Raw genomic sequence first — 130718 nt, 5'->3', positions numbered from 1 at the left:
TGAGTTAATGAGCTAGAGGGGAATTAGAGCCCCGACCTGAGTGTCCCATAGGGAAATGGTGGTGCTGGAGGTGCTCAGGAAACCCTTTGGGAGTTTGTCCCCAAAGTCTGCTCTGTGCTCCCCAGAGAGGGGCTGACATCTCAGCAGGTGCAGCACCGCGCTGCTGGGGTGGCCGGGGGAAAAGGGGCTATTTTAGGAGAGGAGGCAAAAAACACTGTCTGTGTTTGGCCAAGGAGGTTGGGAGAGGACGCTGTGCCTGTCTATAAATACAGCAGGAATGTAAACATCAGGGTGGGGAGCAAATAGAGCGAAGGCGAAGGGCGATGTCAGCAGAAAAACCTACAGCTCCCAAGCAGGGACAGAGCCGGAGGAGCCGAGCTCCTGGTCCTGGGGCTGGGTTATGGGGTAGCTCAGAAATGGGAAAAAATGACTTTTTCCCTCCTAGTCAGACTGGATATCTCCTGCAGGCTGAGGGTCTCCAGACTAATGGATCACAGAGCCCTCTTGCTGTGTTTTGAGATGGATCCTAGTGTAAGACCTATCCCCAGGACCTACCCAGGGGAGGGTCTGGTTGATTATTAGGAAAAACTTATTCTTTGAAAGTGGTGATGCAGTGGCACAGCTACCAAGGAAACGGGGGGATCACTGTCCCTGAAAGGTTTCCAGAGCCATGGAGATGTGGCACTGAGGGATGAGGGCAGTGGGCATGGTGGGCTATGGTTGGGGATCTCTGAGGTCTTCTCCCATCTGAATGCTTCTATGATTCTCTGATTCTATCCCAAGGACCTACATGTAGGATTTTGGAAAAGGTCATGCAAGGGAAGGCTTTCCCAGGTGAAAAGAGAGCTTGTTCTGCAGCAGGAACAGAACTAGGAATGATTTTCCATTCTTTTCCCCCCAGGCTTTTCAGTTTTGCTAATCGGACGAAGCTTGCAGATCTGTTAATGCATTGGATTGGAACACGCCCAACCTCGTGATGGGGGTGCTGGGATAAAGCATTTCTGAGGTTGTGCTGTTCAGTCACAAAGGGGTTTGATAAAGATTATGTGGGGTCACTGTGACCTAATTACGGTTTAAGGGAAGCGTTTTTGTAAATGGGTTGGATTTCAGATACAGGAATAATGTACCTGGAAGGTGCTGCAAGACGCACAGCTGCATACAGTGCTAAATGAGCATGTAAATGAGATGGTTCTCATTAGAAAAGGGCAAATCTGATGCACAGATCCTGAGAGCCTTCCCCAGAATGAGCCTTTCTGTTCAGCTGCTTGTCCTATTAGGGCAGAGGAGGGATAATGAACTGCTGGTAGTGCTGTAGTGCTGCGCTCTGTGTACCACTGCTTTGATAGTAGCCATGAGGAACCATTATTCAACCTCTGTGCCCAGCACCAGTATATTTGGGCGTAATTGCAACGTTTAGTGCTGTAAAATCCACCAGGTGGTTCTGGGGGCTGAGTGCTGTTTGAGGTCATAGAATCATAGAATCATTCAGGTTGGAAAAGGTCTCCCCAAGCCCAACCCCAGCCCACCCCCACCATGCCCACTGACCTCAGTGCCACATCCCCACAGTTCTTGAATGCCTCCAGGGACGGTGACCCCACCACCTCCCTGGGTAGCTGTTCCACTGCATCACCACTCCTTTAGAAAAGAAATGTTTCTTAATATCCAACCTGACCCTCCTCTGGCACAACATGAGGCCATCACCTCTTGTCCTGTCACTGCTACCTGGGAGCAGAGGCCGACCTCCACCTCACCACATCCTCCCTTCAGGGAGCTGTAGGGTGCAGTGAGGTCTCCCCTGAGCCTCCTCTTCTCCAGACTGAACAACCCCAGCTCCCTCAGCTGCTCCCCATAGGTGTATGCTTCAGACCCCTCACAGCTCTGCTGCCTTTCTCTGGACGTGCTCCAGGGCCTCAATGTCTTCTCGTAGTGAAGGGCCCAGTGTGCAGTTGGTGGGGGCTTTGGCTGGATTCATGCATTGTGTGCAACCTGTGGGCAGGTGGCTGCCCCCCTGGGGCTTATCTATGGTCAAACCTAGGTTTGGATGAGAAATCCTCCCAGCACCTCCAATACCATCCCTAACACCCAGAGCTGACATGAGCTATGGTGCACAACGCACCATCTCTTTGTGCTTGGCCATGTCCATATATTTATATCCCAAGCATTTTCCTTTTGGATCCTAATCCTTTTTCCTTTTGAACCCCCAAATAGTTTTCCTTTTGGACTCCAAACTTTTTCCCTTTTGGATCCCAGCGCTGCCTCTTTCCTGCCCTGAATAATGTCTCCTATAAAACACCAGTCCCTGGGTCTGATGATATCACTCCAGAGGCAGAAGATGATCCTTCTTGAGCTCTCTTCTGGTCAGAACAGACCGTGTTCCAACTCAGCCTGTGCATGCCAGCAGCTCAAGCCCAGCCAAAGTGCAAAGGCTCTGTGGATGGAAGCAAAATCTCATTTATCTTTCCTGAATGCTGGTGGTTGGAAGGGATATTAAACCAACCAGAATGTCCATCACGTTTAGAGGCAGGTTGGAGCACTTCTCGCACACAAGGGATAGATTTCTGTGAAGAAGATGTTTTTTTGCTAGCAGTCCCCAAACTGAAGATGAAAAGCCTGCTGGATTCCTGGCTCCAGCATTCACCCTGTTTGATTTATGGGAAATACACCAGCAGACAGGAGCAGAGCCCTGGGAGGATATTTATATCCCAAACATTTTCCTTTTGGGCCCCAATTCTTTTTCCTTTTGAACCCCAAAACAGTTTTCCTTTTGGACTCCAAACCTTTTCCCTTTTGGATACCAGAACTGCCCTGTGAGCTCCCTACGCTGCTGCTCCTTATCTCCTTGCAGTTTTGATCTTTAGCCGAGGTTCCAGGACCATCCCATGCAGTGTGTTGGTGCAAGTTTAGGCACCAGGTTTAGACACCAGGTTTAGGTAGGTCCTCCTGCTGGTTACACCCCAATCAACATTCCATTAAGCTCTTGAATTGCAGCAGAACCTGCACTGCAAATCCCAGGAAAGTGCAGCAAGTTCCATCCGCCAAACTCCTCCAAAACCCTCAGCCTGGCAAAATCCCCCCTCCCATGCCATTCTCTGTTAAACACTTGCCTTCGGTACATGTTGTCCTCCTTTTTCCCCAGTATGGGCTGAAGTGGGAGATTTGGGAATGATTCACTCTGTTCTGCCCAGCAGCTCCAAGTAGCAGCCGGGGAGTCTGCAAAACAGGCATCCAGCCCGGAATATTTTGTACACTATCTCAACACAGCACTGTAATTAAAAGGCATGCTTGAAATAAATGACAGAGGGCTTGGTTTATTTTTTCCTTTTCAATTTCTTTCTTTTTTTTTTTTTTTTTTCCAAGGGAGATGGAGGGGGGCAAAGTTGCATTGTAATATCAAAAGGCACAACAAGCGTATTGGAACAAATAGCATCAAACAAAGTGTGGTCCATGCAATTGCTTGAAAATGCGAGATGCTCGGTTATCACCCAGGGAACTTGCTGTCTGATTAAAAATAATTATTGCTGGCATTAAAACTGTTTAGAATTACGCTAGACAATTCATCTCCTATTGCCCGCTGCCACCATATGCCTGGTTTGTTGAGTGGAAAAATGTCTCTTTCATTTGGATAAATAATGCTTTGTAAATATTTAGAGATGAATGTTCTGGATCAGTGAACGGCTATTTTTTTTTTTTTTTCTTTTGTGATAAATATGTGCAAATGAGCTTGATCTTAGCTTGGTTTGAGGCAGGTGTTGTTCAGGGCTGAATGAGTCCCATGGAACAGCTGTACCAGGGGGACTTAGTGAAGGAGCCCAAGGGTCACTTCTGATGCTGAGAAAGTGGGGTGAAGACACCACTTTTAACATTTTAAGTCCATCAGGAGCAATGCCCCCCAGCCAGCCATGGTTGCAGACACCTGGATAACTTGCAAATGCTGTGAATCTGTGTAGTTTTGATGCTGTACCAGAGACATGGTGAGGTGAGCACTAAGGAGATCCACTGAAGAAATGCAATGATGGGTGCCCCCTCCCTGAAGGTACCAAGGACATGGATGGGACCCTGGGCATCCCAATCTGATGGGGAAAACCAGCCCTTGGCAGGGAGTTGGAACTGGATGGAGTCTAAAGTCCCTTCCAACACAAACCATTCTATGATTCCATGATTCTATGACTGCTGGTTTGGGGTTTATGTAAGAACTCTCGGTGAGAAGCACCCTTGCAATAAGCATAGCTCATGTTGGAACTGGAGGGTCTGAGCGAGGGGAGGATGCGGAGCTCTTGGTGTGTCCCAGCTGGATGCCCCGTGGATTATTGCTCATGAAACCACTCACAACCATGGACATTTGGAAAAATTTCTTCTCTGAAATAGTGGTTGGGGACTGGAATGGGCTGCCTAGGGAGGTGGCTGAATCACTGTGTCTGGAGGTGTTAAAAAAATGTACAGATGTACTGAAGGATGTGGTTTAGTGGAAAAATGGTGGTAGGTGGACGGTTGGACTGGATGATCTTGGAGGTCTTTTCCAACCTTGGTGATTCTATGATTCTATGACAGAAAGGGAGATGATGCTCTGTACCATTCCCCTTTTGCACATCCAAAGTGCTATGAAGGAACCTCCCATTTGGCTGCCAAATAGCATAATACTGAGTTCATGTCAGCACCAGCGCAGCCGCCCTGGTGGGGCTGGAGTGATTCACAGAAAGGGAAGACTGTTGGAGGGCACACAAATGCTTAAAGAAATACAGTTCTTGCATTTACTGCTTTGTGTGTGCTTTCAATTACATCTGTCCCTCCAGATAGATAAGGGGAGCAGCCAGACGCCGATCTTCCCTACAGGAACTGGGGCACTGAATAAGGTATCATAGAATCATAGAATGGCCTGGGTTGAAAAGGAGCACAATGCTCATTTAGTTTCAATCCCCTGCTATGTGCAGGGTTGCCAACCAGCAGACCAGGCTGCCCAGAGCCACATCCAGCCTGGCCTTGAATGCATGAGGAGATAAATTCTTTTCCCTTGGAATACACATGGGAGAGGAGCTGCAACTCCCCAAGCACCAAGGTCCTGCTCCCTTTTCCTCCCCGAGGATTTAAACCCACAGGAGATGCGTGTCCCGCCTGTCTCGGTGTGCACAGCCTGTTGTATTTGCTTTGCATTCGATTAAAGCACGAAGGCAAACAAGGGGCATTAATGAATTCGTTCGTTTATGATGACAATCCTTTTTCGAGTCCTCCAATTGATTTGCCGAGCAAGCTGATAAAAAGAGCAACGCTTGCATTATTTACAACCCCCACTCTAAATGTTATGTCTGAACCAACAGAGCCTGTTTGCTTTTTAAAATTCAAATGAGGACAGCAATAATCTCATTTCCAGGAGCTGGCCGTCCTCTGTGCTAGGTGCTTTGCCCTCGTCTCTCCATCACGGCTCGGGGACCCAAGGACTCAGTGTCACCCTGCTGTACCAACATCCATGGAGCAGAGAGTTGAGTTGAGAAAAATAAATAAATAAAGAGCAAAAAAAAAAAAAAAAGTGCTGTGGGGTCTTTTAACAGCCAGCTGAGTCATCAGCTCGGCGTGGTTAATTATGCATAGATCCTAATTAAAGTCATTATTTACTTTGGAAAGCAGAGAGCTCTGGTCCTCACTGGGCTCAGGGCTTGGCTCGGCCCCTCCGGCTGCATGGAGGCAGGGGCACAAAGTGAGGTAATGGAGGCTGTTGGGAAGGACTTGGTGTCACCTCAGGGCTGTGTGACTCCTTCCATGGACACAAAGTAGTGGTGGTTGTGTGGAATAACTCAGGTTGGTGCAAGATAAGGAAAAAAAATCACGAAAAAAGGAGGATTCAAGAATCTCGTTCTCTTCATGGAGGACTGGGGACCCAACCTCCAAGCAGCAGCCACAGCCTCCACCAAGGAGGCCGTTGCTCAAGCGAGTCAGAGCCCTGATTTGAAACAGCTTGCTCAAATATTTCTGTGCTCCCTGCGGTCGGATTCCAGACTTTTACTATGTGATTACTTTAACCTGTTTAAAAAAAAAGCAAAAAAAAAAAAAAAGCAAAAAAAAAAAAAAAAAGCAGTGCTGCAGAGGGTGAGAAGAAAGGCCTGATTCATTGATGAGGGCAGGCCGTGGATGCAAACAAGGTGTTACAGTTTCCCCAGGAATGTTTTCGGGTCTTAAAATGTCCTGTAGTCAATAAAAGCAAGGAGGAATCAATGCTCATTGGGAATCACTTGGTGGGGCCCCAGATGGAGTATTTTCAGTACCATCCTTCCTGATGTGCTCCATGCTTTTGTTTGGTTGCAGGAACCAGAGGGACTTGGTGCTTTCAGGGCACAGTCTTCCTTTTTGGGTGCCAATGGCGAGGACATTAGGAACAATTTCTTCTTCGAAAGAGTGGTGATGCAGTGGCACACTCTGCTCGGGGAGGTGGTGGAGTCACTGTATCTGGAGGTGTTCAAGAACAGTGGAGATGTGGCACTGAGGGATGTAGGCAGTGGGCATGGTGGGGGTGGGCTGGGATGGTGACCTCAGTGCTCTTTTCCAGCCTTCATGGTTCTATGGTTCCATGCTTGGGACTCAGGCTGTGCTGCTCCCTCCCTGTGCCCCATGTGGGCTTTCTCCTTCTGCTTTTTCCTTCATCCAGGGATGCATTTGCAGAAAAACACATTCAAATCCCCAAACTGTGATGTGTGGGACTATGGGATCTCCTCCAAACCATAGATCAGATGGGCACTTACGTTCTTGTCTGCTTGCACTGGCAACATCCAGCCATGAGCATCGCCCCAGGAACAGAGACCTGGCACAGCACTGATGGCTTTTGCAGAAGTTGATTTTCAGGAGGAGTGCAGCAGCTGATGGCACTCTCTCCAAACCAAGATAAACAAGGGCGCCCCAAATAACTCCCTTCTTGCTGGTGAGGGGTATTTTTAACGAGCAACTTGATACAAAAGTAAGGCAGGTAGTTGGATGAAAACAGGAGTGCTTTGCTAGAGAGGAGTTTTGCTGCATCTTCATGCTGCATCTCAGTGCTCACTGCCATGCCATCCCCAAGAGATGCTGCCCATGATGCTTACATGACCATGGGGGATGTTTGTAAAGGGCTGCCGTGAAGTCGCTGAGGTCGTAAGGTCAGGCTTGAGTAAAAGCAGTTTCCATGAGCCTGCTCTCATGTGCCACCCAAACACCATTTGGGTCCAGAGATTTGGGTGCTGAGGCCACCCCAGCATGGGAAGTGGTGTGGTGGGTTTATGGCTGTGATAAGAGCCTTAATGGCTTTTTAAACTTAAGTACATGCGTGTCAGCTGGTGTTTCATTTAGCACAGAGCAAGATGTCAGCAGAGGTCAGGATGAAACATGGGATGTGTGGGGGAATTTTGGGAAGAGGTTTGAACGAGGCACCTTCAGGGCACACAAAGCACCAGGGGCTGCCAGAAGTGCTATATACTGTCATGGGGAGGAAGCAGAGAAATCCTCTCCCAGAAGTTTAGGCTTCAGGGGGGTTGGTATTTGAGCAAGTCCCCTCTTTTCCCATCCTTACTGGCTCTGCAAGAGCATCTCTGCTGTGAAAGCAAGGGATGTGCATCTTGCAAATATCTGCAAGGGGCTTATTGCAAAAACTCAAACCAAACCTTTAAAACTCAGGGCTCCTTACTCACTGTGCAGATATCATGCTGTCTTTAGCAGCTCTGCTTGCAGATCAAAGCCATGCAGAGTGTGTCAGAAGGGGAAATCTGGACTCTTTGCTTTGTTTTAATTTGCTTTTATCCTGGTACTTCCCCAACCCTTTACCCAGGAGCAGATCCTCATTGGGTGAGACTAGTCCTGAAAAAAAAAACAACAATTTTGGAGGAAAAGCACAGCCTGTACTCACATAGCAACCCCGTGCCAGGGGGAAAATCAGGGCTCTGGTCTCACAAAGTGAGTCAGCTGCTTCCCCCTGCCTGCCCCCCCGGGATGAGTAATTCAGCTGTGATAACCTTTAACGAGTTGCAGGCACTGTTACAGCTCTGCATCCAATCTCAGCTGTGTGCTTTATTAGCAAAGCCCAGGATGGAGATGAAGCATCCTTGTAGGTAGCATGGAGGTGAAACTGGGAGGGCGAAAATCCTCAAAAAGTGCATCCATCTGGATGTGATGGGTAAGGAGCTCACGTCCAAGCAAGATCCCCATGACTCAGCCTTAAGGGAGTAAACATGTTTTGGGTTTTAGTGCTCCTATCTGTCTGGCTGCAAGGTCACATGGGCAGAAGGGCCACGTGTCTGCCCAAGGAGGTGACTTTTGGAGGCTGGGATGAAAGGTGCCATTGTGTGTGCTTGGCATGGGATGGGTTGGGAATCCATCATGTGTCAGCTCCGTGCCCTTTGATATGGGGCTGAGGAATGGTTTGGTTCCCTGGGGCAACGCTCAGCCTGGTGTTGGCTGTCTTATAGATTGGGGCTGCTTTGGGCTTTGAAGTCACGGGGTTTTGCGTGATGGCAGTGCGAGGTCTCTGCTGTTGTCCTGTCTGTGCAAAGAGCTTGGAAAGAGGGTAGTGGTGATGGAGAGGCTGGAAACACAGATGCAGAGGGAGCATGGTGAGGTGATAGATGCACTGTTTTAAACCATTCCTGCTCTTGACTGGCTGTGCTGTGCCCCTCATGCTGTAGGTCCTGCTCCACAAGAGGTGCCATGTTTTGGTGGCTTCAGGCTCCTAAACATATTCTACTGCCCACTGATGGTCCTTATTGGGCAGTATAGGGTTGGTGTTGCTGAGACATCAAAATATAAGCAGTCTTTTGGGTGCTTGTGCAATGGGCTCTCCCCTGGCTCTGTTCCTACCCTACTTGCAGAATAGCCCTGTGAATCAAAGGATCATGGAATCATTTGAATTGGAAAAGACTTTCAAGATGACCAAATCCAGCCATCAACCTGACCCATCACTAAACAATATCCCTTGGTGCCATGTCCACACATCTCTTAAATACCTCCAGGAATGGGGACTCCACCACCTCCATGGACAGCCTGTTCTGGTGCTTGGCCACCCTCTCCGTGAAGAAATTCTTTCTTTGTCTTTTTCCTTATCTTTCTCCTGTTTGGCAGGATCTCTCCCTGTACTGCTCTGTGGTCTCTCTCTTCCCCTGTGGTTCTTATCTCACCCTTGGAAGAGATGCCTTGTATCTCCTACAGCTGTCATTCATTTGTCTCTCAATGCACTGGTTGCAGGAGTAAGCATTAAGCATATGGATGCAGCTCTACTCATTTATTGTCTGCTTTGGGAGCCTCGTGGATTCTGGGTGTTGCCAGCTGGTTTAGCAAGAAAAATATCACCTCTCTTGGATTTCGGCTGATAGCTCTATTTTTAAGCACTATCCCCATGGGGCAAATATCGGATGTACGCTTTAATTCTTTGCTGATATGTTTTTGTTGTGAAAAATATTGCTCAGCTGAGTCATGGGGAAAAGAAATATGTCTCATCACAGAGTTAGTTCCCACACTTGGGACTTATGTCACGGACAACGTCATTCCATCAGGACACATTGGCTGTGGGCACCTCTCCAGCAAGATGGGAAGTTGCATTTATCCTGTTGTGTGCATGCAGAATAGGTGTTTTTTTGGCAATAAATCCAGTGCCAGTGCCTCGCTGAAGCGTTTCGTTTCTGTGGTAGGAGGAATCTCATTAACACGAGATTCAGAGGAATCCAGCACTGCCAGCCAGAAGACAAATGCAGCAATGCTGTTGTCATTTATCAAATGGAGAATGACCTTTGCTATCCATTAGGATGAAATGAAAAGCTTTGGGCTTTAACTTTGTTAAAATGCATGTGGATGTCTTTTTACATCTCCGAGTTGGTGCATTGCTGAGTTTAATGAAATTGTGCATTTTGCTAGTGCTTAAACAGTATTGTTACATAATTCAATCTCCATGTGTTTTCAAAGCAGGAGGCAAAAGAATTGCACTAAAACCAGATGCAAAACTCTCCTGCTGCAGCCAGTGGCTTAGGAGGCAGAAGGGGCTTGGGTCCAAGCCTAGTGTTTGTAGGTTGTACGACTTGAGTTACTTTTGGTCAAAATTAGATACGTGTGCCTATAAAGATGTGTGAGTAGGCACATGTGTTCTCGGGAGAGCTCAGCTGAAGGAGGTGGGTACCTCCCTCTGGTCTGCTACAAGCCTCTCCATGGGAAGAAGGTGTAAGATCTATTTTTTCCCCATTTTTCACTCTGAAAGATGCTGATGCTCTTTCCTCTTTTCACCAGGATCCCCTTTGCTCACAGCATAGACTCCAACAGTCACCCACCAGATGTTCATGCGTAGGCATCTCACAGATCCTCCCCAGCTCCTTGGCCACCATCCCATCTGCAGCTGTCCCAGCTCTTCCTGCTCTTTTCTAGTCATAGGGAAACTTACCTCCATCCTGCTGGTAGGGTGGGCTGATCATGTGGGATCATCCATGCCCTGGGGGTCCTCATGCCAAAACTAAACTTTTTTTTCTGCCTGACTTTTCGGTATTTCTATTTTCCTGTTGATCCACAAGGTGAAGACATTTCTGCTGAGCAAAGCAGGCAGGCACTGAGATGGTGCCTGCAACCTCCCAGAGTCCGTGTGGCTACGTGCATGAGGTGAAGTTCATTTCATGTTACACCTTATGGGCTTTCCCACATGGTGGAACTGAAAAATTAGGATTGGGTCTACAGCTGGAAAACCTCCTGTGTTCACAGATTGCAATCCAACCTATGTTTGCTTCAGCACAACCCTGTGTGCTGCTTGGTTTAAGACTAAAAAAATATCTTTTTTTTCTTTTCCTGCTTGCTGTATCTGCTTATTTACAACCATAAATAAAATCTAGTTAGAGTATGTGTCTTAAGAGAGGCTTTCATCAAAATAACGACAAGTGGTGCTTTGTGTTCCAGTGGGTGTAGCTCAGCCTGCCAATAAGCCAATAATTCCTTTGCATATAGACAAGCCCAGAAACAAACACTGCCTATATATTGTGGCTTTACTGCAAAAAGCGAGAAAAAGCAATGACCAGAAGTGCTGGAATCTTGAGCATCAGCAGAGCCCCATCAGCTGTTGTGAAAACAGTGGGCAGTGAGTGGCTGATATCTCAGTGGAAATCAATTCATTAATGGACAGGTTTCCTTGTTTCTGGAGCTAATGCATGGATCTGCAGAGAGAGGATCTGAAGCGATTAGCTAGAAATATACCCTTGTTTGTGAAGGGCCTTAAGGAAGTGTCTTTATATCTAAAGTTACGGGAACTTCCATCTGCTGGTGTAATCAACATTGAAGGTGGATGCAATCTTGGATCTCCATAATATCAAATACCATTGATAGCGGCATGTCGGAGGTGGCTTTTATTTCTGAGTGCTTGGAATAAGGAGGTTTGGCTCAGCTGGTTACAAATCCACGTGCAAAACTCATGACAAGAGCGGACTGTGAGCACCCAAAGGAGCTGCAGGGCATAGTTCTGCATCTTGCTCAGTCCTTGCTGTCCCCAGGGAAGGGCTCTGCTCTTGGAAACTGAGCTTTGGAGGCTTGAATGGGGAACAAGTGACTAAATATTGACTCAGAAAAAACAAAGATCCCATTTAGATGTAAATGGGAAAAGGTGGGAGGGGGAGTGGTAGAGAGGGAGGAAGGAAACTGAAATACGTAAAATAAGAGTCTACAAGCAGAATTATCTCGTAGCAGAATCCATTTTCCAGACTTCCCTCAGTGAGTTATCGGCAATACTCCACATACTTGTGCAGCCAAATAGCTGCGAGGCACAAGTACTTTCTCCAGTAGCAAATAATTCCCTTTCCTGATAACATCTTCAGTAGGATTTGCCTGCAATGTGTGAGCACAGTGGCATGGGTTTCGCTCTGGCGGTGGGGGCACGCAGTGTGCTGTCTGATCTGAGCCATTCAGCAAAATGCAAGTTTTCCATCTTGCCTCCAAACTGACAGCAACTCCCACCTCTGGGGCTGAGCTGTGCCAGGACCACATCTGTCCTTGCTCATGGCCGAATGGGGGACCCACTGCTAACTGGGACTACCTGAAGGGCAGCTGTAGGCTTATTGAGAATTGAATGAATGCGTTTCACTAGAGATCTGAGTATGGATCTCAGTGGTGGGCTGATTCTGCATTACAGAAAGTGGAAGATTGGCTTGGGAAAACCTGCGAACTTAATGATATCGTTCCTTTTTAGCAAGGTACTTTTGTGTGGATTGTTAACAGATTGATGCCTGCAAAATAGGGTCTGCCAGACCACTGCGCACCAATGTTTGTGCTTTTACGTGGTGAGGCCAAGCAACCCAGCAGAGTTGCTGGGTTCACCTTGCTTTGCTTGAGCACTTTCCATCCAGCAAGCCGGAGCAGATCGTATCTGAAAGGTGATTACTGCAAGAATTGCACCAGCAAACCAAAGGAGTGTTTGGGGTGTTTCAAATTAGCCTAAAACCACGTCCTGTCCATAGGGTCAGGTTTTTATTTCTCTCCTGTTGGTGTCACAAATTGGCCAGGTGAGGCACTTTGGGAGGAGGGCAGCTGTGCCTTCTCGGTGTCAATGGCTTTCCTGTGCTCTGATGGGATAATAAATTGGATATTAGGAAAGAATTATTCATGGAAAGGGTGGTTAAGCACTGGGACAGGCTGCCCACATAGATGATCTTAGTGATCGTTACCAGTATTAATGATTCTATGGTTCTGTGGTAGTCTCTATCCCTGGAGATATTTAGGAGCCCTGTGGATGTGGCACTTAGGGGAATGCTTTAGAGGTGAACTTGTGGTAGGTTGGTGGCTGGACTTGATGATCCTAATGGTCTTTTCCAACCTAAGCAGCTCTGATTCTATAAAACATGAACAAAACCCAAGCGTGTTACAAAGTCCTGAGTCTGCATTAGAATTATAGAATCATTCAGCTTGGAAAAGATTTCCAAGATCTCAGAGTCCAACCATCAACCCATAACCATCATGTCCACTGCCCATGTCCCTCAGTGCCACATCTCCACGGTTCTGGAACACCTCCAGGGATGGTGACCCCCACCATGTCCCTGTGTCACTGCATCACTGCTCTTTCGGAGAATAAACTTTTCGTAATGTCCAGTCTGAACCCCACCCTGGCACATCTTGAGGCCATTACCTCTTGTCCTATCACTGTTACACGGGAGAGTCCCTATAAGACTTGTCCTCCAGACCCTTCATGGCTCCACTGCCCTTTTCTGGACCCACTCCAAGGTCTTGATGTCTTTCTTGTAGTGGTGTCTTTCTTGTACTGGTTGGCCTAAAACTGAACACAGGGATGGTCACCTCCTGATCCTGCTGGCTGCGCTATTTCTGATATAAGCCAGGATGCGATTGGCCTCCCATTTTCTTTTTTCTCTGTTTTGGGGGGAAATGAAGGTGACTGCAAGGGTCTGATACCTAGGTACACATTCACCCAAGGAATTCAGCAGCTGCGCAGGGATGGATACAGCCAGAAGTGAGAACAACAGGTGGGAGAGCTCAGCCAGGGGGCCCTGCTCCATCAGGGCTTCCAGCGTGTGCTATGTGTTCCCATCTTGGATTTTCTTGCTGGTGAAGAGACATAAACCAATGCTGTGCTTGCAGATTGGATTCCTGGGCCACGCACCCTTGCTGGGAAGCAGCACATTGGTGGTGAGTGCTCACAGCACCAGGGCACATCTGTAGAGGATTTGCTGCTTGTGAGCCTCTCTTGCTCCGCTATGGGGGAAAATATGATTTTCCTGTTTTTTTTCTTCCTTTTTCTTTTTCTTAGTGGAAGGCTTTATAGGCTTGGATTTGGAAGCTTTCCCAGTTTTTGCAAATAAAACTGCAAGCCTGTCTGTGGAGCGTTGGAAGAGGAATCTCAGGAACGTGGGAGCTCTCTGCGGAGCCGCTCTAGAGTTTCTCCTGGTGCTGCCTTTAAATGCTCCTCAGGCAATGGTTGTTCTGCACATCTCCGTGTGTTTTAGACAAAGGAACAGCGGGACCCAACAGCTGATTTTTCATCAAAATTGGCAAAACAAAAATCACAAGAAAAAACCAGCATTGGGCCCTGTAGTTGCAGAATAAAATGATGGAAACATCAAATTATATTCGTCATAGCAAGTGTGGGACAAAATGAACACCAACAGTGGTCTCATTGCAGTTTGCAAAATACTTCAGTGCGTCTTTGTGTCCTGTTTGCAATATCACCACATGTTGGATGTAGGGAAGCAGCTTCCTGGCCTTGAGCAAACAGAGATCCCCCCAGGATGAGATGGAAGGATATGGGGTCTCCTAGGCTGTGTGTGCTGAAACGTGCAAATCCAGCAGGAGATGTTCCTTTCTTGCTGTTTCCCATGTACGGGAAGGATATGGTGACTAATCACAAAGTTTTACTGAACAAAGCTAATGGGCACTGTGTTTCCTATTTTGCAGGGCTGCAGCCAGGTCAGGAATGCAGTGAGCCCTGGGAAGGAGAAGTTTTCTTGGGGCCAGAGCGGTGCAATGCCACTGCTGGGATAATCCATTTCCTCCAGGCTGCTGCCTTGAAGATGTCAAGGATTTGGGTAAAAATAGAAAAGAGAAAAATGACATCCTGGATGAGGGGGAAACGGGAAAGCACCAAGCAAAGCCCAGTGCCGGCCTTTCAGTACCTAAAGGGAAGCTAAAAGAAAGAAGGGGAAAGACTCTTTAGCAGAGTCTGCTGGGATAGGCCAAGGGGAAATGGTTTCAAATGAAAAGAGGGGAGATTTAGGCTGGAGACAAGGAAAAAGTCTTTTACAATAAGAGTGGTGAGGCACTGGCACAGGTCGCCCAGAGAGGTGCTGGTGCCCCATCCCCGCAGACACCCAAGGGGCTCTGAGTACCTGATGGAGCTGTAGACATCCCTGTTCATTGCAGGGGGGTTGGACCAAATGGTCTTTAAGGGTCCTTTCCAACTCAAACAATTCTATGGTTCTATGAAAGAAACCCTGCAAGAAGGAAAAAAATATCTCCCCAGCTTGTCGTCTTGGGGTTATTCCTGCCTGCCCTTGCCTCTCTGCTATGCACGTGGGGCCATTGCAAACTGGGGACCGGGGTCCTGAGGCATCTGGGTGAACCCAGGATGGAGATGTGGGGATGGAGAAGCTGCATGGTGGCTTTTCTCCTGGGTGGCTGCTGAAAGATCAGCTCAGGATAATTGAGTGAAGAAGACTCAGCCTGTCCTATAACAGCAAATTAAACGCAACTTTGTGGGTTTGGTGGTTTGCTGCCAAGTGCCAGCACAGCTCCATATTAATAGGTTATGACAGGATTATTCTCCCAGTTTTTGGCAGGAAGGAGCTCTTGGGCCTTAATCCTGCTTGTGGCTAACGGATAAAGCCCAGTTCCATACTTACCAACCGTACCAGTGGGCACCCATCCTGCACTTGGGAAAAATCACGTGTTCCAGCCTAGGGACCTCAATGGCCACGGAGAATATATATAAGCAAAAATATCCTAATCTCACCTGTGAAGTAGTTTCCTGGGAAATCCAGAATCGTGCCCTTTTGCTCACAGCAAAGATGGGCTTCAAGGTGCTGATCTGGGGAAAAACTGGGCTGCCAGTGCTTCCAGCTGAAGTTTTCAACTGGCAGAATTGCTGGAAAAAGAACTGATATTTTTATGTTTTTGTTTATTTGTTTTTTTTTCTTTTTTTTTTTCCCAGAAATGCATTTCCAAACTTTCTCCCAAATTGTCCTGGTTTTGATCGATTACATCCAAATTGGCTGTTTTCTGGGTTGGTAGCAGGACTGAGCTGGCTGTGGGGGCTTTGGGACAGGGTGTGGGCACAACAAAGGCACGTGTGTGCAAAAGCACTGCAACCTCCAGGAAAAAGGAGGACAGCCTTGAATTTTTATAAGGAGGCCGGCACAGCCACTGCTTTGTGCTGCCTACGAGCAGGCTGACAATGTCCCCTCTCACTGCTGCATGCTCACAAAGAGGAGGAGTAGGAGGGGAAAAAATGCCCAACGTTGTCCCCTCCGCCCTGCCTGTGCCAGCCGTGTCCTGGGGGTGCAGGGGAGATGATGGTGGAGGTGACAGCCAGAGCATACTGTGGGTGCATCAGAACCACAGAATCACGTCATAGAATGGTTTGAGTTAGAAAGGACCTCAGTGCCACCCCCTGTCGTGGGCTGGTTGCCCCCACCAGATTAGGCTGCCCAGGACCCCACCCAGCCTGGCCTTGGGCATCTCCAGGGGTAGGGTGTCTTGTTCCAATCTGTTCTCATGGCTGGGATCGCCCTGACCCAAGTGTAATGCCTCACGCTTGGCCTTGATGAACCTCAGTAAGTTCTTGTGGGCCCATTTTTAGAGCCTGTCCAGGTCCCTCTGGATAACATCCCTTCCTTCTGTTGCACCAACTGCACTGCTCAGCTTGGTGCAGTCTGCAAACTTATTGAGGGTGCACTCGATCCCACTGTCCATGTAACTTATAAAGCTGTCAAAGAGCACCGGTCCCAAGATGGACCCCTGTGGGACAACACCTGCGGCCAGCATCTATCTGTGCCAGCATGGATCCCACATGGCTTTGGGGATGCAGAAGCATTTATCTTTACTACGCAGGGCTCAAAGCATCGGTAAGCAAGCACAGGGAGGAAAGAAGCCGTGAGCTCCCAAGATTCTCAGGTCTGCTTTAAAGTTTTCATGTGGTGCTATGTGGGGGCATCTGCACTTGTTCTGTTTGTTCCTTATCTCACCCAAAACACTGCTGCAACCCGGAGGAGCTCCTGCCTGCACGCACATACACACACAGGCATTGCAGGGAGGATGCAGGCGAGCACGCACTGAAATATTTAAATGTAGCACCGCACTCAGCCAGCGACCTCTGCATAATGAGAACCTCTTGCTGTTTCTGATCCTGTGAATTGCCCGTGGCCACTGCCTTTGTTTTGCTGTCTCCAGCCTCCATATGCCCCATTTGTATCCTGAAGTTATTGATGGGCAAAAGTGAAGACGTACAGGGGCAGCAGGCAGCAGCTCAGCGAGGTTTTGGCTGTTGCAGATGGGGCAGCCTTGGGTCCAGCCCACTGCTGGTTCACACATTGGACCAACTCTGGAGCAAAGCGGCTCCCTGTGGCTTTGCTCCCATCTGTTCCCAGCACCACACCAACCACGCTGCGTAACTCCTGCAGGGCTGTCACATCCTGTTCTTCCTTGGGAAGATGTCAGTGTGTTCCTATCGACGGCTCCGTCATGTGCCGGGGAGCAGAGGGTTTCACAGCTTGCAGGGAAGAAAATGGTCTGTGTGTGTTTTCCTGAAGGCATTTTTCGGTGTTTTGCTGTACAACAGGACAAGAGGTAACGGTTTTAAGTTGCACAAGGTTGGATTAGAAAACATTTCTTCTCTGAAAAAGTGGTGATGCAGTGGCACAGCTGCCCAGGGAGTGGTGGGGTCACCGTCCCTTGGGGTGTTCAAGAGGTGTGGGAATGTGGCACTGAGGGACATGGGCAGTGGGCATGGTGGGGGTGGGCAGGGTTGGACTTGGGATCTTGGAGATCCTTTCCAACCTTAATGGTTGTATGTTTCTATGTTTCTATTATTCAGTCAGCTGCCTGGAGTAGTCAGACCTCATTCTCCCCACGGGAGGTGTCCCACCGGCTCCGTGGCCCTCACTATCCAGATTGATACAAGTGCTTTTCCTTTTATGAAAAAATGACTGGATGCCCCATCCCTGGAGGTGTTTGAGGCTAGGCTGGATGGGCAGCCTGGTCTAGTATTAACCTGTGGGTTGGAGCTTCGTGATCCTTGAGGTCCCTTCCAACCCAAGCCATTCTTTGATTCTACGATTCTATGACTGGACGCTTTATTTTGACTAAACCATCTGAAATGGGGTGTTCTTCATTCCAGAAGGCAGATGATGATTTTTATCATAGAATCACAGAATCATTAAGGTTGGAAAAGGCCTCTAGGATCACCTCGTCCAACCATCAACCTATCACCATCATGCCCACTAAGCTACCCAAGTGGTTGCCTGTTCTTCCTTCTGTAACATATTTTTGGTTTCTTTGGTTGAATGTATGCTGTATATAACTGCTAATTGAATCCATGTTGATTTTCTTTTCACTCAAAGCCTCTTTTCAGCTATTTTGTGTCCCTTAATGACAGAAAGAAAAAAAAAAAGAAGGAAGTTTTGTGGTCTTTTCAGAGCTTCTTCCATAGTTCTTGTACAACATCTTCCCCAGCTTAACGTGACTGGCAAATCTCTGCTACTCTGCATATAGCTGTGACTTTTCCTAGACCTAAAGGTGACGAATTCTCACTCGTTCCTGAAATAACTCAGCTGCTTTGTTAAAGGAAGGCATTGTCTGCTGAGGTACGAAGCATCTTCATCTCCTAATGATGCCAGTGAAAGCCAGCAGCAATCAGGGGGCTACCAGAATTGCATTTCTCAGTCATTACCTTATTGCTGCAAATACAGTTTTGGCCATCCATCTGCTAAAGTGCCCATAATAACGACAACTCAACCGGCGTCTCAGCCGATCCTGACAACAGCGATCCTTTCAGCTTACAGAGCTAACGACTTCATAATTGCCCACAGCGTGCAGGCGTGGGAGAGGAGAGCATCCATAACCACACAGGCTTCTCACGGCTGGGAGGAAGGCAGTGCTGGGGGGTTGCACTCGCACATCAACCCAACAGGATGTTGTAGGACATTGTTCCTTTTGCTGCATCTTCCTGACATCTGTGCCCGCCTGTTGTTTGGTTTCGGTGGAGTTTTGTTTGGTTTTTTGCTTCTTTTTTTTCCTCATGCTGGGATGTCAAGGTTTTGGGGTTTCCAGCCTTTTGCTGAGGTCAGCCATTACTAGGCTGAAGGCAGCCTGGAGGCCTGGCAATGTGCTCGCTTACTGAATTACAGCAGTGAAAAGAATATCAGATGCTAGGAGGTAGTTATAAGACCTTACTGATGTATATACTTTGCAGACCAAATGCTGCTTTTAACATACCCAGCTACGACCCAGCCCTCTTTCCCTTAACGAGGGGAGAAAACATTAACTGTGAGTTCTTACTGCCAGGGAAATCTGAACTCCTGAGTAGTTATTAACCATAGATCCTACTGTTCTCAGCCAAATGCTGTTTTCCTTTTCCTCTAAGACCATGTGCACACAGCAGCATGACAAAACTATGCAAGGAAAGAGGGGTGTGGGAGCTGCACCCTGCTACAGAGTGACACTCATGGGATTGTGCTGGAACTTTGCAGGATGCTGGATATCTGCAGCTGGATATCTGAAGTGGGAACAGCAGCTGGGGGACCACTCCTTTTTAATATGCAGTAATTTCTAAATCGCATTTCATTCTCTGTAGCAGAAATATGTGAAAATGGTCTTTAGTTTTAAGTGGCTCTGTGGGTGTCCTCGCATTGCTGGTGGGTGAAATCCCTAAGTGGCTGCAAACTGAGCAAGGTTTGGGTCTGAGGTTTGCTGCTATGAGACAACAGAGTTCCCATTGCATCTCAGCTTTATATCCTGCACCGATCTGGGATTCTCCTCGTGTCTGTTGGGTGAGGTCTTTTTGATTTATGGGCTGGTTGAACGTAGCTCCATAGATGTGGACATGGCTGCTCCTCCGGCCTCCCCAAGTGTGGAGCATCATTGCTGGGAGAGGTGGTGGTGCTCCATCCCTGCAGACACCCGAGGTCAGGCTGGATGGGGCTCTGAGCACCTGATGGAGCTGAAGGTGTCCCTGTTCACTGAAGGGGAGATGGGAGAGCTGGTGAGGCACAGAGCAGAGCAATGCCCTTGGCTTTACCCCATGGAGAAGGGTGATGACCATCCGTCCAGAGACAGAACAGATTTTCCTAGAAGAACACATGTCATTGGAAGAAGAGACACGTTTTAAATACAAGGTCTCCTTTGCACATTTTATTCACCTTTTAGACTTCTGTTGATCTCTGGGCTAACACTGCAAGAGAAGGACCTATAGTGACTGTAAAGTCTCAAGATGCCTTTCCTGAATGATAATAGCTCAATTAGAGCCAGTCATTAGGTAGATATGGCTAAGGTCATCTTCTCTATGTACTTAGTTGGACATTTTCTTGCTAGGTCTTCTGCTGACTCTTTGCAGTCAGCTTAAAATTTTTGGCTTCTCAGCAAAGTTTTCCATTACCAGCAAGCTGCCCAGCCAAGGTCCCCCAGAGCACCACGATGTCCCAGCAGTGACCTCTCCTCACCACGAAAAGAAGGGCTTCAAGCCTCCAAATTCTCTTGCAGCCAGCTGCTAAGCCATGACATACTTTGTTCCTTTTTCACACTACTTTTATTTCTTTCAGAGCTTTTATGTGGCAAAATTCAGATGAGATCCTGATATGTGATCACGTTCATTGGCTGCTTCAGTGGGTGTGAACATGCTATAAACTTTGACTTTTGTCTGCAAAAGCTGCTGTTGCCTTCTCCCTAGTGTATCAGGCTCATCAGATGCATCCCTATGAATCCATATTGACTTGTTCAATGTTGTCATATCTGAATCTTTTTAAAATCCTTTGCCTTTGGCAAACAGTTCTGTAACATCCTTTCAGCTTTTCTTGTTCGGATTCTGTATTCTTTGCTGTTATGCTTTATTCTCTTTTTCCTGCTTAGATACAGTTATTTGATAGCTGCTTTTTCAACTCTGCTGCTTCACTACCCTGCTTTGTAAAAATCTGGTAGGGTCTTTAGTGAGGACTGCTCTGCGTTAATCCCACGCCTGTAACTCATTCTTAAGCTGCTGCTATGAGATTTGAAATCATGTCATGCTTTTCACTCTTCCATTTTTTTCCTCATGTCATTTCCCTTTCTAAATTCTAGGTGTTTCTGTGAATCAAGGACCGTTACACAGCATGGTGTTGCACAGGAATGCAATGGAAACCTGTGCACCAGTATATCACCAGACCTGATGTGTGTCCTGTCAGCTTCGTGTGCAACACAAGCCACAGGTACGACAGCAAATTATGTCTTTCAGTACTTATTCTACATTTCAAGCTCAGTCCCTAAGCCCCGAATCATGAAAGCACTGAAGTTCTTTGAGCCCAGCACATCTGTAAGCACTTTGCTGAATTACAGCCTTATTAATCTTCCTGTATTTAAAATATTTTTTTTTTATTACGTTTTAAAAACAAATGGGTATGCACTATTTCTTCATGTTCGGGATTCTTCTTCGGACACTGATTTTAATGCCTTCCTGGCTTTGCTGGATATTCCTGCTGAAAGGTGCACCTTGGCCAGGAAGCTGCTGTGATAAAACTGGAGGATGCTCCCCAAAAAAGCTGCCATGTGGAGACATTGTGAAGGCGAGAGCACAAGATATTTTCAGCTTAAAAATAATAGGATCATAGAATCATTAAGGTTGGACAAGACCTCCAAGATCCCCAACCCCAGCTCACCCCCACCATGCCCACAGACCATGTCCCCCAGTGCCACATCTGTATGGTACTTGAACACCTCCAGCGACGATGACTCCACCACCTCCCTGTGCAAACGTGGCTGTAGATACATTTCTCCATTATTTCAATAGATCTGGGGAGAAATGCAGCTCTTTTCTTTCTGCTCCTGTTGCAAAGAGGAATGTTTGGGGCTGTAGGAAGCGTCAGTGCTGTGACTGTGGGGGATGCGGAGCCGTGGGGCAGCTCCTTGCTCCATCTCTTCCTCATTGCTCTCACCAGCAAATTAAAAGCAGGTTTTTGGTGTTGAGAGCAGTACTTCCTTGGAAGATGCAAGAAGAAAACCAGTGCTTCAGTAAGAAAGTGTCCAAAAAGTGCTAGAAAACAAGAAAGAAGAGAACACAGACTAAAACAGACCTTCAAGGTCCTTCCTCCATTCCCACGAGGCGGTTGTTGGGAAGCAGAAAATGCCATAAACCCAACCTGATCCAGGGCTTTGGGGCTTTGGGGAAACCTGAGCTAAGAACTGTGTCGGAGCGCCTTTTGGAAGACAATTTAAGTTTGTTTATGCCGTGCGAAAGCAAAGCGAAGGACTTGTGTTCGGGGGGAGAAGGGGGAGAACTTAAAGAGGATGCAGCCAGGAGGTTTGTTTTTCTCACTGTTTTCCAGGCTGTATTTGTTTTTCTTCGACAGTGACTTACAGCTCGGCTTTCTTTTCTATTTTGTTAGGGCAATAAAGAAGATAAATCCGTAATAATTCAGCTCTCTGTCTTTAATAAAACCTTGTCTTCTTCACACAGCCCCTGGGAAGATCTCCGTTCCGCAGCCCTGTGAGATTGGCTGGCTTTTTCCATTTCACCTCTCCACCAGGGATGGCAGAAAAATAACATCGCTTGAAAATTAATAGCTAAATGTGATTTCAGCCATGGGAAAGGAGAAGCCGGGCCCACTCCTGCTCTGTGCTCAAGGAAGATTTTGGGTGAAGACCACAATGACTTTTCCCTGCTCCTGGTGCAGACAGCTCGAGTCTGGCTGAGCGAATACCATTTTGGGGCCAATTCCTGTTGGGTTTGGAGGGAATGGAAGGAAGGCCGTGCTGGGGGCAGCTGAGGTATGAGCAGCGCTGGGTGTGAGCCCACAGAAAGTCTGGGTTTACTGCCACCTGAGCTCCAAACCAGCCCCCCCCACGCCGTGCTGACTATGGACACCCCTCCCCCCCCCTTAGAGACGCGGTCCCACCTCCCCACACAGTCCCGCCCCCGCTAACTCTCAGCGCGGCCCCTTTAAGAGCGGCCCCGTCCCCTTTACTCTATGTTTACATAACAGAGCCGGGCCGTACCACTCGCGGCCGGCGGAGGGGGGAGCGCGGCGAGGCGAAGGGGCGGTGCTGGCGGGGGGCCCCCCCTCCGCAGGCGGTGAACGAGAGCGGGGCACGAGGGCGCCGCTTGGCTCCTCCCACCCACCCCCCCACCGCCAGCACTTGGTACGCCCCTCGGAGTGTAGTGTCCGCGGTCGGGCGACCGCCGGCTCAGTGCGGGGCGCAGCGCGGAACCCGCTCGGGAGGTGCACCCGACGCTGGGTGATCTCGGCGGCGGTCGCCCCGATGTTTTCCCCCAGCCAGGAGGAACACTGCGCCCCGAACAAGGAGCCCGTCAAGTACGGGGAGCTGGTGGTGCTGGGGTGAGCGCTGCGGTCGGGCCGTCCTGATGGGGAGGGGAGGAGGAGGAGGAGAGCGGGGAGGGGGAAGGGGCTCAGAGGCTCCAATGGAAGTAACTCCATTAGGGCGAAGCGTCCGACTCAGTCTCATAAAGAGCCGTGCGAGCTGCTTCCCTCGTGAAAATGGAGGGTAAGCCGGGCTGCGCGGCCCCGCCGCTAACAATGGTGCGGTGTAACGCCGTGTCACCTCGGGTCTTCAATTGCATCGAGGCTGCTCGTGTGCCGCGGAGGCTTTTTGTGCGCGGCTGGAAGCGTTTTCCTCTCCGTTGCTTCGCTGTTTTCAGCTGCGGCTGAAAGTAACAGAAGTACGGGATGTTTTGGCTGTGATCTTAGCGTGTGGAAACGCATCGATCTCCGCTTATCGTTTCTGCCCGAGGTCCCGCTCCTCCCTGCCGCGCGTTGGAACGCCGATAAGATGAAATAAACTTCGTACGGCGCGGTGTGGGTTTTGGATTTGAGAGCCGGCTGCTGCCGAAAACGCGCGTCTCGTCCTTGCAGCGCCAAGCGGCGGGCTGAGCTGTGCGCTCCGTGCCTTTGTGGGCAGCGCTGATGCGGGGTGCCGCCGTTCCCCTCCGCCAAACGCGTTGTGATGGAGGAGTGACAGGCGGGGGGCGAGGCGGTGACTTCGCTAATTTTGGTGTGTGAGGAGCCGTTTAACGCCGTTAAAGCTGATTGCTACCTTTCCCGTGAGGTGTTTTAACCTGTAAGGAATCATAGAATGGCTTGGGTTGAAAACGAATACAGTGATCGTTGAGTTTCAACCCCATGCTATGAGCAGGGTCACCAACCAGGCTGCCCAGAGCCACGTCCAGCCTGTGTAACACAAACTTACTGTGTTTTCTTCTTTGGTGACTCAATGTTTGCAACTAGGAATTCTCAGAACAGAGCAAGCATCTGTTGGGCAGCGTTAAAAATACATGTATTAATACCTGCCTTGTATTAAAAGCACGCAATCTGGAGTTCAGTGTAATTAAGACGGCGTAAATCTGCTCTCTTTGAAGTGAAACGGAGATCTGTAAAATGCAGAAGCCTGGCACTGCAGCTCTTGTCATAGCTGCTTGATTTAAACGGTTAGAATGACCTCACAGCTAATTTTAAAAAGTTGTTTTGAGATACTACATAGCTCTAAAAAAGAAGGGAAAAAAAAATGACAAAGAAGGGGAAAAAAAATGACATAGAAGTCATTCATCAGTGTCATAACCCTTCTGGAGCTGTAAGACTTGTAAATTAGATGGGGAGAATAATGATGAACAAAGGTGTTGGCTTACCTGGTGAACTGCCGAGACCTCTCTTTTGGATATGATAAAATTTTCATCTTTTGTCAGGGAGGTGATTGTCCCTCTCTACTCTGCCCTCGTGAGGCCCCATCTGGAGTATTGTGTCCAGGTCTGGGGCCCCCAGTGCAAGAAAGACAGAGAAGCTGTTGGAGAGGGTCTGGAGGAGAGCCACAAAGATGATCAGGGGACTGGAGCACCTCTCCTGGAAGGGGAAGAAGGGGGAAGACAGGCTGAGGGAGCTGGGCTTGTTCAGCCTGGAGAAGAGAAGGCTGCGGGGTGACCTCAGTGCAGCCTTTCAGTACCTAAAGGGAGCCTGCAAACAGGAGGGGAATCAACTCTTTGAAAGGGGAGATAACAGCAGGACAAAGGGAAATGGTTTGAAGTTGAGGAAGGGGAGATTGAGGTTGGATGTGAGGGGGAAGTTGTTTGCTGTGAGAGTGGTGAGGTGCTGGAACAGCTGCCCAGAGAGGCTGTGGATGCCCCGTCCATCCCTGGAGGTGTTCAAGGCCAGGTTGGATGGGGCCCTGGGCAGCCTGGGCTGCTCTGAAATGTGAAGCTTGGTGGCCCTGCCTGTGGTGGACCTCATGATCTTTGAAGTCTCTTCCAACCCGAGCCATTCTATGATTCTATGATTCTTTTGTTCCTGCTCTGCCTTAGCAGTATTGCAGTGGGATTCTTCTGTTCCTGGTGTTAACATCAAGGGGAATGTGTTCCCTTGCCAGGAAGTGGTTCCCCCACCAGGATGTGTTGCTGTGTTCTGCAGGCAGTGTGGCTGGTCATCTGCAAGTGGTGTGGCAGTTCTTGTTTGGTGAAGGGTTTCTTGAGATTTACATAATCTGTGTTGTAGTGAGCAAAAGCAGTTTATATAAATCAAGCCAGACAGGTCAAGATGGCTGGTAAAGAAGAGATCATCTGGTTGTGTACATCTGCTCCTAACATCATCTGTTCACAGAGGGCTGTGGATTTTTTGATGGAGACAACCGTAGTTTTTTTTTTTTTTTTCTTAAAGCCTTTATTTGAAGTCCCTTCAGAGCAGTGTTCCATTAAATGCTTTGTGGAACATGGGACTGGAGGGAGTTGTGAAGGAGAAGCTGAATGCAGTAGCAAGCACCTCAGTAGAGCATTGGGGTATTTAATGAACTGGTTGGCTGGTCTGGTAGCTGCTCTCGTACAGAGCTGTATGAGGTCAGAGCTGTGCTGGAGAAAACCAAACCATCCCCTTGAGGGGACTACATCTCTGCGGACTTTTCCACTATTTAGTTGTGTCAGTGTGCTGTTTTCAGATGATAAGACCATAAAATCATAGAATGGCTTGGGTTGGAAGGGACCTTGAAAATCATCCAGTTCCAGCCCTCTGCTATAGGCAGGGTCACCTCCCTCTGGACCTGGTTGCTCACAGCCCCATCCAGTGTGGCCTTGAAAAGATGGTGTAAGCTGATACAGGAATACCAGGGAGGCATGTCTTGGAGGCAGAGACCTCTAGCAACAGAAGGATTTTGGCCCTGATGTTAGAAAAGCAATTCAGCATAGAATCCTTTGAGTTGGAAGGGTCTCCTGAAGGTCATCCAATCCAACTCCCCAGCAACAACACCTTGCTGCCAGGTTAATGAGGACCACTGGACACCCTTCTGAACAGACATGCTGTAGTTCTGCTTGAAGAAACTTTCTGAAAAAAATATAAAATTCTGATCCATGTTTACAGTGATAGGTTCTGCCTTAACTTTTGGGAAGCTGTCCTCATTGATGGATCACTCTATACTATTAGCAATTCAGATTTGAAGCACTTTTTTTTGTGTTAATCTGGGAGACCTTCATTTTTAGACCCTTGTTTCTCATGCAGGCTTTTTCTGACTCCTCCAAGTTCCTCTTAGTCACTACCTTCTTGATAAGCTAAATAAAGTTCTCTAAGTATTTTCTATGTTTAAGTGCATTTCCAGTTGTTTAATTATCTGTTTGGCTTTTTTAGAACTCTTTTGTTCATCTCCTTGAACTGCACAGCAAGGGGGGCTGGTGCAGTGTGCCAGTAATGCTGCTGAAGGCAGAAGCAGTGTAGCATCTGTGCTTGTTCTTGGCATCTGTTTGCTTCTGCTTATGGGCTGAAGGCAGGGAGGGTCATCCTGGCTATGGCATCCTGCTGGAGAATTACCTTGCGCTTATCTGGATTTGCTGTTTGATACAAACCTAAGGCTTGTAGTGATTCTGTAACTTTCCATCTGTATGGTGCAGATGCATTATTGGAGCTGCTAGGGTAATTCTGGTTCTGCTTTGAGACCTTATTTTAAAATGTGCATTAGGCTTCATTGATGGACTTGAGTTTTTTGTTTTCTTAATGAAAGCCTGTTTATGGTTGCGTAGAGCAAAGATTCTGCTTCATTTACAGTAAGAAAGAAGACATATCTGAGTTCATTCTCTGTGACTATCATATTCCTGGGAATACTTCTGACTTCCTCTGCAAGCAGATTTGTATTCATCTATAGGCTTTATTCACAGCATCACAATATTGACATCAAGCTGGAGTGCAGAAATCTCAAATACGGGAAGCAAAAAGCTGTGTAAAACAAAGCCATTCGGAGCATCAGCTATCTGTGTGTTGGATGCTTGTTATGGAGAATTAAAATTAGTTGTTTCTGGGAAGTGGTACTACTCCCTCTGGCACGTGCAAGGCTGTAGGTCACACATGTAGAAGCAAAAGAATGTAGAATCCTAGAATGGCCTGGGTTGCAAAGGAGCACAATGCTCACCCAGTTCCAACCCCCTGCTGTGTGCAGTTCGCCAACCAGCAGCCCAGGCTGCCCAGAGCCACATCCAGCCTGGCCTTGAATGCCTGCAGGGATGGGGCATCCACAGCCTCCTTGGGCAACCTGTTCCAGTGTGTCACCACTCTCTGACTGCTACTTTCCTACCGTGGCAGAATCAGGGATTCTTAGCTTCCCATTTTCAGTTAGAATTTGTAAATGAGCAGATAATGTGAAAGTCCGCTTACCTCTAATTAAAAACAAAAAGCCTATAAAACTAGAAATGACTTTCTAGGCTACTAAGGTTAGCTTTTTGCTACTGAAAGCAGTGTCTTGTTCAAGCTCCTTCATGCCCCCTTGTAACAGCAGGCTGTTTCTCAACTGTGATTGCAAGGTTGCTAGAGAACAGATTTTTCCTAAGAGGTTAGGAACTTCTGGCTCTTTTATACTCACTTATTATGGAGTTAGTGTTGCCCTTTAACTTGCTTAATCATTATTTCTCAGCAGTTATAGCACATGTCAACTAGAAGCTTTGGGAAGATGCAGCCTACTTTTTGTGTACTCCAGGCTAAGGAGAAGCTGGGTGAACGTGAGCCAACCTGCCTTGCTGAAGGTGGGGTTTGTTAGTTGAGAGTGCCAGCAGAAAAGTTTTAAAGCTGTTTTTACAAACATACCTGTAGGCAACAGGTGTTTAGGTGGGCTGAGCTAGCCCTTGCTTTGACAGTTTTTCTTCTTGATATTGCCTACACTTGTTTTGGTTCTCAGTTTCATAGCATCTGTGATTAGTATGGGTTTGTAGCCTTACAAGCAGCATTCTGCAGTCTTGCTTTGTGTCTAGTAGCAGTGTTTCTGACGTCACTTAGGGTTGTTTGGTTACTGTGCCGTGTCCTAATTGTGTTTCATTTGTCCCCTGGTCAGCCAGGCAGGTGGAACTGAGCATGATTTGGTTCAACCTCCTAGCTTCATGCAGAAACTTGCTTTCAGGTTTCCAGGTGTACTGGGTGTTGCCTGGGTAGCGAAATCTCACTTGTGTTCAGGGCGCTTTGTATTTTATCAGCAAGTGCACTTCGTGTTTGTTTTCTACTCTGCCCCAAGGTCAGCAGTGAAAAGCTTTACATCGTGCTTGTCCCAAACCTAAACCTTGAGGGACAGGAATGGGAATGCCAGCATAGGCAGCATCCTTTTTACTTCTGTTGCCTAAATATGTTATTGCTGTTTTGAAGAGGAACCTCTTCTAAATGTGCTTTTTCCCCTTTTGGCAACATGCTGTTCAGATTTTTGTCTCTCTTACCTTTAAGTAGAGGCTGGGATGCTCCACCAGCTCCATTTCCCTGTCGCCTCTATTACTCCCAGCCTATTTCTTCTGAAACTCCTTGTATTCTCTTAGCAAGAAAGACTCTGGCCACCTGATCTAGATGAGAGGTTATTTCCATGCCTACACAAATGTCTGTCACTTGTACCAGGGCTATATAGCTATATTTGCTATGTAACAGGTTTTTGCCTCAGTGAGGTGTGAAACTCTCTTCTTCAGTTGGTAGCTACTTGTCAGCTCTTGCTGAGTAGTGACAATTCTCATTTGATTAGCACGTGATATAAAGTATGGGCTTTGGACACCTACTGGTGTAGCTTTCTGTAGGTTATTACTGAGTCTGCATGCTCTACAGATACTTTGGAGGGACCAATTTGTAAGTAACACTTGGGATTAGATTCTTTTAATCCTATTTCTTAGTGGCCTGGAACAGGTCTTGGTCCTTGCACTAAGCAAGCAGCACAGTTGAGAGCAGAAGGGGCTCCCAGGGCTGCAGATGAGCTTGTTGGGAGTATGGCTGCAGGAGCACCCTGTCACTCCCCAGTCAATTGTGCCCCTTCCATAGCATCACTTCAGCATTCAGCCTTGTAATGTGACAGCAAGTGCTGTCTCACAGGGTCTTTGTGTCCTGTGGATGGCTGTACAAAGGACACTACAGTAGTAGTAGAAACATTCCAAGTCCTTGGAAGCTTCTTACTGAAGGGCTGTGTGGCAGCAGAATGTGGGGTTTTAATACGACTGTGTTCTGAGTGCTATGTGGACAAAGTGACTGGGGGCTTGCATTGCTGTGATTAATGTAACTTCTGCTTATAGAGGGGCCTTCTGAGCAGCGTGTGCAAATATCAGCAGTTCTGCACTTAAGTTTTGTTCAGTTCCTCCAGGGCCAGACTGTGAAGTCCTGTGAGATCAGCCTGCTGCTTAATAGCGGCAGTTATTGGATCAGGGTGAAGAGAGAACAGTTGATCTAAAAGCTTTCCTCTGTTTCACAACAGACAGGCTGTATAGGTGGAATAGATGGCTGTGAGAGTGGGTGCAGGCAACATCCGCAGTGCTGAGCAGTTTGATTCATTAAGTTCAGCTCAAAACTTTGTTTTTAATTAGTCCTGATATCAAAGTGCTCATTGCAGGGACTTGTTAGGCACACTTCTGTCAGCAGCAGTTTGTGCCTCTGATGGGCAGGGAAACTGGGTGAGCCACATCTTGTGCTTCTGGAAGTGATTTGCTTCAGCTGAGAAATCTTTTTTTCCCTTCCATTTAACAATATCATCTTTACTGTAGGACTTAAGTACACTGTATATCCTGACCTAATACTCATCTGTCACATTTTATTGCTTACATTAACTATAATATAGCTGTGTTACTGACTCTAGCAGTTAATTGTGTTAAGCAGAGACTAAAGCAGCCAGTCACACAGTGAGACAAAAACTTGCTTCACATGTCAGTTTATTGTGCTGCCTCCACAAATGAATGGGGACAGACGAGGAAGCAAAGACAGCTGATGGTGTGCTTAAGGAAGGAGAAGGTCAAGAAGTATTACACTTCTGTCTCTGAGTGCTGTAATGTTAAACTAACCCCTGTTGCAAAATGCTCTCTTATACTGAAGAAAATGAGGACAAAGGAGAAACTCTGGCATAATCTTTTTCTTATTGATTAAACAATGCTTTTTAGAAAGCAGCCTTTACACTCAGCTGTACTGATGTGGTTAGCAGGCTTTCAGGTTACTCTTCACCTTGAAATGTGTATGCTGTTTTCATTTTAGGATCCAGTAAATTGATAAATGGTCATGAAAGAACTTAACTAAGGCCATCCGGTTTGGAGAATAATACCTAAACAAATAGGTAAGCTTCAGACATATGGGGTGCATCCTCTTAGGGCATGTAAATGTCAGGGACAAAGTGGTACTGACTATGAAGACAATTAGTCACTGGATGAAAGTAAACAAAACAAACTGAAGCGTCTAAAAGCTTAAATCTCCTCTTGCTTATTGCAAATAAACTGGAGACCGAATGTGCAAACTCCCTAGCACGTGCCTTTAGGAAGAGTGAAAGAACTGTTTAGTCTAGACACAGAAGTTAATGGGCTGAAACTTTGATATAAGCACAGCTGTATTTCTTCACATGAAGCAGCATGATTTTACTTTGGTGTCTGATTTGGTAATGGTGTAGTGGTAGTCTTTGAAACAGGAGTAATGTGCATATGTGCTTCTTCATAGGAAAGGCTGAATTGTTGAAAGATATTAAAGCTGTAGCTTGTGCTTCCCTGTACATCCTGTGGCAGGATGCTGTCCATCTCCATGGATCACTATGTTTTTTTATGGAACACTGACTAATAAATCAAAATGTTGCTGTACTTCCAACTTCCTTCTAGTCTGCATTGGACCCCCGAGGGCAAGCAGCTGTGAAACTCGGCCTTTGGGTTCAAAAATGAGTTTGGCACTGAAGAGGAATCTTTTAGTCTGGATGTGTTTCATTACCTCATAGTAATTGTCCTTACCTCTGTGCTAACAAACACGTAAGTTGTTTGAATTACTTTTTCCGTCTTAATATTTGCTAGAACAGTTTCCCAGTGCATCACAGAGTTCTGAACTCATGGGTTTAGTGCATGACCTCTTGTTGCAGCCTGTGGCCTTCTGTTGTCTGTGTCCCTGCTGGTAGAGCAGTTATGTGGGCAGAGGCTTTGACCATAGAATCACAGAATGGCTAGAGTTAAAAGGGACCTTAAAGCCCATTAATCTGTGCTGTGGGCTTGTCTGACCCCCCTGGGATCAGGCTGCACAGGACCCCATCTATGGCCTTGGACGCCTCCAGGATGGGACACCTGTGGCTTTTTGGGCAGTCTGTGCCAGGGCCTCACTGCCCTGTGAGTAAAGATTTCCTCCTAATATCAAACCTAGATCTCCCCTCTCTTAGTTTAAGGCCATTCTCCCTGGTTGTATCACTGTCAGCCCATGTAAAAAGTCAATCTCCTTCCTGTTTGTAATCTCCCTTAAAGCACTGGAAGGCTACACTGAGTTCACCCCAGAGCCTTTTCTTCCCCACGCTGAACAAGTTTGGGTCTTTCAGCCTGTCTTTGTAGGAAAGTTGCTCCAGCTCTCTAAGCTAAGCATCTTTACTGCCTCTTCTACACCCACTTCGACAGCTCTGAATCTCTCTTGTGCTGAGGGCCCCAGGCCTGAGTGCAGTACTCTGGATGGGGGCTCGTGAGGGCAGAGCAGAGGGAGTCAATCCCTTCCTGCCCTGCTGACTGCCCTTCTGCTGATGCAGCCCAGAACACAGTTGGCCTTCTGGGCTGTCAAGTGCACACTGCTGGCTCATTCCCAGCTTCTCATCTTTCAGGACCCCCAAGTCCTTCTCTGCAGGGCTGCTCTCAAGGAGTTCTCCTAATCTGTGTGCATTTGGGACTTAAGTGCTGACTCAAGTGCAACACTTTATACTCACATGAAAGTATTCCCTAATCTGATTCTGATGGAAGGTTTCATTAAGTGGACTGTAAATACCTCGGAAGGTTTTTGTCAAAACATACCAGTGAATTAAGCAAATTGATCTTAGGGCAGATCTAGAGGGTGCAGACTTAGTTTGACATAAGCAGCTGAGTAACTCCTTCCATCAGAGCTGAATCTGAAAAGGAAGTTTGGCAATAGCCGAACAGATCGGTTTTGCATGGCTTTTTTTCCTCCCTTTTTTGTCTTCAGCTTATCTTCATGGGACCCAGGCAAAGTCTGAAAGTTGAGAGGCTCCTTCAGATGGCCCAGCTGCCCATGGGATATGCTGGCATTCCCAGCAGTTCCAGGAACGTGCTTCTGTGGTCAGCATCTGTGCAAGCTTCAATGCTTCGGTCTTACTGACTGTGGTGAGATTTCTCTTAAGATGTCTTGATCAGGCTGCTGGGGTGCAGAACACAAGCTGCTCACTTGTTTTTAGCGATGTACACTTGTTTTTTCAATGTTTCCAGAAGGTTTTCTTAAATAACCATGTCTGGAAGTGAACTCCTGCACCCATTTAAATACTAACACAGCTTTCCCCAAAGCACTTGTAAATGTGTTCCTTGTTTTCTCTCCAGGAGGTAAATAAGCCTTTTTTTTTTTTTCCCCCGGTGTTTTCACAATCTCTTTGCTGTCAGAGCAGAAGAGCTTTAATGTTTGACTTCTGTTTTGTGCCTTACTTTCAGCATTGGAGCACAAAATGCTGTTACATTGCTGGCTCAGCCTTGCTTTATCTCTTTGGTTGCACAATCACATTTCCAGCTGTAATGCTTGCAGTAAAACTAGATATATAGCACTCAAGTTGTGAGTTTCCAGTATGCAGGGGCTGGTGTAATATAGTAAATACCTTTCCATTTAAGGATTCAGGAAGACTACAAAATATAAAGTACAGTACCTTTTGTAAGCATAGCTGGAGTTTAAGTGATTAGCAGGGTCTTAGTCAAGCTCAAGGTTTATTATATGCAATGCGACTTCAGGAATTGGCCTCTGATCATGTATTGCTACTTTGCACCTTAGACCAGTCTTCTCCAAGAAGTTTATATTAAAGCTTTACCTACTGGAAATCTCTCAGCAGTGTGTAAAATAATACTTTGTTAAAGGGTAAGCAGATCTTTCTGTGGCAAAAGTGATTTGTTCTTTCTCCTCTGGGCATTCTGTAGCCAGTGCAGGCAGGCAGGAAGGAAGGAACTGGATTTTGGGTTGGCTGGATTCCAACTGCAGGCTCTATTCAGATCCCAGCCAGAAAAGAATATTGGCTGACTTGTAAGTTTTGGGCAGAGATGGCAGTTGAGAAGAAACAGCCGTCTCAGTTTTGTGAATTGATGAAGTTTGCTATGAATATGTTGCATGATAAAAAGTGAGATGCTCTGTGCTGTGTGGGGTTGGAGAAATGCATTAAAAATCAGTTTGTCGTGCATAAGTCAAGGGAGCAAAACAATTGAGTTAAATGAGGAAATCGGTGGCTGGCACACATGTATGATGCTTTTTAATATCCAGAAAATGATCATCTAGTTTCAACCCCCTGCTATGTGCACGGTTGCCAACCAGCAGCCCAGGCTGCCCAGAGCCACATCCAGCCTGGCCTTGAATGCCTGCAGGGATGGGGCATCCACAACCTCCTTGGGCAACCTGTTCCAGTGCCTCACCACCATCTGAGTGAAAAGTGCCTGGTAGTGTTTAGGTGCAATGGGACAGACTGTTCAACGGTCTGATGCCTCCTTTAGACTGTGATGGGCAGACATGGGGTATGGGCAGGATCAGGATGCTGACCCAGACAGATGGAGGCAGTGTGCAAGATGGCTGCTGCTCTCCTGCTGCTGAGGCAGTCTCATTGCTGGAGGACACACATCCTCAACCTGCTGGCACTGTTGGCTCTGTGTTGCAGTCGTTTTCCATCTGCCTCTGATGAATACTCAGTGATTTACTGAAAGAGGTAGTGGCAGGTGAGGCTGTAGTCTGTAACTGGAAATGAAGGATGTCATTGAACTGATTTTTATTCCACAGCCTCTCAATGCTGTTTGTGCTCTATTGAGGAGACTCTGTGACATAAATCAGCCCACCACTCCCCCTGCTTCGTTAGACATCAGGGAATCCACGTGATTGTGATTGCCTTGCAGCTGCAGAAGTTGTTCAATTGGAGCTGTCACCTTAGTAGACAAAGAAGGGATCCAACTGCAAGTCATGTTGCCCAAAGGAAATCATGCTTTGCTGGCTCTTTAGCTTATGAAATTCCGTGCTTTTGATTCTTCTCTTTGTCACTACCGTGGCTTCACCTCTACTGCTTGTAATAATTGTGCGATGTCAGCCTTGAGTGAATGGGAACAAACACAGATGTGCTGTCACTGCAGCTAACCAGACTGAGGAGGTCTGGGTGCAGAAGTGCTGTGATCCCTGCAGGAATGCCTTTGGATGGAAGTAGCTGATAGTGAACAGGTTACTAGAAAAACCTTAAATAGGTGTTGTGTGGTGACACACTGGAACAGGTTGCCCAAGGAGGTTGTAGATGCCCCATCCCTGGAGGCATTCAAGGCCAGGCTGGATGTGGCTCTGGGCAGCCTGGGCTGCTGGTTGGAGACCTGCACATAGCAGGGGGTTGGAAGTAGATGAGCATTGTGGTCTTTTTCAACCCAGGCCATTCTGTGATTCTCTCCATATAGAACTGAGTTACTGTGGTGATGCATACTTCTGCTATGTCAGCTTTTCTCTGCTTTTTCAGTGGAAAAAGACATCCTGGAAGAATCAGTGTCTGTTTTTCCTAGAAAACCAGCTTTTCAGAGGCAGTCTGAACACAGTCTGAAACTTTGTCTTGGGAATTCCAGATAACATCCCCTGTAGTTCTGCAGCCTCGTGATTCTTCTTGTGTATGAGCTCAGTTCAAAACCCAGATTGGTATTTTGTGTTACTTAATATAAGCCTTCAGTTTTCTCAGAGGGCAGAAGTCACACTTTCCAAGTGGCTGTAAATCAGTCCAAAAATCCAGAAGGAGAAACTTGTTTGGAATTTGCTCAGATGTGAATATTTCTCTAGTAGACTTCAGACTTGTTATGTTATAGTGGGCAGTTCCAAAAGATGCATTTGAAAATTTTAGAGACTTAAGATGTTAAAACAGGCTGAAGCAATGTATTTCTGTGCTTTGTTTTTTGTTTTTTGTTTTTTGTTTTTTTTAAACCATCTTCTCCTACCCCCTGAGGTGGTAGAGTGATGGCATCTCTTATGGGAGACTTCTGTGTAATGGAAACAAATGCCAAAGCTCTTCCCTCTGCTTTTGATAGAGCTGTAGAGGGAAGTAAAATAGTTAACAGGAACTCAACAGTTAGGATTTTACAAGTATAATGCCAGAGTATTGACAGGATAACAAAGGAATGTGCTCTTTGTTTTCTCTAACATGCATGCAGTCTATTTAGGTAGGCAAGGGAGAAAAGGGGTACATATACATATGTTCTGCAGATATCTAAACTTTTACAAGGATATGATTATATATAGACACTAATATATGTATTTGTACATCCTCATCTGCTAGCGGAGCAGTGTGATGAGGCATTTGTTAGCATCACATGCTCCTCTGTTCAGTTGAAAACAGCATCTTACGGCCCTGATGCCCTGTTGGAATGTCAAGTATAAAAACTGATGAGGGTGACAGGGAATCTCCTGAGCCAGTCAGCTGAATGTGTTACTTGATTTCTGTGTGTCTGAACTAGCTCTTGTCAGATGTGCTTTGCTGGGGAAGCTACTTCCAACTGCAGTTTCATCATCAGCTTTACTTGTACAACTGCCTTTCTGTTTGGCTTGCAAATGCTGCTTCTAAGTCCTGTAATACCGTTTGGAAATACAGCCTGTATTTTGGGAGATAGTGCTTGAAACAGATCCTGTTTTCTTGGTTTAGTTTGATGCATAGTGCTCCCTTGCCTTCAAAATCAAAGGAATGTAGATATTTAGAGACAAACATATGGTGTGGCTTGTTTTGCAGAGGCTAGTGAACAAGAATTGTACTGGTATGCTGACTGGCTGTGGGTATTGGCTAAGGAAAAGAGCTGGATTTTCAAAAGGGGGGGGGGGAGGGGCAGATTGAGACAACTATGTGTGGTTTTAAACTTGGTTTCTGTTCTGTAGACCATTGTGTCACTTGTGCTTAATGTCTGTTGGAATGTATAAATGCAGGTTTCCTGAAGCTTCAGCTTGTGTGGGATAAGCAGAAATAGGCAGGCTGGATTCACATTGTGTGTGAGCTATGGAAGAACTTTGATCCTCCAACAAATTTGACTGCTGGCGAGCCTGTTGTGTGGCTTTAGGGTTTCTGTGCTTGTTTCTGTGTATGAACAGTCTTGCTTGTGGCTGACTGTACACCAGTGAGAGTGGAGTGCCTTCCCATCTGGGTGCTGATGCTGCAGAGCTCTTGTTCAGGCAGTCACTGATGGGATTACAGAAAGCTGTGGAGTGGGAATCTTCTGGAGGCTGGAATCTCTGAGCTCCTAGAAGGGAAGAGCTTCAGGCATACATCACTAATGTGACTTCAGGTCACGTTTTGCCCAAGGAGGCTGTGGATGCCCCATCCCTGCAGGCATTCAAGGCCAGGCTGGATGTGGCTCTGGGCAGCCTGGGCTGCTGGTTGGTGACCTGCACATAGCAGGGGGTTGGAACTGGGTGAGCATTGTGGTCTTTTTCAACCCAGGCCATTCTATGATGTGAGTCATTCTCAGTAACTGTATGCAAATTCACTGTAACTCGTAAATATTTATGGAATTGTCTTCTGAGATCATGCTTGTATAGAAGTTGAGTGTTTATTTCTTGTAACATTTTGGGAAGTTCTCTTGAGGGAAGAACAAGAGATCAAGAATTTTGCAGTTAAGTGTAAAGCTGATATACTTTGCCATCAGAAATTGTATAGGTCCCAGACTAGTTCTCTGAATTACTGCACTGATAACTTCTGGTATCCTAAGACATGGGAAGGGAACAATCAGCTGTGCGACAATGCTTGCACACCTCCAGTAGGTTTCAGATAATTCTTCATAACCAGATTTAAAGAACTAACTTCTCCTGTAGGGTGTCTCTGTTTGTTTTTCTTAATAGGGTACATATACACACTTTTAGCAAAGAATGGGCTTTGCTCGCTTCCTTTCTGGCTGTTCTGGGTGTAACACTGCACTGCTTCCTGATGTTCCCTGGACGTAAGTGCTTCACTTTCTGTTGAGTACTTTGCCTCTGAGATCACCTATGTTCACAAAATGGATGTAAGTTTTCTTTCTCCGTGCTTAATGTTATTGGAAGGGACCTAAAAAGATTCTTGTCATGCTTGAGTGTTTGAAAATGCTGTGAGCAACAGACCCTGGAACTGCTTGTCTGTGCAATCACAAAGATATTCCAGCTGCTCGTATTTGGAGGAGAACTGAAATAATAAGGCAGCTACCACTTCAGCTTATAAAAATGTGAGCAGTCAAATAGTCCTTGATAGTGTGTTAAAGAAAGCACTTGGCAGCTGAGAAAATGATTTGTTTGAGTCGCGCGTTTGTTTTAATAGACCAGATGATCCTTTGAATCCAATGCATTTTTTTTCTATAATGCTTAATGTAGTGAAGCTTCAGACATCAGATGGTGGTGTTCCTGTTCATTCCTCAGCTGACAATTTGGACAGTTTGCTTTTTCACCTTCAAGAAGAGGTATGAAGCCCAGATAGGCTGGGAATGTGCTTGGTATGGCAGGGCAGATGTGTCACAGGATCTCTTGTCCCCTTGCACTGCATAAGGTTTAATTTGTTTTAGTTTTGAAACTCCCAGCTGTTTTTGATCTGCTATTTGAGAGGCCTATAAATTGTTTCCATATTGAAACGTGTGGATGCTAAAAGTCTACAGTGTTTTGGATGTGCAGTCTTCTGCTTTTGCTTTTCTCTGTTGCTCTTCTTCAAACCCAGCTATGCATCGTACTTTGCTTTGAATGAGACTTTGTGTTCATCTGCCTTGTTTCCAACACAGCAAAAGCTATTTGTGTTCATTTTAACAAAATGTTGTATTGAATAATTTCAGTGGTGTTTGGCTAGATGATAGTTAGTAACTGCTATTCATCTGGGTGCTTTCTGAGAGATTTGGGGTTGGAAAGAGGATTCTCTACACATTGTGCTTTCCCCACCTTTCAAGCTCTTGTAGCTAGTGAAGAAGCATGCTTTGAAATGAACTTAATTAGTTTGTACCCTGTGTTTTGCTGTGCTCCAGCATTGCTGGTTTGATGCTCTGGTGAATGGTTTCAGTTGACAGCTTTGAAGATGGGCTTAAAGCACTGAACAAAATTGCCTCCTTGTTAGATGAGTGCTGGGTGGTAGCAGGAAAATGCTGGAAATAGGGATTGTTAAGGAAGTCATTGTGTGAAAAACTGATTCTCTTACCCTCTGCTTTTCAAAAAGAAAACCTTTTGCATTCGAATGCTCTTGTAGCGTATTACTTATGTTATAATTGGGTAATAGTGTCTTAAATATTAGTGTTCTTCTGTGGTGTTTTTTGCCTTTAAAGGTAGCTGCTCTTTTCCCCCATTAATCAAGTGATTACGGATGACTTCTGAGAAATGTATGTTGTGGGTGTGACTTCCCTCGTACTGTCTCTGGCTGTGGTATTTAACTGGGATGTCTGTATAGGTTTTCAGCTAATAAGTTGTTCGAAACTGTCAGGCAGCTTTAATTGAAGCTCATCATGAGGCTCTGGTAGTCCACATCAGCATGCTGTGAGGTGTGTGAGCATTTAATCAAACTCCTGTGCTGTCTGTGGAGGTGTCTTACAGAAGCCCGTGCAGCAAATATCTTCAGTTGCTGCTTCTTGAAACTCAAAATTCCTTGTTGTCAATAAGTGCATTGAAGATTTTTTTTCTTTACTGCAACCTTGGTTTAACTATTATCAATTGAGTTTTCTGCAGAGACTTACATGTCTTGCAGAAGCTGTGACAAAGGTCTTCTGTCTTTGCTTTCACAAGAGTAAAAGTAACAGTATTTTCCAGTAAAACAATCTGGGACAAATAGCAAACCACGTGCAAGCAAGGCTTGGTCAGAGCGATAAGAAGTTTCAGTATTAAGATCTCCCTTCTGCAGAAGAAATGCCAGATGAGTCTCAAAACTAGGTTTCTGATGGGATTCAGTCTTCATATGTTACAAGAAGCATCACTCCTCACTTGGAGACGCGTTGCTTTTACCTCTTTGCTTCTGTATTTACTTGCTCTGTGAAATTGTTTCCCATAGCAGTGTGTGGGAGAGTAACAGAGAGGCTTGGGAATTTGGAAGGAAACTGGATGTGTAAGAACTGCTTTTAATTTCCTTTATTTGCACTATATGATTAACATGGTATTTGCAAGCCAATAGCATCTTTTCCTAGAGGTAGAAACGCTTATAGATCAGGTGTGCATCTTCCTGGATTGCCTGTATTATGTAAGCTCAACTTGCAGGAGGATGTCTAAATATTGTCCTAAATAAAACTAAACAGGTTTTTTAATTATGTTCTAGCTGCTGCAATTACAGAGTCGTCCTGCTGATGGTGGATGGGGATGTGTGCAGGAGTATTGGCTGAGCAGCCAGCCTGTGAATTAAAGTGAACCACAGCATGGCAGCTCAGTGCCTCAGCCATGGATGGGAACCAGGAGAACAACTGGTTCTTTTTCAGAATGGTGAAGGAGAAGTGAGTTCACCCTGGAGAACCCTGCTATTTCACATGTGACTTCGTGCAGTGTTTTCAGAGATAAGGTTCAAGTTAATCCATGTACCTCGGGAAGGAGGTTCTGGCCTATCTGCTGTGTAGCAGGTGGCTTTGAGAGACTCCTTCTATGGTGTGAATAGCCACGCTTCTTATCCTGATATGTAAAGAGAGGCTGGCTGTATTTGACCATACAAACACAATAAGGCTGGCGTATAGCTTTTAGTCAAGGTGTCTGCTAAGATCTTCATGGTACCAGGAGCAATTAGGAGTTACTTCTACAAATGAAGAGCATTTGTAGGTGTTTTACTTGTCAGACTATTTGAAAAGCCTGGTATAGATACAAACTACTGCCTCTAGTCACTATCAAGTCGTGCCAACTCAGCCTTTACTGACTGTCTACCCAAGAACTGGAGGAGCTACCAGCTTAGACTGCATTTCCCTGTTTGAAGGCTCTGGGACTGCACGAGTGGCAGTAAGTGAGGCAGCACTGCTAAGGCGTGATGCTGGGGAAGAGATGCTTGTGGTGAGCACACTGGATATTCTGAAAGCCCCACAGAAGGGAATGCATTGTGAGGTGTTTACAGGTGTAAAATGGCTTCCCAAATGCAAGTTATAGGAACCAATATTTATCTTAGGGAGGAAAAGCTGCTGATTTAGCCACAACTAACTATACCAAGATAACTTTCTCAGGGATAATCAAGCTCACAGATGCAAAAACGTTGCCTTAATTGGGGAAAGACATGAGATTATTTGGGACTTCCAAACTTGCTGGTTTGGATTTTCTTGCTCAACAGGAAGACTGTTTTATTAACCTGTACTGCTGGTGTGGCGATCAGGAAGCAGTTCTGCTGGTGAAGATACCTCTCCAGGCAGAGTCTCAGGACAACCCAAGAGCCATGGTTGTGGAGCAGTGGTTCTTGTTAAACTAAGGATGGAAGCTCTTTGCTTACCCATAAGTTACTTGTTGCTAAAGGTATAGTAACGAAAATTCTTACAGCAGTAACTGAAGTAATCTTTACTTACAACCCTTTTCTTCAGAAAGAAACAAAAATCAGATGGGAATCAAATCTAGCATGAGTAGAGGTTATTGACAGGAAGTGCAGGAAGCTTGCTTTGACTGGAGACTCCCTTGTTGAATGCATGGATGAGAATTTTAACACAAAGGACGTTAAAATCCTAAGATGCAACTGCTGAAGGTGTGCAGCATGCTGTCTGTAAGGTAGTGAGGAGTGGGCTTTCCAGACCGAAGCAGGAATATTGAGGATGCTTTGGAATGGGTCTTCAAGTTGAGGATGTACAGGGTGACTTTCTGAAGTTCTGTCAAGCTGTGTTCTGTCATTCTGTGACCAGCAAGTAACTGTATGCTTTGCCAAAGGTGCACGCTGCTGTGAGTGTCCCTGCCCATTGCAGGGAGTTGGGCTAGGTGACCTTTGGAGGCCTTTTCCAACTCAAATGATTCTATGAAGTAATACAGCATTTCTATGTTCAAAATGAATTTTTTGGTATGATAGAAGAGGGTACTGTTCGGAATATAAAATACTCTTCAGTGGAATTAGCTAAAAGGAGTTGTAAGTTCATATATCCTGCAGTCAATATTGAAGCTGTTTATGTTTATATAAACATGCATGTGGATTTTTTCCTGTTCAATCTGTGCTCAAGAAAGGAAAAAATTGAATGCTTCAGCAGAATAGGGCTTTCCAGCTACTCAGGGCTTTAGCCTATAGTTGTGAAAACCTGAAGTTGGTTATTGCCAAGGCAAATAATATATCTTTAGACTTATAATGTTGTAGATATCATAATGCAGGCTTGCAATGCTGCCAAAGGAATTTTTCTCCCCTCCTCTGTGCCATTTTTCCCTTGTTGCTGATATAAATGCTTCTGTGGCCTTGCAGTGAACCAGAGAGCAAGGAATTGATGTGGTTTAAACTAAATTTAAAGCATAAATCTGGTTTTATTTCCAGTGCATGTGAACCAGGGAGAGAAGTTGCACTGGGGCAGGGACAAAATAGCAAATGAAGGGTGGGACTGCTGCTTTTGGCAGCGGGGTTGGCCCACACTGGTTCAGTGATGGTAAAAAGCATGCTGTAAGCCCAGACTGACTTCTGGTATGTGCTGAGCATATACTACTGTGTGATACCAAATATGGCATCAGAATGTACTTAAAAGGAAAAAATTCACTCAAGTCTGACCTCATAATGAAAGCTGTCACTAATGCTTTTGTGGCTTTGTTGTTCAGCGCAGGAAAGTCGTACTTTCTTCTCATAAATTAGAGCCGTTCTAACATCTGTTGCCTGCTCAAAGCTGAGCCTATGAGATGGAATGATAGCCTGTGCATGGGATGGCCTCTGAACATACAGTGTCTGCAGTGGAGCTGTCAGTGAGAGTGAGGAAAATGAAGTCAGGCTGTTCCTTTTTTGCTAATGGAAGCATTACTGGTTGGTCTTGCTTTCCAAGAAGCGCAGCATCCACGCAAAGCAGAGCCATCCATGACATACCCCAACCCTGGGAAAAACTTACTGGAGTTTGCATGTCATTTTGTATACCAAAGTCCTCAACGGTTTGATGTAAATCTGTTGGAAACTGGCTTTGTTAGTTAGAGAAATGCCAGCACCACTCCCTTATTTGCAAGGAATAGTGCTGTCAACAGAGATAACTATCCTGAGAGGTTCATAATGCTGATTGTCCCAGTGCTGCTGCCTCTGAGAGGCACTTGGAAAATGTACTGGGCTGCATCTGTTGGCTGCGGGGAGAAAAGGCTCCAATCTGATGCTATTTTCCTCCCTGTGAAACGCATAGGAATGCCTTGTGATTGTCCTACTGCTTTTCACTAGTGTCAGATCAGAATAAAACTTAGAAGTCTATAATTAGTTTTTACTGTTTGTTATGCATACTCAAATCCTCCTGCCCTGTCATATAAAGGAAATTAAGAAATTGGCACAAAGAAAACCTTGGTGAAAACTTGTCAGTGCTAATCAGGATGGATGAATTAAGCTTTCATTTTGCTTGCATTTCCTTCCTATTTAGGTTCCAAAAGGCCTTTAACCTAGAGTGGCTTCTTTCTTTTCTTGTTTAAAAACTGTTTAAATTCTGAACAAGGGTGGGAAAAAAAAACCCTGTAGTGAAGTCAGGTGGCCTTTGCAGCTGATTGTTCTGCGACCATGAGAAAAGCCAAACAAGATAACCATGCCAAGTCTGGTTTTCACTTTCAGCAAAACTGCATAAAATCAGGACTGCTTAACAATGGTACCAGCACAGCAAATGTAATTGCAGAGTGTAGAGCCAGTAACGATGCTACTCATGTGATTTCTTCAGGAGTTGTTGGGTTTTTTTTTGGGTTTTCAAGCAGAAATCCATGCAGGAAGAATGTTGTCCTAAGGAAAGGTGTGGATATAATCATGGTAATAGTGTCACTGAAAGACAGTACTTATAATCCTAGAACGGCCTGGGTTGCAAAGGAGCACGATGCTCATCCAGTTCCAACCCCCTGCTATGTGCAGGTCGCCAACCAGCAGCCCAGGCTGCCCAGAGCCACATCCAGCCTGGCCTTGAATGCCTGCAGGGATGGGGCATCCACAGCCTCCTTGGGCAACCTGTTCAGTGCCTCACCACCCTCTGGCTGAAAAACTTCCTCCTCAGATCCAACCTAAACCTCCCCTGTCTCAGTATCCAAGAAGACTGGATCTGCAGAATCAAATCACTCACACTTTGAGGGCTTATATTCATTACCTGGGGTAATATGGATAGATTTTTCTAGGAATCGGTCTTTGGGGATTAGGATCAGCTGTGTTAACTGAGCTCTACTCTTCTTGCACAGAGTTAATAAGCTTCCAAAAACAAATGGGCTTGGTGTGAACCAAGTGGTTTGTTTCTGTTAGTGTTTTCTTGTTTGTTTTTACTGTGTTGGGGAATCTTTAATATTTCAGAGAGACACAGCGATCTTCCCTGTGAAAACAGGAGTGGGAGAGCAAGTTGAGCTGTAACCCAAAGCTCTGAGCTACTCATGGCTCTCTGGGACTCTTTATCAAAAGCAGTCCTCACGCCTGGTTTTACATTTGAGAGCACTTAAATTTGAGACCATAATCTCAAATCTGTTATCTGCTTAGGAATGTTCAGAAGTGCTGTAGTTCAGGTCCCCAGGTACTGCCCATGTGTAGCTGAAGCTGTTTTCCATTGAGCTGTCAAGTGTCTGGATGCAGTAAGTAGGGCTTCTGCAGGGCTGGGCTCCAGGGCTTTAGCAAGCAGACTGTGTGCCTTTGTCTGTCTCACTCTTCCCATCTTTTTAGGAGGAAAAAAAAAAAAAAAAAAATTCATATCTCCCCAAGCACGTTTTCTTGTAAGGCAAACTTGGTTGGTTATGTATGCAAAATGGTAATCTCACGAAAAATGATTGTGGGTTACTGTATTGCTTTTCCTAGTTGGTGACTGTAGGATTGCTCTTGCAGACTATTAATTAAGCTTCTGTAGGGCTACAAACAAACAATTTCAGATCTGCAGATGGTGTGGTGGATATAGAGTTGGACTGCTTCGAAGTGCATCTCTAAACAGATAAGGACTTCTAATTTTTTGGCCTCATTTGATTTCTAGGGAGTTGGTTCCCTTTTAAACCTTCTTTTCAGGTGGTTTTTCTGTTAGCTTTTAATCCCAAAGACTGCTGGAGAGAAATAGATGATCCAGTAAGTAGAATTTCACCAGTAAAACTACTGAAATCGATAAGTGGAATTGCAGCTGTAGTTCTTCAGGGAAACCTGAGGATCAGGTGTGAAAGAGGTACCTGCAGTCAAGCCGAGTCCTGGGAGCACAGACCAGCTGAAGGCTATCAGGAATGTGACAGGTGGAGGTGCTGTGATGAGAAGCATTTGCCCTTCCTAAATCTTTGGGGAGGGAGAAATGTGATTTTGTTGCCCATGGATTGCAAAGAAATTTCCAGTTCTTTCTTTTCCTGGGGAAGGAATTATCCTCTTGAGGCTCAGTGCTTCTCTTAACAACTTATCCATTGGGTTTCTGTCTTGTGAGAGATGAAAGAATGACTGAAGGTTACTGGGTTACGCCTGATAAAGGCAGTCATTAACTAGTCTTCAGATAGATTCACATGAATCAAAAACACACATTTCTTCTTAATAATAAATCAACTCCTAGAGGCTTCATTTAATACATTAAAAAAACATTCTATGTGACTGGAGTTAAAACTGCATTTTTTCCCCCAGCTTTTCCCAAGTTTCTCCTTTTCTCTCTTGTCTTCTCCCTTCTTGCATGATCTGTGGGAAGCAAATAGCAATGCAAAGACATTTTCCCAACTCGCCATGTCATGAAATTAAATAAAAGGTTCTAGAATTTGTTCTTCAGAATTCCTTTAATTCTAAAGGCCAAGAACTATTTCTGTTGCTGAACAGCTCATTGTATCATTTGTGGTTGAAGTTTTATTCATCTTTAATAAGGTCATCGACCATTGGCAGGAAAGGAGCGTTTGAATGCCTGTAGTAATTTAGGTAGCAAAGCTTAGTATGACTGTGACTTGTTTTTTAGCCACGTGTTTGAAATCATCAGGATACTGTGACCAAATTGCTGCTTTCCTTTTCTGTGCTTCAAACTGCTGATGCTTTAATGCCAAACTCTTTTTTTTGTTGTTCAATTCCAGGTATAATGGCTCCCTCCCTAATGGTGACAGGGGACGCAGGAAAAGCAGATTCGCCCTTTATAAGCGACCTAAAGCAAATGGAGTTAAGCCCAGCACTGTTCACGTGATTTCTACTCCTCAAGCATCCAAGGTACGTAATAGAGGCAAATTCTGTTTTCTGGTGTTCTTGGGTTGTATCCCAGCTACTGATTCACCTTGCTGGTTTGTTCTCTGGTAGTCAGATACTTGCTTTGGAAAGTCTGTAGTGGATTTTCTTTCTAGAGATATGGATCTCTAATCCAGTTACTTATTTAAAGTAGTCTTTAACCTCAGGTATGAGTTAATCTGACCCTTCTGTACTTATTCAGAAAGCTGACTGCCTTATCTGAGACATACGGCAGTCATGGAATGCATATCCAAGTACACTTATTTTTCACTGGAATGTAAGATCATGTATGAACAAGTATGTGTTTCCTCTTCACGAGGATAACTGGGATGGTGTAAAACCAAAGCAAACAAACAAACAAAAAAAACCTTGGAGATCCCTGGGAGTCTTTCATACGTAGTGCATGTTTTCATCTGAGGCCTAGTGTAGAAGGAGAAAGAACAGCATTTCAGTGAATATATTATCATAGCCATGTATATAAAACTGTCTGTGTTAAGGTTTTGCTGGTAGAACGTATCTGAAGCAGTGAAAAGTCATTTTACCTCCTCTCTAAATACGTGATATAAGAAGGAAAGAGTGTCAAGTTCTGGCCAAATGAGGTGAATACTGAGTGGTTACACTCAAAAATGTATACTTTTGTGAAGCATACCTACTTCTTGCCATTAATATCAGCTGATGAGGGCACCAGCTACTGTTCTCCGAAGTGCTTTTTAACTTAGAATATTGTTTAATACATCGGTGTTTTTTTTTTGTGCTATATAGAGTAGCATACATAAACATAAAGAATAGAATCCTAGAAATGGCCTGGGTTGCAAAGGAGCACAATGCTCATCCAGTTCCAACCCCCTGCTATGTGCAGGTCGCCAACCAGCAGCCCAGGCTGCCCAGAACCACATCCAGCCTGGCCTTGAATGCCTGCAGGGATGGGGCATCCACAGCCTCCTTGGGCAACCTGTTCCAGTGCCTCACCACCCTCTGTGTGGAAAAACTTCCTTCTAAAATATCAGAATATACATTGATCTGTAGTGTCTGCATGTACACTGGAAACATTGGTCTGTTTTTTAAAATTTAATAAATGCAAAAAAGAAGTGTTTTATGTAGTTAATGGAAATATACACGTTTGTAATAAGTAGTTTTAAGCATTTGGACTTCAGATAGTATTTTAAGGCCTGACAGACATGGCGAGGTATCTGGTTAATGTTTATCAGCACTGTTACGGTAATGCAGATATATGCTGTACAAATTAATGCCTTTATAAAGATAGCACAGGGTCTGAGATGTTAAGGTCTTTTCTTTGAGGATCTGGATTCAGGTGGCTGTGTCAGGTTGAATGTATTCTTCTGCTCTTTCTCTGAACCTTTATAAAAGAACTTTTGTGTATTTATACTGTTGTCTGGGGTGAGAGTGGTGGATGTGTGCCAGAACAGTGATGCAGTGGATTTCAGTGCACTTTTGGATGCCCTGAAAGGCCATTTACATTCTAAAACACTTTCTTAGGCTTCTCTAACACCATCAATATCAGAGCCTTAATCTGTTTTGCCAGGAATGGCTTCTCCATGCAGCTTCTGTAAATGATCCCAGAAATATTGGGAGGTAAGAACATAGAGAGCTTTGTTCTTGGAAAATAATATGCAACTTGACCTCAACGTTTTCCTTCTGCTCTGAATCTTTCAGTTTAATTCTTAGGGAAGGAAAAACAGTGGGAACTTGTACTGCACAGGATATTACAAGTTTCCTCCCTTGCAGCTTTTCAGATACAAGTTGTTTTATTTTGCTTGTTCATCACCATGTGAAATGAATCTTTGAGTAGAAGGAAGTTTCTTACTCTCAGGTGCTGATGTTTTTTGGTGGTGAGTGAGGCACTGACGTGTCTTCATCTGTTCTGTTGCTGCTGTGGCATGGATGCTTGAATAAGGTGCCATAGTGGCTTTGTGCAATTCCATTAATGCAGCAGCTCAAGAACCACGACTGTCACTTATTTGAAGTTAGTGTGAGCCTGAAAACTTCAGTAGGTCGTGAGAGGATGCTTGTCATGTTCTATTGTCCCAGCTATGTCAAGGTGTGAAGGACAGCTGGAGCAGCAATGGTTTCAGTAGCAAATCTAACTGAGATGATTGTGTGTGAATCAGTGCCTTTTGCTCCCTCCCCCACAAAGTGCTTTTTTTTTTTTGCCTCTCTGCCTTCTAAATTATCTTCTTTAGCACCTCCACAGTTGTTTGGCCTATTAATGGGTATATTCCAAAAGAAAGCATTTCATGAGGTTAAGAGTCACAGGTTTTTCAGATTACGCTTAAAATATGCATACATCTCTTCAACATTATGCACTTGACTTCAAGACCTGTTTTATTAACTCCGTGCCTAGACACCATGCAGGGAATTTTCTGTTCTGTCCACGTTTCACAGGCCATTCATTTGAGACAGACTTTCCCAGCAGGGTCAAAATTGATATTTAAAAAAAAAAGTGTGTCCTTAGCTCTCCAGTTCTACATTCAGGTTTTACTTATAAAGGTCATTACTTGGATTGATCTGGATCTCCTAACAAAGAAGTCTCTCACCAGCCATTGATCAAGTGATAACAGCTTTCCTCTGACTGCACTACTTGAACCTTAGGTACAGTCTCATAGCTCATCGTGACATAGCTAGGATTGCCAACTTTTTATTTTCGAGATGTTAGAGCTATTTACAGCTAACCTTTAATTGTGTTAGAAGTTTGTTTGGTTTAGTTGAACTGTTGCTTTCATGTGCAGTAGTGGATCTAGTATTGGATACCAGCAGACCCAGGCACAGGCTTTGCTTATGCAGCAGTTTTCTGATGAATGTGGAACTTAGGACCTAGGAATGATGTGATAAAGTGGGGTTCAGGAGGTTTCTTGGTGTGGGGTTGTGTGTTTGCTTTTTTGGTAGGGAGAGGGATGCTTATTTACTCAGAAAAAATAATTGTGTATATCTGGAAGGGGAAGGGATAGATATCTCTCACTGAAAAACATAAACAGTTTAATATCTCTGTAGAACAATGTTTGAGGCAGAATGTTTTTACAGATCTCAAGTGGGTGAATGTGCCCTGTGTAAATCAGGCTGTATGATCCCAATTTTTGCCAAGCAGAGATGTTCATCTTCCCATATACATCCCATCTGTTGGTTCAGTGGGCTGTTAGCTTTCCTTCTGTTCAAGCACAGGTGGATTGTTGCTGCTCTTTCCTCCTCATTGCAGCCAACAGTAAGGCCTTGTTGGATGCTGCCAGTTGGAGTTCTTTTGGGGAACCATGGGAGAAATCTTCCCCTGTCCTGTTGCTGGCAGTGGGCACTAACAGTGTGATGCTGAATGGGCAAATGATGCAATTGCCCATGACTGTAGGTATTTATGCATTTAGATTTCTTTGAGTTCCTAATGCTTTGGAACAGCTTTCATGGTTGTGTAGGTTAGGAAAAAAAAAAAAATAGATGTCTCAATGTGCATTTAAGTTACTTAAAGTATGCAATTTGGAAACCTGAATTGTATACAAGAGTTAAGGGGGTGGCATTAGCCCTCCAGAATTCCATGAAGAACTCTGAAAGCATGAATAAATTCTATTGTAGCAGTACATAGGATGCTGCTGAGTTAGCTTACTTGCAGTGTGAGATCTGCAAAAGCACTTCATTGTATGGGCAGTACAATATAACAAACAAATACTAGAAATGCTCCTTTCTAACAAGTGGATGTTGTGTTTTGATACCTAAGTGCTTCTTTCTTTTTGGGTATTAATGCTGAATTGGTAGAAGATTGCAAATGGCTTTGGAATTGCTATGCAACAAAAAATCTGACCGTAATAGCTTTTTGTGAAGGGGTATCTTGATTTAGTTATTTTTTTTGTCTGTCTGTCTTAGGATAAAAGATTTCCTTTGGCAGCCTGTGGTAGATGAAGACAACGTACTTCTCCCTCCCTCTGAAATCATTGTTTCAAGCTGACTGAGGAAGATTTTTTTCTGACTTGAAGTCCAATTACCTGCCGAGCTGGCTTCTGCCTTGTGCTATCACAACAGCAGCTTGTATAGTCACTGGCTGGGTTCCTGCAGCTCACATCAAGTTTCATGCTGCTACTGCAAAAGAATAAAAGGCAGCTATGCAAGTAGTTATTAGGTCAGGAGAGAGAGCTCCAATTTGTGCTTTGAGTGGCTAGAGAAAATGAAAGTATGGGATCCTTGTGATTGCTTATCTAATGGAGGTTCTTGTGGTCTGCTTTGATGTACTTGATGAATTTTGAGTAGAAAGGCTGAAAATCCTTTTGGAGCTTTTGGTGCTCCTCCTAGATGAGCGCTGTAGAGCTTGGCTGCTGGGAGGAGGGTGCTGTTTGTCAGTGGCTTTCCTGTTTCTTGTTGGGCTTATTTACTGTGTAACCAGCTTTTGGAGCACTAATTTGTTCTCAAGTAACTTAATTGCATACATGTCTTGAGAGTCCTGAGTTGTGCAGAGTCCCTGGCTCATCTGCTTGATTAATGGTTTCCTTGCTGTTAAATGTCCTTTTCTATTAAATGTAATCTTTATAACATGCTATGTCCCTACCCCTTTGCTCTCCCAGATAGGGAATGGTAGGATGGAAGAAAATGGCTATGCCAATTTCATTTGTATTGCTTAATAAATAACAACTGTCACTTGGTTTGATGTTCTTCCTAAGCTTTTGGGACATACTGTGCAGAATGCATGTCAAAGATTTTTGAAAATCACTTTGCAATGTTTTCTAACAAAAACAGATGTTCAGTAAAGGAAGGGGAATTAAACTGCTGAAGAACACAATTATTTTTTTATAACATTGTTTTTTTTTTGCTTTCATGCTTTTCCTTCAGAAGGTAGACAGAAGATCAGAAAATGCTTTCCTTGTGAACTGTTTAAACTACATCTGCTATAAATTGATATTTGGAGCAGATTCTACTTGAATTCAACTATCCTTTGGAGGCTGAGGAAGGTGTGCTGTGTGCAAGGATCACGTTAAGAAGCTACCAGTAGGGTTTGCACTGCAGGAGGCAGAGCCACTCGTTTTATTAAAGGACAACTTGTTTGAAACGAACTTCTTCCTGTTTAACTAGTTTCTGCATGTTCTGTCTGCTCATCTCGGATGTAGAACAGAAAGTTAGGGCCGTCTAGTGTAGTGGTGAATCTCTCTTGTTACATGCTTATTCAAGGCAATTAAGAGTCCTGAATAAAACGAATTTGGTTTTACAAGTGCTTGTCTTGAGAACTCGGCTGGTCTTGTCTTCCTAAAGGTTAAGGGGTAACTTGGTACTGATTTTGGATCAAATGAAATTGCATGGACTGGGTAATCACATAATCATTAAGGTTGGCAAAGACCTCTAAGATCATGAAGTCCAACTATCAACCCCATTACCATGCCCACTACATGCGTTCCTCAGAGCCACATCAGCACTATTCTTGAACACTTCCAGGGATGGTGACCCCACCGCCTCCCTGGGCAGCCTGTTCCAGTGACTGATAACACTTTCTAAGAAGAAATTTCTTCCTGAAATCCAACCTGAACCTCCCTTGATGCAGCTTGAGGCCAGTACCTCATGTCTTGTCTTGAGTTACCTGGGAGAAGAGGCTGACCCCATCATGCTGCAACCTCCTATAAGGAAGCTGTAGAGAGCAGTAACATCTCTCTTAACTCTTCTCCAGACCGAACAATCCCAGTTCTATCAGCCCTTCCCCATGTGACTTGTGTTCCAGAATCTTTACAGCTTTTTTCCTCTTCTTTGATTGCACTCCAGGCCTCAATGTCCCTCTTGTAGGTGAGGGGCCCAAAACTGAACACGGGGTCTTCTCTTTGAACTTGCTCTGGGTATAATGCATCATTGCAAGTTGGCCTTACCAAGTGAGAACCTTAAAAGCAATGAAAATGTGCTGTTGTGTTCTAGGTGAAAGGGCAATATGCAGCTAATAACAAATGTTTTCTTTAGTATCCCAAACTGTAATATCCTATAAGGGGAAATGGTCTGAAATAGGTGGAGCATTGTATTTTGGAAAAATAAGGTAGTATATACTTAGAGCTGTATGGATCAGCTGTCTTGGGGTAGAGGAGCTGGAACTGCCTCAAACAGTAGATGAGACTCTTATGTTTTAAGGGGTTGTTGAGTGGAGCAGTTGTTTTAAGAACGCAAGAAGCAATTCAAGCCTTATAGGCCAACAGAAGCTTTTCAAAGAAGCAAAGCACTGCTACTCCTGTTCTTAAAAATAGGAAAATACTTATTTTCCAGAGTTCTTTGAGATTTTTGTTGATGGTGAGAACAAAATTTAAACATTTATTTTAGAAGAATGCTTTATGATACATGTATAAAGAGTAATTAATTTCATCTGCTCACTAAGTAATAGGAGGTGAGTGACTTGTGAGGCTACCAAGATTCCTGTTTCTGCTGTTTGTAGGTCTCTGGAAGGTGTTCATGATTTATTGAAGATGCAGGACTACTTCACTTCGGGATTCTGCTTACACTCAATACCAAAGATCTCACGAAGATTTTAGGGAGAAAATGGATAACCTCCTTTACTTGGATAACCTCTTCTGAAGGGATGTACCTATAGCAAAGTGCTTATGGTGATGCTTTGTTCACTGCATGCTCCCAGCACTTCAGAGCTTTTCGCAAAGAAGGCATTATCATGTTTGGATTTCATAGGAGCAATTCAGAACTTTTTAGCACTAAGGATTTGCTTCCAGAAGATGGTTATCTTTTGGGGATTGTCCATTGAGCTGCCCTTCTATGAAAACAAGCTTTTCTAACCATTGACTCTGTCATACCTTGTACTTACATGACCTCCCTGCAAGACCATGTGTTGTGTACAGACTTGTCTTTTAAGTTTTGCACGTCTCCTGTCCATTGCGATTCTGCCAGTACTTCAGGAAGTTCAGGACTCTGCAGATGCCTCGTGTGAGATAATGCGTGTGGTAATATATACTTTGGCCTTCTAATTCAGTAACAGCAGATGCCTATCACTTTGACTTGAGGAAGCTAATTATAGGCCTAACACTGCCAGCTTGCTTGGTTGTACTAAGCAAGTACTGAGTTCTCCTTCAACTGCATACATCAGTGTGATCTCTCCTATGCTGAGTTTATTGTAGTCAGGGAATGATAAATGATCTCTCCCCTCCTTTTTGATACCACCAGGCAAGCAGGAATATTGCTTGCTGTCGCCATGAAAACCTTGATTTGGTTTATTGGAGTCGGATTTTCATTTTCCACTTAGAAATCTCACTCTGCTAGCCTCGTGTTTGACTGTTTGCTCAGGAGAATGGGGCCAGTGTTTGAATGGTGACTTTCCTTGGACTGGGCTTTCACTGAAGAGCTCCTTTCTTGGCTTTGGATGCTGCTTTTGGGAACAAGATCCAGCCATCAATCTAACCAAGTCCAAACACTAAACCGTGTCCATCAGCCTCTTAAGTCATGTTCACACATTTCTTAAATACCTCCAAGGATGAAGATTCCACCATTTCCCTGGGCAGCCTGACCACCCTCTGTGTGGAAAAAAAAAATTCTTCCTAGCGTCTAATACATACCTTCCCTGGCACAACTTGATGTTGTTTCCTCACATCTCATCAATGATCATGTGAGAAAAGACCAACACCCTCCTTTTTGCAATCTCTGTACAACTGTACAGAGTGAAGAGGTCTCCCTCAGCCTCCTATTCTCCACGTGGAACAACTCCAGTTCCCTCAGCCACTCTTCATAACTTGAACACTCTTTGTCATCTTCAGTGCTTTTTTTGTTCACATACTCAAGCAACTCCATGCCCTACTTGTAGTGAGGGACCCAAAACTGAACACAAAATTCAAGCTTCAGTCTCACCAGTGTCACATCCAAGAGGACAAGCCCTTCACCAGTCCTGCAGGCCAGGCTTCCATTGGCCTTCTTGGCAATAGGGGCACACTGCTGGCAGTCAGTGTTCAATTCTAGATGTTCTCTTCACATTTCAGTCTTGCTGCTGTACTTGGGGAAAGCCATCCTTCAATCTTTTGCTTAAGTGTTGAGCCTGGGAGCTTTTTTCCCCACAGCTGGTTCTCTGGTAGTTTTGCTTGGAGTCTCTCACTGGGTGGAGGGTTGGATGGACGTAAGCTGATCACACAGGTAAACAAGCAACCTCTCTTTGAAGGTATTTCCTTCACAGTATTTTGGGTATGCATCTGCTTGACATGCAGTCTCCTTCAGAATCTGGAATTCCAGGAGTGGTTATTAAGGCAAAGAAGTAATTAAGGAGATGATGTGGTTGAGAGAAGGTGAGGGAGAGGTGTGGTTTTTGAGCTTGATGTTTGGGAATGCTGGGTGAGCGTTACTAAAATAAGTTTTTCTGTCTGCCAGTGAAGTGTGTGAATGGTCAAAAAGTCTTCAGCAATAAATTCTCTAGATAGGATTTATCTCAGTTGCACTTTTGATAGCAATGTATTTCATATATCCTGGACCTTATAGTTGTTTAATTTTCTACCAGAGTGGGTTTCGAGGAAATACTAAAGAAGACAGGGACTACAAACCCGTAAAAACTTGCAGGATGCCCCAGTCACCTTTGGGTGGGACTTTGTGGTTCATAGTAAATACTATATTAAAAACTTCAGACAATCAACTGAGGAGCCCAGAAACGCTTTCCTCCTTGTTTCCATATGCTGACATTTAGTCTCGAGCACCATTTTCTCTCTATTTCAGCCCGCCAATGAACCTTCTGTTGCTGAGGGTCAGCAATGAGGCAGTGCCTTGGTGGTCCAGGTGGGAGGCAGGCAGGAACAAAGCTGACCTTGCTTCAGCATGGGCAGCTGCTCTTGTTTTGTTCCAAATGAAAAACCAGCTTTGGAAAGCTGCATTGCAAAACTTGTAATAGCTCTTAATGTTCTTCCTAACTTCTCCTTCCCCTCAGAGCTTTCTCAAATGCTCTTCTTTGGTATTTAATTACAAAAATGGCTCTGTTGCTGTTGTAGCATAATAAATAAAATACAAGTCAAAACAGTGTTTGCAATTTATTGCTGGAGACAGTCCTATTCCCTTACAATGTCACAGTTACAGCCTTAACTGCAACTGTGAAGGTCTAAGTATATTTTCCTTGTTAAATATCTGTCCTTTAAAGTTAAGTTTTAGTCTTTTTGTACTATACTAACACCTAGTTGCTGGAGTTTTAGAGTATTACTGTGATGTTGTTGGTGGGGGATGGAGCTCGATGATCCTTGAGGTCCCTTCCAACCCAAGCCATTCTATGATTGTACTGTATACAAAAACACAAATGTTCCCAAGGAGCTTTTAATTTTTTTTCCTGGAAATAAGACAGAAGGGTTTTCGAGGGAAGTTGTGCATCTGAATTCCTTTGGATGTGTGCATTTGCTTAAGGTCTCAAGTAGATGATGAAGAATCTGCCTGAGACACAGTAGCCCCATTCAGTCATTGAAAACCTTGCTCCAGAAGCGTTTTTCTGTTGAATAACTGTGTAATGCACTACTATTAGACGATGTGATGGATATTTCATATGTTTTGTAAGCTGCTTTTATGGCTTTTGCTGTGGAAATATTTTTAAGGATTTTTGGAGAAAAAAACTGAAAGCGTTAAAGTCATTTTCTAAAGAATATTGCATCTTGACAGAGAAGATTTGTAGCTTAAAATCAATGGATATGAAAATGGCTGTGTTAAAATTTGGATAGATGGTTCTTTAAACAGGAGTACACGCTCTTTATTTGACCTACAGCGTATTCAGTTCCGGTACTGGCTGTTGAACAAAACTCCTTTACGATCCGACAGTTAAATCCTTTGGCAGAATGCCTTTCTTCCTGTTTGCTGTGGGGATTTAATTCCAGATGTTCAAGTTCAGAAGGCTTTTTTCTTAAGGAGTGGGTGTGAGGAACATCACAAAACCCTCAAAGATCAGTCTGCCCCTCCCATACAAATTGTAGCATTCAGGCTTTATTTCTAATCCTTACTGCTCTGGGATTACTCTCTCTGAACCAGTATCTGTGTACGTTCTGTTGTTGCTTCGATTCCAGTTTGCCTCATTTTGTGGCTCTGCCCACCAGTTATAAAATCCTGATGTGAAACACTGATATGAGTACAAAATTGTCTGATTCAACTTGAAGCATAACGGTGAGGTGTGTATGAGCACCAGTACGAATGGCAAGAGGGATGAATTAATGTGCTGAGGTTTTTCTGGATGCAGGTGTTTTATTTTGTGACAGTGGAGCTGACTGTATTTAGCCTTAGAAGCACTAAAATGCATACTTTAAAACAGGAATACAGAGGCAGCATCCTAGGCCAAAGGATTGCATGGCTTCAAACAAATCTCTGGGGGAAAGAAAAGGTTTTGGAATGTAGCAAGCAGTACATTTGCCTCAGGTAGGATTGCAGGCTATGCAAATGCTGAGAAATGATGGTTTTGCCTCAACAAGCAAACATTACAGCTTTCATGAAGCAGTAATCCTTTCTGTTTAAGCTTGTGTTTAGCTACAGCATCGATGGCAGACTGTTAGTGTATTAGATGTAATACCCAGAAAGTCTTGCTCGTAGCTGTAAGTCTAACAGTCCTGCCTGGCACTGCTCTGAGCAAGCCCCTGTGCCCTGGTTAAAGCAACGTATAACAGTGCTCAGAGGTAGGAGCAGCAGAGATCAGGTGTGTAGGGTGGGTTGTGGCAGTGCAGCTGCTTTGATAGTAGATCTTGCTCCAGCTGAAAGCAACTCCAAAAGGAACTGGAGCAGTGACTGCTTGACATTTTGTGGAGCCTCATGTCAGCTGTTGTCCCGCAGTAATTTTTCTGCCAAGCACTCAGGAACATCTGCAGAGTCGTTTTTCTGTACTGCTGCAATGATTCACATACTCATTGCTTTGAAGTCTAGGAAGTCTTCCGCAAGGAAATGTCATAGCCAGAACTGTTTGTGGATTGTGCGTAGCTCTGTCTGTATTTAGGGCTGGCTTTGTTAATTGAGCCCTTAGCAGTAGTGAAAGTTCACAAACTGGAGCTGCCTCTAAGTCTGTTCAGTGCTTCAGGATTTGCCTCAGCTTCGGGTTTCTTGACCTTCGTTATCAGGAAGGAGAGTGCTGAGTAATGCTTGATGCAGGAACATAACTTCCTGTATTATCTGTGTAACTTCTCAGCTAATGCATCAAAACACATTTGAAGGGCAGTTAAGATTGAAAGGTAGATTCCTGAGGTCCTTTCCAACCCAAGACATTCTATGAAATGTATAGAAATGATTTCTTCTTTAAAATGAAAACTTCCTCATTTGAATAGTTAGGATGTTTAATTCCTTTTCAGTGACAGACGAGGGATCACATTTATGCAGTGTGATGGTTTGCTGCTTATGCACTCTTTTTTTTGGTGTTCTGTTGCTGCATTAGTCTTAGGTACCACACTCACCTTGCTCCTACAATGGGAAACTCACAGCCGAAGGAAGGAAGCAAGCTGTTATAACCTTTTCTCATGAAGCCTCACTGCATTTAAACCTAATTTACTGCCAGCTAATGAGCTGGTGTGGTCTTGGAATGCTGTTTTATGAAGCCCAGCTGAAGACTTGGAGTGAGATGATTCCTTGATATGAGGCTAACATAACTCTGTGCACACAGCTGCACGCTGAGCAGAAAGGCCCAAAGAGAGCTCAGTGCTTGGTGTGGTCAGCACGATTTGGCTCTGATGTTCAACCCTTGTTGCAGTCATTCTATCAACAGTTTGTTACACTGAGTGTATGCTGCATGCTGCGTGGGGGTGAGGAAACCTTACATTTAAAATAGGGAACGTGGTTATAATAAAGTGCTTTTCACAGAAACTGCGATCGATACGTGGAGCTGGGTGTCTGCTTATGGGGTGTGCAGTTAGGTGTAACCAGGGCAAAGGCAGTGTGTCTGATGTGGCCTCTGTGTGAATTGCTGTGAAACTGCTGGGTTGGAAGAGAGTTCCAAGATTCTGAGTTGCCAGGGGTATAAAGTTCTTTACTAGTTCTTTCCTATGAGAGTGGTGAGGTGCTGGAAGAGCTGCCCAGAGAGGCTGTGGATCCCCGTCCATCCCTGGAGGTGTTCAAGGCCAGGTTGGATGGGGTCCTGGGCAGCCTGGGCTGCTGTGAAATGTGGAGGTTGGTGGCCCTGCCTGTGACAGGAGAGTTGGAGCTTCATGATTCTAGAGGTCCCTTCCAACCTGAGCCATTCTATAATTCTGTGATAAAGCATTTAACATTTGGGGTGGCTGTTGCATTGAACTCTTAAATAATTGGCATGCAGAATCTGACAGTGACAGCTTCATAATGCGCTGCAGTAACTTTTTATGACCAGATTACGTATGATGTGGGAATAAAGTGAAAAATAAGCTTGCAGCATGTTGTTTCTCCTTCCAGATAATCTGCTGTGCATATTAGGAAAATATGTAGGTCAAGTGCCCTTTGATTTAATGAGTATGTTCGAAAGGATGGATGAAAGTGTTCTGCAGTCACTGTCCCTCCCCACTCCTCTCTCTGCCCATTACCTGTGGTGCTGCTCTGCTCAGTGCTCTGTTGTCACAGCAAGGGGCAGCAGGAGTCCTAAGGATGTGGTTGTTGTGAGGTGCTCTTGCTGAGCTCTTTTAGAAAAAATGCTGCTGAACGTTTTCTTCTGGGAAAGAAAAATGATAAAACTGCACTCGGAGGTTCTTAAAGAGAATTTTCCCTCTCATTTTGCATTTAATACATAAAACATGTTTCTTCTGTGCTTAGCACTCACTACTGTTTTAGAACCTTCATCCTCCAGGAGTAAGATAGATAGGATAGTAGGAGTAGGATAGTAGCCACCACCCTCTGAGTGAAAAATTTCCTTCTTACATGGAGTAAAAAACAATCTGGTATGCTCAGGATAGGACAAGGGGGAATGGTTTTCAACTAAATCAGAAGAGGTTTAGTTTAGATATTAGGATGGTGGTGAGGCACTGGAACAGGTTGCCCAAGGAGGTTGTGGATGCCCCATCCTTGGAGGCATTCAAAGCCAGGCTGGATGTGGCTCTGGGCAGCCTGGGCTGCTGGTTGGCGACCTGCACATAGCAGGGGGTTGGAACTGGATGAGCATTGTGCTCCTTTGCAACCCAGGCCATTCTGTGGTTCTGTGATACAATTCTATGAATTTCTGGGTTTGAATCTTTGTAGAGAAGTGGGTCTGAACTTCGTAAAGCAAGAAGCTGCAGGTTGGAAGGTGATTTGGTTGTGTTGCTGCTGCTTCATGCTTCTGTGGAGGCTGAAAGGTCCTGGAGCCATAAATACACTTCTGTAATTACGTCTCTAATTAGAGTATTAGTTGCACTGGATTATCTCTTGGTTCACTATTTGTAGTGAAAATCACTACTGTACGCACTTTGCTATGTGAGCTGCACGGAGGCAAGCATTAAAAATTACATGTTTCAGTTGCAAGCTCTTCTGCTGTCTTTATATTTTCTTTGGTACTGGGACCTTTTGCTACCGAAGGGGAAAAATGTAGGATACACGCAGCTCTTTCATAGCTATCATTTTCTCAAAGCTATCATTTTGCTTGGAAGGCTGTCTGAGCAGAAAGTGTCAGTCAGCTGCGTATCTAACAGCAGCACGCTGAGCTGTGATCTCCTCGTGTCACAAATAAAATGAGTCCTTCCAAATCTGGACAGAATTTCATCTTGTTTCTCCTGTGTGTGCTGGAAAAGCTTCATAAAAACAGCCCAGCTTTCTTCCTCCGGGATGAATTGCTGTCGTTTTGGTCTTATGTCTTTGGAACTTATTCAGCAGTAATGCAGTGTTTCATGCCTACAGGTTGGACATCAAGCCATCTTTCTTGCTGTTCTTACAACAGCAGAGGATCTGTGCGAGTTCTGGCAGACTTTCTAGTCTTTAAATCAACTTGTTTGATAGCAGTGTAGCAAAAGTATCAACTGTATTGGTGCATCAATTCACCACTGTCAGGAAGAGATGGGGACAATTGCATACCTGAAATGGCTTTAGACTGGGTGTTCTCACCATTGATTAATACGGTTTCACAGGTACTTTGTGCTTTAACCCTTGAAAACTTATGCTTTAGAAACAACTTTGTGATGGGGTAGTGTCTTTAAACAGGCTTTCCTGAAGTTTGATTTGATAACTGTTCTCCCCGAAGCAAGTATTCAGTACTTCAGAGCTTCTAGGCAAATATTTCTGCATCGTGGCTGTGATATTTTCAGGTAGTGCATTGTTTTCTTTTTTCATGACACTTAGTAAACCTTTTTTGGTGAGACATTTTAGCTACTGAATCCAAGTTCGAGTCTCAGCACAAGATTTTAATGATGTATTGGATTATGGGAACCAATACTGTTCTGATGCTTGTACTTTCCACTGCCTAAGAACATAAATCAGCTGGACACCTGATATTTCGAATCCCTTTACATGATTAAACTGCATATAATTCATGCTAGAATTTCATTTTATGATTTTAATGACTCCAAAATGTACTTCTTTTGCTTGCATATTTTTGTGAGGCTTTTTCCACGGTGTGTATGTATGGTGGTATCTTTGCCAGCAATTAAGGGTTGAGAACAAGTCAAGCAAACAGCTTCTTGATTCATATATACATCTGTAGCAAGTTGGAAGGAATGTCTGGTCTTGAAAGAATTTACTGAAGTAGCAATCTGCAATTTACAATTCTTTGTCTGGAAAATAAACGTAGCTATTGTTCAATACTTATTTTTAGAAGTAGGGGTGATTAAGGGAACTCTTTCCAAATTTTTTTTCTCCAAAGAGCTTGTTTTGTGTTGAATACGACAATATATGGATCTGGTACCATGCGAATGCCTGCTTTCTCAGTCTCTCCTGGCAAGGAGGAAGGAGGAAGAAAGATGTACTGTGACAAGCAAGAACTAAATGTTTTTGTGTTGTATGCTTTTCTTGTTCAGTTTCAGTGGGAAGTGGAGGAGTCACCATCCCTGGAGGAGCTCAAGAACCATGGGGATGTGGCACTGAAGGACAGGGGGATGGGTTAGGATTGGGCTTGAGGATGTTGGAGGTCTTTTCAACCTGAACGGTTCTATGACTGTGTGAAGGACGACCTTAATTTTATTGGCATGTGGGATTATCATCTAGGTTGAAGACACCTTAAAACACCTAGGATGGCAGTTCATGGTGTGTTAAGTAGCGTATGTGAGAAACTTATGCAGCAGTTTCTAGTCCAAAGAAATTCCTTCCTTGCCTACAGAATAATGCAGGGAATCTCTGCAGATCATCTCGTGAGAAGAAACTTGCTGTGGCATTTCTGTAACTTGCTGAGGATTTGCATAAGTGAAATGTTGATATAAAAAAGGACTCTTCAGAAAGGGCAGTGAAAAATACAAAGGAGGAGTGTGATATCCTAAACTACCCTGCCTTTGCTTTTCACTGGAGAAGGGGTCAGGAGCATAGCATGAATGCCATGGTCTGGTTCCTCATCTGTTTAGCTGTTCCCCTTTGAAGTATCTTTCCTATAGTTAAAGTAATTGGATGTTCTTTATTAGAAACAGGTGAGAGCTTGTTGGTTTCCCTTCCCTAAGTGAAAGTAAGAATGATAAAGCTTGCACAACAACTCTGCAGCATCTTTTCATCCCTGTTCACATGTGTGTGTTGCTTTTATTGGGGAGGAAAAAGCAGAACGCTGGATGGTTATAAAATGAATCCTAGTCTATTGAGTGAGTACTAGGCAAACACTTATAATCAGGTGTGTTTCTAGGAATCCCAAGTGGCCAAAGAGAGCCAGAGCTGGGGGGATTGCAGAGAGGGATTCCTGCAGAGTTCTGGTGGTCTGCTAGGCATATGAAAAGGTAAACTGGATGATTAGAGATCAGAATTGAATTAGTTACAGCTCTGTGTCCACGACAGGTGTTGTGTTGGTGAGCACAGTTATGTTTTGTTGTCAGTAATGTCCTGATTTTGCAGGACCTCAGCATGCATGCTTGTCTGCTTAACTGCATCAGTGCCCCATTGCATGTAGTATTAAGGCAGTTATTGTGGCTCACCTACCTTGTGGTAGCAGTAACTGTGTTGTTACTGTCATCAATGTGAAGGAACTTCCTTATTCTTAACAGAGAGTAAGAATAACTGCCTCTGTCTCACAGTTTTATGTGACACTGAAGTAAGGATTGTGCACAATGATAGTAGATTGATTGTTAACTATGTATTGTATTTGCCTTTCTCTTTAATTTTGGTTAATTGTATTCTGGTATGTGAAATGAAGAGGAGAGAAATAGGAAGGAGCACCGTGTGGTTTTAATATCTTAACCATTTTCAGCTGACTATTAATTCATTTAAATCCCAAGGAATTATCAAGGAAACTTAATTTCCTGAGCTGGTTACTAATGGGATTCCAGAGAGATAAGCAATTTGCTGTGTGGGATGTACCATACGAAATCGAAGAAAGAAAGCATAAACCCCGTTCCTAATCTGACGAAATCTGTAACCAAAATGCTAGTAAAGCTGAACAGGTGGGAGCTTTCAGTAAGGTCTGTGTCTATTGCTGTGGGAACTGGGTGTATGAAACGCAGAAAGTGGCTCACAGCTTTGCTTCTGAACTGCAGGACTACCTATCAGTTCCAGCTTGCTGCTCCTGCTCCTTGCAACATGGTTTGCTTTCTGTATTTAGTGCTTATCCTGCAGCCACGGGCACAGGAGAGGCCAAAAGGCATTCTGCTCTAGCAGGGGAGTCAGTAACCAGAGCTACATGCTGAAGATAGATAGGATGCTTTTTAAGAGAAGAGTTAGCTATTGGAACCAAGGAAGATTTCAACTCTTTGAAAGGGTAGATAACAGAAGGACAAGGGGAAATGGTTTGAAGTTGAGGGAGGGCAGATTTCAGTTGGATGTCAGGGGGAAGGTCTTTCCTATGAGAGAGGTGAGGTGGTGGAACAGCTGCCCAGAGAGGCTGTGGATGCCCCGTCCATCCCTGGAGGTGTTCAAGGCCAGGTTGGATGGGGCCCTGGGCAGCCTGGGCTGCTATGAAATGTGGAGTTTGGTGGCCCTGCCTGTGGTGGGGGGAGTTGGATCTTCATCATCCTTGAGATCCCTTCCAACCCAAGCCATTCTATGGTAAGATGACTTAAGATATCTTGTTATGAACAAATTGGCCTGGAGCAGCTTTGTGAAAGATACGAACCAAACAGTGTGGTTAGGAGCACTGTGAGGATGATGGGATGGAATTGGAAGATACCTGGTATGGGGAAAAAGGGACCTGATTAAAAATAGTCTTTTTAAAGTCTGAGTTAATTAAACTTGGTTTCTCCAAAAAAGCCCTTTACCTGCACAAAGGTTTTTGGTTACTTTGAAGCAGGAACGCACTATTTTCTTCCAAGTCTGCTTGGAAGAGGTAAGGGTAAGGGATGTTGTAAAACAAATTAAAGGTGATTGTGAGCAACTGTCAAAAACTGAGGGCCTGTTCTTTTCAGGTGTAGAAAATGATAGTGCTTATGGGGAGAGAGAGAAGAGAAACTAATATCTGTGCATGCAGTGTGGGTGGGAAACCTGGGAAGCGTTAGTCTTGGAAGATTAAAGGAAGACACCAGCTTTATTGCCCATGTGTGATTTGTCAGCTCAGCTCTGCCTGCAGAGGCATCGTATTGCAGGGGAGGAGGTAAAAGCCCGTGCCTTCATGGATGTGGAGCAATCAGTTGTCAGGTTCTTGTTTCTGGGGCTTCGTTAGGCAAAGCAGATGCAGTGTGTCCTCAACAAAGCAGAGATTTATGTGATTATTGCCTATTATTGTAGAGGCTCGTTAATTATTCCCAATGCCAGAAACATCTTCAAACTGCAGTTTGTTTTTAATCTGTGGGAGGGTAAAAGTTGGAATGATGCTGTATGTAGTGTAAAGAGATGGCTTATCTGCCATAAATCTTTGGCTCCACCATCTGCCATTGCTTTAAATCCCTGTTTTCCCCACTGGCTCACCTAACTTAAGAGAATCAATCTCTTGAGTGGTTAAATCAGTTGCCAAGCACAGTAACTAAGAGGCCAGAATGAGATTCTGTGATAAAACGTTCTCAATTACTTAATATATGATGACTAATGATTGAGGTTCCTACATGAAACTAAGATAGATGGAGGTGAAATAATCACAATTTAAATATAGGAGAATCAATACATAAGTTGTTATTTCCATCTGCTGGACAAGACATTGAGGCAGTATGTAACATCCATTGGGAGTGCATTCATTTACTGAGACAGGCTGCCATCCTCCTTACGTGTGTAGAGGTGAACTGGATAAGGGTTATTGCTCTGGTTTCTCAGCTAGTAGTTCAGAGAAAGCTGCCTGCTTGTGTACGATCTGTACATTAAAAGACCTTCTTGCCGTTGCAGTCTGTGTGGTCTGTGTTTTCCCAACAATACAGTGTTATTAAGTTCTGTGTTTTTCAGGGAATGGTGAATCTGCTCTAGCTTGTTAGGTATGAAAACTGATAACCAGCCTTCTCATTTTATTAAATGCAAATGTGAACGCGTCCTTCAGTAATACTGACTTTGAAGAGATTATATTTTTCTTTGGATTTCTCTCTGTTATCTTTGCCCTGGAAATACATCAAGTGTTTAGTTATAATCTGGCATTTGATCTGGATTGCTATTTTATCTGTTGTCTTGCTGTTTTTCGTAGCTTTAAATTCATACTTTGTGAAAGAATCAGCTGGTTCCAGTGCAGATTTCCCATGTTAACTGTTTTTAAATTGCTTCTTTAGCTCAGATAAGAGGTGGCTGTTCACTTCACCAGTTCGATCTTCACTCCTGCTGCTGGCTTAAAGCCTATTCATTATTTTTCTACCGTCTGCATTAGATAATGTGATCAATTATTGCAGATAATGTTTGCTCCAAGGAGCCCCTATAGCTGCTTCCTAGTCCACCCAGCTGACTTCATTCAGTGTCCTTGAGGATTCCTCTGGATAGCATCCAGATGTTCCAAATGTGTGGTGAAATTCAATCTGAGACCATGCGATTTCAATATTTAACTTGATATTTAATGAACACGAAAGGCATAAATTACACGTTACTACATTTATTTTCTATGTTCTCTAACCAGTGCCATTAGGTGGTTGGTCAGTAGTGCAAAAACAGGCCGGTAGGGCTGCAAGTGGGAGCAGTGCAGGCAACTTGTGCACTACTTGGAATGCTTTTAGGCAGCAGCTTTTGGAAAGCAGTGATGTGGTTTTTTGGCAGAGGGCACGGAGAAGGGAATCTTCTGTTCTTATCTGCAGCAGACACACTTAGTCATTGATTGTGTGATTCAGAACGCTTTAATTCTTACGCCAGAGTCATCAAAGCTCAAACTTCTGCAAATCTTGGTCTGTAGTTGAATATGTATTTGTGTAATGTGCCAAATGAGCTTGAAAGCCTTTGTAATGTGAGCGGGTGACAGACTGAGCTTCGTATCGGGTTGTGTGGATGAAATCGTTGCCCTCCAAAGCGTTCAGTTCCTCAGTGGTGTGTGAGGAGGTGAGTACCAAAGCCATTGAACTTGGAGCAGTATCTATTTTGTTTGTTTGTTTTTGCAAGATCAGAGCTGCAGCATAAGCATGGTGAGGTGGGGACACAGTCGAGTCTTGCTGGCACCCTACAGTGCACGTGTTGAGCCGTGGTGTAGGAAGGGCTGGGAGATGTGGTTGGGTGGGGTTATGTTGCTTTTTCCCCATTATCTGCTTATCAGTGAACTTGGAGTCTTATGGATGAGGGCATGATTTAACTCTGAAACTCTGAGTCAAATGCTGCTACTAAAACTGACAGTAGCTGTGGGGTGACTTCACTGCAGGCTTCCAGTACCTAAAGGGAGCCTACAGACAGGAGGGGAGTCAACTCTTTGAAAGGGGAGATAACTGCAGGACAAGGGGAAATGGTTTGAAGTTGAGGGAGGGGAGATTTAGGTTGGATGTCAGGGGGAAGTTGTTTGCTGTGAGGTGCTGGAACAGCTGCCCAGAGAGGCTGTGGATGCCCCGTCCATCCCTGGAGGTGTTCAAGGCCAGGTTGGATGGGGCCCTGGGCAGCCTGGGCTGCTCTGAAATGTGGAGGTTGGTGGCCCTGCCTGTGGTGGGGGGTTGGAGCTTCATCATCCTTGAGATCCCTTCCAACCCAAGCCATTCTATGATTCTATGAAATATTCAGATGTGTGAATTCTTAAATATGAAAGAATTTTTGTCACTGATCATCTTCATTCTGGGCAGTCAGACAGCAAGTACTGAAGCACTTGCTGTTCTATAGCCCAAATCCTATGCCATGCCTTTTTTATTTACACTGTAGGCCTCTGGAGTGTATTGTAGTTGAATATCTTTTACTCAGCACTTGTTTCCATTCAGTGTAAAAAAATCCAGTATATCTAGCTGCTGTTTCCCACAGAAATAGTGAGGTATTCCATAACCTGGCTACTGCAGCTTCAATTCTGTGCTGTACCTTTTTATGTATTTAATGTTTTATTATTTCCAACCCTGGAGGGTTGAGATGTTATCTGAGCATAGGGTCAGGATGACTTGAGCTTTATCACTGAGCGTACACATGGAGAAGTGTGTTTATACAGGACACAATTCTGCCTCTCTTATTTCTAAGGACGGCTGCGTGTTGTGTTTGGGGAGGGAGGGACGTGGGTCTTATCAGTGGTAAAACCATGCTGTGCGAACTGCGTGAGACATTTGATGAGACATTCTCTTATCTAATGTAACATAGGAATATAAAGCAAGTTGCCTGTAAAGCTTGCTTTAAATTTTAATAAATTGTGGAAGAGATAAGTGAATGCACCCAGCACAGCCTACTGAAACCAGATGCCACTGTTACTTCTTTTAAAACGAATCTTTCCAGTTTCAGTGTTTAAGCTAGGATGTTGTATGTAAATTTTATGGGGGCATAAATTTTCCTTCCTTCTCATCTGAATCAATTTTTACTGGAAAATGATAGAAAATGTGGATTTGAGAACACAATGAAAATAACAGGAACTGAGACCAATAGAGGCTACTAATCCTCTAATTACTTTCTGTGAATACTGGGAGTTGTGCTGCAGAACGTCCTTCAGTACAATCTCCAGTAATCTCAATTTATTCCTTTCCAAAGCTACAGAGGGAGGGATTTTGCTGCCAGCTCAGAATAGTAATAGACTGTGGTGGTCTTTATCTGACAGCAGTGAAACAGATGTGGCAACTCTGCTAAACATCTGTCTTCAGGCTTGATTTTTTTTTTTTCCTGGGTGCTGATTGCCCTCTGATTACCCGTTGACATCCCAGGTTATGAAATGGAGCTGCAAGCTCAGGTCAGTGCAGTTGATGTGCTTTGGTGGGTTGGGTGTGTGTCATTGGAGTGCTAGGTTGGCTGTGTTGGACTGACCTGTACAAGTCCTTTGGTTCTGCTCTGATATCAAAGCTGTTCCTTGGAAAACATTCCCCGTGTTTTGGCTCAAGTGCTCTCAGACGGCTCTTTTGTACTTCTTTGCTCTCTAGCTCACTGTTGATACTTGAATTGTTCCCTGCTTTGTATTTCATGCTGAAGCTGGTAAATAGGCCAAGGTATGCAAGCTTTTTAACTGGCTTTCAGCTGAACCTCCCTGTACGAGCATTGAATCTATTCTGTGAATCCGTTGGCCTGTAGAACTCTTGGAGTGACAGCCAGCGACTAAACATTGATAAATGAATCCCAAATTTGGTTGTTCACACCTCCTCACGGCTCGGGTGGATGGCTGAGGATGCACTGAGCACCCATCACTTTCTGACCATTCTCAGTGCTGCTCCATACTACCATTGTAACATCTGTGTGCAGTGAGGGGCTTGCTTTCTTTCCTGGGATAACTTTTATCAATACAAAGTCTCAGGCCCAGGGCCAACCAGACTTGTCCTTTTTGTCCGTATCCACTACTGAAGGCTCTTATAGCCAGCTACAGTTTGATATGAGCTTGGCAGCTGCATAAATAGTAAGGAAAGCTCCTTGCTTCCCACTTGTTAGGGGGTTGGTTTTGCATCTCCCGTGCAGCAGCATCAGGCCTGTGTTTTCCCTGCTCTTCTAGTGTGTTAACTTTATGGCTTCAGTCACATCAGTAGCTTAGGCAAGCAGTGTAAGCGTGTGGGTTTTTTAAATATACGGAGTTGCATATGAGGAACTCAAGTTCTGAACTTTACACAGGAAGAGGCTCCGTAATACGTATAACTGTAAAGGCTAGGATTACTTTTTCTTACTGTAAGATCATAGGGATTTAAAAAAAAAAAAAACAAAGCGGACGTTTCCTGCATACGAAATGCACGTTGTTAACTTCTACTTAGGATCTGAACATGCACCAAGAGCCTGCTGGTCAGAGCCTCCTCCTTCATCCCAGCTGGAGGCAGATCCTGTGGGCATGCTCCTTCTGTGCTTTCCCTCACAATGCTCAAGCTGTAGTGTGAAGTTTAGGAAGCAACTTCTGTCCCTTGTTGGGCTCTATAAAACCTAACTGCTTTCCATAAGCGTTCAATGGCTTTTTGGCAAGAGTTAACTTTTTCTTTTTCCTGAGAGATTTCCGTGCAGCTGCTTAACAGGTCTGTTAAGGTAACTGTCTGGAGAGCCTTTGGCTGTCTTAATGTAAAATTGATTTGTGTCAGATTGAATTTATGGCTTGTGGAAGCTACAGAATGATATGCTGCTTCTCATCTTGCTATTATGTGCTCTCCTTTGGCAGGCAGGCTTAGATCGGTGCTCATGGGTGCTTTGATTCACAGAAGCATTCACTGCTGATGTGCTAAGTGTACAAATCTTTCAGTCTGTGTATTGATAGAAGCCCTTGAGGGGACTCTATCACTATTTTTTGTGGTTTTTAGTTAAAGATTCTAATTTCTGACTGTTTTGTGTGCTTGGCGTATCCAAATACATAAGTGTAGCCAAGCATCTGCTGCTTTTGTTCCTGATGTATAGAAATGGATTGTAAACTGCTGGCACCAGAATGTTCAGTTACAAACACTGTTGCATCCTTCTCTAATTACAGACACTTCTGTGGGTGTATCAAGAGTGTTGGGGGATGTGCTCCAGCTGCTGTAGCAAAATCATATTTGGGCCTTCCTCCATGCCGGTATGCGTTCTCCTTTAAGGCAGTGACGTGACTGCGTGGTAGGCTGAAGCTGAAATGGGAACAGACGTGTGATCCAAAAAAGTATCTTACCCACTCCTCAAAACTGGAAGAAAGATGCAGGTATATGCAAATCTGACCTCTGATATGGCAGGTGGATCTCCAAAAAGAATCATACGATCATCTAGGTTGCAGCAGACTTCCAAGATCACAAAGTTCAACCGTCAGCTTCACCTACTGAGTCCTGTCACCAAGCCATGTCTCATGTACCCTGTAGTGAGCAGTTAAGGTAATGAAAAGGCAGCATGATAGAATAAATGAGAAATTGTGAGATGGCTATTTCTAAGTGTGAATAATTACTGTTGACTACCAGTGTAAGAACTTGAAGTTTAAAGGAGCGTGCATACATGTCCTAGAAGTCAGAGACCAGTTTTTGGAACCCAGGTGAGGTATATCCCATTGACAAAAGTCAGTACAGGGCAGTGATAACGTGTGCCTTTTCCTGGGCTTTCAAAGCAGGTGTGATGTCCTCAGAGCAGAATATGGTAAGCAGCTCTGAAGAAGTTGCAGTAGACAGTGTAGGAGCAATGTGCAGGCAGGAATTTGCTGAAAGGAGCATTCTGGAGTTTGGTGTGAGTGATGATGCTGAGTGGGTGATGTATCTGGCACTGCTGCACCTTATTGTGTGTGCATCTGAGCTGCCTGCAGCTCTCCTCTGCTATGGGGGAGGGGAAATGGAGCAGGCTGACTAAGGGAGGAGTGTTTACAGACTTGATTTCAAAGATGTGTGAAAGATCACTGCAATGTAGTATTACTTAATGTATGCTTAAAGGAAAATGGAAGGGGAAAATACAGGTCTATAAGGGGTAGAAAAAGCCAGAAGGCCAGATGGAAAGAAAATGCTTCCCAGGTTAGGCAGGTAAAGTGTTGATTCATAACACTCAGAAGAAATTTGTGACGTTCAAAGAGGACCTGAGGCACTACACAGTATAGCTGCATCTGTCAGTATAAAACTGCACCTTCTTCAAGCTGCTCCTAATACACTGGAATACAAAGCATTAGGCCTTGCACTGCTTTACCAGACGTGCTCAGGAGTCCTAGGTGTCAGGGTAGGACTTGGGTCTGCAGTAATGATGATTTTGGCCATCTGGAGTCAGTCCATGCAATTGAGAATGCGTTGCTAAGGCACTGATCAATGCTTGCTTTCGTAGGAATAGCCTATCCTGCAGTATTGCCTGGAATAACCGCATGCACAGAGGTGTTGGGCTCTGTGTGATCAGCTGTCTGTCAACACTCACCTTCCTTTACAATAAACTTACCTGGAGATGCTCTTAGATCACTGCCTCCTTGCTTGTTGCATTACCCAAATTAGAGAACTACTCCAATGGGATATTTCGTGCCCCTCCTGGAGAAAGGGCAGTCTGCAGTGTTGTCTAAAGCTTTATGCAAGCCTCAGTGCAGCAAATGGAGAAGATAATGTAAGGTCTGCCTGTTGAGCTGATAAATGGCAATTCAGCAGCAGCACAGCCCCGCGTGTGCACGTGGAGCAGATGGCTGCCATGTATACAAATGTGTTATTCCTTCTTCCCCCTCCCCCTCAAATATACAAGCTCAGCACGAAAGGGTTCATAGGAAACAAACATGAGTGCTTGGAAGCCACAAAAGCTTTTAAGTGTAAATAACCAACTAGAATTTGTTTGTTTCTAGGAGCTGAGCCCAGGCTTTCAGAGGGACTGACTTGCACTTAGGTGAATTGAGCAGAAGTGGCCTCAAGTTGCACAGAGATTGATTCGCTCCGAGTGAGATTGCAAACTTTTGTTTGAGATTGTATGAGTGCCACGCATACAGAGGTTTAAACTGTTTCTTTAACTGGCAAAAATCCCACTTTGGGTTGTTTATGGCTGTTAATGCTCAGATCAGCAAATAAACACAACTGTCTGAAACTGGTATGGAATTTGATGTTTTTACAGTTCCATTTGGTGCGGTGCTTTTCAGAAAGCAGCTTTTTCTTCACCTGCATTTGCTGACTGTCTTTAACCACTTCGTGACACTCAAGTGTCTGAGACTGATGTTGATTAGAGAGGAGGTGTTGGTATTCAGAAGTGGCCATAGATATTGCAGTTGTAATTCAGGCTCTTATTGCCAAGGAAAGGGGAGCGCTGAAAGCTGGGTTTGTGTGGAGCTGTGCAGGGAGCAGATGCAGGCACGGGGAGATTTCCATGATAATGTCTCTTATTTTCTCCGAAAGAGGCTGGGGGACAATTACATATAATAGCTGTATCAGTAGCTAGAGGTCAGTGTAAATTTCCAGAGTTATTGAAATACAGCGCTACAGAAGCAGTAATTCTGGGCAATTACTGGTGGCTTTACATTGAGGCTGAATAACACTGCAGACAGTCTTTAGTTAACGTTACATGAATTGAAAACTGGTCTAATTTGCCGGGGAACTTCTCAAGTAGGCAGAATATCAGTGTCATGATTAGGGGCCCTTGGTGTGGTTTCTACATGATAACCCAATGGTTGTTGGCTCTGACAGTCTAGAAATCCAGTGGAAGCGTGCTAGGTTCTTCCCTTTAAAACAGATTCTTGTTTGCTGGCTAAAGTGTCTTTTTTCCTCTCAAGAACTTTTGTCTGATGTCCCTGAGTGTTTGTGTTCTTTTCTGAAAGAAATTGAAGGCTGGCAGCCAAGGAAGAAAGCGTTTAACTCACGAAGGCACTGCTGTCATTAATTTCACACGCGTCAGTGTGGTGTCGGTCAGCTTGACTACCAACAAAGGAAACTAAAGTGTTCCCATAAATCATTTTATTGTCCTAATCCAACCTAATTAACTCAACTAGGATTCCTGTTCTAATGGAACAGCCCTTCCTGCAAGACAGCTGCCTCTTTTCTTAATGGATTTGAGCTTCCCTTCTGCTGTGGTGCAGGAGAGTTGGTAACCATAACGCTGTGCCTTTCGTCTGATCTTTGGGGAGCTGGTAAGTGAAGCTTCAGTTTCCAAAGCAGAGCTCACGTATTATTCTTCTTCCTGAAAACACTATCAGCAGAGCAAAAAAGAGCAGCAAAACATCCATTTCTGGCAGTGGATTGGACTGCTGCTTGTAAGTAACAGCCTAATGGCTGTGAGAATGTCAGGATCTGCTGCTCCACTTGATTCATGGACACACTCCTGACACAGAAGGTTTGACCCCGTTGCATGGCAGTGTTAACTTAATGCTGGGTGTTTCAGACCTGTTCTTCAACTGCTGGGCTGAAGGTGCCTGTAGAAAATGAGCACCTTCATCATGTTGGTGCTGGGAAGGGCTGTGGCACATCAGCAGGTGCTCCTAGATAAGGAACATCTGCTTGATGGTGAGTGAGAAACCCATGTAATTTTTCCCCTCTAGGGGAATATTGCTAGGAGATCTGCATTTCACCTTGGGGGAAAAATACACCTGTACTTTGCAAGCCTTTCTTTGGGGCTCATCCTTAGTCCAGGGTATTTACTATACCTGCAGTGTCCTGTTGGTCCATAAAGGCATTTCTGGAGTGGTGTTGACATCAGTCTGTCGTTGCACAACAGGAACTGGTTAAAGCTTGTTTTCAGACGTGCTGCCCTCTGCTAATTGCTGGGATGGAGGCTGTGTGCCCCATCTGTGGTTAGGGTAGGAGTTGACACTTGCAGTGTTGTCTCGCTCCTGAGTAATGCTGTATGCCTGCAGATGAGGAGGTGGTGTGCATGGCTACTGCTAATTGGGCATAAGTATTGTTTGCTGAAGGTGTTTTATTGGTGTTATCCCTCCTTATTCTCTATTTTGCTAGCAAAAGGAGAGTTCTGCTACTGCTTTTTTAACAAAAAATTTGTGTGTTGTTATTCCCCTTACCTGCTGGGTGTTTTTCTGTGTAGGCTGAGGGCATTTGGCTTTCCCAGTTCTCAAAATGGTGATCTGGGGATCTGGAGGGATAGCAATGCATTCGGGTGGGCTGAGATGTTTTGGGTGGGCTGAGCTACTGCACTGCTGCTGGGGAAGCACTGTTTGGTGTTGGTTCCTCTGACATCAGGCACCTCAGTAAGCCGAGGCCTTTATGCAGAGTGCTGTGATGAAGTCTTGCTCTCCAACTGGAGAGAAAGAAGCAAGGATGGAAACTGTGGATAAGGAAGTGGGGAAAAACCAAGGCCAAGCATAATTTTGGCTCATGGGAGAGAAATAACAGAAAGATTGAGAAGCTGCTGTGAAGTAATTTGCAAAGTTCTGATTTTGGTCATGTTAAGAGCGAGGGTGGGATAGTGAGGTTCCCAATATGCACCTCTCCAGTCTCTGTTACTATATGGCAGTTTTTATGTCCTTAAATTACTGGAATGCAAATTTTGAGGCTGTGGGAGCACTGCACAAGTGAGCTAACTGCAGGCCTTGCTTTTAGCAATGGAGAGGAGGTTTTCTCTTAAGATGAGCTGCTTCAGCATGCAGGAGCATGGAGCAAATGTGTGCTGTCCTGCAGCTGAAGTCTCGTGGCGGTGAGCAACTTATGGCAAATATGAACTCCAGCTTAGAGAGGCGCTGGGGAAGCCTTCATGCCAACTGGAATATGGCACCCCAATCTTCCTTTCATTTGGACTTAAAATCCCTCAGTCCCAGTGTGGGCATGGAGCTGCTGGCAGTGGGATTGTCATGGAAGATGTCCTGCTCTGATTACTTCTTACTTTCTTCTTCCATAGAGTTTTTGTCCCCACTCTATCTCCTGAAGGCTTTACTTGAATGCAGCAGCTTGAGACAGCTGGCCATACTGACCCAGTTGTGTAGGCAGCAGGATGAATCTAGCCTGCATCTCCCCAGCAGCATTCTGGCTGGACAAGAGGTGGTATATGCAATAGCCAGCCTCGAACTGCATGTTTCTGAGCTGTCTGGCAAGCTCAGGCTATGTATGTTAGAGAGGTGGAGTTTTATTCCTGCTCAACTTACTGGAACTGTGCAATTAGTGGCAGCCTAGGAGAAGTACAAGGGGGTTGGAGCAATCCATCACCAGGCTTTTGGGACTGGTAATACTGTGTTTCTATAGCTTCTTAAGCTATCGAGATCCTTCATGATTTTTTTTGCCTGTGGATGCACTCCCCTTGCAGTGCTGCTTTATTCACATATTTGCCCTACACTTGTAATTCGTTGTGCCAGTTCTTGGGTTTTGTGTAGTCCTGAAACGCTGCTACTTTTCTTCTGAACTAGAAATGGTCAATTGCTTTGAGACAAGCAATTAAAATACTTGTAAAATGTCCTTTGAATTGAAGCAACTGTTGGTGCTGAGTAGCCTGAAAGGACATGGGTTGGAACATTGCTTGTAATAGTCTCAGCTTTTTGAGCTTTTTTTGAGCAATGATTACACAAGTCCAGGAAACGAAATGTGGCTTTTTGGACTGGAAATGACTGGGTTTGAACAGAGGAAGGCAAAGAGGGGAAATAAGATGAGGAAGAAAAGAGGGGGGGAAGAAAGAATACAGATTATGTCCTACACTGATATTTCAGATGAGGTACTGACCATGGGTGACCTAAAAGGAATTATTAGCACATCTGCGCCCTACATTCTGTTGATGAGGACATGACCTTAAGTATTTCTGGAGCTTCTTACTTTCCCACTTTTCTTGTTTTGTTTTAATTGGACCTTAAAAATTGCAGACTGAGAAGAGTGTAAGCTTAGGGCATTCATCCTTGCCTAATTTCACCCTGCTGTTGATGGTCAGTACTCGTGGGCCGGCTGGAGCTTAAGGCAGGACCATCAGGTAACAGTTGAGGATGGGGCTGTCCCCCGTGATGGTTTCAGCTGCCACCCAGTTTTTTACAAACAAATGAATTTTGTCTGAAAGCAATTACTTTCTGATACTTGAAATGCCTGATAAAACGTGAGTAGAAGTTGATCATTGCAGTATTATGCTTAAAATGCAAAGTGTAAGGGTCTCTTGTTGCTTTTAATGTTTCATTTTCACTCTCTAGCATCTGAGACCTGCTTGGGGCATGAGATCCCATTCCTGGCATGTTGGACAGCAAAGAGGAGAAGCTCTTGCTGCACGCTTTGCTCCTGGCGGGTCACAAAGTGGTGGTGACTTCATTTGCATTGCATCTAGAGATGCTGTTAGCTCTTGCAACACACTGTGCGTCAGCATAATGGTTATTACCAAACAGCCTGCCCATTGAACACAAGAAATTTTGAATCTGTTAGCGCACCACCAGTCACCAAATGTGTTTACCTCACTTTTCAGCAGCCATTATCCCTGCTGGAAGAAAAACAGGGGAACTAGGCACCATGGCTTGAAGTCACAGAACCTCTCAAGTGTGAAAAGCTTGCTTGCAGACAAACGATTGGGAGGGACTAGTGAGGTCATCTTGCCCAATCCTTTGCCTCCAGGTATTATCACCTAAGCCTAAAGCTTTAGCAGGTGTTGAAGCTGCTGAGAGCTTTCAGCAGAGGCATGTTGTAAAGCAGTCTCTAAACTGTTGCTGCAGACACTGGGTTGCAAAAAAAAAATAAATACTTCTGCCAGTGTTTTCTCGTGTATGCATCAGTAGTTCTGCTCACCCTTAGTAGGCTTTTGGTGTGCATGGCGGTGTTTTTAGGTAGCTCTAACATTCAGCTTCTGATGATTTGTTTAGCACTTGGAGCATTAGGAACTTCTGGGCTTCTGTGAGAGATGACAGACAGAAGAGCAGAATACACGTAGCTGCTCGGCTTACCCACCCCAGCTGTGATTTTGTAGGTGAAGAGCCCCACAAGGGAATGAAGCTGTTGAGACTAGAAAAGGAACCCCTTCAGCAGGAATCTGGAGAAAGCTTTAATTTACTTATTAATTCAGTCCTTAAGTATCTGCAAGTGTTTCTGAGTAGTAAGTCATTACCTTTTTCCTAATTACGTGCCATTGTATGAACTTGATATTTACATGTAGTCCCCTGTTAGCCAATAGGCACAGTTTCTCAGTGGGTTCTCCTCTGTCCTGAAGCTTTTATTGATGCATTTACATTGTACACAGAGTGCAATTATGCTTTGACATTGCATAATAAGTATTAATCCAAAGCTTGAGAACCGATCATTAGTGCCACAGAAATGCTGTATGAGTCTCAGAGGTTCCAAAAAAAATTGCTATGTCCCACCCCTTCTTACAGCTCTCCACTGGGACAACTGTGCTCTTATTTTAGATGGGAAATGGGTTTCTTACTGTTTGTTTTGTTGTTTGTGGGTGACTTTTTCAGAGCTGTGAGCACTCCTATGTTGGAGTGATGTCTCCATTCTGTCCTGGAAGTTGTTGTTGCACTGGTACAGCTTTTCTGTACAGATATAAACCTGGGAAGGCTTAACCAGAATTCAGACTTAGCCAGATCTTATCATATAGAATGGCCTGGATTGAAAAGGACCACAATGATCATCTAGTTTCAACCTCCCTGCTATGTGCAGCAGGAGGTGTCCTCTTGTAGTCTTGTTTTAAATGCTGAAGTACTGCTTGGTCTTTGCTGCATTCGTATCTGTAGAGATCAGTTTCCTTTGGCAGGGAGTGAGAAACACTAGAGTGAGGAAAAACATGTTGAAAGTGCACGCTCTTCCTCGTGATTTATGTAAGTGCTAAGTCTGCTTAATTGTAGTGGCACTCCTACCTCCAAAATCCTGGCATTTTTAATTGGGAATTGATCTAATTGTATGCTTGCTTAAAAAAGAAGACAAAACTATGGAACCCTAAAAGCCCAGTCTTTGGAGCTGGGTTCCTCTGAAGCCTGGGAACTTGGAATAATTTGAGTTAAAAACATATGCTTGGAGTCTGGACAATGAAAATGGTAGGTATGGGTACTTCAAAACCAGAAGCAAATGAGAGCAGCTTGTGATTTTCTACTATAATGAGAAGTCCTGCATTTATTTACCAAGCCTCATATTAAAATTATGATCATGATCAAAGGTTTTTATATAGCAAAATGAATTTGATTATGATATTTATGTAGAAACTGTATATAATTTATTTTCTTTTTTAATTCAACAGGCTATCAGCTGTAAAGGTCAGCACAGTATCTCTTACACTTTATCCAGAAATCAGACGGTTGTAGTGGAGTACACACATGATAAAGATACAGACATGTTTCAGGTAAGGCTGTATGCAACTCATTCCTTTTAATTTCTTTAAAGCAATACATGAAACCATAGTTCTGCTTTATATTCTTCAGGGCATCTTGTCTGTGGTGTGGAATTCTTGTTCAGTTGTCCTAATATGTTCTTCTCAGACCGCTGCCAGCATCTGTTAATATCTGTACTGCTTCTCTGCTGTCACTGCACTTGGCTTTTTCTGCAAGGGCAGTGTGGTGATAGTACAGATATTAGCAGAAAGGAATGAGTAGTCCATTTGAATTCATGAATAAGCAGAAATTATGTACCCTCCTGCCTGTGCCAGCTTCCAGCTCATTGAATAACTGCAGTAAAATGAAGTGGATGAGAGCAGAACGTGGGATGAGAAAGAAGGAAAGGGACCTGTGCTGAGTTTTCTCTAAGCTATGTACCTTGATATCCAGTCTGTTTTCACTTACCCACATATGCGTGTTTGTTTTCCTCCTTCATCTGATATTCTGGTAACCTAAGCTAGCTATTGTGTGTGATGCTTATTTCAGTGGAAACTTCAAGCTTGGAGGAAAAACAAAGATGCACAACCTTTTCCAATCTAGACTAATTGGGTCTGTCTTGTCAGCAACCTCTGTAATTAGAGCATCTTATCATGAATTGTTATCCCTGCTCATTCAAATTCAGAAGGGTCAGCAACCGAATGCTGTTGACAGAAGAGGAAACGTCTCTTTCAAGATGAAAAGGTTTTTACCTTGTGGGGCTTCTGTTCTTTACTCTGTGTAATGTTTTCCCAGTATTTCTTGGGAACGGTTCAGTCCAAAGAGAGTGAGAAGAAACAGTGTTGTCCACGTGCTGCTGCATGATTAAAAAATGGTCACTTGGGGTGAACTGAAGAACTTTGGTAAAAGGAAAACGTAACCCATGCTTTTGAATTCCTGGTTGATATTTATCTCTGCGTGGTGGCTTCTGTGCTTTGAGTAGCTGCAGTAAAGTGTTTGTACATTTCAGTAATTGTGAAAAGCCATTTAAGAAAGCTGGAGGTTTTTCTACTTCTTGTGTACAGTAACACAAATAAAAGAATTCTTTGTGCTAGTGAAGAGTAGCAGAACAGCTGCTTTTTTGGTTGCATTGCATAGATAACTCTTTCCTTGTATAATAATATAGTGGTAGTTGCAGCTTTTACTTTAGGGAAGGATGTCAGTAAAGAATTAGCTGGAGGGATCAGCTGTCACTAATGAAATCTAGCAGCCTGAAGTAAAGCCATGCTCTACAGACTGCTGTACAGGTGATGCCTGTCTAAGGCAGTAGGGTAAGGAAGCTAATTAAAGGTACTTCAAACCTAAACCAGGATTTTACCTTGAGAGGAACTCTCTACACTCACGTCAGTGTGGAGCAGCCTAGCTAACGTAGCAGCTTCCCCTGGCACCCGTTGGGATCCACTGATGCTCAGCAGAGCAGGAACTTGCATGGAGTAACACAGTGAGACAGCTTGAACTGACCCAGAGACCTACTGCACCAGCTGGCACTGCAGTGCACATCTTACTGCCGTGCTGCAAGCCTGGATCAGCTCTCAGATGCCGAGTGAAATGTCACAAAAGCTCTCATTTTTGCTTCTCTACTCATTCACCTCTGAGACGCTGCCTGTGGTTCGTGCCATCGTCTGTGTCATACCTTTGTAGTTACACGACTGGTTTGACCTGTTACAAGCCAACCCATCCCATCTTATTAACAGAACGTTCTGAGATGAGTCTCGTGTTTGTAGAGCATCCCAGTCCTCCTGGTGCCCCCTCAAACAGCTCACGTGTCAGGCTTACAACTTCTGTGTTGTTCAAATTTGTCTTTTCAGCTCAGCCGTGATGTGAAGGCTGTCGTGCTGTGACTTGATCTCAGCTTTACCTTGAGTGCTGCATGCTGGTTCATGTTTCCTCTGCCTGTAGCCTCCTTCAGTGTGCTACAGATATGGGCCTGAAGGGTCTGATAAGCATGTAATGGGGAAGGAAATGGTCTGGTAGATTGTGACAGTATTTTGCTGCTTGAGGCATGCTCAGACAGCAGCTGAAGAGGCTTCAGTTAAGTTGGGCAAGCCACTGGGCTTTAATTATTCTCAAGATTTAGGCTGTGGGCTGTCAGAGTAGCTACTGGAAGGCAGTTTTATGCTGCTCAGTCACACACAGTGGCAAATTCCTGGTTGTCTGTATTGATCTGCAGCATAAAACTTCACTACTGATCGGTCGTTGCTTGAGTAGACAATTCTTTGAGTTTGCTGCTTTCTTCTGAAGTTTGTTTTCCTGACTTCTCTAGAACAGTGGTAAGGATACAGAATCTGGAAAGGGAAGGATAATGCAAGATGGAGGATTGTCTTGAGGCTTGGGGCCTCTCCTCAGACTCCTGATGACATGTGCTATCAGGCAAACCATGCAATTTCTTGATACTTTCAATGACATTAAAATTTCCATCAATTCCTGTGTATAACCTATTAGTTATCTAGTTTATAACACCATGCCCCATATGCACACATATTCCAGCCCCTGTTCCCTGTGCACTGCACACTGTGTTAGCCATGCAGATTACATTTCTATTTATTATTCTGTTGTGTGTTTTTTTTTCCTTGATGTAATTGTCTAGTGAATTTTGAGCACAAATGCTACTGTGGAGCTTTGTATTAGTGACACCTAGACGAAGTGTATTCATTTGGTTAAAAGGATAGATGTGCTAACGTTTCATTTTCTGTTTCCCAAAGACAGGTTGTTCCTTTCATCACCTATGTGTTGCAAAAAAAAAAAAAAGATTTTTACGAGTTGGTGCAATCTGTTGGTGATGCATCAGGTTGGAGTAGAACCTGTTCCTTCACAGTCTGTTTGGACAAGAGTGGATCAAATTAGTATCACTAAAAGGATCACAGTGTGAAGCCAGCAGCCTAAATAACTCCAGGTCTATAGAGGAAGCAGGAATATTGCACGTGAACATTGGATTTGAACGTTTGACCCTGCACATAGCAGGGGGGTTGAAACTAGATGATCATTGTGGTCCTTTTCAACCCAAGCCATTCTATGATTTCTCTTGAAAACAACATAAAATGCTTCTCCCTGTTTCCCCCAATGATCAGAACAGAGTTCTGTTGAGTTGAAGAGTCTACAGCGGTTGCGTTGTGTGCTGGCAGGCTGTCTGGGTTTGCCTTGTCTCAGGAGTGAGGGCTTTTTGATAACACCTGTTTGACTGACAGTAGGCAGTAGCGAGTTGACTGATGGCCTGGCTCTAACAGCTTTTAACAGCAGTTTGTAGTGTAGACAGCAGAAGCTGTCTGGTACATCAGTTGCAAAATTCATAGCGTGGAGTTGGAAGCAGTTGGGTGAAATGATGGCACTGGTCAGAAAGAGTCCTGAAATGCAGCCTTACGTTGTTGCTCAAAATTTACTTTTAATCTCAGCTTTTTAAAAATGCAGGATCGTGGTATATGTATTTTCATGCTTGTGTCTGGATGTATTTGGATTTCATGTTGACAGATGAGGGAGATATGAGGAAGACAAGGCACGAATGCTTGCAGCTTTTACAGGAAAATAAGCCAGGATTTTCTAATTGCATCTTAAAAGCTTTGAGTGAGCTGTTGGGGAGGCTGCAGCAGGCAGGAGCTTGTTAAGAACAACTTTATATTCGTTATTGATTACCCTTTAAGAGACTTTGCATATGGATTAGTCAGAAGTTATGAATAAGCTTCCTGCTGCTGGTCAGTGCTGACTCTTAGCAGGAGCTGCACTGGGTGGCAAATAGGAGCCTGTTGGTGGTAATATTGTAGAAGACAGCTTTATAGTTTATTAGATTGAACCTGTCAAGTTTCATAAATCAGAATTTCCTATATTAAGTGGTTTTCTAAACTCTATCTATTGGGTATTCTGGCAATCGTGTTACTTTCACTGAAAAATTGAAGTGCAAACTTTTGATGAGGCCTCTGCTAGTATTTCCTCGGTGGTTTTTCTCTGACAAGCTCATCATATTTTTTACTTTGAGCTGTGATGCAGAGGAAAGAATTGGATGTGTTCCTTGAGACACGACTTTCAGCTTGCATTCAGGAGTAACACTGCAAAGCAGAACTGCAAGTAGAACAGGAGCATGGGAAAGATCCTGCACAGAAAGTTTCTGTCATTCAGTTGTGACAGGGCTTACATATCAAACATATCACTTTCCTCAACTCTTAGATAACATTTCTTTACTGTTTTAGGCTGATACAATGAATTTGATTTGCAGAGATGCTAATATTCATGATAAAACAAGATGCGTGTTCCAGTAGATGCCTTTGTAGAGCAAGAAGTTAGACAGAATGCAATTTCTTGGGCACTGAGATTGCATTTCATATAATCATGGAATCACAGAATTGCTCAGGTTGGGAAAGACCATAAAGATCATCAAGTCCAACCACAAGTTTAGTTCCTGCTGTCCTGTTTTGCACTGCTGAGGTGTTGCCAGTTTTACAATTAAAACATGTAGTCAGCAAGATATAAAACAAAAACAAAAACCCCTTTTCTTCAAAACAATAAAAACACTGCTGGCCAGTAGACAAAAATATGTTTCTAACTTCCTTGTGATTTGGAATAAACTTAATCATAGAATAGGTTTTATCTGAAAGCTTTTCTGCTCTCGAACTGTAAATTCAGAAAATGTGAAGGTGTGTAGTTTTTTGTTAAGACGTACAAAAGTAATCAGGTTCTGGATCTAAAAAACAAGTCCTTTATTTTCATCGCAAATTAAATTGGAACAAGAATTATGAAGAAAACTTTCTATTTTTCAAGCTTTTTCTTAATTGACAGAATACAGTGGCAGCTAGCTTGTAATTGGATTATGCAATATCAAGATGAGAATCCCTTGTGCTGTTGACGGTTTGCCATCAAACAATTTGTGGGAGCTGTGATGGACAAACAAACATAAGCTGCCTTGCTGTGTTAGCTGTTGTTAGCATTTGTGCCTAGGACCAATGTGAAGATGTGTGAGCCCCTAATTGGATCTTGCCATCCATTGTGTTCCATCACACTGCAACAGGTTGCCCAAGGAGGCTGTGGATGCCCCATCCCTGGAGGCATTCAAGGCCAGGCTGGATGTGGCTCTGGGCAGCCTGGGCTGCTGGTTGGCGACCTGCACACAGCAGGGGGTTGGAACTGGATGAGCACTGTGCTCCTTTGCAACCCAGGCCATTCTGTGATCCAGAAATTCAGTAGACAGTAGGTTATTGATGTCATCAGCGTTAACTTGACAAAATTATGCCCTCAATGGGTGATGTTTCCATGATTCTTTCTAACTATACCACCATTTTACTTTTTGCAGGTTGGGAGGTCAACAGAAAGCCCCATAGACTTTGTAGTGACAGATACTATTTCTGGGAGTCAAAACAACGATGAAACTCAGATTACACAGAGCACCATCTCCCGCTTTGCATGCAGGATTGTTTGTGACAGGAGCCCACCATATACAGCAAGGATTTTTGCAGCTGGATTTGACTCTTCTAAAAACATATTTCTCGGTGTAAGTAGTTCTATTGATTATGTTAAATGCGAGCAAACTCAATTTTTGGCCTCTTTTTATTTTCAAGGCCTCAGATTCTCTTGTTGTAAGTTGGTAACTTATCCTGTCGTTAGACTTCTATTACTGCAGTGTAGCAGCCACGGTATTAAGAAGTAACTGTAGTTTTATGTGCCAGATTTATTATCGTGGACTCTTGGTGATAATTGTCTTTATTGATGAAGGTCTACTGCAGTAGCTGTCAGAGTTTTTCTTTATGTTATGCTCTTGATGCTCACTGGGAGTACTGCTGTTGTGGTTTTGGGTGCAGAAGACAAAGGAATTCATCTGTAAACTTCAATCTGTAAACTTACAGACAAACTTTTCTTTCTGGGGCTGGTTGTCACACGCAGGAAAAAGCAGCAAAATGGAAAAATCCTGATGGCCACATGGATGGGTTAACAACCAATGGGGTGTTGGTCATGCATCCAAAAGGAGGGTTCACTGAGGAGTCTAAACCTGGAGTTTGGCGTGAGATCTCTGTCTGTGGGGATGTGTACACCCTCCGGGAAACCAGATCCGCTCAGCAAAGAGGGAAGCTGGTAAGTGGAAAGCAGCTGGTCATTAAACCAGAGCAAGGGTAGAGGGTACCAATATCCTTGAGTATGTGTGTGCTACAGAGTGTTCTCGTTGCTGCTCTGTTTTTACTTATATAGAATTCTCTTTAGTCTTGTGCTAATGTCACTTCTTCCCAACTGAAACAGTGCCGAGTGTAAAAGCTAAACAAACTTTGCTCTTGAATGTTCACCTCTTAAATGTCCTTCTGAGACATGGGAAGATCTGGAAGTTTGTATTGCAAAAGACAGCTCCCCGTGCACTTAGAACTTTAAAAGAGTCTGCTTGTATGCAAAACGAGTTTGAATAGTGCAGCTTCTGTTTGATTTACCTGCTACTAGGAAGATAAAAGGAGCCCTGCTAAGTATATTCCTGTATTCTCCTATGGAGCAGGGTAGCTTCGCCTTTACCAGCAGTGGAAGGCTTCAGCTGCCAACCTGTGCCATATGTAACCAGGGTTTATGTGTTAAATTCATCATCCATCTGCCAGACTTTAAACACTGAGAACAGAGGGAGAGGATTTTCATCCCTCTCCCCTTCATGCCAAAGCTGCTTTTGTGCTGCTGCCTCGTTCTCATTAGTTTAATAGTGTTAGAGGTATCCATGTGCTCATGCTGAACTGACTTACCCAGTTTTGCTTTGCTGAAAACTGACTCCTTCATTGGGTTTGGAAAATGAATGCAGAACAAAATACTGAAACTCCAGAAAACAACCTGGAGTATATAAATTGTTTTGATGTTGCAGTTGTGCCCTTTGTACGTGGTTAGCAAAGTACCTTGATAGTGCTCCTAAAGAAAGGCAATACTAAAACAGATTCCCTTTCCTGCATGTAAAATGATTTGAATTCTCATTGAAATAAAATTACATGGCACACTGGTATTGATGTGATCAGTATCCGTTGATTTGGTTCATAAAACCAAATGCAGCGTATAATGAATTGAACACATTGCATATGAGGGCTTTTTTCTTTTCTGTTTGTGAAGGCATTATCTGAAGTGCATCAAATCAAGGATTCTCTATTTGAACCACTGAGCTTTTTTGTACTTTATTTATTTTTTCCTGCTGGTAGTATTTTATGATGGTGACTTTTTATCTGTAGTCTGTATTGTACCATCTAGGTGCTTTATGCAAGGATGATACACAGTTAATCTGAATTTAAACTGGATTAAAATGTGAATGCCAAATTGCTTGTCATTCATGGAATTCTTAGGCTGTAGTGATGACTTCATGTGACCTACTTAATGTCCATGGGATTTATTTTGTCTTAGTGACATTTTCTACTCATTTTCAATGTACAAACCTGGGCAGTGGGTATGCTGTCTCTCTTAATTTCATTTAATACATATTCTTCACAACTGAACTGGGAGCAATGCCTATATACTTTTGAAATTAAAATAAATTAGAATATTTCGCTGAGGTACAATGTGTTTAGCATAATCCCTTGAAAATGTATCATGATTACCTGCTTTCGTTCAGATAAGAGAAACCCTTAGGCAGTGCTTATTGGGGCTGTATTTGCATGGAACACCTCACTGAATAGAGGGCTAATTAGTTTGGATGGGGGGATTCATTGCTCAGAAGCTGAGGCTGGGTGGCTTTGGTTGCAGAACTTGTCTCTTGAGAGATGTGACTTGTAATTCACTCTGTGATGACACCTTTGAATGTACCTGCGCATGCAGCTGGTGCTGCATTTGTCATTTATCCGTAATTGTCATTTATCTGCAATATATCACTGTTAATAAGGTATGCTGTGGGGGTTCATGCTTGTGCAAAATGCTTTGCTCCTACCACAAGCCAAAAAATGGTATCTGAGTATCAGGACGGTCCTGGTAGTAGCTGGTTTTGGTCCATACAGGGTCTTAGCGTGAGCAACCCTCTGCCCACCCACGTGGGCAAGGAGTTACAGGGGAGCTAGCTGGCTGCCTGGCTGAAGCAGCCCTGAGGGAATGGCAGGTCTCCCCTTCCATCTGTGATGTCTTATCAAAGGCAGTCAGTACCAGACAAAAAGTCACGTGCTCAGCGGTGAGAGTTGTTATAGAATCACAGAATGGTGTGGATTGGAGGAGACCTTGAAGACCATCTAGTTCCAACCCTACCACGGGAAAGGACACCTTCTGAAGAAGTTAATGTAATGTGATAATTTCACAAAGAAATAGAGGAAGGGAAACTGCATGGTAACTAGTATTCCCGTAGCATGTAGTAGTTGCGAATTTAAGATTTCATCTACAAGAACAAGATTTAAAAAAAAAAGCCATGCTTATTATAATCTTAAATACAGAAGAGGTGAGAGATGAATTCAGACAAATGGAGGACCGTAACAAAAGAACAAGACAGTTATTTAGCATGCTGGTGAAAGTAATTGTTTCTTGAGAGAGAGGGTGTATTTATAGACGGTTGTGTGAAAGTGGTGTCTCAGACCTGACCACTTACCTTGGTTATCAGGCTGTGGATGCCCCGTCCATCCCTGGAGGTGTTCAAGGCCAGGTTGGATGGGGCCCTGGGCAGCCTGGGCTGCTCTGAAATGTGGAGGTTGGTGGCCCTGCCTGCGGCGGGGGGTTGGAGCTTCATGATCCTTGAGGTCCCTTCCAACCCTGGCCATTCTGTGATGATTCTGTGGTGATTCTGTGATCTTTGCGTTCCACCACTAGGTAGAAAACGAGACCAACGTCCTACAGGATGGTTCCCTCATTGACCTGTGTGGAGCCACCCTTCTGTGGAGAACAGCAGACGGACTGTTTCACACCCCGACTCAGAAACACATCGAAGCTCTGCGGCAGGAGATCAACGCTGCCAGGCCGCAGTGTCCCGTCGGGTTAAACACTTTGGCATTTCCCAGTATCAACCGTAAAGATGTGGTGGAAGAGAAGCAGCCCTGGGCATACCTCAGCTGTGGTCACGTTCACGGCTATCACAACTGGGGACATCGCAGTGACACAGAAGCTAACGAGCGGGAATGTCCGATGTGCAGAACCATTGGCCCCTACGTGCCTCTCTGGCTTGGTTGCGAAGCGGGCTTTTACGTGGATGCTGGTCCTCCAACTCATGCTTTCACCCCTTGTGGACACGTGTGCTCTGAGAAATCTGCAAAATACTGGTCTCAAATCCCGCTGCCTCACGGTACTCACGCGTTTCATGCTGCCTGCCCTTTTTGTGCAACACAACTGTCTGGGGAACACAACTGCGTCAAGCTTATTTTTCAGGGTCCAATTGACTGATATCACTTTGCGATGACCACGATAACGTTTTGTTTAACAACTTACTGTGAAAATTTTGCCACTAACTCTAGATTTTACCTTTTTTTATAACGTTATTAATAGGGTGGTGGGGTGGGGATGGGGAACTGACAAAGGAAATGGTGAGGAACTGTGGTGGAATGGGATACATTGATACCTGGAACTCGACAGATATCAGTGGGGTTGCATGCTCAAAAGCAGCATATTCACAAAGTCTTCTCGGTCAAATTGTAGTATATTTGTAATCTTTTTATTAGTACCCCGGATCAGAAAAAGATGTCTTAATGATTTTTTTAAGCTAAGATTTTTTAATGGAAAGGTTTTTCTTCTAAACTTTGACAAGCCTTTAAAACCTATTTTTCAAACCTAGAAGGAACGTACAGAATGTAACTGTCTTTAATTTGCAGTATAATTTAACTTGAATAGTTTCTCAAGGAGCTAAAGCAGAATGTGTGGACAGCCATAGGTGAATGTTCACTAGAGATAATTGGATATGTAAGAGAAAAAGTAGCTGCCTAAATTGTAGAGTATAAATGTAATTAAAATATCTATTATGGTATAACACAGCTGGCCAACAAGGCATCAAGGATTACTTGAAACTGAGGAAATCCTGTTTGCATTGATTTCTTTTCAGTGTAATAGATGTCCACTGCTCATTATGTGTAGTGTGTGGCTGGGTTTTTGTTTTGTTATTTCTTCCCTGTTTACTTGCATACGGTGAAACCTCTTCACTTTTCTACATACATACATCTGGTTCTAAGCCAGCGTTCTGTATACGTGTAGTCTGATCTCTTTATTTCTGCTTAGCTTAGCTTGCCCTACCTGCGCCTTGCATGCCCAGAACCGTTGGGTTGAGATGTAGCAAGCCTTGAAAAACTAAATCCAAGAAAGGGATGTAGTGCTACAGCAAAACAGAAGATTCAGGTGCAATTGATACAGAACCTATTTACATAAACCTGAATTCAGGGAAGCACTTAATTGGCATACAAGTACAATCCCACAGATGGGATTTAAGAATCGAAGTGCTTCAATGGATTGTGGCTATACACCGTTACGCTTTGAAATAATAAAAAAACAAAGGTTAAAAATAATTTATTTGAGTTCACTTGGTAGCCAAAATGCTGTGAGGAGAGCATCCTTTCTAGTTCAGCTGAATATTTCTGTTCAGTTTTCAACTAGCTGCCATCTGTCACCTCTTTATGCAGATTGAGATGTGTTTGTATCTTCTTTTTTTAAATGTTTGCAAATCAAACAACATTCAAATGTAATCAGATCCACGTATCAGGGTGGTACGTCTGAAGTGGATCACTTGGAATTCCTGACTTTTTAAGGGAGCTGATAAATATTTACTGTGGAGATAATTAAATCAGAATTTCATATGAGATGTACCCTGCCCACTGTTAGTGTCATTTCATGCAGAATGAGAGCTCTGATTTGGTTTCTGCCTTTTGCTTTCTGTGCTCTTGGTATCTGAGGTATCAATCTATCCAGTCTATAAAGAAAAAAAATGGGAGAAAATTACAGCATCTCCAGATTCAAACTCAGTTCTGTTTAATCAACTGTAGCTTTTTGCTATATTTGCGCCCTTTGTATAAATGGATAATTTATATGATTTTAATATATTCTGTATATATACTTGAATTGGCCTGTTCATATTTTGGTTGTAAAATTATTTTATAGTTAACCTTATAAACATTTAACGTGTCCCTTGCTGGTGGTGCTGGGACATGCTTTGTCTGCTGCTGGTTTTAGTGTAATTTTGCTGTATAAACGTTCAGCATTTTAATAATTTGAAAATAGCTTTACTTTTTACTGCTTTTTGCTGGTTTTTTTTTTTTTTCTTTTATAGAGTTTTGTTCTGTAGCATTTTCTCTAAAAATCAAACTGTACAGTTTCGTCCCACTCAGTGATTGGAAATAGGATGCATCTTGTTAACAGAAAACAATATGCTTCTTCCTAGTGCCTTCTCAATGAGATCCTCTTGTGATTCCATGTGCTGAGTCCTTACTCCCACAAGACAACCTTGTGGCTGATCTTCATCAAGAATGGCGATCCAACCAGATGGGGAAGAAACGCCTTTGGCCTTCAGTTCCTCCTTCTGGTTTCTGTCATAAATGTGAAGGTGCCTCTTCCCTGTTTATATTCAGTACGAGTTCCTCAGGTTCCACATGCATTATTTCTGTTTAGCATATACCTCATCTGTGAGAGGCAGTCTCACCTCCACCTCGTTCTTATTGGACTGGGGAGTGCTTAACTTTGTTTCTCACAAGAGATGCGATGAAGACACACTTTCAGGAAGTGCTGACTGTTGAATTCTGGCCGTGAGCTGTGTGTTTATGCTGGGGGGGGGGGGGGCAGAAGTCTTGGTTCCATGTGCAACATCTTCACCAGCCTGGGGTGGCAGCTGCCTTTTCCTGAGCTTTAGCTCATCAGGCCACGCGTGTCTCCTTTTGAGCCTAAATGGATGTAAAGCACAGGTTCCAAGGCACCTCCATCATCCTGCTTCACTTGCTTCCTTTTCTGTTGCAGATTAAGTGTTGCTTCAGGGCTTACATGTAGCTGTACCCCGTGCAAAGTGCACGCAGAGTTAGAGGAGCGCGTGTTGGAAGTGCCAGCACGCCGTCTGGTCGCTGTGTTTGGTGTGCAGTGAAAGGCAGGTGAATGGTTTGTATCTGAGGGAAGAGTCCTTTCGAAAGGCTGTGTTTTAAGCAGAATTTCTTTGCTTTCACTGTCAGCAGTTCTGTATGATGAAAATACTGCAGGAGGGAAAACTTCTGTCTGGGAAACAAACTTCAGCAGCCCCCACGTATAAATCCAGGTACCTTGCCATGAACAGTACTGGAATCTAGAGTGTGTTCTACAGGGCTGGGTTTTCTGGGAAGGCAGAGGAGTTGGTAGCATTATTTTCCTCAAACACCATTGCCACGTGTGCTGCTCTGATTAAATGAGGAACTGCTCAGTTGCTTATCCCATTTCTCTTTCTCTCATCTCAATAACCACACAGCTTCCCATTCTGCTAACTCAACTGGAAGCAGTAGATTCTAGACAAGAGAGACTGAACTTGAGAACCACACTCATGCTTTGTTTTGAAAGCTCATTTCATGATCTCAGCGTTGAGTTTCTTACATACCATTTCAAGCACTGGCAGCATATTCTGTAAAGTTTTTTTTTAACCTGTTAACTCAATTTGAATGCTTCAGAAACAGCTTTGATTGCATAACTTAAAAGTATTTTTTTCTAGTCTGATCTTTAAAACAGGAAAAAGTCTGTCATACCCATGCATGCTGGAGCTGTAACACTTCTCTTTTTCCTGGCAGCTCCTTGGTAGAGTGCTGAAGTCTCAATAGGCAGCTCAGTAGTGAGTGTTGTTCTTTTTTGAACCGTGGTCCAACTTGTACAAAAGAGTTAGCATGATACTGCATTTTAATCAAGATTATTTTTTTTTTTCGAGTGTGGTCACTTTGTGCCTCTGGTACAGTAGTAGTACTGTACTGGCATAGCAATTAAAGGAGGATTGTGTTTCTTGGGGAGGATGGGAATGGGACTGAAAGGAGACGAAAGCTGCTGTCGGACTGCTTCCATGAACTGCTGTGCCAGGAGCTGTGACCATAACCGTTCTGCTTTCAGATCTGGTTCATGCTGCAAAAAGCATTCTTTTTTGTTAGGAAGCCCCACAATAGATTGGGAAGGCTGTGGTCTTCCCAGGAAAATACTGGATGTGAACGTGGCAGTGCCTGGAATTGAAGGATTCTGCTTCTGAGCCCAAGTAGGGAGTGGAGGAGCTGGGTTGAGGCTGCCCTGAACAGCTGGGAGTCCCATTGAGAACGCAACACACTGACCAGGATTTACTTCATGTACCTCTTGAAATAAGCTCTTGGTTGGGGCTGTGGTAGCTCTCCCTTTGCTGCTCACTCGTTTTCCTGCTGTTTTGTTTCTGGAAGCCGTCATGTTTCTGTGCATCTAATTCATTTTTCTGGGCTGAGAGATCCCTTGGTAGCGATCTGGCCATCGTTACCACTGATGGTCGTTGAAAAGCATTTTTAATGTGCTAGGAAAACTGATGTGGCTTGACTCAAGTTTGAAAGGAGCTGTGCTTGTCCGTTTTTGTCAAGGATCATATTGCAGAGAGTGGTAAGTCTCGTTTTACGCACAGTTACTGCTGACTTTCTGCACTGGATGTGGATGGGTGGCTCCCACATTATGGACATGTAGAGCTGTTGACCCTAGGAGGTGGAAGGCAGAAATCTGTTGGGGTGTTGGGGCTGAGTAGATGTGGGCAGCCCAACTTCTGGAGTATTCTGACTGAGGATCCTTCCTTCCTACTCATTTATTCAGTTTTCAGCCTCTTGTGAGTTCTTGGTTACTTTCTTTCTCTACTTACCTGCCTAGTTGCAGGTAAACCAGTAAATGTGACTAGAAAGGAAGGCAAGGAAAAGAACTTAGATGCCTTCAGGCTTGCTTCTTTTTAAGGAAAACAAAGTGAAGTTACAAATGTCTTGGATTTTTTCCTCAATATTTGTATTTCATGAGCACTCTTCACAACCTTCACGCTCAGTATTGGTGAATTAAAAGGATGAGCTTAGAAGAAGTGCAGGTTTTGGGGGGTGTGGGGTAGTTGCTGGGCTGAGAAGTTGCAGCGTGCAAACCGGGTCCCACTGACTGCAGCAGGGCACTTTGGAGTTGAAGTCCATTCTGTTTCCATCTCAGTGCTTAGGGATGGGTGTCCTGGGATCAGACACCTGGTGAAGAGCCCCTGTTGCTGCCATACAGCTATAGGAACAGCCTCAGCCACACAGTGTGATGAAGAAGCGTTCGCCTTCCAGCAGCGTTAGCAGCTTCTGGGTGTGTTTGTAAAGCTGGTCTTTTGTACACTGTGCAAAATGAACTGCAATCATTTCTTTGCTGTTGTACCCGTGGAAGTACAAGCCATTTTTTGGGGAGGGAGAGGAGGGTGACAAAAACCTTCCAAAAAAAAAAAAAAAAAAGAAATTAAAATGTTATCTCAGTATTCTCATCGACTCCTCCATTGTTTTGTTTTTTTTTTTCCCCTGCTGATTGGTTGTCAGAGCTTGACTCGGGTTTGCAAAACCGTATGAAGAACTTAAAAAGAAAACATTAAGAACGCCACCACTTCTCCTGCTCTCTTATCCCCTTTCCTCTACTCCTCAGCAAACAAAACCCCACACCTCTGAGGTTCCTTAAGCATTGGAGGAGCAGAGTGGATTCAGGTGTGAGTGCCCTGAAATACCAGTTGATTGACACCCCTGGTTTTTAAATGGAGCTGTTTGTTTTCAATGCCAGCTGCCTTCTCGCGGTGTTAACATAATTACAAAATAAAAGCAATTTCCAGGAATAATGTGCCTTTGTGACTCCTGAGATTAATTTTCATAATGGTAATTCTGCATTTCATTTACATCTGTGTGTTTGTGCCCTTTCTGTATGCAGTTGCTGTGAATTCGCAAGCTTCGTTTCTTTAAAGTGAGCTGAAATGAATGGTCTGCTTTGCTTTTTTTTTCAGTAAGAAGGAAAGAACATTGACATGAGCATAATAAAGGAGAATAAGGATTTCAGCAGCTTTCTCTCCATGTGACCTGCCAGCTGGCTATCAGGCTTCCTTCTAAATAGGAGCCTTACGTGCTTCCCTGGGAAGATGCTCTCTTAGGTGAACGGGGGAAAAGCTTTGGGATATCGATGGGCACTTTGTGAGAGGTTTCCAGAGCACCTCTGATGTCTTCCCTTTCTTTCCCTTTCAAGGTATCACTGCAAGGATGCATATTTTTAGGAGGAACTTAAGAAATCTCTTTCATGTAAAAACAAGGCAGACAGAAGTTTGACAGAGGTGTCGGAGTTGTCTGAGCTGATTCTTCTTTATTCTTTTAAAATTTCAACTCTGAGATCTCATGTCTGAATACAGGCTTGGGATGAGGGAATACTGAGCAGCAGGAAGGAGCTCTGTGGCTGTGAGCTCTGGGAACCTGCTGCTCTGCTCTCCTGTGCACGTTGTCCTGTCTCATTGGAAAAACAGAACCTTGACCTGCACTGCAACTGCATGAGAATCCATATTTTTTCTTGTTTCCTTTTGTTGTTTGCTTTTGTTTGGGACAGAATTTGCAGCTTTGATAGAAAACTGGAGGTGTTCAAGGCCAGGTTGCATGGGGGCCTGGGCAGCCTGGGCTGGTATGAAATGTGCAGGTTGGCCCTGCCTGTGTCAGGGGGGTTGGAGCTTCGTGATCCTTGAGGTCCCTTCCAAGCTGGACCATTCTCAAGTTGTTTTTTTTTTCCAGGTGATTCATAGAATTACCAAATCACCAAGGTTGGAAAGACCTCCAACATCATCCAGTCCAACTATCCACCGACCACCAATCTTTCCTCACTAAACCACACACATCCCTCAGTACAACATCTAAATGCTTTTTGAATGACTCCAGGGATGCTGGCCCTACCATTCCCTGGCAGCCTATTCCACTGCCTGACCCCACTTTCAGGGAAGGATTTTTTCTTATTATCCAACCTGTACTTCTGGTGCAACTCCATTGGGGCCAGGGGGCTGGGAGGAGATTCCAGACAATGTCTGCAGAGTTGAAGGACTCTCAGTGAATTTTGTATGTGAGACCTGCACTTAATTAACACAGAACCTGCTCCAAAATGAGGCCCAGACTCAGAAGCATTAATCTGTTCCTTTGCATTAATGCTGGTCAGAGAGCTGTGGTATGCTTCCATGGGTCTGGCTTCTTCAAAGAGACATCTCTGGAAACAAAGCTTGGCCTTCTGATTTAAAACAACCAAGAAAACCCACCACAACCAAGTATCTTGGATTGGAAGTCAGAAAATCACATAAGAATGTGCAGAGAAGCTGGTGGGTACTGTAACCAGAAGTTGGCTCATGTGTTTGCCTTTGATCCCCATTCAATTCTTGCTGCCACCTTCTTCCTCTTGCCTGCCTATTGCTGTAGGGCTGTGCATGCTGAGCTGCCTGCTGCTTTCCTGTGAGCTGGCCATGTGGTAAAAACCCAAATCACGTGCTCTGCATCTTTCTGGTGAGATGCTAGTTTCCCCAAAACCAAGCTCTGTGCTGTGTTGAAGGCTGTATGGAAACACACAAGGCTGTGGCTGAGTGCTGGGGGATGCTGCTGGAGGTGGGAATGGGAATGATGGATAGATGGTGGCCGAGTGTGGAGGACCCGTGCTGGTGGTTAGTGGGGTAACAGGTCCTAATGATATCTGCCTTGTTCTTTGGTCAAGTCTGACTCTGCTTTTCAATCATCCTCTCTCATTAGCAGCTGCAAGACTTCCTGTTCACGGAACAGCAGACCGGTTGGGGTTGAAAGAGACCTTAAAGCCAGTCTGGTTTCAGCCCCTGGTGAGGTCAGGGACACCTCCCACCACCTCAGACTGCCCTCAGCAGAAGTTTGGGGATGGATTTTCACCTGTTGTCTCATTAAGAAGGAGAGCATGTTTGCTTAATGCTTATTTCCTGCACAAGCACCCCATGGAACCAGTTGCTTTTGCAGTTCTGTGTTGTCACCTGAATTCAGGTGACTTTCTGCCCAGATGAGATGAGAACAGCTCTTTACAGGGTCTTCTACTGCACCCACACCAAAAAAGCCTTCCCATGTCCATTGGTCCCTGCTCATTGCAGTGGAGTGGGAGCAGATGGCCATTAAGGGTCCCGTCAAACTCCACCCATTCCATGGCTCTGTGATGAAGAACCAAAGCACAGAGCAGCTGAGTGAGGTCCTGGGGTGCTGCGAGGGGCTGTGTGAGCAAGGAAATACTTTGCAGTAGTAAATAAAGCAATTATCTGTTTTTCCAGATGCGTTTCAGGCCAGGAGGCCGAGAGGAAATTCCTAACTGACTGCCTGTCTGTGGGATAATGCTGTTTCCATAGACCTCCCTGCCAAGAATCACTTAATTATGAGCAATTAAAAAAATAATAATAATAAAAAAAAGGGGGGTTTGATTTAGCTTGAAAATGCTGAGGGAGTTAGAGAGTGGAAAATGGAATAATGGAGTAAACAGAAGTGAAGGCAGTGATGTCCCCAGTGCGTGGGACCCTGTGAGCACCATGTGCTGCAGTTATGGGATGCAGACATGGGCTGCATCCCTCTTTCTTCCCCCTGGTAGCAAACTCTCAGTGTTCTGCAGGGATTTGGGGTCGGGCTGAGGGCGCAGGCTCTGCAGTGTGTGGAAATCTGCAGCGTTCCCATAAGGCCCACTGGGATGGGGTGTGCTCCTCGGGTGAGGTGCAAAACCTGAACCCTGAGGCTCTGCACTCAATGTTTGCTGGGATTCCTTCAAGATTCCTTTAATTTTCCCCTTTGCTTCCAGGGATTTTGGTGTGGGCTTTCTGAAACTCAACCCTGAAAGCTGCAAAGCGATGTTAAGATGGAATGTTGTCACTGGGGTTGAGCAAAGCTTTAAGTTTTGCAATCTGATGGAAAATGAGGGGGTCCAGTTTGGAGATTTCTGCCCTGTGGATACAACAGCTGACAGAAAAAGTGTGTGTGGTTTGGAAAGTTTATTTGAAAGCACCTTTTGCATAGAACCACAGCATCACTATAGAATCACTCTGGTTGGAAAAGACCTCCACGATCCCCAGTCCCAGCCCTCCCCCACCATGCCCACTGCCCACATCCCTCAGTGCCACATCTCCAGGGTTCTGGAGCACCTCCAGGGACGGTGACCCCACCGCTCCCAGGCAGCTGTGCCACTGCAGAACTACTCTTTCAGGGAAGAAACGTTTCCCAAAACCTAACCATTATCCCTTTAGGACAGCTGGGAATAACGGTTTAACGGTGCTCCCTTGCTGTAAAAATCATTTTAAGCCTTTTGCAGGAACAAAAGCCTGGAGGTTTTGACAACACACTCCTTATGAAAAAAAAAAGTCCCAACGAGTGTCTCGAGCAGCCCTTGCTGTGATCTTTTGCTGCCTGGGAGAGAGCCATCGGCACGGATGTGGGCTGAATAACAAGGAGCCCGGCGGCTGCACAGGAGATGACAGTATATTTTTGTAAGGTGATAAAAACCTGCTTTGTTAGGGTGTGCTGAAGATGGGGCTCCCATGGGGTCCTCTATCGATGCCAGGTGTGTGGGTCTTGGTTTCATGCCCACAGGGCACAGTTTTCCTTCTGGCTCCAAGTGCTTGGATGCCGCAGGGTTTGGGCATTGCGGCACGCTCGATCTGCGTTTCGCATCGTCCCGCTCCCTAAATCATAAGGGGAGGTTTTATAGGCGGCTCTGACAGCACTGAGCAGCCCTACTGCAGAGGGATGGGGGATTTATGGCACTGCTACCACACAACGAGGCTGCAGGTGGGAGGGATGTTCAGGTTTATCAGAAGGGGAGCACAAATAGAAGGCAGAAAGGAGCAGGATGGAGGCTGCGGGGCTGGCATGTGGGCATAGAGATGCAGCAGAATGTAGTTGGGTCACTTTGTCTCCTTGGGGATCGCATCACAGAGATGCCTGATTTTCTGTTGGGGTTTTGGTTTTGGCACCCCAAGAGCTGTCTCAGCCCCAAACGAAGGCATGCTATGATGATATTATGATGGAATAGGAGTGAGGGCATCTCCTTGTCCCCACAGGCAATTCTATGGCATTGGCTGTGCTTTAGTTGCTATGGTCCATTGGCTTGAACCAAAGGAATTGCAGAATCACAGAATGGCCAGGGTTGGAAGGGACCTCAAGGATCACAAAGCTCCAACCCCCCACCACAGGCAGGGCCACCAACCTCCACATTTCAGAGCAGCCCAGGCTGCCCAGGGCCCCATCCAACCTGGCCTTGAACACCTCCAGGGATGGACGGGGCATCCACAGCCTCTCTGGGCAGCTGTTCCAGCACCTCACCACTCTCATAGCAAAGAACTTAGAGTTTCTTTCCCACCTGCTTTTCATCTTTCATCTCTGGTGCTCTTGATAGCTCCAAGTTCTCTGTGTCTTGGAGGCTTCCTTCTCCCTCTCTCCAATCCTCCACACAGCCATCAGTGTTCTGATGCGGGTGTTTTATTGGAATAAAAGTAGATTTTTATCTCCAAAGCTTGTTTATTAAACTCTCCCCCTCCTTTCGCAGCTGGCTCCCACTCACCCTCCCAAGACATTTGTCGATTCAAATCAGGTTTAATCAACTCTCAATATTGGACGCAGTAAAATTGGATTTCTGAGAGCCCAATAACGCTGCACTGGAGCTGGGGGAGCTCAGATTTCATTGCGTTGGTGGCTGTGAGGAGCAGCCCCTACAAAACCCATCCGCTGTGCTCTCCCAAAGAAATATTGATGATGAGGATTCTTATTAGCATGCTGATATTATATACAGCTAAATCTTCCCATTGGGTTGTCCATCTGCCACTGTCTGGGGAGATTTCCCTAGTTCTGGGCACAATCTGTCCCCTTTCCCCTGTCTTTCCCAAAAGAAGCCAATGGCCTTTGTTTTGTGCCACGACTTTGGGTATTTCATAGAATCACAGAATGGCCTGGGTTGCAAAGGAGCACAGTGCTCATCCAGTTCCAACCCCCTGCTGTGTGCAGGTCGCCAACCAGCAGCCCAGGCTGCCCAGAGCCACATCCAGCCTGGCCTTGAATGCCTGCAGGGATGGGGCATCCACAGCCTCCTTGGGCAACCTGTTCCAGTGAGTTGGGTTCAGCCAACAGTGGGGTGAGGATCCCCTGAAATTGTTGATGGATGATCCCAGGGAGGTAGGAAAGGGTGGTGCCCCTGCTGCCCAGGAATTAGGTTTCATAGTTATAATAAGAAACATTGGCAGGCTGCGATGATCCTAAATCCTGAATTTCTTTCTGAGTCTTGGGCAAAATTCAATGTGGGGATGAACCATACAGCGGTGCCTTCATCCCGTGGCTTTGCCCCACATCAGCCCCAAGCCTCCCTCCAATGCCAACCCATGCAAAACCCATGCCATAGCACTGATGTGGGAACCCATAAAATGGCTTTTTTTCCCATTTCTTGCTGGCTGTGTGCATGCAGTGTGATATTGGTCTTGCGCAGCAGGAACAGAATGAGGAAAAACTGCTTTTTTGTGTGTGTCAGTGCAGATTAAAGGCTCTGAGACGATGCTGCAAGACAGCAGATCTATGCTTGACTCCTTGCCCAGAAGCATTACCTGTCTGAGAGCAAATGCCAACAAAATCCCTGTTTACAAACTAATTTCGAAGGGAGTGAAGGCCCCGTGTCTCACTGAATCCAGGTGAGGATGCGAGTTCCTTCGCTCCCTGCAAGGGCTGCCAAGCAAAGCACGTGGCAGATAATGATGTAATCAGCACCGAGGGAATGGCAATTAGAATCATTATAGAATCACAGAATCGCTCAGGTTGGAAAAGATCTCCAAGATCCTCAACCCCAGCCCACTCCCACCATGCCCACTGCCCACGTCCCTCAGTGCCACATCTCCATGTTCCCTGGATGCCTCCAGGGATGGTGACCCCTGGGCAGCTGTGCCTGTGCTGACTGCTTGTTTGGAGCAGAACTGTTTCCTAACATCCAACCTGAACCTCCCCTGGTGCAACATGAGACTATTGCCTCTCATCCTTTTGCTGTTACCTGCCCCAATTCACGTATCAGGTGCCCCAAATGGCCCCAGTGCCCTTCCTGCTGCACGTGTGATGAGAGAAACCTGCTTGCAGATGCAAAGCACTTCGTTTGGATGGCTGGCTTAGAGCCATCAAAACAGGGGTTTTAGGGCAGGTTTCCCTCGAGGCATCAATTACCCAGAGGCAAAAGCATAGGGCTGTGGTTGTGGTCCCAGTTCCCATTAATGTTCTGTGGTGGTGGCACTTGCTCCAGCAAAGTCCCCTTGCTTCAGCGCTGAGGCTGACAGTGAAATCCCAGTGATTTCCAGGTGCTCCAACCTTGGGAATGGATTGGGTGCAGCAAGAAGGTGAAGTGATGTGAGCCGGGACATTGATGGAGGAGAGGAGGTGGGCAAGATGGATGGTGGGGTGGGAATGGGTGACATGGGCTGCTGGGAATTGAAAGGGAAAAGATGACAAGGGCGCCGAGCTTGCTAACAAAGACAAAGTGCCTGGATTTTTCTGGGGTGAGCTAAGAGAAAAACAGAACGAAACAAAATGGAGAAGGTGCTACATTGCTGCTGATGTCGGTCACTTTTTGGACATGATGAGCTTCGCTGAGCTGTGGCACAGCAGGAACCAGCACTGGAGCCAAAGCATTAAGAGCTCTAAGGGAAGGGAAAACATCCAAAATACTTCATTTTGTTAAAAATGCATTCCAGACAGAGGGATGCCTGCCCAGTGAGGGCTGTGGTGTGTCCTCCCCTGCTGCTCCCACCATCACCACCATGGAAGGTCCCAAGGTCAAGCACCATGGGTGTTGGAGCCCATTAATTAGCCCTTTAATGAGACTTTACCATCAATAACAAAGATGAATTCCTGACTGTGGATGGTTGTTTATAGGGTATGGCTGAGGCCAGGAATATCTCCCGTTGTCAGACTGCAGCCTTTGTGCCCTCAGGTCCCCGGTCATTAAAAGGAAATTCATTTGGCCGAGCACTGAAGTAAGCAAACTCTCTGAATTCTGGTCTGTTATGACTGTTAACCAGTTAGATCTCACTTTAATAGCTTATTTAAAGCACTGGGCCTCTGACAGCCTGGGTGATGGATGGAGCTGTCAGCACCGGCTTCGTTTGGAGAGGAGAGGAACATCTCTTAAACCAGAAGCTCCATAAATCAAAAGGATGAAAACCGGCGAGTGCATTTTTCTGGGCAGGGGCATCCTTCTCCCTGCAGAATGTAACAGGCACTAAATTGAGCCTGGATTTATCTGATCTGAAACCCTTTCTGACAAGCTACTCCAGCTGGGCATGTCGGGTGGGGAGCAGTGAGGAGATACCATGCAGCCCCCTGGCCATGCAGCCTTGGAGAGCCTTGGGGAGCTCTTGTCCCAGATGCATCCAGGTCTTGTTCCATCCATATCTGAGTCTTGCTCCATCTACATCTGGGTCTTATCCCACTCAAATCTGGGTGCCATCATCACTCCCCAGCTGCCCTATGTCCCCTGAGCACTAATCCTGCCTGGAGGATTGACCCACATACCTTGGGTTTAATAGGATAGCAACAGAGCTGGGGAGGACATGATACCCTTGGTCGGATGAAATAGCTTATGTAGAAGGGGAATGTGGGTTTCCCAGCATCAACACAAAAACATGACCTCCTGAGTACTTCAAAATGTTTGCCAAGCAGGTTACCATTGCTTCATGCTCCTCCAGACGTGAGACCCAGTACCATGGGAGATTTTCACTTGTGTCTCTCAGGGCTGCTGCCTTCCATGCTGAGCCAATGGAAGGGAGCAGGAAGCCCTGCAGATGTGCTACTCACAGTGCCTGAGTTTTGTTTAATATTGAAAGATGCTTAAAGCACGGCTCTGACCTACATTGCCTGCTCTTCAGTGGAGCTGGCTCTGCACGTGCTCTGCAGAGCAGAAGCTGTGCAGTGGGATGTGGGTGGTGGGGATCTTTTCCCCCTAGTTTCCTCCTTTTTTCCCTTTTTCATTTCCTCTTTTTTCTTTCTTTATCCCTTTTTTCCTTCTTCTCCCCTCTATCCTTCCACTTTCCCTGTCCTTTCCTTTTCCCTTTCTCCTTTCCTTTCTTTCCCTTTTCCCTTCCCCTTCTCTTCCCCTTTCCCCCTTTTTTCCCATCCTCTTTTTGCAGGCTTTGCTGTGACTTCCCTTTACAGATCCCCATCTCTGATGCAGCCCCCTGCCCAGCCACACTGGGCGACAAGTCTCTTCTGAACTCAAAAGACAAACATTTTCTGAAAGCACACCACACCCAAGGAGCCATTCCAGTCCTTTTTAGGTCAAAATCTGCATTTTTAAACACTTCCCAACATGAAAGCATGCCTTTAAAAAAAAAACGCAGATGCGCAGCCACGCTGTGATGGGATGGATGCCTGCAGTGACCTTCTCCCAGCCTTTACAAACATGAATTTCACTTTGCTCCTCCAAATCCACAAGCACACACCCACCCACCGAGGGTGAAGTCCCAAGGGGACGCTGAGCCTCGTGATGCCAACTGGGGACACACCAGAGCATCCCCAGTGATGAGGAGGAGGTCCAAGGTCCACCTGGGGCTTTCCCCATCCCAAAGCCCTGCACCCAGCCCTGGTGCTCTGGTGTGAATCCTGACGAGTTCCAGCTCTATGCTGCAAACACCCAGCGCTCCCGTGGCTTTTTGGGGGTCTTGTGGCAGAGTCGAAGGGAGAGGAAAACCAGCGAACCACGTAATTAGTTTTTGGTTCAGCGATGGATATCACTTGCAAACAGGTAATCCCAACCCGAGCTGGCTTCTTTGCGATACTCCTCCTAATGAATGAGTGTAGCTGGATGGTCCTTTGCCTTTTAATATTAATCCAAACACACGCAGCTGTCACCGCAATAAATAGAGCACCTCGTGGTGAGAGCAGACCTCTTAATCTAGGCTGGGAAACGCGCTGGTATTCGCTGCTTGATCTAAAGCTGCTGCCCCATCCCTCGCAGCGATGCCCTCCCCACCTTCACTGCAAATTGATAATTCCAGGCTGCTCTCAGCGCCCAGCAATAAGCCTGAAGGATCGCATTTGCCATCTCCCCTGTAGGACAATGGGAAGCGATTTTGCACAGGCGTGGGCAGGCGGCGGAGGCATTTGGAGCTGAGTAATTGGATAGCAGCAGGGCAGGAAATCCTAATGGGTCGATAATCCCGTCGTGCAGTAATCCCATGTGGCTGCCCCTGAATTCCAAGCAGCACCTTGCTCTCACTGAAACGTGATTTCCAAAGATCTGAGTGCTTGTGTTTTAGCAGTCAGCGCACGATAGTCATTCAGTTAATCCTTGTTGGGGGGCTGGAATGAGATGATTTTAAGGTCCTTTCCAACCCAAGCTATTCTGTAATTCTGTGATTCCGTCCCCGTGGTAAAAAGTCAAGAGCACAGATATTTTGCTCAAAATGAAATCTCATGTTGGAACAAAGCTTCCTGACCTGCGAGTCAACCCCATCTTTGTGCACAGCTCTCGGGCTGCAGGCAGAATCACAGAATCACTGAGGTTGGAAAAGAACTTCAAGGTCCCCAAGCCCAACCCCAGCCCACCCCCACCATCCCCACTGCCCATGGCCCTCAGTGCCACATCTCCGTGGTTCCTGAGCACCTCCAGGGACAGTGACCCCAGCACTCCCTGGACAGCTGTGCCACTGCATCACTGCTCTACTGGAGAAGATCTTTTTCCTCATACCCAACCTGAAATTCCTCTGATGCAACTTGAGGCCATTTCCTCTCATCCTCTCATTGAGGCCACCACCACTAGGGGACATAACAGAAAAATCTGGGGCTTTTTCTGCAGTGGATCATTCTGCATCCCTGGGGATGTCCCCCTGCCCCAAAGGATGCATGCATGGGATTGGGGCTCAGAACTCCATACAGGAAAATGCCCATGGGCATCACAGCTGCATCCTTATCCCAGCCACGTCTGTGCTTCTGCATGAGGAAAAAGTCAGAGTGGAACAATTCTGTCCATAAAGCAGGTATGGGTTGGAGCATCAGTGTTCGACTCAAAGCACGTGCAGCTGGATACCAGAAACTGGCTCTTCCTATTGCTATTTTGGTGCTGGATTTCCACATTCGAGTTGCACCATTCTTACAGGCCCGTACATCTGCAGTTTGAGTCACGATTCAGTGGAGCCAGAAGTGCAGATGACCCTATTGCTATAATATCCCAGCACTATTTAAAAATAGAAACACCAATAACGATCCATCTCTCTTACAAGCCCTGGGGGAGCAGCTTGATGAGCTTATCGATCTGCTCGTCTGTGTGCAGTGGATGCAAAGGGGATGAAGGAGGTGGGGTTGGCAGAGAGAAATTGGGGATCAGCAGGGATGGGAGAGCCCTGGCTGCATCCATGGTGCTGACATCTCCTGGTTTGTGACCCACGATGACCAGTAGTGTGTGAGCTCAGGGCTGGTGTTTGGTGTGGAGGGGATGAAGGAGGAGAGGATGACCTTTAAAGGTCCCTTCCCACTCAAATGATTCTATGATTCTAAGACTTGTGGTGCTGTGACATTCCTGTGTTCAATGGTGGGGAGACGGAAAAATAGGAATGAGAAGGTTGAACACTGCAAGAGCCTGGGAAGTGCCAAAATCCTACCAAATCCCTTCTTATGGGACTAGATGTTGGTGGGACCACTGGGTGTTGAGCCCCTCTGGTTTGACCCCACATTCACAGTTGGAAGTTTGCAAGCCAAACCCCAAATTGCTGCAAACCCACTGTATAGAATCTTAGTACCATTAGTGTTGGAAAAGACCTCCAAGATCCCAATGTCCAATTCCAACCCATCCCTACTGTCCCTCAGTGCCACATCTCCATGGTTCTTGAGCACCTCCGGGGATGGTGACCCCACCACTCCTGGGCAGCTGTGCCACTGCAGCACTGCTCTTTTGGAGAACAGATGCTTCCTAATATCCAACCAGATATTGACCTGATGCACGTGGTGGAAGCAAGGCACGGGGCTGAGCTGGGTTTACGCTTCTTTGTAGAACAGAGCAGGGCAGCAGCGTGGCCAGGAGCGTGCAGAATAAAGCAAATATGTCTCCCGATGGCTGAGGAGGGACTGCCTACATTTTAAAAAAGTGATTTATGCTCTAATCGCTCTTGAAGCTTCATTATTCCAAGCATTAGGGTGTCTGATCCAGTGGCCTTATTTGTTAATGCACTGAAAGCAGCAGCAGATGTGCTATTTTTCATCTGTGACCCAATCAGCTCACCGATTCATCCACTTCCATTTCCATCTGTGATGTTTTACTTCTCTGGGGCAGCCCCTGAGGGGGTAGAGGAGGAGCCCCCTCCCCACATTCCCCCATTTTTACACCATAACCATCCCCATCACTTTATCAACCAGAAGCTTTAATTTTTTTTGTAAGCCAAAGCAACCTCTGCAACTTGCACAATTTGTGGACAATTAATTCTTGCTATTTTCCATCATTTTTTGATGGGGAAGCCCAATGGCTGGGGCTGCCCATTGCCTTTTCTGCCCTTTCCATGTTGGTTCAACACAGGAAAACCCCGGAGCTTGTGCAAGGAGCTTCATTTCCCATTCGAGAAGTAAGCTTGGTCTGCAGGGTGCTGGTATGGATTTCTTTACAAGCAGGCATTGCTACTGCCTGCTTGACCTGGGCTGTTCCAGATCTGTGGGATATGACTGATTTCTGCCTCCTATTCAGAAAAATGCCTTTAATCCCATGTCTCTCCTAACAATGAGCCAGGAGGAGGTTATTGACTTGTTTTTGCTGCGTAAAGGGATTTTCTCCCTACTTCTGCCCCCTCTATGGGCCCTTTTCGGGTTCCCCAAAGCACAGCATGGTGTCTCCAGGTGTCCCCCAGCATCCAGCACCCTGCAAATTGCTTCTTGTTTTGTCTTCCAGCTGTGTTTTATTTTATTCTATTTTATATCATTTATTTATATGTCCCCTTGCAGGGGAGTTGGACTAAACGACCTTTAAAGGTCCCTTCTAACTCAAATGGCTCCATGATTCTACGATGGCAGAAGCAATACAGCTTTCTGCTTTTTCCCTTTGCTCCCATGATGGGTTTGCTGCTTGGATATGGGCAGGCAGGACCAGAGCAGCCCATGTGCCAGCCAGCATGCTTATGTCATATTATTGGCACTATGGACAAGCCCTTGCTGCTTTTATAAATGTAAGTACCTTTCCAAATCAATAAATCAACACTAACATTGCTTTAAATTGATGCAACACGTTGAGGGAATGTGCTGGGTAATTCTTTTTCCTCCTGATTAATTTACTTAAAATCAGCCACTTTGGGGCCTATCCTCATTCCATCATCTTCATTAATTCATGGAACCACAGAATAGCCTTCAAAGATAATCCAGTCCCGGCCCCCTGCTGTGGGCAGTTGCCAACCACTGGGGTTGTCCCAGCCATCTCGGGTTTTATTATCAGCACAAATCCACACTGAAAGGGGAGAAAGGAATCCCATGTTTATGTTGGGGCTGTGGATAATGGCCATTTTACGCGTCTGAACTGCATGTTTGGTGCAACCCACCCCACCTGCTCCCCCGCCACCATTAGGGCTTGGCAAAGCCTCACACGCCCATTGGAGCACTGACACAACCCATTACACAGTCTCCGTGGGTTTTGTTGTCGCTATTTATTAAGGACTCCGTAAACGTGCAAAGCTGCCTCGTTCTGTGAGAAAAAGGCCTTTCGTGGACTCGGGGGAGGCCGAAACCCAAACATCTGCATGGGAAATCAGTGCTTCCTGAGGGGCTGAGTCCTCTAGGATGCACTCCATGGGGCTGAGTTATGGACCACGTTGGACAATTTCTCCTCTTCCTAAAATACTGAGAAAACAAAGCCCAGGGGTATCTCATTGCAAGTCATGTCCCCCACGGTCCCTTATGGGAGGGATTTGGTTTGGCCTTGTACAATTACATAAAATCAGCCATTCTGAGCAGTGTGCAGAATTATTACTTCACTCCAAAGCTGGGGACTCCTTGCTTCCCCTTGTATTTAATTCCAAAGCATTTTCTGGACACAGAATTTAGGCTCAGAATACCTTTTAGGTTTCTCCTCTCCTCTCCTCTCCTCTCCTCTCCTCTCCTCTCCTCTCCTCTCCTCTCCTCTCCTCTCCTCTCCTCTCCTCTCCTCTCCTCTCCTCTCCCTCCTCTCCTCTCCTCTCCTCTCCTCACTTTTCCCTTCCCTTCCCTTCCCTTCCCTTCCCTTCCCTTCCCTTCCCTTCCCTTCCCTTCCCTTCCCTTCCCTTCCCTTCCCTTCCCTTCCCCTTCCTTCCCTTCCCTTCCCTTCCCTTCCCTTCCCTTCCCTTCCCTTCCCTTCCCTTCCCTTCCCTTCCCTTCCCTTTTACCCTTTCCTTCCTTCTTTTCCTTTCCTTTTCCCTTCCCTTCCCTTTCCCTTTCCCTATCCTTTTTGTTCCCGTTTGCACACAGCACCCCAACGACTCCGTGCACGGATCTGGGAGCAGCTCCGATGGATGTGTCGGCTTGGGCTGCCCTCTCTCGGCAGCGCTGCTCCTTGCACAGAGCACAATCAACATTTCAGGGCAGCAACCTCACGACGCAGGTTGGAAAGGATGCTCACAGCTCTCCGCATTCCTCACACTGCGCTCAGTTCCCCACTCGCTGCCTTAAGGTCACGGACCTTATTGCGGTGCGGCATTGCGGGCACAGCTGCCTGCCAACTTCCTTAACGATCCTTCCCAATCTCATTTTTGGCCCTACAGTAGCTCCGGCGCAGCCCTTGGGGGAGTAATTAAAGATTTTTCCCAACGTTTGTGAATGTGACCTCCTGCACCCTCCCGTTACGGTGTGAATCACTGCAGTGCACGTGTGATAAGGCACAAAATCCCCCTGAGCCATGATGGCACGCTGCTCCATAGCTCCTGGCAAACCCACGGCTTGTTCTTGGCAGCAGAGAGCTGAATGTCATCAGTGAGGTCACGGCCGAAGGTGACAGCCAATCTTATTTAGAAAATAAGTAATATTGTAAATTTGGATAGGATTGAACCGGTCAGCCCAGCTTTGCTTACGGGCAGCTGGCTGGATTTGCCCTTTGCACGGCACAGGGTGGCTCTGGTAGGGGTATTTTGGGGTAAGTGGGGTATTTGGGGTACTTAATCACACAGAATCACGGAACGGTTTGGATTGAAGGGACCTCAAGGATCATGAATCTCCAGGCCCCCCCACCACAGGGGGCCACCAACCTTCACATTTAATACCAGCCCAGGCTGCCCAGGATTAAGGTATTTGGGGTATAGGGGATATTTAGGGCATTTGGTGAATTTGGGATGTTTGGTGAATGTAGGCTGTTCGTACCAGAGGCAGTTGCCCCATGGAGCAAAACCAGCCAAGAGTGCAGCCAAAAACACCTTTGTTTTCTTTTTTAATTGCTGAAGCAAAGGCTCCTTCCATTGCCACGCTGGGTGTGGGTGCAGGCGTGCCCTGTGCTTGCAGACGTGACACCAGGAAAAACCCCAAACCCACGTCCTCCTCTGCCTTGTTTGGTAAAACAGTGCTGTGGTTTCCAGGCAGCCCTATCTCGGAAGGGCAAAGGACACAGTGCTCTCTGTCCCATGTTTGGCACACAGACCTGATGCAATTTCTCTTGATTATTAATTTCTCTGGTTTTGTATTTCCTTTTCTTTTTTTTTTTTTTTTCCTTTGGGGCACTAATTGGAGTTGGTAGATAAGACAAGGTGAGGTGAGCAAGTGGACGTGTCTTATAAAACAAATAAATAGAATCATAGAATTGCTCAGGTTGGGAAAGACCTTCAGGATCATCAAATCCAACTGCACCCTCACCCTAACTCTAATTACTGTACCATTCAAGCTCTCCCGTGCCTCCATGAGTTCCTCTGCAGCTGCAGCAAAAGCAAAGAAGTCAAGTTTTATTTTATTTTATTTCATTTTATCTTACTTGGTGCTGGAGAACTGCTTTTCATCCTGCAAATGGCCTTCTGAAAGTCGTGTCGATGGCGAGGTGTCCCCTCCTTGCACCTCAACACCCCAAACCGTATGTTGGCCCAAATCCCTTCCACTAAATGCTATGATTTGCAGCCTACTGTAGGGAACTGCTTTAGAATCACAGAACCACACAATCATTGATGTTGGAGAAGACCTCCAAGAACCCCAAGCCCAACCCATCCTGCAGTGCCCACTGCCCACATCCCTCAGTGCCACATCTCCATGGTGACCCCACTGCTCCTGGGCAGCCGTGCCACTGCATCACTGCTCCTCCTGAGAAGAAATGTTCCCTAATATCCAACCTGAACCTTTAGCAGGGAGTTGGGGTTGATGATCCCTAGAGGTACCTTTCAACCTCTACGATTCTGTGGCTTTCCTACTACCATCCATTTTTCCAGCAGATTTCATGGTGGAGCAGTGAGGGGATCCCAACCTGTGTGTGCCCACAGCACCATTTCCCCTGGGAAGGGACGACACGGATGCTCCAGAGATTCATCAACCAAATCACCAGATTTGATACCCACGTGATAACACCAGCTACCCAAAACTGCTTTCCAAAATACCCCGACACAAACTCCCAGCGTCCAACTTCTTCTGTCCTGTAAAGGATGATAGGGAGCTAAAAGCACAGGAAAAAAAAAATGGGAAGGATGGGGACACGCTCACTGCCTGAGCGCTGCTGCCACCTAACGCCCAGAGCCTGAGAGCTGGAGAAGAGCAGGGAGAGAGGCCTTTGGGAAACCGTAAGAGAAAATAATAACAATAATATAGATATAAATAAACGAATAGATAAATAGATAAATAAATTGTGCCATAAAAAGTGCCATCCCCAAAATGACCTTTGGGCAATGCAAATAAGCAAAAGCATTCATGTCAGGCTTCAGGGCAGCCCGGGATGCTGTTTGGTTATGGGTCGGTCCTACTGGCTGAGCACACCCAAAATCTGCAGGCAAAGCACCCTCTTCCTGTGAGTCACTTCTTATGGGTTCCTTAATCTCTGCATTTTAGTTGTGCTGCTGTATGCAATGAGTTGGAATGGATTAAAAAATGGCTTTTGTCCTGCTCCAAAAAGCAAAATGCAGGTCAGGGAAGAGGGAGCATGGGACTCTTTGGTGGCACCTTCAAATCTGTGTCCATTTAATCTGCCAAGCATCTCCCAAGGGAATTTGGTGATTTCACAGCAGTGACTTTTGGTCGGCAAAAGACGGGAGGTGATGGTCTCAAGTTGTGCCAGGGGAGGGTCAGATTGGGTAGTAGGAAACATTTCTTCTTTGAAAGAAGTGATGCAGTGGCACAGCTGCCCAGGGAATGGTGGAGTCACCATCCCTGGAGGTGTTCCAGAACCATGGAGATGTGGCAGCAGGGATGTGGGCAGCAGGCATGGTGGGGTTGGTCAGGTTGGGTTGGGTTTCAGGCTCTTCATGGTCTTTCCCAACCTGAATGATTCTATGACCCAATGATTCTGTGAGTGCAGCCTGGGGGAGCCGTGCACGCAGACCCCATTGACGCAGAGGTCAGGAAGCTTTGTTCCAACACGGATAAACTTTGAGCAAGGAGGCTGTGCCCCTCCTTGGGGTCAGCACAACTGCAGAAATTTTCCCCGAAGCCTTGAGAAGTGGATGCTGAGGCCGAAAGCTCTCTGCTAAGGCACAGCCACCTGAAGTGGGACAGAGCTGTCCCTATCACCCCTGTCCCCTGCAGGGATGCAGTGGCTGGCTGAAGCCACGTCTATGCGCAAGGAGATTAGTTGACACCGGCTTCGTGCTGGCATTTGGGGTCTGAGTGCTTATTTCAATTTAGCTTAACTGGGTGAGGAATTGACTTAAACTAGATTGATATAAGCCACTCTTAAAGATTTAAACGCTCACCGTAAGAGGATGTGCTCATGGTTTTACACTGTATTAACCCAGGCATTTGAATAACAGCTCCGGGCTAGGTCTATACTTGGGTTTGATACAAAATTATTGTGGTTCAGGCTTGTCTGTTTGGCGTTGTTTTTTGTTTTTTTTTTTTTCATTGTTGTTATTTGCTTGTTTGTTTTAAATTAAATGAAAAATGTTAATACAGATTCCCATGCGCTGATAGGAAATTGCTGTAGGTGGGTTAACTTGGGGTGTTTTTCCATAGAGTGGAGGAAGGCTGGTAAACCCAAGATCATGCTTAACCTGTTTTAATCAGAAAGGAAAATATAAAAAACAAACTTTTTGGGAAAAAAAGTAAATAAAATTAAGCTACTGCTTTCTGTGGCCAGAAATGGAAAAGGAAGGTGAGAAGAGATGGCAGATCCAGGGCACATGGAGCAGTAGACCCCATGTCAATGAATTCCCCACAGTTCCTCACTGGAAACCCAGAGATTTCATGCACCATCTCCATCTTTATGACATGCCTATCACTGACGTTGGTCCCACGTCGGGATGGATGCTGGCTAACACAGTGCTCAGCTGCAAACCAGCAAGTTTGGGCTAATCCCTCTCCTGGCACTGTATATCCCTAGCATGTATACGCCGCTGCTTTCTAATGGTATTAATAATTCTCCCTTTATTTCTCACTCAAACACTCTTGGAAGGATCATCCAATTTAAATCACAGCTTCTCTAGTTAGCGTGTGTCACCACGAGAGGGCAATAAATCATCTAATTACAATGGCAGAGCCGGTGTCCTTTCACAAAACCACCCATGATGAACTTAAATGGATTTTAAACATTAATATAATAGGCATTTAGTAAAGAATGGGAAGGAAAAAGAACATTTTAAACAAGCCAGCAGGTTCCCCTGAATGTATTTGGGATGCGGGGCTTGGATTGGCCACTGAACTCATCCTGATGTGCCGCGGTGCTGGAATTAAAGCAGAGAAGGGAGCCCTGCCTCTTTGAGATGCTAATTCAGGTAAAAGCTCATTCTGAGGAGTGCAGACGTACTGACCCTAATGATGCAGAGCTATTTGGAGAGCTAATGGAGGACTGCTAATTTCAAAACATATCAAACTCATAAAAAGCAAAACAAAGAGGGTATTTCCTTACCTGCACCGTGCTACGGACTGGTTGGCTCAGTTTTATGGAGAATGGCCCAGCTCTTCCCATAGGACATCCCTGCTCTTTGCTATCCCCCCAGTGTGATGCAGCAAGGTCGTGGTGGGTGTTCTGTGGTTCCTGCTGGCAAATCCCCAAAGGAGAGCGTTGGCAGTGGTGTGAGAAGATGGCTCCCACCTGTCGGTGGAGCTGGTGCTTGGGGTGAGAATGGGAGATCCCAACTCACCCAGCGTTGGTGGCACCCTGTCCTATCATCATCCCGCTTCCTAAATGCCCTCATAGAATCATTTGAGATGGAAGGCATCTTTGAAGGTCACCTAGTCCAGCTCCCCTGCAATGAACAGGGGCATCTATAGTTCATGCCCCCAGTCTCCCTAGCTGCTCGGTGATACAGGGTCTGGTTGTTTAGCTGGGACCCCAACCTGACAGGCAGGCTGCATCCTGCTGAAGATATTTTGGTCTTCTCAAGAGCTGCAATACCAGATGTGTCTGGGATGTTCTGGCAGTTTTGTCTTTTTCATTTGTCTTCCTGTGTGTGATCAGCTGAGACACTGAGCTGGTACTTCTGCCCACCCTGGAGCTCGGAGAAGGGGAGAGACCAGAGCTTTTGTGCAGGAATTCTAAATGTTGTGATGAACTGAGGTCAGAAGTGAGCAGAATGGGGTTCTTCAATGAGTGGGCAGGGAAAAATCACACACACAGAATAACAGTACATCCTAAGTTGGAAGAGACCCATGAGGATCACTGAGTCTAATTCCTGACTACACACAGGACCACTCCAAATCCTTTGTTCTCTTTCTTCCTGCAGCTTCATCCCAGATCCTGCATCCTTCATCTCATCCCTGCCACCACATCCTGCACAGTGAGGTGATATCTATGGCCATCTGGGACATCCTTGTCTGTGTAAGGCAAGTCCCAAGGGTTTTGGGGTGGCTGTCAGGGCCCTGGGCTGGCCCTCACGAGGCCTGGCTGTACTAATGAAGCAATCACCTCCTCCCACTGTGAGGATGGGGTTGTCAGGGCTCAGCTGTGCCTTGTTGGGATCCCAGGGCAGGGCCTGCCCCCAAAGCTTCTTCAACCCTGCTAGAGGATACTGGGGGCTGAAGTGCTGTAGAAGAGGAGTGCTGCGGACAGAAGGCTTTCATGTTTGAGTGTAGCCACTGTAAGTGGTTATTAGAGAGCGAAGGAGTTGAGACTGCGGGTTTTTTTGCAAAGCTGAGGTAACCCTGAGAGCTGAGATCACAAGTTCTAATGTAAGGTTAAATGAGGTGAGGTTAAAGGGTCGTATATAAATTTATTCTCCATCTGAGTCATCAAAGAGGGTGCCTGGGTTCTGCTGGCAGCGCTTCTCAGCCTCTTGCATTTGCGTGAGCGGTGGAATGAAGGAGACCAGGAGGTTCAGATGTAATGCGGGAGCTGGATAGCCCAAAGTCAGTTTGCAGCAGTACAGAGCACCAAATGGCCAAGGAGCAGACAGAGCCCAGCCAAATTCTGCACTGATTTTTCATAACTAATAAAGATCCGTCCTGAATAGGAGATTGGAGGGCCTGAAAGTTGATTGAATCTGTTTGATATTTGAGGGTTTCCTCCCCTTTCCCCCTGTTAAAGGACGGTCTCCTCCTTCAAAGTGAGCGATGGTCTGAAGTCATAATGCTGATTACTGCTGAGATTCTCACACCAATGCGGCGGGGAGAGCAGGGGGGGGGGAAATAAAAATCCCTGTAGGGTGGTTTAAAGTCGGCGTGAGTAATGTGTAATCTACCCAACAGGATTGATCCAGGTCAGGCATTAAAGGCTAAAATGGATTAAACAAAAGACATTCCCCTTGTAACAAGAAGGGGAAAAAACTTCAAAGGTGGGATTTGTTCTTGTTATGACAAAGGAAGTGGATTTGCAGAGTGCCTCGGGGTACACCCCTCCGCGGCTTTCAATTTGCTCGAGTTGCTCTGAAGGAACAGCACGAATGCGTGGGGCTCAAGGCGAGATCCCTCCCCGGGGTGGGCACGTTGTGCTAAGAGGATCGGATTGGCACCGCTTTCTCTTGTTTTGTTTTGTTCGCTCTTTAAGGGTAAAAGAAAAGGGGGGGGGGGAAGGGGAAAAAAAAATGCAGTGTAACAAAGCAAGGAGAAAAGGGAGGGTGGGAGTAGTGAGAAATGTGATGGGTGAGGGTGGCCTGGTGAAGGGTGGGGTGAGAGGTGGATGGGGGAATGGGGCTGAAATGGGCCCTTCAGAGCTAAGCCAGGCCTTGGCTGGGGTGGGTTTTGGTGTGAGGGCTGGCAAAGGAGCTGATGGTGTCCTAAAAAGCAGCCCTATGGAGATGCCATCTTCTTTGCACTCCTCACCAGGGCTTGGTCACACCATGGCCAACGTTGGTCATCTCCATCCCGAGGAGATACAGCTCAGGGCTGGCATATCCCCCGCTTACGTGATTACAGGGGAGAAAAGGGAACTTTAAGGCAAGCCGATCTCCAGGTAAGCATTAACAACCACTTGTGCTTATGAGAAATGCACCCTGGCGGGGGGATTATTGCTTTCTTCTTGCTTCTGGAACCTGCTCCAGAGCAAAGCTAATTTTCCTGCCTGGCTGAGAAAGGCACATGGTGGCACTGGGGCACAGGGCAAAAATTTCTTTTGTGGTGGGAGCATGCTGGCTGCTTTGCTCTCTGGTACCTCCAGATCCACAGATGAGTCTCTGTGGAACCAGAATTAACATAGAATCCTAGAATAGCCTGGGTTGCAAAGGAGCACAATGCTCATCCAGTTCCAACCCCCTGCTGTGTGCAGGTCGCCAACCAGCAGCCCAGGCTGCCCAGAGCCACATCCAGCCTGGCCTTGAATGCCTGCAGGGATGGGGCATCCACAGCCTCCTTGGGCAACCTGTTCCAGTGACATCTATAACTATTTCTTGCAGGGAATGCACTCCAGGTGTAATCTGTGTAATTACAGGCAGGTTAAGTTGTCTGTCTGTCTGTCAGTACATGTACAAGCTTTCCACATTGAAGCTAGGCTAATTCTTTTAGGAAGTGGATCGTCACTATCGGGCAGCACAGGGCTACTGTATTTCTTTCTAATTACCCAGGTAATTGCAATTAGGCAATCAGGTCTAACTTGATATCAAGAGGAGAGGTCCCTGGGTTTGCACAGTGGAAAGCCTATTGCAATTAAATGTGACACACTCAATTATCGAAATGTGAAAACATTTCCTGGAAGCTTCATCTCCATCCATGCACATTCTGTGTATTAACCTACAGATCTGCACTACAACTCATTTTCTCATGGATGGAGAAGAAGGTCTGCTTATCTTTCAATGTCCAATGCTAATAATTACGCAGACCAGCACGGTGCAGCCAGTCCTGTCTTCCTCTGACACAGCCGCCCCAGCAGCTCTGGCTTATTGCACTCATGGTTTATAATGTCTGTGCAAATCTTCAGAGACAGTCCCTTTTAATGGTAAATCATTTATTCCTATTCAAATGAGTTGCTTAGTGATTCCCACTGCGGTTCACCCAGTTCCATCCTTCTCACTTTATCTTATTGCTTCTCTAGGGCACGTTCAAGAGATGTGTGGATGTGTCAATGAAGGATGCAGTCAGTGGTCATGGTGGTGATGGGTCGATGGCTGGTCGTGATGATCTTCAAGGACTTATCAAACCTAAACAATTCTATGACTTCATGGCAAAGGATCTTTGTCAAGCTTATCAGCCCCAGTGTGTCCCAGATAGTCCCTCCTCATTCCCAGCATCGAAACTTTCAGTGCCATCTCCTCTACCAAAGCCAAGCCATGCCATGCACAAGCTCTTTTTTTTTTGCTTAATGTCAACATGCAACACCATGACCACAGCACAGCATCCCAGCAGCCATGTCTCCTTCATCTGCCACCACTCCTTGGTTTGCTTTGAAATCCCACCAGGTTTTGTTTGGGTTTCAGCAAATACCCTCTCACCTGGCTTTCTGTCTTTTTCACCTTCCTATTTTTACTGCTTTGAAAGGGGCTTATGCACCCTGGGAACTTGGCACAGGTTGAAAAAGAAAGCGAGCTTCTGCAGCGGGTCCAGCGAGGAGCCCCTACGTGCAGGGAAAGCATTCACCTAATTGTGCTCCGTGAGGTTTTCAGTGCAGCCGGCTGCCTCCTGTTATAAAACGGGGAAGGGGTGGATATAAAAACCAGGCAAAGCAAAGAAGGTACGGAGTTCATAGAACGTGGGGCGATGGAGAAAGCACAGCAGTGTCGGTGCTGAAAGAGCAGTGCGATGGGGATGCTGGGCATGGTGGGTTGGATGGGAGAGAACTCATTGTGGCAGGAGTATGCCAGCTGTAGGAACCCATTTGGGCTGCTTTTACAGAAACCGAGGTGGTATAACTACATTCACCAGCAAATAACTTAAATATTGCCAGTCACGTCACATTGTGGTTGTTTGGAAATAATTATATCCATATCACAGACAGTAAATAATAGATGTGCTTTCACTAACATTTTATTCATGTTCTGTTTTAATATGGCAAACTTAGAAGTAATTTAATCTCCCAGTAAATTGAACTGGTAGGGGGTTCTTCACACAGAAGATTGCAAGTTATTAATTCCAGGCAGTCTTCATCTTGTACAATTAGTCACTGTTTGCAGCTGGAAATGTTTTATTAATTTTCCATAGCAGTTGATTTTCCACAGTTTTCTCAGTTTAAATTAAGCAGTAAGAGCTGCTGTTTCTTCTTAAATAAATTTCCTTTCCACAAAAATACATGCCTCTAGCTATGTCAATTTTCCCGTTTGATTAAAGTGCCAGCAGGCAATTAATAACTTAATGCATTTTAAAGTACTTTTGGAAAAGTAATTTGAATAGCCAAACTTGTATATTTGAATTGATTGTTGCAGAAGATTTAACACACGTTCTTAAATCACAGAACCTTGTAAAGGACAAATGAAGAGTTGCAGAAGAAGATAATGTCCTGTGCTGTCTCCTCAATGCAGAGGGCTCCCCTAGGGCAGGTGCCCCTTGCCTTGGGAGAGTTTCAACCCAAGGTTTTTTGGGACTGTGAGTGTAGGACTGCAGAAGAAGGGTTTTACTCTGCGTTGGCTGAACTCGTTGGAAATTAGTTCCTTGGAAAGCTCTCAGGAAGGGGGCTGCTGGGATGCCTCCAATCCCAGCACAACTCCCACCACACCAGCTCTAGTGGTGAGTCCCAAAGGGCCCATTTGTGGTTGTTCAAACCATAGCATTGTCCACATCCGTATCCATGTCCTCACTCATCCTTATCCATGTCCACGTCCATTTTCATCCCCATGTCCATATTCATGCCCATTCCCATGCCCACATCCATCATCATTTCCATTGTCAGACCCCTCCCCATCCCAAAGCCATATTCACACCCTTACCCATGCCCATACCTATGCCCACTCCTATGTCTTTCCATGGCCTCCACCCATGCACAGCTCAGCAGGACCAGCTCTGTATAGCCTCCTCCTGAGAATCCAACCCTTTCCTTGCACAGAAACCAAGACTGCAGCTGGCAGGGACCTGGCAGGGACCTCACCAGGCCACCCAATCCATGTCTGGTGCTTAGGCAAGAGCAGTGATATCTGAACCAGAAAGAAATTTGTCTAACTGACTCATAAAGCTTTAGCTCATGTCTTTATCTGCTTTTAATTCAGTCTTGGAACAGTATTGTTCAACATTCATTTATTGTTTCTTTTAAGACAAATCATTAGCAATTTTATCCCACTTCTTCGCTAACTAACTAGAGGAACTAACAAAGGTTCTTTCTTGCACTGTCCAGCACTGGGATACGAGGGCTGATACCATGAGAGGGAGCCATGAATTTCACCTGATGCCTCCATAATTTGGTGAGAGATTATTTTTCTCAATGCTGAGCTGACTCTTCTGAAGGTCTCAGTGCAGACCTGGAAAGAAGTTCGGGGGCTCAGGAGGGGAAGGAGCTGTGATTCTTGTCATGGCTATCAGTGTTTCACACATCTGAGAGAGTGCTGTGCTCCAGCTGAGAACTTCAATTCACTTAGTGCAAGATGAAATGGCAGCTGCATTGCATTGATAAAAAAATAATAATCACAATAAAATAATAGGATTAATGCCAGCTATTGCTGTTTCACCAAAAGGTCATTTTTAACAGATGTAAGATTTATCAGGAAGCATCAGAATATCAGATTTGTTTTTGATATTTTTAAGGAGAGGGCACTAAGTAGGAAAAGTAGGGAAGCTGAGCATCCCAGTACTGCTCTGGGCTCTGGCATTTGCCTGGAAGCAGCCCTGGATCTGCAAACACTGTGACTGGTGCCAGGCTCTGCTGTCCTGCTGAGAAACTGAGTCTAGTTGTGTTTTCTGAGAATGTTGAACCTACTGTGTCCCATTGCTGTGATAGGACCGTGTTTGGGGATGCCATCATTGGCTTCCACAAATCACCGCAGCTCACTTCCCGTTGGGTTGGGACTCCATTTTTCAGGTCCCATGCATCCCATGAACAGGGCCCTTGATCAGACCCAAAATTCAGCTCAAGAGACTAGAAGTTTGAGGGGATGAACGGTCTGGGTTGATTACCTCTCCTACTCACCTAGGCTGCAACCTCACTGCCATGAATTGTTTCCAACTCTCCACTTGGGAACAGAGCCCAGCTGAAACCAGCACACCCCGGTATGGAGAGTGGAGTAGGGGAAATTGTGTTGGGTTTGTTTTGCAAATGAAAAATGCTTTCCAGTAGAAGCAAGAAGTGGTTTCAGCATTGAAGTGTGGGACTTGCAGCCAAGGAACTGCTCCTAGATCAAATGTAGTGTGTGGCCAAGGGGCACCAATCCGTCCCCAAACACGAGGAGTGACCCGAGGGAAACAGGCAAAATCCCCAAATCTCAAAATAATTTAAACAAAGATATCCCAGTAATCAGACCTGTGACACCATGAAGACAGTGTAACTCAGCGTGAGATGGATTGGGTTTTCCCTGCTGCTGTTTTTCAGCTAGATTGAAAAGGTCCAAAACCTTTCTTTCCCTAAATTTCATTGTAAACAGCTATTCTCTGAAAGGCATTGATGGCTTGTAAGTGTTTCTTAAAAAGCAAAGCGAGGAAAAGCACTGTGTAATTAAACATGCAGAGGGTGTACATGTGTGGGTGACACATTCATCTGCAGCAGTGCACACACTGGTGCCTCTATCACTCGGGGATTGCAGGGGTGCCCACTCAAAACCATCAAGCACAGCCCCAATGCACCATTGAGCCAAAGGCAGGCAGGAGGAGATGCAGCTCTGCTCCAATCCAGGGCCGAGGCACTTGGCTGCAGAGAGCCTGACTGTGTTGGAAACGGGGCCAGGCTCTAAACAGGGGCTTAATCCGAGTTAAAATTAAATGGGCTTAATCTGGTTTTAATCTGAAATAATACCTCCGGTGTTTGGACACATCGATGCTTCCCCAAAGGGCCAAGGGGCAGTGACGTTGGGCAAGCCAGAGGTGCACAGCATCCATCCCACTGCAGGTGGTCCTGCTCTCAATCTGGCCATCAGCTGTGACAGGGACACCTCTTGGTGCAATCTATAGAAAGCTTGGAGTCTGAATGTTTGCGGGTTCAGGATGTGCCCTTGTTACTTCTGCTGGAGCTGTTGACAGTCCCAGATCATGCAGGTGAAGCTGCAGGCAGCACTTGGGTGGGGATCCAGAACCTGGAGCTGATGCATATCCTGATGAGTGTATCAGGACTTCCACACTGACCTTGTTTGGTTGTTTCTCATTTAATCTAAGCAAGCCCTGGTCTATCCCCATAAGTGAGAACCATGTGCAGCATTGAAAACCCTGACCTGCTCAGAAAGGAGCAAAATTCAAAAATCTTCCAAATTCTGCCACAGTGCCTTCTCTTTTTTCACTCACCCTCTCCATGCTACTGGGGACAGGGTGAGGATAAATCATAGAAAGGGATGGGGGCTGAGAAAGGAATCAGACAGATGCAGACGTGGTGATCCCAAGTGTTGAAGCTGAACCCTCAAATTCCCACATGCTTGGAGAAGGAAGATCTGCAGCAATTTGAGCCATCTCGTGGAATATTTCTCCTTTCTTATGGTCAAATCCTACCCTTAGGGTGCTCCATGTCACTACCAATAGCCCCCAACCTGCTGAAAATAAAGGACAACCCCATTGATATCCCTGCTGGAAACCATCCCAGGAGGTCAGCCCAAGCTTTGTGCTGGGCTTTGTGCACCCAGCTCACAACAAATGTGGTCCCAGCCAGGTGTCCTCAATCCTGCTGTGACACATTTAGGTGAGTATTGCTCCCTGCAGCGTCCCACTGCTCTGACAGCTCCTGTGGAGAGAGAAGTTACACAACTCTGCATTCCTTTTTGTTTGGTGTTTGGTGTGCAAATGCATGCTCTCTGGAAAATAATATATATTGTCTTGAGGATTTATGTATTGCCAGCTGCAATTTATGAGATTCTACGAGCTCTGCTGGTAGCTTTGTCTAGCGGAGGTTTCATTTTAGTGTCATCAGCCACAGATTATGACTGCAAGGGGTGCCTGTCTTTAATCTCATTTTTGAAGGAATTAATGTTATTAGTTTTGATGAATTAATGGTATTTAGGTGTGCAAGGTTAGCATGAATTAATGTCCACCTATTTCTGTTGTGTGGCTGACTATTGTAAAAGGACTCTGGTAAGCAATCTTTACGTAGTCTCCTTTTTTTTTCCTTCTTCCTCTTCATTCTTTTGTAATGCCCTTTTTTAGGAGCTTAAAAATAATGTTTGGGATTTGTTTCTTTTTAAGTAAAAAAGAAATACTGTCTCTATTCCCCTGGGCAGAGCTGATATTAACTCAGCCAACTAAGTCACCAAAGGGCAACAAGCGCTGGGATCCCAACCAAAGCACTTGGCTTTACCAGGGGTGCAGGTGCAAGGATCATTTGTGGCACACTTAACATTTACCTGGGCTTAGGTGCAACCAGACATACCTAAAGCCATTTTTCCTGGTGCCTATATGAGTCATTGAATCATTAATGTTGGAAGAGACCACTAAGACCATCAAGTCCAACCATCAACCCATCATCACCATGCCCACCAAACCATGTCACTCAGTGCAACATCTATCCTTTTCTTGAACACCTTGAGGGACAGTCACTCCATCACCTCCCTGGGCATCCTGTTCCGATGCCCTACCACTCTTTCTGAGAAGGAATTTTAACTCATATCCAACCTGAACCTTGCTTGGTGCAACTTAAAGCCATTACCTCTTGTCCTTTCATCTCTTCTCACAAATGAGATCCCCAAACCTGATGCTCTGTGCTGATTGTGCACCCATGGGTCCTTTGAGGTCCCCTGAAGGAAAGGATGCTCAAGGAGAACGCAGGCAGCCTACAGTAGGAAGTCACAGAGCGCAGTGCCACCATCACTATTCACACCAGCACTCAACTCGTGGCCTGATGGAGGTAATCTCTGAGTATGAAAAGAAAACTGGGGACGTTGTGGGATGCTACAGGGTAAGGCTGAGCATTGACAATGGTGCTATCTAAGTGATCTGTCTTGCCATGACACTGGGGAGCAAAATGGGCTCCTTGAGAAGATGGCCAAATGCCTTCAGTCCTTCTCAGATAGCATGCATGGCTCCCCGGTGGTGTTTCTCTCTTTCCAGGAAAAAAACCCTGAAATTTCAATGAAAAACCATTTACCAGGGATATGTATGATATGATAGGTTGCTTACTCTGGTACAGGTATATTTAGGAATAACTAAAAGTCCGTGTAGAACTGCCTTGAGCTGTTCTTTAAGTTAATTATCACTTCTTTTGGTACAATGAATGGCTGTTCAATGACACTGTCAGTGAGTGGAATGAACCAAATTACTTTAATTATGGAGTAATTGCACAGAGTGATGGTAATTAAATCTTGATCAGTTTAAGTGAGTGAATTAATTGCTCCAACTTGGAATGCACACCGCAGCAAGAGGAGTTGTTTTGTAGTTTAATTAAGACCAGCCACTAAATTCTTATCATATCTAAAATGCAGACAATTAATGAGTTTGATTCTGTTCTCACCTTAATAGGAACTAGGACAGAATGCATGCTGAGAGAGGTAGCCGTGGTAGCAAAATGACAGAAAATTTAATATTCCTGTCAGTTGCAGAGATGTATTAGTTGCACTCTTCGCTTTGCCTTCCAGTGAAATGTGCAAATAGAAATATTTCCATATAATTAGCTTCTGGCCCCATTTTGTTTCAATACTCACTGATCTTCTAAACAAGAGACATTTCCTAACTTGTTAATGTTTTAAAATTCAGCTGCCTGTGTTTGCAGGTGACTTTTAGCACCTTCCTCCAGTATCACCCAGCATTCTGCTCCTGGTGGGACCCACACTTGGCAAACAAGCTCACAGCCAGCTCTTTGCCTACGCTATGTGTAAAGAAGTTGCAATAACGTCACCGTGTGAGTACTGCAGTTTGTTCCTTAATGCCATGGCCACCTTCTGCCCCATATGACAGCCTTGCAATTCACCTTGTCTCATTGCGTTCACTGCTTCTCCTCTCTCTCTTACCATGGTAGGGACAGATGTGGATGACATACCCAATGGGAGGCTGGCTTGGAGGAGGGTTGTTCTTCTTCCTCAGTGAGTAGGCAGGAGCTGGAGAAGGCTGTGATTATAGAAGGAGAAGGATCTGATGAGGATGCTCACCTTGCACGTGACTGTACTCACAGGGCACTGGGTCACCCTGCCCTCAACACAGGGACCTTCCTCCATCCCTGCTGTGTACCCAGAGCAGAGCATTTTTTGGCCTTGTCAACTCATTCATCCATGGTGACAGCTTCCATCAGGCCACTCCAATTGAACACTTTAGCCAAGTCTTTACAGGATTATACACACACATTGTGACAGCCAGGAAGCTGAACCAAACCAGAGGAAAGGCTAAGCAGAAGGCAAATGAGGAATTAAGAGCTGGTCCTTGAGTCTGAGGGTGATATTTCAATGCTCTTACCTACTTTGCAATGAAAATGTGTTTAAATCAGTTTGTCTCTATGGCCTGTAAATTAAAATGCATGGTAATTTAATTGCATGCTTTTTACCCATCGTTACTGAACCACTTGCTTTCCTTTCAGATGGGCATCTTGGTTGCCTTGTGGCTTCTCACCACCAGTTCCACTCTGCCTGTCTAGGGAGGGGACATTGCACTGAGATGGGGAAGTTGAAACTCCAACCCACAGTTGCTTGCCATACAGGAAATACCACTAAAAAGACACTTAAATATAAAGAAGAATTTTTCCAGCAGATGAGTGCAACCATGGGTTCAAAGCAGTAAAAATGAGCTTATGTCATGGAGGAGGTAAGAGTTGGGGAAAAGTCCTTGGAATGATACCAAATGGCACAGGTGGCTTAAAGGTGCTTTTAAATAATAAAATGCACACCTGCCAGACCTACATATGCACATAACAGGAAGCTACATCCTTCCCTAACGGTGTGACATGGCATTAATTTACTCTGCAGAGAACCTGATGGAGGTGTGATTGGAAGCTGAGGCTGCCATCTGCAACTTTGTTCCCACTAATGGCTCCTGATGGACCTCTTAGAGGCAACGGTGGCAGCAAGAGTGCTATTGCTTAAGTCACACAGAAATTCAAGAGGGTTTTGTATAATTAACTGGAAATTGTGCTTATGAAGCTCTGAATTTAGTTTTAGCCAAATACGGTACCCTTCAAATATGGAAAAAGTTCACACTGGAGTCATGTCAAGAGGACTGGCCTGACCAGGATCAAGTGCTTGTCACCACTGAAAGACTTGGGAATTCATTGGCAAAAGCCTCTATTAGCATTTTTTATTACTATTATTATATCATTTTTAGCTTTTATTTTTTTCCTACTGCTTTTCTTCAAAGCTTTTAGAGCTATTGTCTTCTTTCTTATACAATAACAGCGCTCTGCCCAGTTGGCCATGCCACGCTTGCTCCAATATTCCCCATCCCTTTGGGACCTTGGTGGAATTCTCAATACTCCCACCTCCCCGCTCAGCTGTGTGCTTTGGAGATGGGCACAGCCACCAGAGCTAATTCCCTGCTGAGTGATGCCTCCACTGATTGGAATTGCCATCGGTGGGACATGGTCTTTTGGAAAGGAGAAAAAGAACCTGGCGAATTAGATATATTTCCCCATCCATTTGTAAGATTTCATGGAGTTAATTCAAATTCATGGCTCCTGTGGCTGCCATGACAAAATCATAGCCGTTTAGATGGCCAAAGAATTCCCATTTGTAAGGATTTTTGGTCCCCTGAGGCATGATCAGTTTCTGCTAAGGACAAGAGCCACAGAAGGGATTTAGATAGCAGTATCCTCCTGCTCCCTACCACCACACAAACACACAAACCAATTTCCACTTTTTTGCAAAGTCATGTCTTACTATTTAAAATAACGTGGCCACACAATGAGGGCTCACTGTCCAGCCTGACAGCTCTTTATCTTACTGTTTTTTCTTCCTTTTTTTTGCTCATGAACTGTGGAGCCTCATTGGTGCATGACATCTGACAGGGATGAATATGTTGGAAAGCAAGTGCATCCAGAGGATATTTGAAGGTGAGAGGAACTATCTGGGTTCTGATGGGAATATTTTTTGCTTGTATTTGACTGGAAGGTGCTGCTGCTTCTTTTTGATGGTACTTTGGTCACCAAAGGATTTGTAGCAGCCTTGGGGTGCAAGCAGCACCAGCAACTTACTTTCATCTTGGCAGGTGTTGCTGGTTGGCTGGGAAATGCCAAATCGCTTTGTTCCCCATTTCCTTGGAATTGGCTAAAACCCCAAATTCTGATTCTTATCTTTCTATCAGTATCTCCTGAGATGGAAGTTCCCTGTAAGGAATTGCAGATGAATGGCTCTAATCCCATGCAGCCGCAGCGAGCTTTTCCTTCATTTGCTGAATGTATGAAATCCATATGTCATCAATCCCTTTCTGGTGGCTGTTGCTTGTTTCCAAAGCTTAAGTCCCTGGCATGAAGCTGGGAGCACAAGGGCCAAAGCCCCGGAGCTTGCCAGCACAGGCTTCCACCTCCTGCTTCTCCCGCTGCAGCTGGGTCATTGCCTGGCCTCCAGCACCACAGAGGAGCTGAGGATGCTGAGAATTGGTGTTTCTGCCAGATTTATGGGTCCTGGGCAACACCACACCAGCCCTTTGTGGACATCATCTCTGTGTCAGCACCTGGTTGGGCTTTCTGAATCACTCTGCAGAGGCTGGGCAAAGGAAATGGGGAAACGGGACTGTTTTGGGGAACAACTCAACCTGCTACAGTGGGAATGAGGGGGGAAAAAAAAAAAAAAAAAAAGAGGCCAGAAAAGGGAATGAAATCCAGAAAGGTCTGGTGGTGGTCAGGGTGGGGGGAGAGCTCCCATGGGGTCAGAGCCCCTCTCCTGTTAGCTTTGGGAGATTTGGGTAGCTTACTTTATTTTAGTCCCTTACGACACATTTACATAAAGCTGCTTTGAGCTGAGTGCTTCTTAGTGCTGGTCTCTGCTCTATTTAAACATAAATGTTTTAAAGTGCACAGATAGGTCTTTAACAGGGAAAAAAAATTCCATGTGAATTACATTTATTTCTTGTTTACTCACACAGCTCCAGCCAACACTTATCAACAGATTAACTTTCACTAAAGTTTCTGTGTAATATGTTTCAAAAAAACACTTGAAGTGCAGATTCTATTAGTTCCTGACCTTATGTTTTAAGAGGAAGAAAGTGGCTTTACGCTCCATGAAATGTGTTAATGCATGGATAGAAGCCCTCTTATCCTCCTGCTTACATTAGGTCCAATCAGGAGAATGGATTATATTTTTAATAATCTGACATTAGTCTTAAAAGTAATATTTAAGGCATTAGTCTCCATAACTAGTGCAGCGTATTCAAAGCTTTCTCTTTGTGTGTATGCGCTCACGGGTGCGTTAAAACATATGTTTATGGAACAATGCATTAGCCCAACCTGCCCAACTATATGGGGATAAATTGGGGCAGCAGATTACTGCTGACATCACTTTTTCATTTAAAGGCAGAGGGAAGATTTGATGGCCATTTTAAAACTGCTTATGGAAGGCAGGGATTAGAGGCTGTTAGAAACTGGTTTCTCTCTCCTCCCAGCCTTGGTTTCCTGGAGCTCCATGGACTTGAGGAACAGATGCTGCTTTACAGGGTGGCATAAGGCCAAAGCCAACAAGTGGTGGCACTGGATATTTGTCAGGGTCATCTGTTATGTATGGGGCTGGACTGCTATCCCTACCATAGTCCCTTAGAAACTCTGCACAGGACATCAGCAGAAACGTGGGGTCTCCAACCCAAAAACCAAATGCATTAAGTAAAAAAGCTAAGTGGTCCTTGCTGGGCTGGGAGCCGAGGTACCCTGGCGCTGAACCTCACTGGATGGACCCAGGTTGAATGGGACCTGAGCAATCTGATCCAGTGACTGGCAACTCTGCCGACAGTGGGGAGTTGGAACCAGATGATCTTTAAGGTCCCTTCCAACCTAACCATTCTGTGTTTCTATTATTCTATGAATCTATGACCTTCTGTTTGCCCACACATGGCTGTAGGAACATTTAAGTCATCTCAAGTCGTAGCGTCCCTCGCATCTGCTAGAAAAGGCAAAGAGGAGTTGGAAGAGAAATAGGAGATATTAGGAGGAGAAAGTGCTGGAAGAGGCCATCAAAACTCAGCACAAGCTACCAGCCCAGGGAAAATTTCTCCAGCATTTCACTGCCTTCCCTCAGGGCCTCACCTTACTGCTAGGTGTAGTTTATCTAATTGCAGCTTTTAGCACTTCAGGCCTTTCTCTGCTCAATTAATCAGCCTGCCACCGTCAGAAATCTTCTCCTCATGTGGTACTTACAGTCTGCAGTCAACTTACCGCCTACCCTTCTCTCTGCTAAACTGCAGATTGCTAAATGTAACAGCGGATGGGTTTGTGGTTTTTTTTTTGCACCCCTACTGCTGCTTGCAGCAATTTTCTGACCTCCCCTGTGCTGTAACAAGTCACCTTGGGAAGCCTGCCCCGAACCCAGCTCTCCAGCACTGCTGCAAAGGGACACTGCTCCACACCTGCTCTCCCTTGGGGCAAATGTATTCACTTTGCGTGGAGCTGATGCCAAAATGTTTCATTCTTCATCCTCCGAGCATCCTCTATTTTCACACCTCCTGCTCTGAAGCCTTGTGAGAGCAAGCCTCCAAATTGCATTGAGCCCCCAGCTTCTGCTCGACAATGCTATCTTTGCAGCATATGTGCAGTAAGGTTGTTTTGAGGCAGAAGGGCAACCCACAAGCTCTCCAGCCACTGCACCTGCCTACTTGGAATGAATTCCCAGCTGGCATTTGCTTGCAGCTGGTCCTGGGCTGGGAGAGCAGCTCCGAAACCCACTCACTGCATGCATGGGAGTGGAGATGGGCAGCTGCTGCTTTTGACTGCAACCAAGAGAATTTGGCTCCTCAGTTTAATTTGGTGATGGGAGAAACTCAAGCGAGCCAAAGGAGGTGGGAGGTGGAAGATCACAGAATCAAAACATCCTGAGTTGGAAGGGACCCATAAGGATTGAGTCCAACTCATAGGATCGTAGAAGAGATGTGAGCCTGAGGAGTTCTTCATCCTGCCTATGGTGTCTTCTAGAGAATAACAGGAGTTCTTCCCTTGAAGTGAAAACTATAGACAGGGTTTTATGTATGTGTACAAAACTTAAATGATTTTTTGAGGTTTTTCTTGCAATTCTCCTGGTGGTCTTTCTAATCAGTCAGCTGCAACTAGCCGCAAACCAGCCTAGATAAGCTAATAGATATCTTCATGAAAGACAGTGCATATAATATTGCTTGCTAGCTATTTTCATGAACAATCAGTAGAGATTATACTGCTTTCTGCAAAAGGTTTTTTGGGGAAGGTCAAATTGTATGCCATTATTTCATACTTAAAAATGAAAAAATCCACAGGGTTCCTTAAAATTAGGGGGAAACAAGTGTAATTATCTCATATATTGCAGAAGAACTGCTTATGTTGTTTGAGCTGTTGCTTGTTAGCTCATAAAACTTATCAAGTCACCAAGCAGCAATGTCTTTGACCCCAGTAGTAATGACAGCCCACCTTGGGTCATGGTGCACACCAGTTCTGCCCTCTGTCCTGCTAATATCATGCACCAGTATCTGCACAGACCCTGATGCTGTCCCCATCCCTGCAAAAGGTTTCCGCTCCTTTCATAGCACAGGTTCAGACAGATCTGTGGAAGGCAAGAGATTTTGTTTGTGGTTAAATCTTTTGCAGGATTTTCTTTAAAGGCCTTAATGTCAACAACAACAACAACGAAAAAAACAGCAAGAGCCAAATTCTGCTTTTGGTTTCAGGGAATCTGGAATGAATCAGCTGAAGGCAGTGAGGGTTGCTGGATTTCTCTCAGTGTAAGCAGAAGCAGAGTTCAGTCCCAGCACTTAGCTATTTTCTGCACCAGCAATTCTGGCCTTAGAAAAATGGGATGCATTTTTATCATTTTGGCTTGCAAAGAGCCTGAAAATCCCGGGCCGTAGAAAGCAGAGAAGTCTGAGGCTTGTAAATTGTAAGCAGTGGCAACGAGTGCACTAACCTAAGTGCAGATGTCACAGTGGCTGCTGACCACATCACACTGCAGTCACCTTTTCCTGGGCTCTGAGATGCAAGAGAGGAGGAGGAGGCTATCAAAGTGCTTTCCTCTCAGTTAACTGAAGGTTTTGAAGGTCTTTTCACTCGTCCTTGAAATAACAGCTCTATGAAACATCACTATGTCTGCCTTGGCCTTTTGATTTACGTTAAGTGTTGTTTGGATGTGATTGTGAACACCCACTTGTTGTTAAAAAGGTGTTCAGGGTAAGATCACTCTACCTCAAATCCAGGAGTAGGCAATGCCAAACTGGAAGTTTTTGTTCTCAGTGGGACCAGACCAAATTTTCCAGATCCCTTCCTAGAAAGCCATATCCATATGACAAATTACTAGGGCTATGCCTTTGGTTTCCCTTTCATTTGGAGCCCCTTGAGAGTCTCCAGCACGTTCATCAATGAATATGTTCCTCGATTTATTGCTAAGCCACCGTCCATCCTCAGCATCACGAGGCATGACCCTGTGGGAAAAACCTTACAAGGTTATAAGCTGATGCTCAGATGTGAGCTTGAAGCAATCTTTGGAGCATGACAGAGAAGAGACTTGGGTTCAGTTTGTGTTTTAATGTGTGCTTAGGGATGATTGCTCCTCACCACGTCTTCTGCCTTGTGGGCTATATAGATCCTTGTGGTGACATCTCATAGCAGCAGTCCAGCAGATAAATTGAATTTGAGATCCATTGTGCAATGTCAATGCCACATGGCCATTGAGTAACTGGGAACGTGAATGGGCAAATCGGGTCTGGGTACACGCCAGGATTTAGTCTGGATTTAATGTAATCCATTTAATCTGCTTCCTAGCCTGGCCTTCTGGAGGAAATATAGATGGAGCCAAAATATCCTGATTCTGTTTTTGTGCTTCCTGACCTCTAAGGAGAACAACTGCATGGCCTGTACAGAGGCCTCCAGGCAGCAAGAGGTTGGAGCATGCTCAGAAGTTTTGCAGGAGGTACGTGCACATCTGAGCTGTGGGGATGCTGCTGTCACCCAGCAAGTCTCAGTTCTTTTTAAGTATGGAGTATCACAGTTCTGAGTGTTTGGCCTGAAATTTCCTGGGCCAAATGTTTCCTGTCCCTTGGTGAATTCTGTGGGAGAATTTTGGAGATGGCTCAGACATTTCTGAGTAGAAGGGTAGAGGAAATGATGGTGTTTTGCTCCTCTACTGTACAAACGTCTCTAGGATTGCTACCCTTTGAAGCAAGGATTAAGAGGGCTGAGTCAGATCTGCTCTTAGCTAGCCAGGGAAAAGCAAACCGATGCCTTCGGACTAACAAACTCAACATTCTGTCCATGTGCTAAGCCTCCAACCCTCTCCCCTCAAAACATCTTCCGTGTTCAGCATCATAGAATCAGAGAATCATTAAGATTGGAAAAAAACTCTAAGATCCTCAAGCCCAGCCCAGTGCCTGCATCCCTCAGTGCTACATCTCCATAGTTCTGGAACACCTCCAGGGATGGTGACCCCACCACCTCCCTGGGCAGCTGTGCTAATGAGCATCTTCCATGACAGACAAGTTAATTTTGGCCAGGCCACATCACAGTCCTGGCCAGGAACCTTAACTTAGTGGAATGAGAGGAGAAACGGTTTGTGCTATCACCTTACCATAATGAGACTAAGACAATGACTTTAGGGGAGAATACAGACTTTTTAAATGACTGGAGCTCCACCATTAAAAGACAGAACTCGAACTACCAGTAACAGCCCTGGAGATTTTTAAATGCAAGAGTGTAATGAAGACATGACAGATCCAAGTAGAAGACACTGGTAAACCAAGAAAGGAGAGCGATTTTGGGGGATGCAATTCTTGTTTTGCTTGATACTCCTCCTTAGTGCAAATACCTTGAGCTCATACATCCTTATCACAGTTCAGTAAATAGGTATAAAACAGAAAGCGGTATTTTATTCGCTTCACCTAAGTGAGTTCTGATGAGTTTTTCTGGCAGTGAGAACATGGACGACAAACTGAACCATGGAGATCCCTGGAACATCATCTGCTATTGCAGGACTTCAGATAGATGTCGTGTTTGAGCACTTCTCAGGCCAGGCTGATGAGTTTGGCAGCCAAGATACAAGGCAGCAGTTGATATCTGGCACATATACTTAAAAAGAAGGGGAAAAAAAAAACAAACAACCACATTTGAATGCGTTCTGTGGTGGTAAAAGGTCTTTCCAGCACACCATACTTGCAAATACTCATCATAGAGTAGTTGAGGGGCCTGGGGATGAAGGGAATGGGGCCCTCATGTGGTGCATCAGTCACTCGCAAGAAGGTGCCCTCTGGAAAACTTCTGTGCCAACACAGTGTGCAGATCAGACACCAGACCTGAGCCTATCAGTAAGGCATGGGGAGAAATAAATAAGTTTAAGGAAATCAGGTGTGAAAACATAGAGCTGATTGTCAGAGTTCTGGGAAAACCAGCCGAGACAAATGGGATCTGTGACTGCTCAGTGTGTCAGAAAATCAGCTGGAAGGCTGCAAAGAATGGTGGCAAGCAGGAACTGGAGGTCTTTTGCAAGACTAAAAAGTTTTGCAAGACATAAAGTTACAAAATCATGGAAAACGAAAACTGCAGGGGGAAATCTCTTTATTCTTTTTTTTTCTTTTTTTAAAGAGGGGAAGAGAATAAAGTTGATTTGTGAAATAGGGAGTAAGCTATCTTATAAGCGATGGAGCAAGCACATTTTTCCCTTGGATCTTAGTCCCCAACTCCCCAGTCCCCCTGTGTTGTAGCTACAACTACTGTGCTGTAGCCTAACCAGGGGAGACTTTTGTGTTTTTTCTTTTACAGGTTTTATTTAAATTGGGCACAGATTCAAAAGGCACCGAGAAGTGCCACAGTGGTTGCACAGTGTACTTACATACAGCTCATTTTGTCAGATGTCCAAAGGTGACTGCTACAAGCCACCTGCATGATGCATCTGGGCACACGGGTCCCAAGGTGCACTGGGTGACCAAAGATGTCCCAGCCCATCCTTGGCTCACCTCGGTAATTCCAAACACATGCATTCATGGGATGAGCATGGTGACAGCCTCATGAATGGGATCAGAGGCTTGCTTAATTAGTGTGCTGCTTCTTTCCACTGGATGTACTCTTCACCACACCCAACAATTTCAACTGTCCGGTCTTCCCATCCTCCTCAGAGCAAGAAGTCATAAAATGCAGCTTATTCAAGCCACTTAAGAACAAATAAAAGTATAATAATCTTCCTCTTCATGCTTTGCAGGCAAGCATATATTGTCGGTAGAAATACTGCCAAACTTCTTGTTTAAATATAGAAGCAGTGCTTATTTGCACTGTTAACGTTCCCCACGAGGACAAGCTTTTCTTCCATAAGGACATTGTTTACGATTAAGACAAGGGCTGGCTACTTTGCCATTAAAATTCTGTGCCAGTCCAGTGCTGACAATATTGAAGCTTTGCTAAATGTGTATACATGCAAGTTCATTAAATGGATGCTGAGTGTTGTTACACAAGTACAGCAGCTGAGTGCTTTCTGTATTAACCTTATCACCTGATGGGCAAAAGAAAAGGTTTAACTAAAGCTTAGGACTAATTGAACAGTATTCCAGTATTTTCTTATGTAAAACTGGTTCTGGTCTATTGTTTTTATTTATTTGCAATAACTGTGCTCATTCAAGTTTGTAATGACACTGCCATGGGTGAAGAGAATTTGCTTTAAGTATTATTCTCCCTTTTCCTATCTCCTGCCTCCTCTAAACTGTGTCTCTCAGGAGTAAATTTGCAACAGAGCCCGGTACAAAGGCAGCTTTCTAAGTACACAGCCATTTTTGGAGATATGTTCTCAAGCTGTGTTTTTAAATTACTTCAGAAGTTCCTGTTTATTTTCTCAGCCTGCCTTGGGTATTTCCTGTCAGGCTGAGTGGAGCACGAAGCAGGAGATAGGAGCACTAAGCCTCCCATGGAAAAGCAGCAGGCGTCTTACAGCAGCACCCAGCACACACACTGTGCAAACCAACCAGCACTTTCTGTGCTTGCTTACCACTAGAGTATGCTCTCGTGCTACAAGTTTCAGTTATTATTTTTCTTTCAATAAATCAGTGTGTGTAGCACAAGCCATCTTTCCAAAGCTTTCCACTTCCCCTGGTGCTTTTTTTTTTTTTTTCCTAAGGAACACACACACACACACACACACACACACTTTTATATATATATATATATATATATATATATATATACATACATAAAATTTGTTATTGCTGCTGAGCCTATTCTCAAGGCTTTGAGAAAGGGCAGAATGTTGTCTGGGGTGAGGTGACTGATTTGGGTTTGGTTGACTCTCAATTACCAGAGCACACATGAAAATAGTTGAAAACATCTTCCTGGCTCACACTATGTTGAAGGAAGAAAAAAAAAAGAGGGTACGCAATCTCTCTTTGTCTTGGTCATCCCTCTGGGTTATGCCTAGTGAAGAAGTGGAAGTCAAACCTCATGAATTAATAGAGTTCTGCTTACAGAAGAAAAAATGTAAATGCACTCTCCAAAGAGTCTCTGCCAACATAAAGTGGGTTTGTAATCCTGGCCTTTGAAACGGTGGTAGTTATTCAGTAAGAGAAAAGCTGTTGTGAGCCTGCCCTACCATATTAGAGCAAAGTACTTTGTCACTGGCTCCCTAAAAGTTCCAGTTTCTGCATGACAAAGATATAAAACAACTTGCAGGACAATTAAAGAATAGTTTGTCCTTACCATATTATTACCAGCCATTCTTCCACATTTCGATATTCGCGTTCAAATTGCTACCACCCCCATCAATATAATTGTAATCGGTCACAGTTTGCATTGTCTCTGGGTGCCTTTTCCAAGTTAAATACAAAGAAGGAAAAATAGGGCAAAGAAAAAAGCCACGCTTTGGATAAAGAGCCTCGCCACCAGCCTGCTTTCACACATAGACTGCACACTTTGCTGCTAACATTACATTTTAGCAGCCCCAAGGGGTGCAGGAACAATGACCCCTCTCATTACCATAGTG

General features: G+C 45.1%; 1 protein-coding gene across 1 annotated transcript; it reads left to right on the top strand.

Moving 5' to 3' along the window:
- The first annotated feature begins 22808 nt into the window (after positions 1 to 22808).
- Positions 22809 to 90962, top strand: PELI2 (pellino E3 ubiquitin protein ligase family member 2). Its single transcript, XM_085225862.1, has 6 exons — positions 22809 to 22991; positions 45129 to 45258; positions 76201 to 76302; positions 81585 to 81782; positions 82172 to 82360; positions 85022 to 90962. Exons 1-6 carry the CDS (start codon positions 22915 to 22917, stop codon positions 85586 to 85588), a joined length of 1263 nt encoding a protein of 420 aa, XP_085081988.1. The 5' UTR covers positions 22809 to 22914; the 3' UTR covers positions 85589 to 90962.
- Positions 90963 to 130718: the final 39756 nt, after the last annotated feature.

This window comes from Meleagris gallopavo, chromosome 5, assembly GCF_905368555.1.
Source record: "Meleagris gallopavo chromosome 5, MGAL_WU_HG_1.1, whole genome shotgun sequence".
NCBI classification, from domain to species: domain Eukaryota; kingdom Metazoa; phylum Chordata; class Aves; order Galliformes; family Phasianidae; genus Meleagris; species Meleagris gallopavo.
Note: the sequence above shows the minus strand (reverse complement) of the source record. Positions and strands in the feature narration are given on the sequence as shown.

Coding starts and splice junctions, on each gene's coding strand:
- PELI2 (XM_085225862.1), top strand. CDS start 22,915: ATGTTTTCCCCCAGCCAGGAGGAACACTGCGCCCCGAACAAGGAGCCC. Junction 45,259..76,200: donor CTACTCCTCAAGCATCCAAG/GTACGTAATAGA, acceptor TTAATTCAACAG/GCTATCAGCTGTAAAGGTCA. Junction 82,361..85,021: donor CTCAGCAAAGAGGGAAGCTG/GTAAGTGGAAAG, acceptor TTCCACCACTAG/GTAGAAAACGAGACCAACGT.